The sequence below is a fragment of the Lates calcarifer genome, linkage group LG7_1 (assembly GCF_001640805.2).
Source record: "Lates calcarifer isolate ASB-BC8 linkage group LG7_1, TLL_Latcal_v3, whole genome shotgun sequence".
NCBI classification, from domain to species: Eukaryota; Metazoa; Chordata; class Actinopteri; family Centropomidae; genus Lates; species Lates calcarifer.
This window is the reverse complement of record NC_066839.1, coordinates 21,256,891-21,401,069: the sequence shown is the minus strand read 5'-3', so window position 1 is coordinate 21,401,069 and position 144,179 is coordinate 21,256,891. Positions and strand designations below refer to the sequence as shown.

At 40.1% G+C, this 144,179-nt stretch overlaps 1 protein-coding gene across 7 annotated transcripts; it reads left to right on the top strand.

Annotated features, from left to right (window-relative positions):
- The first annotated feature begins 31,306 nt into the window (after window positions 1-31,306).
- On the top strand, window positions 31,307-116,955 carry epha7 (eph receptor A7). Of its 7 annotated transcripts, none has more exons than XM_018699664.2 (17): window positions 31,307-32,330; window positions 33,918-33,982; window positions 34,614-35,283; window positions 50,732-50,887; window positions 60,083-60,418; window positions 92,281-92,405; window positions 94,010-94,178; window positions 97,466-97,610; window positions 99,710-99,765; window positions 101,823-101,936; window positions 102,389-102,574; window positions 102,936-102,997; window positions 103,224-103,433; window positions 104,543-104,758; window positions 109,399-109,592; window positions 110,213-110,368; window positions 111,074-116,955. In XM_018699664.2, the coding sequence occupies exons 1-17, from the start codon at window positions 32,237-32,239 to the stop codon at window positions 111,186-111,188; spliced, it is 3,069 nt and encodes a 1,022-aa protein (XP_018555180.1). In that variant the 5' UTR covers window positions 31,307-32,236; the 3' UTR covers window positions 111,189-116,955. The 7 variants fall into 7 exon arrangements, with proteins under 7 accessions (XP_018555180.1, XP_018555178.1, XP_018555182.1 ...); XM_018699662.2 differs by having other exon boundaries at window positions 101,811-101,936; XM_018699666.2 differs by having other exon boundaries at window positions 31,308-32,330; window positions 97,466-97,574.
- The last annotated feature ends 27,224 nt before the right edge of the window (window positions 116,956-144,179 follow it).

Here is a 144,179-nt window from a genome sequence, read left to right as displayed (position 1 = left end):
TCATAATAAATTTTAATGTTGGACCACTGATGAAATGTTCTGTTGACAATTTCCTTCAAATAAGGAGAGAATTCACGGCCTGAACCTTGATGAATCTGAACTGCAGCACTGCTGTCTGTTAAGGGACGTTAGCATGATGTTTGAAACCATACAGTCACACCACAGAGATGCCTCTGACACTGAGTAGAGTGCTGTGCAACCCAACACCTGCATTTAAATTTTAATGTATAGTCATGTTTGTAGAAAAATTGATAATAAATACCAGATATGACAAATGACTGTAATCATAATATATTTCTCCTTCTCTATGTAGACAACGGCATGGATATGATGTTCTTTGTGTGTTTTGAATTTAGAAGTCCAATACAACAAATATGATGAAGATAACAACGAAACAAAAACACAAACATTTTATAATTTCTGTGTTAATATAATCCCAATATGAGGAGTCAGTCCTCAGTCCTACTTTATTTATCCCAGGGTGGGGAGTCAATTGGTTCTTGGTCCTTTGCCTGTCAGTGCCCTTTTAAAAATGAAAAGCAGATCTACTATTACTTTAATGCAATTGTAACTGGATAACTTAGAGCACCATGACAGGACAGTGAATGTAATATGTGCAATGAAAACCATTCATATACAGTTAGAATGAAAACACTGTGTGGCTCAAGTACAGTTTGTACCTTTTTTTACTGAAAGACTCGTGTTAAACCTTGTCCACTCCTCTGCTGGCTCTGTGTCCTCAAAAGCTTTTCAGTGGATGGCTCACTCGAAGGCACACTTGAAAGAGGTCTGAGGAATCTTAGGTCAGCAGGCCTTGATTGATTCACCCCTACATCCCATGACAGTCTCCTCTGCAGAATAGACACATCTGAATACCAAGACAAAAAATAAATAAATACCATGACCAATATATAGATTTTGCTAGTAATTGAAAACTTTACTTAAAACATTATATCTGTGTGATATTTAAAATACTTTTATTTCTTATTATTACACCCAAATGCCAAATATCCAATCAGACCAGTTTATTTCACTTTTTGGACAAAGACTGAGACGATGCTGGACACAGGTGGTGGAGATGGTCAAATAAAGTGTGGAAATGGTTGTCTCTGTTCCACAGCTAAAGCAAAACAGACTTAATATGAAAACGTCATCAAAGGAACAACAGGCACACAAACATAATGGCTGCAACATCACAGAGAGGTAGTTAGCAAGAGACAGATGTTAAGATAGATTTAGCGTAACTACAGTGACTGAGGACAGGCCTGTAGATTTGTGGCTTAGCTAACAAGGAAGGTATCTTCACCTGGCAGAGCATTTCAAATTATACATCAATCCAACTGTGCTCACAAACTGTTGTTTTCAGGTCCTAATGTCTATAAAGCCTTTGCAAATGCTGTAAGCACAAATAGTGAGTGAACAACAATGGAGCATCTAGGTTGTGTGTCAGCAAACTGCTGTTACATTAGCTGCAGTGAGGCTAACATGCAGAGCGGACGAGACAGTTTCTCAGAGCTAGCACGTGGCTCAAGACAGTGATACTCAAAACTCTCCTCCTACTATTACTACACCAAGAGCAAATGGAACAAAACAATAGTGACCTACAGGCTCTGTGAAACACAGCAAAACTAATGTTAGCCACCCGCAACCTCTGCATCGGTTTTCAGGCCTTTCAACTCCCAGAGGTCACTCCATGTTCTCAATCCACACCAGTGTTGATGCAGGTCTACCCCCTCGCTGGATCACAGAGGGTCTTTTTTGAACTTTGTTTATCTGACCTTCTTTTCTTTTTTTTTTTTTTTCTGTTTGCCACTCATCTCTTCTTCTCTACTCTGTGGGATGTTAACATGCACCAAAATCACTGTCTCTCTTGCCCCCACAGGCCCTGTTCACACAATTCCACCTACTGTGCATGAGCATCAATGCCACTTGTTGCTCACTGGCTGGAGTGACTCAGTCTAAATTATAAATAAAAATCATCACTATTGTTGCAGTGATCACAGGTGTACTATTCTTGTTGCACTGAGGTGATACTTGGGGCCCATATTTTCAATGTGGTCTGTGTAATGCATTTATTTTTATTGAAACATATGCTCAAAGACCTTACAAATAACTGATAGTACAATTTATGTAAGGTGACACAATTTTGAATTGAACATTTTAGTGATATTGCAAAGCAGTGTATATTTTGCATATATATTATATTTTTATAGCCACATTAGTAGCATGGCTCAAGAGATGACTCAGTGTTGCTTGGTTGGTCACAACTTAAGCTCAGACTCAAGTATCTCAACAGCTATTGGATGCAATAACATGAAATTGGTACAGACATTCATGTTCCCAGGAAGAGGAATCCCAATGAGTTTTAAAACACCATCTTTAATCTTAACCAAAGTGACTCAAAGGACTCTGGATGCACATCCTGGTCTCTGGTGTAACAGTCGTGTCGCCATCCACCCCAGCCACCTCCTGCATCCCCTCTACCGTTAATAATAATTCTTAGGTCTGAATGTCAATATGCGATAACTTATAAGTGGACTGTCATGTAGTGTGTCATAATCATTATAAGAAATGGGAAAAATGTGTTTTACTTTCAGACATAAGAGACCGTCGTGCTGCTGCCACTGTTGTTTCTCTCTGTTTGGGTTTATTCAGATCGGCCATGTTACTCTGTTTGATTCAGGTCTGATTGTCTCTGGGCTCCTTCTGTACTGGATCTCTTCTTCTGAAAACTCATGTGCATTTTAATTGTCAGGTTAACTGTTTCCTTTTCATTACATATTTCAAATCTATGTGTGGTTAATTGTTTGTTTGACTAGTTTACAGTATATTCACTGTATGTTGATATTCTTATTTTACCATGTAGAATGGCTGGTAAAATTAAAAACCATGGCAGGTTGGAATGTATACGGTGGTGGAGTTAGTTTGGCAGTGATCAAAACTATTTGCTAACTTAATTTTCCAAATAGTGACAAAATATTGCTTTTGTATTTAACCAGGGAGTGCACCAGAATTTAAACCAACAACCTTTGTTTAATGGTAAAGTTTGTTTATATAGCTTCATAAAAATCAATACTTATAACCCATAAAGTAAAAATTGATGTATAATATATTTAACACTGCAGTAGGGAATGTGCATGACAAGATCAATGACATCTTCAGGCAGAATGTGTGTGTCTGCTTGTAGCAGTGACGAATATAAAGAGAGAGGATATTCAAAGCTGCATTTGCAGGTGATGGAGTGTGAATAACTGAACGAAAACATTCATGTGATTTCTATTCTGCCAACAGTGTTCCTGCCTTGTTCAGAAAAGGCTTGCTGTGCAGCAGCTCAGACTTCATATGTTTTATGGATTGCCATAACTCTGATACTGATACCGACTATTTTGACAGTGTATTTTGTTTCTCTGCTCTGCAGCAGGAACACAGCCACTGTTATTTCAGCCTTGCATGCCTCCACAGCAGGTTGCGGTGTGGGAGGGCACATGCAGGCTACAAATGATATTGCTGATACAGGGTTCCAGATGTCCCCAACCTTGATATGCCTGGGCACCTCCCTGTGAGCCAGCACAGGCCCCCTGTAGTCTCCCTTGCCCATAAATTTTGAGCGAGGGATAATGGGTTCATTTGGCCAGCCCTTTAGTCCCACAAAGTGGCAGTTGGCCCTTGACTAGAGGGGACTCCAAAACATGAGTCTTGCTGCACAGGGTCTGCGTGCTGAAACCGATTCAGGAAGCAGCCCCCTTCTCCGTGACAGTCCCTGCCCTGGTGCTTGACATGGTGTCAAGCCCATGTGCCATGGTGGCTCAGCTCCTCTCAGAGCTCCAGACAGGCAAGATCCAGGCTCTGACAGGCTTGGTCTGTGGGGAGAGGCTGAGTCCAGACGCTGCTCTGACCCTGCTGCCCTCTGTATGTTGTTTACCTTCAGGTGTTGGCACCTGCTCAAAAAAAAAAAAAAAAAAAAAACAGGGATGTCTGTTTCTACCTTTCCCAGACAGCAATCAGAAATTGACAATGCTGGAGCTCATAACACCTCAGCCAGACCTTGTGGGCCCTGTGGGGCTGCCAAGAACTGACTGGAGCTTGACCATGGCTTAACCAGGTTCTCCAGGCCAAATAGACCTGGATTCATCTTTTACCTAGACATGAAACACAGAAAGTTTAACCACAAGTTTGCAGCTCTAAAGGGAAAAAAATGCTCATTCTACTTATGTTTGAATTATTGCAGTTTTTAAGTATTTAATGAATGGTTTTCAAGCCATACAGCATAAAGTGAATAAAAAGAAGAGAGCAGAAGCATAGCAGCCATGTTGGCGATCCCTTCGTGAGCTCATGCTGAATAAACGCCTATGTGGGCAGCACCAAACTGCCACCTTGTTTCACTTCAGTTTCAGTGTGAATGGGTTCTTTTTCATTAGTTGATTTGATATCATTTCCAGCATTTCGTTCAACAATGTGACGTCTAAATGAGAATTTGAAAATACAATGCAGATTTAAATACATTTGGCCTTTCAAATCGGAGGTTAAAAAGACTGGGCGGCAGCAAATATACTGCTACTGACAGTTTACTGCACACTGCTCTATTCTTGGTGAGCGTTAATGCATGAGTAATTATGGAGAATTATTCAACAGGAGCATAATTATGCAAAGTCTTTTAAATGATAGACAAATCTGTTGCATTATGTGCATTGTTTTGCAAATGCAGTTGATGATTGTGTTATCTGTCTCATGCTCTGCAACACCTGTTTTGTATAATTAAAACCAACTTTGACATGGGATTTTGACTTTGGCAATCCACAGAATCATAAACTCTATTCAACTTCGGAGAATGGCCGGCATGGCTGTTCACAGGTGATTTCTATTTTTCTGTCTTATAGCTGTATGAGCAGCACACTCCAAACTAGATCAAAAATGTGCATTTGAATTAATGCATCTTAGTTGGAGACTTGTAGTCTTGTACAATTTTAAGAGATGGCTTTACTCATCTTTTGCATATAGATTTACATGCCTTCATTTTATGTTACACTTAAGGACACCCACTATCCTGCCAATCCATTCTCACTTACTGATTTCTATACTTCAGCAGCCCACTTTTGACTCCATTTTTCTTCTAACTTCTTTTCTCACTACATTCATGCATTTTCATTCACCATAGCTGAACAACGAGGATGTTGAGGCCATGTCCTCAGTATTGTTACTAGGTATTTGTGGATTTTAACTAAGTGAGGACAAGGTTGCATTTTACATTAAAATACACATGGTTACATTCAGAAAAGATTAGCAGACAATTAGCATTTGTAAGTGGTATATAAGAAAGGTCATTTAAGGACAGTGATGTTCTGCCTCTTCAAATGAAACATCCAAAGCTTGGTGTATAAACAGCTGATGAATTATACTTGCATACACTACCAGTCAAAAGTTCTTCAGGCTGTTCAATAATTTATCAATTCAGTCTCTCTGTTTTTAAATAGAAGAATCATGGAATCTTTTTGTTGAATAAAGTTTTGTCTAACTTTTTGACTCATTGTGACATTCTTTCTACAATGAAAATCAACTAATGCCTGTCAAGTTCCCACTGATGGGTTGAACTTGTTTCCCCTTCTGTCCAGTTCATCACAAAGCAGCTGCATGGGGTTTAAGTCTGGAGACTATGTTGCAGCCAGTGGTTTGGGTCAGTATCTTGCAGTAGGATGAACCTCTGACCGACCAGTCTGTCTTCTTCTATAACTGCCTTTTTATCACCATTGTGACAGCAATATACAGGACTACTTCCTGCAATACAGTGTTGTACTAATAATGCAGTAGTAACTTTAGGAGAATATTGATTTGCACAATAATGATCATGAGTTTTTACCCAAAAAACACACAAATGAATGAGGTACCTGATTAGTGTGTGCAGGTAATATTAATAGATGGTAGAATTCTGTCATTCTATATAATACACCCACACTGTCAATGTGTTGACAGGTCCCTATTTTTTTACCAATTGATTGAGATAGACAAGGAATTTTGTAGCATGTAACTTTTTTTTTTTTTTTTTTTGGGTTACTGGCCAAAAACAATAATATAACATAATTAATTATTACATAAAGAAAGAGGATTTAATTTTCTTCCATCTTGGAGGCACCATCCTGGAAAAACAGGAAAAGACAGGTGGATAGATATGCATGCTAAGTAATCAATTACAAAAATCAAATTCATTGCTAAGCCTCTTTGGTATAATGTTTAATAATAATAATATAATGGTAACACATTTGTGCTTTTTTCATGGTATATGAGCCATTGTTTAGTTAGCTTCCTTGCTACCAAAGTCAAGTTATGATCTGATATCTTAGTCAGTAAATTGAATGATGTGGTTATGTTTCAGGTTTATTACTGAATATTAAGCAGGTTTTAACACAAGATGCAATTTCATGTCAAAATTAGCATCTCTCCTCCCATATTGGTGCAAACATGTTTATTTGATGCCAAGAAATTACCAAACCAATTCTCTCTCCAAGAAATTGTGTTTCTACAAAACTAAACTGCAGCAAATACATTGTGTAGGAAACGTAATCACTGGCTGGATTATGTTCAGAGGTGACATATATTTACGCTACAGCACTACGTTTATTTACAGCAGCAGAGTTACCAGGAGGAGGCTGGGGTGGATGGCCAGCATATAAAGCACTAGACTGTCAGACCAGAGCACAGGGCTCACATCCAAAGTCCTGTCTGTGGTTCGATTAAGGCAACAAAAGCACTTTGGTTAAGGTCAGTGAAAGATGGTGGTTTTGATTAAATGTAAATAAACCACGCTGTGTCTGAAGTCACTGGGAACTTTTTCTGTATTAAACCAGACCAGGACTTTTCCCTAACTGCAACATCAGATATGTTGGTGAAAATAGACACATTATCTGTGCATTTTACTGATAGTCTTATTATCAGCGTTTAAAGAAACAACAAAACCTCATTACGTTAATAGAAAACATAATCAGGTTGAAAATACATGTCCTCCAAAGTGTATTTGCTGTTGTAGTTTATCTGTATAGAAACAGAGTTTCTCATAAACAGGGGTGACCAAAAGACACAGAAACCAAAAAAATACACTTGCACTCACCCTAATCTGTCTTTTTCTGTCTTTCCACTGCCTAACCATGCTGCCAGTGAACATACAGCAGACACTCTTGGTATGTACATTTTCTGACTTTGTAGATACGTGATTATTATTATTATTATTATAGATTTTTTTTTTTTTTTAAATAATTGTTTTCAGGCTTTTAGTCTTTATTAGATAGGACAGTAGCGAGACTGGGAGAGCGAGTAGGGGAATGACACACAGCGAAGGTCCGACTGGATCGGGAGTCGAAAGTGTCATCCTATGTCTGCAAATATATTCCCCCTGGGGTCAAAGTCAATAACCCATTACATGGATTAAAAGAGCCTCTTCTGTCCTTCACCATTCACTTCTGGACAGCAAATAGCTTCTGATTTTTATTCATTGGTTTCTATCACAAAGAAATAGTTGGTAAAGAATGTGTCAAAGCAATTTACTCCCTAACATATACTCCCACACAGAACAAGACTCATGCTGTTCGTTTAAGCATTGGACTTCCTGACTCACAAAGAGACAAAAAAAAAGAGAGAAAGAGAGAAAAATCACATTTAGAAGGAAATCTTAAGCAGATGCATAGAAGCACGAAAATCCTCCTGGATAAGCTGTTATGGTGTGAAAACCTCTCTCTGGTTATGAGCTGACAACACACTACCTTTATTAAACATGGGTTTCATCTGTGACAGATCTAGAAAGGTATTTTAGAGATACACCGCGGGTTGTGTTGCATCTAACCCAAGTGGCAGATCCGCCTGTACAGGCTATTCACAACATTTAAAGTAAAGTTTCGTTCCTCCAGGCTTGCCCTTGGAATCCCAGGTTCATGCTTGACAACGTATTTACCACTTGATGTGTGTTCAGCAAACACCTGGGTTCCAATAAACTTACATTTCTCAACAGTGTTATATCCACAGGATCCAAGAATAATTTCAGTCTGTTCTATGCTAAGCTATAATCACATCAATCAAGCGTAATCTTTTACCCTTTATCTCTAATCCTTTGCATGTGCACCATGAACAGTGTGAATGTTGCACATGAATGTTGGACCCCAGTTAAAGGACAATTCTGTCATTTTGGCCATAATTCTACTAGGTAATAATAATTTTGTACATTCTTTAAATCATTATACAAACTGTCAACATTTAGACATTTAGACCAACTCCCTGGTTGGACTTGCCACAGTTGTCAATGCATGCAGTTTTCTTGTGCCATGAGGGATTGTTGTCCAAATAAAGTGGGTTAGATCATCTGGATGAACTGCTGGCTTGTTTACAACCTTTCTGATAGAGCGACTACTTGTGTTTCCTGCTGCATTGATTTCCAGAGCTTGGCAAGTGTAATGTTATCATGAGAAGTACTGTAGTAAAAACACATAAAAAATAAAGGCTGTCTGGTGAATGTGATTTTGCAGGTTCATGCATGTCACAAAAGAGGAGTTGATATATAAAATAAAATATAAATGACAGTCAGTCTTTAATAACATTTTTTTAAAGGTACTTTTAATGTTGTGTGGCCAGCATATTGTGCATCCTTGCAATGTTATATTCCAGTGGGTTGGTCATAGCAGCGGTCATACTGTAAAAAGTTCTGGATTGCCGACCATAATTTTCATCATGTTTCCCAACTTTTCTCTGTTGAGAATTCTACTTATAGGAGCCTTTAGAGTCAAGTTGTAATCACCCAGAAGTATTCTCTAAAACCCTATCACAACTCTATACGTTTATCAGCCACATAGTGAGCTGCACCTTACCTCCACCATTGTCCAAACACAGCCTCACCTTGGCCTGATTTAGTTTCTACAATATCTAAAATATCCAAGCTTTGCAAACCCAGCTGTTTCTCCAATATGTCCAGAATGACAGTGAATTCAATATCCTTATTTGCCTATTTAGTTCAAGACATGCACACCACACCAAAGTTGTTGAGGCAAAGCAGTGATTTATTTAGCCAATTAAACCTAGGTATAATTAGGTGGAGGTGGGGGAGGGAGCCAGGCTGGGAATTTGTCCAGTATGCAGAGGTTAATGATAATCCTCTTGGAGATAAGTGCCATGTGACCAGTGGGAGTTCAAAATGGTGTGACCTGATCCAGCAGACATTGCTTGGGCCTCTGAAGTGCGAGCATTGGGCAAGCCCCCTGGCTGACTCACTATAACTCCCAAGTGTCGTGCTCATTATTGTAATGTCTTCTCCACACTACAGTACATCCTTCCACGAATTTGATCATGTTAATTTCAACCTGATTAGCACCAAGCCTTTTTCTTTTTGCACAAAATTATGAATAACAGAACATGAAAATGCAATTATTTTCTCAGTGCACATGGTGAGTGTGGATTAATTGAGTGAAGAGAGACAAACATAACTGGTCCTCATTTGCAGATTTCAACATTACTGACAGGAGTGTATATAATGAAATAATCGTTGCCTAATCAGACAGATGAAGTGCTATTCTTCCTGCACTTGTTCAAACTTCAATGGAAATTTTGTGCTGTAACATTTAATTACAAATGATTGAAATTATAGCAATAAAAATATGCCAAAATCAGTGTAGATATAATCATATTCTGAGTTTAGGTCAAAGTTCAAAGTACTCTCTCATAATTAAATTTAAAAGCCAGTTATAGCATTTTAAATAACAGTGGCCAATTTCATTAATTAGCTGACAACTGGGCAGCATTCTTCTCAGCTGTATGTTATCATCGCTGCCGTCAGATAAAAGGCAGATATCTTTTATTTGAATTTGAATTCATACACACCTCTCTGTTTTAGTTGTATGATGATTTGTTTTGGTGGTCTGCTGGTCGAGGCAGATGGCCGCCCACCCTGAGTGTGGTTCTGCCTTCTAAAAGGAAGTTTTTCCTCTCTTGGCTGACAGGAGTGGAACCTGACATGGTCTGACTCTGTCATAGTCCATCCGCCTCAAGGTTGGAGGTGTTGTTCATTCTGATGTTTTCCTGTTCACCACAGCTGTACAGAGTGGTTATCTGAGTTCCTGTAGCCTTTCTGTCAGCTCCAACCAGTCTGACCATGACCTCTGACCTCTCTCATCAACAAGGTGTTTCCATCCACAGAACTGCTGCTCACTGATGTTTTTTTTTTTGTTGTTTGTTTTAGTCTTTCATAAAAACTCTAGAGACTGTTGTGTGTGAAAATCCCAGGAGATCAGCAGTTTCAGAAATGCTCAAACCAGCCTGTCTGACACCAACAATCATGCCACAGTCACTGAGATCACATTTCTCCTCATGCTGATGTTTGATGTGAACAGTAACTGAAGCTCCTGAACAGTATCTGCAGGATTTTGTGAATGTCACTGCTGCCACATGACTGGCTGGTTCATGAATAAGCAGATGTACCAGTGTTCCTAATAAAGAATTTATACACGTATGGTATGTGCAGGTATGAAATAAAATGTAAAGGTATGTATGTAAAAGGTAGTGCTCATAATCCTGTATTCCTGTATTATTCCATTCCATGAGTGCTGCAGTACTAAAGAGATTACTCCAAAGGCTTCAATGAATTAATTAACCATTAAGTTTGTTTTTATAAATGTTTATAGTTGAATAATAAATTGACTTTGGTGGAGAGTCTCTGCTGCACTGCAGAAACACCAATCAATAGGAATTTTCACAACCTCATTGTTCTTACTGAGTTAAGTTATAAGATTTACTAGCCATTAAACACCATTAGTTACTAATTATAAACACTGAATTTGGTTTGTGTGTGTGTGTGTGTGTGTGTGTGTGTGTGTGTGGTTTTGTTTGATTGCTGAGAGCTTTAATGATTTTTTTTTCTTTGCATTAATTGTGAAAAAATTATAATACAAATGAAATTAAATAAAGCTTAAAAACTGAAGATACAAGGTTTTCATCTGACACTGATGTTAATTAAAGCAGCCACCTAGTGGCAGTGAAAAAATGTGCAAATATCTTAGCAAACATGTCACAACTTGTTTGTGCAGATCTGTTGTTGTCTATCCATAAAGCGTGCTTCTTCACAGCTGTTCAGGATCTACTGTAATAGCACCACAGCAACACAGCCAGTGAGTCACAGCCTCAGCCAAATGGAGAAATGACATGCCTCGCTTTGCCTGTTACATACTGAACAAACTTGTAAACACAGTGCTTACCAGCAGCAGATACATTTGAGTCAGAAGCAGACAAATGAGTAAGGAGGGGATCATACTATTGAGGTGCGTCATAAATACAGTAGCCACTGTGAAGTTTAACTACAGGTCTGAACAGGAGCAAAGTGAAAAGTCAGACTCTCTGTGGTGGATTCACTGCTGTGGGAAAAAGCTGATGTCATGTATTTAGTGTTACTCAGATGTAGGACATAAACAGGGTGCAGCAGTCTGCTCATGATGACAGATTATTATTCACTTCTGAGTACACGTCTTTAAAACACTCACTCTTAAGTTCATATAAAAACCAACTACACAGGGAGTGCTAATAAAGGGAGGTTTGAGAGAGCAGCACGCTGGGTAGTTGACCATTTCTACCTTAAAAAAACAAAACAAAAAAATGCATTTATGACTAATGTATGTTCTCATATCTCCTTAATAATAATAATGTGGTGGTGTCTGTGATAGTGGCACTAGACACAGGGTCATAGGTTATAATGACCTGTAGGCTCCTACTGACCCCACAACTTCTGTTTGTCAGTGTAGTGAGTATGTAGTAGTTAGAAATTAATCATCAGTTTGCAATGCAATATCATATGTAGTTACCATGTGCAAGAATGCAGTTGTCAACTATCATTTCAGTTTAATGTGCTACAGCACCAACAAACCAGAGTTAAATTAATGATTACAAATACTTTGCCATACAGTGACTCTGGAGGCTCTCTCTGCTGTTTGGTGCTGGACAGGTGATGTAAAGTGGGCTGTCAGATCTTTGTCACTGAACAACTCTCTGCACCTCTACTGGAAACGGTTCTGATGGGAGCTGTGAGAAAACACTTCAGTCGCCGGCCATGAATCCAAATCAAAGAGCTACAAGACAATAAAACAGACACTAGACACTAAAGAGAACTGATAATTGATAATTGACAGGGACAGTGATAATTATTTTTGGGTTCTTTACTACAAGGGACCCCTCTTCCATTAAACATAGTCATTTGATCCATTAATAATTGATTTTTTGGTCAGAGTGTTCACTTTAAAGGATGACTCTGGTATTTTTCAACCAGGGCCTTATTTTCTCATGTTCTTGGGTGTAAATGACAAAAATCTTTACAATCTGGGGAGTTGCTGCTACAGCCTAACTTGGTCTGGCCTGACCAGTAGCTGATGTTTTGCTAATGTATGCTAACTTCAGTTTGATATTGCTGTGTGAATGACATAAACGTATCAGCACATTGCTTTGTGGCTGTTTTTCTCTTCTTTACCAAGTTTTAGCATTTCCCATTGTCTGGCTACCACAGTGACCTCTGTTTAACAGAAGTTATTTAAGACACCTTTAACAAAGTCTTTTTTTTAACCCATAAACACAATCTTTCCCCAAACTCAACCAGTTCAGTTGCCTAAACTGAACCTTAGGCATGAATGAGTGACTTGTATGGAGTATTTTTGTAGCAGTTTAGTTGATCATTTTGAAGATTTTGTAAATGTTTAGGTATGAGAATATTTTAATACATATTGACTTTATGCCAGGTTGCATGTTGACAGAATGGACATTTTTCTTATCTTGAGCTCTAATATCATTAGACAAAAGATATAGATATAAAGATATAAAGTCCCCCGCCTGACGTTAGGAAAGGCCCCAAAGTCACTGAAGTGTTACGATGTTTTACCCCATTGGGATTACTACTTTGTGTTTTATCCTCTGGGGAGCATGAATGTGTGGTTATTACAGTTTACTTATTATGGTTTGAAATTCTAGCCTGATAGGTCGAGGGAATCTTCAACATCAACAATAACATCAATTGTCCTCAGGGATCATTAAAACCTCGATCATATTTCACAGCAATCTGGACTGTGTTGTTAAGATTTCTTGTTGTTTTGATAGATGGGCAAGTGTTGGACTGACAAACCTGCTAAACAATGAGAAGACACCATCATCCTTTATCTGGCTAAAAATCTTATTACTTTCCTCTGAGAGAGGCATCATATCTTCATGACCTGCAAGCCCCTTTGGAGTATTGCCCTTTTGAAGATCATTTTCATGACATTTCTGCTTTATTACACAGTTCACAGTCCGTAGAGATATAAAGGAGAAGAGGAAATAGAACATCAGAGGTCTAAAGCTGAATTTGTACCTTAGACATTACAATTACACCTCAGCCAACTCAGCCACCAGGACACCCCACAGAGCTCTTTATGAAGACTTTAGCCCCTGTCCCTCCAGAGTCCATAGCTTGTCAGTAAGTGCCCCATTTGAAGTTTGAAAAGATTTTTGGTGTTTGCCAAGAAAACATGACCTGGAATGAAATCCAAAGGCAAAGTTGGGAAACTGCAGTGTCTATATCTGTGCATGTGCTCCACTTCTTGTGATGACAAACTGCAGGTAAAAATAAAGTTGACAGGAATCTGATGGGATGTCTGAACTGTTTAGTATTGTGAGACATCAAAAAGATGAACGATTGATTGTGACAGATGTCAGTGTGGGATATGTGGAATTCTAAACAAATGATTATGAGCTGCAATGAAAGACAAGTGGGGACATGGAGAGGAGGAAAACTCATCTATGTGTGTAAATTCTGTGGGTGGGAGACACAAAAGAGTTGATGCACCCACTCTCACAGCTCACACTTTCATGGTTGAGTGTTGGTGACAGGTCATGAAAGGAGAGAATGCTCAGAGAGATATTTATCAGGAGCTGAAAGATGAGAAACGATAACAACAATCAGTACGGAAAGAAAAGAACAAGGTAACAAGAAGTTTAGTTTAAAGGGAAATTCCTCTGAAGAATGCACTCATGAAACCAGGATCAATGAAAAAAGAAAAAAGAAGATAAAATACTTCTTTTGTAATGCAGACCCCTAAGCACAATAGCGATGGGAAATCTTACAAATAAAGTTATAATTACTTGACTTACTGCAGCTACATGAACTTTGTCAGATTCACAGTCATATTCAATTACATTCTTCTTTATACAAATAATATAATTTATTATTATTATTAGTAGTAGTAGAACAGCAACAACAGCAACAACAACAATAATAAATAGATGATTATTGTGGTAAAGATTATTTTGTGGGTTTTTTCATGAAACATTGTGCAACCTTCCAAAAAACATAAACAAAACAACTAACACAGAAAAGAGAATGAACATGTATAACAATGGTTCTCTGAAGTGAGCACAGGTCAGTTGTGTACATGTGAAGTGTGTAGGGTGGAGAGAGGGTCCTTAGAGTGTGTGCAGACCTGTAGAGACATGGAAATGAAGACTACCCTCCTCTCAAATTCTGTACATTCATGCAGCACCCACTAGCAGTTTCTCTCAGTTTCTTTGGAAAATTCTGGGATCCCTCTTTCTCTTCTTTGTACTCTCTAACATGGAGTAATCATCAGCACACCTGGGTGCTCGGAAGGATTTAAAACAAATGAACCCTCCGTGTTGAAGCTAGCGGTGGAAACATAAATACACAAACCACAGGAGAGAGGACACGTGGCACTATCTGATACCTGCTGCATTAAATGATCATCTTTCAAATAAAAGACTACAAAGTAAGTAGATAGCTCAGCCCTTAAGAAGTTTTTTAAAGCTTAACATTTAAGTTTTGATGCAAACTCTAAAGCTTATATGATCCTCCAGGCAATGACATTAGTTGTTAATCCACAACCACTGTAGATTACACCATGTGAGTTTAGGTACTGCTTCATGCACTGTTGATTTTTAAAAACAAATTCTCTTTATGTTACCAGAAAGTGAAAAAGGAGGAATGAGGAGGGAGGAGACAGAAATGAGGGAGAATCGCAGGATTCAATAGGTAACAGAAACAAACAGAACAAAATAAAGAGGGGACAACTGATTCAAGATTTAAAGAGAAGATAAAGGAGGGACAGAGGGAGAAATTGGTTCAGGACCACTCCAGGAGTCAGGGGACTGAGAGACATGAGCAAATTCTGAAAAGGCAGAACAATTTTCAAAGTCTAACTGATTCATGGTTGTATACATACTTGTGGCTGTTTTTCTTTTAAGGATAACTGATTACAGTTCCTCCCTTTGCTCTCACAACAGCCTCAGTTCTTCATAGCATGGATCCCACCATGTTTGAATTATTATGTTGAGATTCTGCTGCATGTTGCATCACATCATTTCTGCTGAATGTGTCAGCTGCACATTCAGGCTGTCAACCTCCTGTTCTACCACATCCCAAAGGTGTTCTCCTGGATTCAGATCTGGTGACTGTAGAGGTCACTGAAGTTCACTGAACTCACTGTCAAGTTCATGAACCAGTTTGAGACTTTAGCTTTGTGACATGGAGCATTATCCTGCTGGAAGTCACCATTAGAAGATGGTAAACTGTGGCCATAAAGGGATGAGCATGGTCAGCAACAACACTCAGATAGACTGTGGTGTTCAAACCATGACTGATTGGTATTAAGGGACCAAAATGAGTCAAGAAAACATTCCCCACACCAATTACAGCACCACCACCAGCCTGGACTGTTGACACAAGCCAGGTTGGCTTCATGGATTCATGCTGTTGAAGCCAAATTCTGAGCCTACCATCTGCTGCCTCAGCAGAAATCCAGATCCATCAGACCAGGCTACGTGTATCCAGTCTGCAGCTGACCAGTTCAGGTGAGCCTCAGATTTCTGTTCTGTTTGATCTCACCTTTCCATTTGACAGGAGTGGAACCTGACATGATCCCCTGCTGTTGAAGTTCATCCTCCTCAAGGCTGGAGGTGTACACTACACTGGTGATGTTTTTCTGCTCACCACTAATGGGTGGGATTTTGTTTGTTCATTTGTTTTTCACACCATTCTAAGTAAACTCAAGAGACACATGGCCAACCTCACAGAGATCACGTTTTCCCATTCTTTGTGAACAGTAACTGAAGCTCCTGACCTCTATCTGCAGGATTTAATGCACTGACCTACTGCTGCATGATTAAATAACTGCATGAAAAAGCACATGTACACGTATTCCTAATAAGTGCATGGTGAACGTAAATGTCAATAGTGTTTGAGGACTCTGATTAAACACACAAAATACAACATTAATAGCATGAAGCAAACATAATAAATAAATTAAAAACATTAAAAAAATGCAAAAAGTGAACTATGAACTTAATTCCATAGCAGCCTTTTAATGATTTAAAATTTGTATTATATTATTTAAATAAGTGAATGAAGGAAATACTACAATGGTAGCGGTGAAGTGAGATTCCATTGGTGTTCTTTTTATTGCTCAGCAAGCTTTTATACCAGTCAGGTGTTTTCAGTGTTACTTTTTCTGGCATTAGATTACAAAAATATTTAAATTAATTTATCACAGAATGCTGCAAAAACCCATTTACATTTTGCATTACAAAATTATGATATCCCCCCCCCCCAGGACTGGTCAGTGCTGCAGTAATAATGAACCACAGCGGTCCTTCATATACTGCCTCAATTGACTGCATATTTGTGGAGGCAACACATATATCTGCCATAAACTGTAAAGCAGCGAAACCGTCTCTATCCTGTATCACCCTTCATAGATTTTCACTACAGGGTGAGGAAGGTCAGTACTGTAATCAGCGTGCCTGTACATGACTTGGATTAAAACTTGCTCAACTATTTCCTTCAAGTCTTCAGATATGGAAAAAAAAGTTGTAAATCTAGAAAGATCATCAAGCTCTGACAAGAAACTGAAAAGGCACTCAACACATTTAAAAACACTGCATCCACTCTGTCACATCCTGTGAAAAAGTTTTGGACGCTGCAGCAGAGAGACTAATGGGATTATCGTGAATATCATGTGGTGATGTGGCAGCTACACTGATGACTAGCCCAAGGGTGTGGAAAAACAATTATTGTGCAAAATCACCAAGGGGAAAAGAGGAAGCATTTTCAGAAGTGATGCATTTTCTTCCCCGCTCATCTTCATAAATGTATGTGGAAAGAGATGCTTAGGAGCCAATGTGTTATAGTAGCTGTCACGGGATGTCACTCATGTTTCAGCGCTTTTGACAAGTCGAACATTATCCTTCAAGCCACAAGAATGTTGAGCAGCTCACATGCCAGCAGCTACTGTAAAGTTGATGAGCTGTTAAAGTGACTTATTATGATTTCAGATGCCTTATCTATTATGTCAAGGGAACAGGATTTCAATTTAACGGGAAATATAACTTTACAGCGGCTCCAACCCATAAAGTGCATTTTTCACACTTACCTTGTTATATGGTGGCTATTATTAAACAAAGCTCTTGAAACGTAGAGTAAGTGCTGCTCTTGTTCTTTATAATCTTCTGATCTTGTGAAATAAAGCATTTTCTGGAAATAAAGCATCTGTGTCTTCTTTCTAGCTTTTGTGTGTCAGTCTGTGGCAGTTTCGATTTCATGTTGAATCTAACATGTAAGAAGATGTGAGGCACAATTGTTTTGAGATTTAATTATCTGATAACATTGTAAGAAGTATGCATTTTCCAGTTATTGTAAATTGATGTGTGCAGCCCTGTCTTGTCAGTCCTGACTCTGGTTAACCTTCCTCAGCCTTCTCTGAGCATCTTTTGGATCGTAAAATTATCAGTATCTCTGTCTCATCCTGTGTCTGCTGTCTTTGTCCTCATATTTATCCTCTTAGTCACAAATCATTCTGTCACTTTCTTATTGCCTCTATCTTTTGATTCCACATTGTCTGCTCCCCTCAGGTCTCTCTTTGAAATAAGAGGAAACTGCATGTGTCTGATCTCAGTTGCGTAGACTGAGGCTTTGTCATGTATTATAGACAGAAGAAAACTCTAACCTTACAGATACACAAACAACTAAGCACTCTGAAAGCTACAGCACAGCTGTTTGGTATTTTAGCGTCTCTTGGAAGCTTTTCTAAGGGGTTTGTTTTCTGTCAATCCATTTAGGGGCACACAGCTACAGCCCTCCCCCCACCACTACTGACACTGTTAATCAAGAGCCCCTCTTACACAGAAATTGCACCACAATAGCGTTTTACAAACACTGTCAAATATGTTACTTTTGCTTGCTTACACTGAACCACACAAAGCCAGTGAAAGGTCACCCCAGTATGTGATTTTATACAGCATACCGGCATCATGGAATCAGAGGCATGTAACACAGCAGCCTCTAGGTCGGTCAGCATCTGTTCTGTTAGCCCCTTTTAAACGTTGGTTCAGCTCTGTGACAACCTCCACTGCTGGCTTGAAGGTGGGGTGATAAGGTCCCCCATTCTACCTCCGTACCGTTTATACAGGACAGTGAAGTGGAATAACAGTGCAATATTCCCACCTTGAAAAGGCTGTGTAAAGGCAGCTGCATCTACAATAGGCAGCTAAAAAAGGGTAACAAGTTGTGAATTGTCTCGCTTTGTAAGTCAAATTAGGGTCTTTCTGACAGATGCATTGTATCATCAACCTTTAGGGGACAGCCCAACAAAATAGACAGATATATTTTCCTCAGGAGTTGGTAGAGACCAAATACTGAGCTAAAAGACAGTGAATATTAGACTTACATTCATCAGGTGGACATTTAGTGACAACTCCAAATGAATTTCTGTTTTCCTTCATAAGCAAACACTTGCAAACAATTTTGCCATATCAATTTAAATAGTGAATATGTCAATGTTGTGTTCACAAGTCCACCCCCCACGCCACCCAAAAAATCTGTCATTGCAGGTTAACCTGGATTATACCAGAAAGACCAGGGTCCAAGACCAATAGTGTCTTGCAAACAAGTAATGCAGCTTTGGTGATGGTATGTTTTTATGACAAGAATATTTTAATGTTTAATGCTTGTGTTGTTAGTCAGTCAACTCAAGCTCACTAAATAATAGATGTGTTTATGCTCCATACCCTTGCAGAGGTTGCTGAGGTAGTTGAGAAGCTCCTCCTCGAGTGTGGGTAAGATTTGCTCTAACATGCTGAAAGCTCTGGACATTGTTGAGCTGTCTTGGCCGACATGCCTCTTCACTGTTGCATGAAAGTTGGGAGTGGAAGACCAGGGTGGTGGTTCGTGCTTTCAAAAAGGGAATACCACAGGGTGTGGTCCAAATATTGGCATATTGCACTGCTTAGCCTCTAAGGTGCTGGAAAGGAGGCTCAGGTGCATTGTGGAACTTCAGATTTAGTAGGAGTAATGCTGATTCTATCCTAGCCATGGAACAGTGGGCCAGCTCTTTATCCCTTGTGGGTTAAAAGAGTTTGACCGTCCAGTTACATGTGTTGAGCTTGTGAACTTAGAGAGGACTCATGACCATCCCCCATGGGATCCTGTGTTAGGCACTGTGGGAGTGCAGGGTACTCTGGTTCGTTGCTACAAGCAATCTGGTCAGAGCTCTGTCCCTATTCTTTTGGCCTCCACTAAGTTTGCCCTTTGTCTCTGGTCCTGTTTGAGATATTAATGGGCAGAATCTCAAGGCACAGCTGGGATGAGTCTGTTTTGGGAATCTCAGAATGGCATTTCTGCTCTTTGCAGATGATGTGGTTCTGTCACCTTCATCAGACTGTGACCCTCTGCACACACAGGGGTGGTTTGCAGCTGAGTCTGAAGCAGCCGGAATGACTCATAATCTCGAAGTCAATGGGATCTTGAGATCTTTCCCATGGATGATCATAAAATGGAGCACAAGATGAGCAGTCAGATTGGTGTGACATCAGCAGTGATGCAGATTTTTTATTGGGGCACTGTGGTGAAGAGGCAGCTGAGCAAGGCAAAACTCTACATTTGCCAGTTGAGCTCTTGATTTACCAGTTTGGATGCCTCCTGGGAGCTTTCCACTGGAGGTTTTCTGAGCATACCCTGAGGTAGACTTAGAACTCACTGGAGGAATCACATATCCCATCTGGCCTGCATGCCTTGGGATCACCCAGGAGGAGCTTGAAAAGAGGGTAACTGGGGAGAGGGATATCTGGCAATACCCTACTTAGCCTGCCACCAGTGCTATCCTAGCAGAAGGAAATTGATGGAATGGATGGAGATCAAAGTAATTTTATGTTTTAAATTGTTCAGCTTTACTTCCATATTATTTTAATGACTGTATTTAAAAAATCTCCTTTGTCTTTCTGTATTGTTTTTCCTTATTACCTGTATGTCAGTTTAGTCTCTCTTTAGTCCACTATTTGTTCTTGATTTCTTATTAAACTTTTCTCTTTTTTGATTAATGTCTTAATTCTTTCTTCTTTTGAGAAATGTGTTTGTCAAAGGACCACTGAGGTTTCTGTCTCACTTACACTGTGTTAATTTCTTTACACTGTGCTGATCAGTTGTACGCAACTAAAGTAAACATGCAAAGCTGTTAATTCCTATGTGTCTCAAAGTATGATGATGTGTGACTAAATAATTATCAAATGGCTTGGAAGAAAGAAGTGAAAAATGCTGAGACAGTGTAAAAGTTGTTTACCATTAAAGAAAAAATAAAAAGTCATGACCTGCAGTTCTTTGTACAATATCTAGAAGTATCTTATTGGTTATTATATCAACCAATGACATGATTAAGGTGATATTTTGTCATCTTTAGAAAGGGTTTAGTATTTTACAACACATTATACATTTTTAACCATACAGACAAACTGCAGACAACCTCCACAACCCCACCCCCACTTCCTCTCCCCTCTTTATCTACATTACAAAACAACAAACAAAGTCTTTTGTCTGTGACTGACTGCAGCATGAAACCCAAAGTCACACAAGTTAACAAGTGGCATATTTCCACATGCAAATTCAGTCGCTCTGGGAAGTGGGCACGCAACAGTGACCTCTCCCTGAGTCAAAGTATGCCATCGGCATATTAATGGTGATGTAAACATAGTGGAGGGCTAAATTACAATGCTGCAACTTTATCCTCTGCATTTTAATCAAAATGATACACTGTTAGCACTTTATATTTGTTTTCAGTGGAGCATTCTCTAAATCTCAAAGGTCAGTGTGGTCAGTCCAAGCTATAATTGTGAGAGAGGGTACATCTTACATATCTGTCAAAAAAGAGTTTATTGCAGCAGAAAATATCAGAAAGTGACCAACACTCTAGTGACCATGGTAAAATTTTTAAGTAAATAATAGATTTTCAAATTTAGACTCACAAAACGTGTATTTAATCAGGTAAATGCTACTGAGACTGAGATCTCATTTTCAAATATTAGTAGGCTTACAATAAAAAATAATACAACACTGGCATGATACAGATACTGAAGAAGGACATATATTAAAATACAGTTAAAAAAAAAAAAAAAAAAAGTGAGGTAGAAAAGAACCCCAAATAAAAATAACTGTAAATTAAATATCATAACCCTTCAGGGTATTGATACAAGTGTGAGCAGCAATTAAAAGTTCAAAATGCAACTATTTTACACACTGTTAATTTAAGCAACAATAGGCTATGTGTATGGTTTATATGTAAAATCTTGATCTGCAAAGTAAACAGTAATGCAGAATGTAGGAAAACAAAAACATGAGAAAATTACCAAGTACCAGGTGGTATGTTATGAACTATATGCAATGAAAAAAATGGACAGTGCAGTGGATCTTTGGTACAATGTGAAAATATTACCATGAATAAAAAATAAGTGGTGGGTTGGTCTAGGTTAAAATAGTTTGTGGAAAAGTCATGGATTAAAGAAACAACAATGAACAGTGTGTGTTATCTTGTGTTTCATCCATCCACCCTGATTTCATCCTAACATGGACTTTGATTGCTCTTTATACTGTGCCATCTACTCTGTTCTTGCTATAATTACTAGAGCTGGTAGATGTGACTTAACAATAAAATGTACCTTTTCTTAGTTATTATGAAGGCCACTATGTGCTCAAATAATTTCTCAGCTAACAACACTGTGCCGCAATGATTATCCTCAGCTTCTTGCAGTTTTGTCGTCACAGTGAGGTTATACAATTTTAGTTGGAGGTTTGGTACCAAAACCAAAAGCTGTCCTTACTGACAATATCCAGCATCCTGCGCTATAGCTGGAGACACTGCACAGAAATCCTGGTTGGATGGATACACCATGTAACTCTCCCTCAAACCACTGCTTGTGTATCAATCAAACAGACAACATCTTAATTAGCAAGCTGTAGAGGTGTTGCTTGGTGTCTTTGGACAGACTAGGTGTTTTTCCCCGTTTCTGGTTTCTGCTTTATGCCAAGCTAGGCTAACCATTTCCTGACCTAAATAAAATGATATAAGCAGCAAAATTGACAGACATTAATTTAGAAGAGGTAGCAAATTTAGTAAGCACTATGCTCTCCAGAGCTGTGTCTGAGTGCTGTCCATCTCCTGATTCACTCAGCATTACTTCCTGCTCCTTCCTCCGACCAATAATTATCCTAATCAGAGGATAAAAAGGAGCAGAGAGGCCAGGGCTAGATGTGGGCTGATCCCTATAAATCTTACATAACCCCTTTTGTTTCCCTAAAGGGCAAAAAGAACTGAATCTGGAGTCAAAAGTGCATGTGGGATGGTTTAATGACAGAGATGAGCTGAAAAGTTTGGAGCTAGCCAGTGGCGTCTCATTAATATATACACACAGGCTGGAGTCGGTGTTAAAGGATGACTACCTGCTCCAATACTCTATCTCAGTCACTGCTGATGTTCTGCAGTTGAAACGAGTGGTGATGAGGAAGGAGTTTAAGAGAGGCAAATGGCGATTGATGTTATAATGATAGCAGGTTTCTCCTAGGGCTGCTGCCTCGCTGCTGGAAGGCTGTGAGTCTGATTGAAGCCTGCTTGTTGGAGGATAGAGACTTTTTTTTTGAGGGCTAAATTCTTACATAGTACTAACATGTATTAAAAAAGATTGAAGGTATTACTGGTCCCATGGTTGGTAACACAGCAACAATGACATCTTAAAAACATCTTTAGTTCAGCAGTAAGTCACGGAGTGCTCGCTTTGTCTGCCAGATTGCATCTTTATATCAGCTTCAAAACATGTACATTTTGAGACATTTACCTGAGTGTGAGTTTAGTGCATAAATGTCTATGAGTCCAGTGATTTTACATTATTTCACAGAAAACATTCACAGATTCCCAGTGAACGTCTTCACTTTTCTACTTCAAGCAACATTACAGTACACATTATCACCTATATATGAGTGATTTGGGGCTACAGTAATCACACAGTGCAATTCACAGCAATATTGTGCTATACATAAAGCAAGCTTAAAGTAGCTGTCAGAAATTATACTAGGACTACAACACATTTATAGGATTCAAGTAGCACTCACAGGGAAGCTCAAAACATCTTCAGTATGAAATAACTTGGCTAAATATTAATATGTTATTATTATTATTATTATTATTATTATTATTATTCATTTATTGCTTGCACCTCTAGCAGGTAAAAAATATGACTGTTTCCGCTCTGTAATCATATTTATAATTCATAGCAATTAATATAACTGTTTCCATGATGGTACAAAGAATGCAGGAGCTTGTGTTTTAGTGACTAATTGATAATTCTCAGACAGACTGGGTTGGGTAGCAAACTCTCGTAATAATGTCACCAGAATTCCACAATTTTCCACACAGGTCACTTGATGACACCTAACCATCCCTCTGATGAATAAAGACCATGGGATCCTGATGAAAGCTCTGAACATTATCAGTACACTATCTAGATGCAATAGAAGGAGACCATCAGAATTTGCTGCAAGTACATTATGTATCAAACTTCAGTTTATTGTCTGTGACTGATTTCCTGTTCCTATCACATGTTTAAACATGACAGACTGTGCTAAATGAATCTACAGGAAAGCTGACTCTCAAGTAACTGAATAAAAACACTGAATATTGAATCTTGATCCGTGGTTTGATGAGAGGACTTAAATTTACAGTAGTTAGTCTTGGGTCTAAATTTAGTCTAATTCTCAATCTTGATTTAGTTTATATTCACCAGCAAGGCTTAAATCTCCACAACACTGCAAGTACTCCCTTTGGACACTGAAATAAAAGAAAGAAAGAAACAATCAAACATGCAAAGACATGATACTTGCATGCAGTAAAGTCCTGCTCAGTGGAAAATCCAGATGACATGCAGAGCAGATTTTTGAGTTCAAGGTCATATTCTGACTTCATTGTGCCTCACAGCAATAATTTTGATTTTCAGCACAATGAAGTCATTTCAAAATGTTCTTTGCCTGTTGGATGTTGTTCCAAAACAGAGAAAAACACTAAAATTAACTTTTTCTCCAGTGGCAAAATGCAGCTAAAATCAAACAATAGACAGCAGAGTTGAACACAGAATTAAATTTCCCCATACCTACAACAGCTTCAGCTGCATGTTAAAACAGTCAGCCCATTGTGCAGGCAGCTGATTAAAGAGCAATTGTAAAAAAAAAAAAAAAAAAGAGGACATCTATTTCTCAGGGGTCGTGAGAGCCAGACAGGCAGCGTGGCTGAAGGCTGTGTCTGGGTGGACGACAGCCGTTGGACAGACTGCCCAGGGGAGACGCAGGCCAAACATCACATAAACTGGATGCTGTCAGCATTGCAGCACAGGCAGCTGGAGAAACAGTGGAATAAAAACGTTTCTGCTGCGCATCCTTTACATTCAAGGGGGCAGTCTCCTTCTCTTTCATGCCATGGACACCGTAACTGACTCCGTCACCCTGCACCCTGAATGCTGAGCTCGCTGTGAGGAAGTTCATTTAGGGGACACATAAGTGGCACAGTGCTGTTGGTATGGATTTGGGTGATATACAGTATACCTAACAGATGTGTTCAGTACCTGAGTAGAGCAATTGGAGCCCTGTTAATCCTGTTTCACTTCATAAAAAGAGATTTACTGCTGAACGAGCAGCTGAACAATCCTGTCACTAAACTATGTTCCAGTCTTGTGTGTCATCTCCAGTGTTACACACCTCCCAAAAGGCAAAATGTTACTAAATAAAACAGTAACAAATGGCAAAAATACATAAATTATCCAGTATATTCTGAAATAAGTAAAATCTAATATGTGTAATCAGAATGCATTTTTAATTAGCTATTCATTCATTTTTATTTCACAATGGCATTTTTCCAACTGATGATAAACACAGTTTTACAGGTGGCACAATTGCATATACAGTTACTTAGGCTAATACGACAAAAGTGAATTTACACCGAGCAGCTAAGTTGAAAGTTTTCCAGGCTTTTAATGGCTTAATTTCATGAATATAGAGACAAGCAAAACAGGAGAGGGGTCTGGAAGAAAATAAATATTCTTATCTCACGGTACGTTCTGAGATCACAATCGTACAAGTAGACACACACATGCAGTCTGTGGATATTATGCTAGCTAGCTTACAACATTTTCATCATGTCACCACCTCACTTTACTAGCTAGCCTCTGTTGGCTTTTGCTATCAAAGAGACAATGTCTGTCTTTTTGCTCTTCAGTGAGCTGACTGAATGAGTGTAAAGTAAAGATGTTAGAAAGAGTAAAGTTAAAAAGGTATATCTGAATTAACCAGCCAGCCACAGCTGGTTCTTCACTATCATGCAGAGTAAAGGTCATGTTACACAGTGGAGCATTTTTTAATTTTTTTTTTCTGTTATTTTTGTCATGAGGACTTTCACACAGAGCGTGAAAATTGTAGGTCATTAAGGTCTTAATGTCTTACAGGTATGCTTGAAGTGTAGTTAATTGATTGGTTTCATCATGACATATATAATTGAATATCATCTGCATAAAGGGAAAGTTTATGGTGTGTTTGCTGATAACATTGCCTAAATGAAACATACAGAAGGTAAATAGAATTGGTCCAAGTTGATCCACCTTTTGCGTATATGGAGGATTCATCATTAACAATCACAAACTGATATTGATCTGATAAATAGGACTTAAACCAGTTTAGTGTGGTTCCTTTACTGCCAATTAAATTGCTTCAGTTTCTGTAAGATGTTTTACAGCTGGTTCTAAAAGTGATTTTTGTATCAAGCCACTGTATTAAAGTGAATGAGCAGCCATGATCCTGGAATAATTTGAAACTGGACAATAAAAGCAGTGTCTTTTGTGAGCAGGGCTGATTAATTAGTGTTTTAATTAATTTTCATTTGCATGGAAGTATCAAAATAGAATTAAAAGGGTTGTCTTCGCATGTGGTTGTCTTTAATGTGAATACATCAATTATTGCAGTTGTGTTTTATGAATAGTGAGAATGTTGAGTCATTTGAGGCTCCATTAGTCCTGTTTGTGTCTCATTTTACATCCTGGCTGCTGTTCTTCCTGTAATTACAGCAAAAAAAAAAAAAAAAAAAAAAAACAGAAAAGAAAAAAAGTATTTTCCTTCTGTATTGCGGCAAAAATGAGTTACTTATAATATCTTGTTTTCACTCTGAAGTTGCAATATCACACATCCTGTGACCCATTAACTAAGATGCAAGACACCAAACTTCTGCTGTACCTACATAACTAAAAACTAGAGCAACATGCCAGACAGAAATGTGCTTAATAAATACAACTGCATACTTCTCTCTTTGAATCTCCTAATTGGATCACAAAGAAATGTGGATTTCTGGTACTTCCTTGTCTCCTGATGAACCAATTTTCATAATTGCGACCCAAGGCACATGAGTTTAAACACAGGGGAAATTTTGTGTGGAATGATTACTCTTTCTCTGGTGCTTTACATTTTAAAACTTCACCGAGACGCAGTCAGGCTCCAGCAGGAATGTGATTATATCAACAAAACGGTGTCAGGTGCAAATGGCTTTGAGCTGCCCCACAACAATACCAGTTGAATTTTCAACACTTGAGATTTCCTATGGGACAGTCATTCCATATTACTGATCTATAAAAAGAAACAAATTGCCTGCGTGCACAACCAAGCCACCATTTGACAGGGCCTCCGGGCTGCTTCTCATGGTCGCTATTAAAGCTCTGGGTGGTGTTTTCCTCCAAGGCCTGACAGGCAGACTTCAGACTGCCCCCACCCTGCCTGCTGGATGCCAAGATCAGCCTGCACACATGCAGCCCCACCAGCTGTGGATGACTTGTTTGCTATTTACTGACACAGCCTGAGAGGTGCATGGGAACAAGATACAACAGTGTGCATAAGTATTTCCAACTTCTTTACACATCTCAGCAGTCTGTGGGACTCTGTCTAAGACATGTAATTTGAGCCTGGAGGGAGGAAACACTTGGGAGAGGAGTTAAGTGCTGCCTGCTGACGAATACACTGTATGAATGTTTAACAGATTTCTCTGGAAAGGAATATAAACTGTAATTGTCCAGTGTATGTGCTAGTTTACTTCATGCATGTTTCCACACCCAGTGAAATTCTTTTGAAAATGATAAGGCCTTTAAACACTGAGACCATCTCTATCTAACACTTCCTATTGACACCAGGCATGATAAGAGTTTTTTAAAACAATTCAGATGGAGGATGATCACTGGTGCAGTGAAGAAGATCAGTAACTTTCTGAGGATTTCAAATTCATCTCACAATCTCCAACAGTGAGTTTGTTCAGTCATTTACAAACATTCACTGACAAAGGTCTTAAGATTCATCTCCCCTAGAAAGGGGTAGTAAATTGACCTTAACAATAAAGGAAATGCTGAAAATCCAACTATTACATTTTTGTGTCTTTTGAAGCCTTGACTTCAATATTTGCTTTTAGTTTTGTTATTTTCCAAAACATATACTCCTACTATAAGTGTTTGAATGTCTTTTTCTTGCTTTCTATGCAGCTTTCAGTCTTTATTCATTCAATATTTGGATATGTGTGATATATCTGCTCAAAACTAAACTAATCTCTAATGAAATAACATAATAATAACATAATAATAATAATAATAATAATAATAATAAGATTAGCATACTTGACTGACAGACAGTGCAGTGATAACCTACTGTTAAAAATGCATTTTTCTATTGTTGTCCTGTGATTGTTTAAATATTTGTATCAATCAGTAAAAAATATCCATAAATATCCTTTTATTATTTGCAATAACTTTATTTGTTTATTGTATTACTAATTATGTACTTTTCTGTAAATACTACCTGTCTTCTTTTTCTCTGTTGTCAACAAGACTACCTTTCATTTTATGCAAGTATGCAAGTTGAATTAAATGAATATACTGTATATAATACTGATACTGAGAGGATTATACTGAGCAAAATTAAATAATTGATTGATTAAGAGAGTTTTCTGCTGAACAGTTGTTTGCTGGTCAAACACAGATGACACATAATAAAGAACAAAAGCTGTGGTTAAAAGTATCAACAGCAGGTTGCATTAAACATGCTGTTCAGCAGGCAGACAACTGTAATACTGCTGTTAGTCTGTTGATGATAATAAATTTATGTCCCAAGACTAGGAGTGTCAAATTCTACTGTGTGCAGACCAACAAAAGAAGATGATTTATTCTGACCAAGAATGGTCTCTTCCATTAAAGTCAATACAAACCACGTTAAAATCAAAGATGGTGCAGGATGTCTTCCTCACTCGTGGACTGGAGTGTTCCTCGGCAGCACTTCCGCTGCACCCCTAAAACCTCTGTCTGTGCAGGGTTTCCTGTGTCAGCGGCTGCCACACAATCCCAATGCTGAGCAGCTGGCAAAGGTGGAATGCTGTTCCTACAGCATCTGGTGATTTTGGCCAAAGAGTTGAGTTTTAACTTCCTCTGTCCACAGCACTTGTTTCCACAATGACTCTGGCTTTTCCAGATGTTGCTCTGCAGACTTTTGCGATGAGATTGTATGCAAGTTTTCCCTCTGATGACTCTTCCATGTAGACCCTGTAGACCCTGAAATGTTGCTCCATCACTCCTGTGCCAGCAAAACCCATCAGCAGTCCTCCCCAGGTTTATCTGAAAGTTTTCTTGGTCTTGCAGATCTTGACTTCCACAGTTTGCTTTAACTACTCTTTGTACAGTAGAAACTGGAAACACTGTTTTGTGGTCCATCAGTTAACTTCATATTCAAGTCCACAGTCAGTTACTTAGAGGAGCTAATGGTTGTTGAATGACCAGGTTTTAAGTCAGAGAATTTATTCAACTCTGAATTGTCATCAGGTGACAGCTCCTTACAGGTCCCAATGAGCCAGTTAAGGACAAAAAGTTCATGAAGTATTTTATAAGTAGAAGAGTGCCCAGACTTCTTCAAACTGCACGGTGCTATCTGCACGTCACAACTGTTAATGGTTGTTGGGACTGAACATTGAAGAAGTTTGCATCGGTTTTTGCAAATTTGTCCAGTGTCAGCTTTCTGTCTGGTCGCAGGGTGGGCACAACTTCAGACGAAGTGTTTGGCTTAACATCAAAATAACTCTGAATTCATTTGATTGATTCATCTGACCAGTCAGGTTTTCTGTAAATTTAATCTCCTTACATGATGCTCTAAATTCTGCTTTTCCTCCCAGCCTGGAAAATAACAGACTCTAAAGCACATCAGAATAAGCATTTTCACTCACGCACTTACTTTGTGTAATTTGTGTGTGTCACTGTGTAAAGTGTAAACTTCTCCTCAGGGACACCAAATTCTCAAAAAGACAATACTGAAGTAAAACTTGGCTCTGTTATAATGTTATTATAACTGACATCAAAGATGGCCAAGCCTATGAAAGTAAGACCCAAATTGTAACAAACCAGAATGATCCTCTCAGGATGTACAGGCACTAAGATGTTTACTGTGCTTCTGCTTGTCTGTAACTTTTAAAAAGCAAAGAGCAAACATTGCATATGAAGCCTGTATCTGTCTCCAGGAAGCAAAGAAAGCTGAGAGGGAAGAACAAACACGTCTGGATATTAAAACACTGTTGATTGAGAACCTAAACAGCAGTGCAGAGTGTTTGAATGCACAGTTAAACCAAACACTCTGTCATCCCGTCTCTCACACAGTCTACACTGAGGACTGGTGTAGTGATGGTGTCATGCCGACAGTTTGTGATAAAGGTAACATTAATCCCGATTAATTCAGCAATCATTAGTTATACACTTCCATGCAGGACTTGGCTGTGTATCAAGGGCAAAAAGGATTAGTTGCAATTTGCATAATAAACAGGCCAAACAAACAAACAAAAAACAGGAAAATCAGAGGTAAATAAACCTTGAAGTGAGTCCTTGTCTGCTTCTGTCCATTTTTATGTACACAGTTTATTAATCAATATTTGTTGGCCATAATTACAGCTGTGTTGCTTGTTTCTGAGGTAATGGAGATTAATTAGTGACCTGCAACAAATGCTGTATGTATAAAGGGATAATGAGCTCTGCTTTATGCTTTAATTTTTAAGTGATATGCCAAATCATCTGAGAAAGTGGGGAATTAACTTTAGACTCTTTAATTGTATTTTTTGTTTATCTTTGTTCAGTATTTACGACCCCCGGTGGTTGCATCTTTATGGTCAAAGTCCCTCAAGCAGAGGAGCAATAATGAATCAGGTCCCATTGTGTGGATGTCTTGTCTCAGTGGGACTTTCTTTATTTAAGGTGACCTTCCACAGATAAAAACACCATGTACTGTCTCTCCATCAAATTCTATATTTAGGCTCAAATGTTCAGACACTGTCACATATTAGAATCCAACAGGAGTTTGCACGTTCTCCCTGTGCCTGCTCGGAGTACTCCAGCTTCCTCCCACAGTCCAAACACATGCAGGTTAACTGGTCACTCTAAATTGCCTGTAGGTGTGACTGTGAGTGTGAATGGTTGTTTGTCTGTGTATGTTGGCCCTGCGATGGACTGGAGATCCGATCCCGCCCCTCGCCCATAATTGAGGTTCACGACAAGTGAGAGGGAAATATTGTAGTTTTCACTCTGCCAAAGTCTTCTTACAGCTGGTGTAACAGTTTACATTTCAGATTAGGTTTAACATTTATAACAAACAGACAGACAAAAAACAAACACATCATCTTATAAAATACAAGACAGTATTTCCATCCTGTGGTCCTTTACTAAAAACAGAGAGGACTCATGTCTCAGATGTCTATGAATTGTTTGCAGTTCCACCACACAGACATTTCCCCTTTAATCATCTCAGTTGATTTCACTTGAATAACTGTAAACGAGATTTAATGATCCAATATTCCACAACAGAACAAAGATTAGAAGAAAGTCCAGAAAATGAAAACAAGCAGAACTTTGTTTTTTTTTTTTTTTTTTTGTCCTCTTCCATTAATCATCTCCTCTCCCTTCAGATTTACCTTGTGACCATTTGGAGGGGCCTAGGCCCTAGTTTGGGAACCACTGGACTAAACTAGCTGAATGCACAGTATTCATGGTGGTTAAAATTTGTTCCACCCAGAACAGCTACAACAGTAAAATGCTGCTGATGCACTGTTAATGATGCCCTGTAGATTATCAGTCATAGATACATTTTACTGTAGAACAAGTCATTTTACATACATTTACATACACATATAGATGGTACTTTGACTTAAGTAAAGGACTTGAAATAAAAGCTGTGTGTATGTTTGTGTGTGAAAATCCTGAAAGTGACACATTAGTTAAACTCCCAGGAAGAAAGTGAGAACACTGATTCTTGAAACGCAGACTTTATCAGTAAAAATATGAGAATAATTCATAGAGGTGACTGAAATCTCTGCTGGAGGTGGAAAATGTGTTTTGAGTGTTTCTGATCCACTCTCATCATCAAGTTTCAAAGGTGACATGGCTGGAAAAAGAAACAACCCAGACAACTTTGAAGAGTGTGGCGCTCGTTGTTTGTGGAGCTATGCTCTCTCTCTCTCTCTCTCTCTCTGTGGTGTGTGTGACCACAGCATCTCTTGTCCTTTTTCCTGAAGAAACCCAGAAATATCTGATCCAAGTTGTAACAACGTTTCCTCCGCCGTGCATTCCCCCTACTAAAAACACCCAGCCACCTCCGCGCGCTCAGTGGCCCTCAATTTTCATGACGTTTCCTCCTCCGGGTTGCTATTGGACAATCCCTCCGCCTGTGTTCGTGACTGACATCACCGGAGCCACAGTCTCCTCCCAGCGGCAGCAGACGCTATTTGAGTGGGGGACTAGCGGATTGTTGTACATAGAGCCGGTTTAGCGTCGTCAATGGGAAGAGTGCGAGTCGGTGGCAAAGCGAGTTACGGTCTAGATTGAAATCCGCGGCCCCACCATGCTCTCCAGGTCTAACCCGTGTCTGTGGATTACATTTTGCCTTCATTTATGCTGTTATGTAGACAGCGGGGAAGCACAGAATGCGAAGGAAGGTAAGTTCTTAAAGTTTGGACTCTTCCATCCCATCGCGTTTGGAGACATCCTTGAGAACTGACAGAGACGTGTACAAATCCAGCAGACAACCTCCTTGTTTTTCTCCCCACTTTAAATTCTCACGCAGTTTTAATAACTCAGAATGTGGATGTTAGATTTGCTCAGTTGCGGTCAGATGAGGCCGGGCGGGGAGGGGTGGGGGTGCAGGGATGACAGCGCTGTCTGTGCCCGGACTGTTTTTTACGCACCGCAGTTAAAAAGCCGTGGAACGCGGGTCAGACGCAGAGGGGGGGCTTCTGTTTTTATTCCACTCCAGGCCTCAGTGAGCTATCGGCATAACCAGCCCGCTATTTATAGATTAACAATCTAACGCGACAAACTAGGTAGTGTCAGCGGATCGATCGCTCCAGCGGCGGCTCGCTCGGAGTCAGCGAGCCGTCTCCGCGGACGCAGTTTCGGAGGGTTACTTCCTCCAAAGTGGCCTCAGCTCTAAGATCCTGGCTAGTCTTGTTTCTCGGAAGAAAAATACAGCAGACTGATGCGGAGTCGTTATCTGCCTCAGACACTCAAGTTGACCTGAACTAAGACAATAAAACAGCAAAATAAGAGACGATTTAAACGCCTGAAAACTGTCAGTTTTAACTGGTCAGGTTGTTGGTTAAATTAATAAAATAACGTTAAAATAACAGAAAGTCACTCTCCAGGTATTGATTTTCTTTCACCATCGAAACTACAGCGCGGTCTGGATATATTGGCGGATATGAATTGAAAATCTTCGGTGGAGGGATTTTCATTTTTTTTTTTTTTAACAGGGGATTCCGCAGACCTCCATATCAGACAGTCACCTGTAAGATATAACCGAGCATTATTGTTTTTTTTACGCCTGTGCGTCCTGGCTGCTGGCCCCTCTGATAATAGAGCTGTGTGCTGATTTTACATACAATTCAAACTACTTGATGTTTTTATACAAGCCGCCGCGGTGCCGCTTTAAGCTCCCTCACGTCTCCAGAACATAAAAGCTGTTTTGTCGAATCTTTTCTGATTCAAACCGAACAAGCCGCCTGTTCATCTGTTACACGGTTTCACTGGACTTTTTCTTCTTCTGCCGTTCTGAGCTTAAAATACACGAGCGCGTGTTGTGTGTGTGTGTGTGTGTGTGTGTGTGTGTGAGAGAGAGAGAGATTCGGGATGGAGACAGAAGCAGCACACACACATAACTTCCACTTCAAAAATGAGTTTTAATAAACTGTTGCGTTAAATTAAACCAATAATAAGTCATTTCTTTAATACGCGTAAATCGTGTGCGTAATTATTCCCACCACAGTCCAACGTGTGTCTGCGTCCAGGACTCTTTATTTCTTCTTTGTGCTCAGTGTCAGTCTCTTAATCTGTCTCTCAGAAAGTTCCCCCTGCAGACGCTGCTGCAGCGTTTATGTTCTTATTGCATGTTTTTATTTTAGCCGCTGCTGGTAGAAATTAGGTCATGAGCATATGCGCTATAGATATAGATATGTGGCCTGTCACTAACACCCAGCCCCGTGCCCCGGTGAGATTTAACCACCTGCCTCTTGGTTTCCTGTCACCAGTGATTCTGCTGGACTCCAAGGCACAGCAGACAGAACTTGAGTGGATCTCCTATCCTCCCAATGGGGTAAGTCTGCAAAATATCTGCATCACAGGCACGCGGATGTTAGGCTACTCCATATCTATAATTCTTCCAGCTTCCCCCTGATGTCCCACATATGTCATAGGAATAATAATTTTGTAAGTAGGTTTGAAATATACATATGGATCCATGCACCATATTTCTTTGCTCACACACGTCTTTTTTCCCCAGAACATAAGATAAAGAATACAGGAGGATGTCTCTGCCGCTAAACTCTCCTGGTTTTTGGCATTCAGAGCACAAAGGCCTGAAGCCGACCACTTCCAACTTGCGAGTCTGATTAAAAGCAGGCTGTGAGAAAGCTTTTAAATAAATAATGTGAACAGAAGCAGATAAATGGAGCAAAATCATTCTGTAAAGATGTGTTTGTGAGATAAAAAAATGTAGCTGCTAATCTCCATTCATTCCTGCAGTTTATTACATAGAGCTCTGTCTGAAATGATATTTTTTTATATACCTATTTCTTATCCATTACAATGTAATCATCTCCTGTTTGGTTTGGTTGCCACTCATTCGACATCCATCTAATGAGAGAGAGACATTTTTTCATGTAAATTCAACATGGTGATGTTCCCTAATGGATGGATTCATTATAAGAAGTGTTCTCTTCTTGCAGTGGGAAGAAATCAGCGGCTTAGATGAGAACTACACACCCATCCGCACTTACCAGGTTTGCCAAGTCATGGAGCCCAATCAGAATAACTGGCTTCGGACTAACTGGATAGAGAAGGGCGATGCTCAGAGAATTTTTGTGGAACTGAAGTTCACCTTGAGGGATTGTAACAGTCTACCCGGTGTGGTGGGCACTTGTAAGGAGACGTTCAACTTGTATTACCAGGAAACAGATTCGGAGGTGGGCAGGAGCTTACGGGAGAACCAGTACGTGAAAATTGACACGATCGCTGCGGACGAAAGCTTCACTCAGGGTGACCTGGGCGAGAGGAAGATGAAGCTGAATACAGAAGTGCGCATAATTGGCCCCCTGTCCAGGCGGGGCTTCTACCTGGCCTTCCAGGATGTTGGGGCGTGCATCGCCCTGGTATCTGTCAAAGTTTATTACAAGAAGTGTTGGTCTATCATTGAGAACCTGGCCACGTTCCCAGACACCGTGACGGGATCAGAGTTTTCCTCGCTGGTGGAGGTTGAGGGCATGTGTGTGAGCGACGCCGAGGAGGAGGCCGACAACTCTCCCAAGATGCACTGCAGTGCCGAGGGGGAATGGCTGGTGCCCATTGGGAAATGTATATGCAAGGCTGGATTTCATCAGAAAGGAGATGCGTGTGAACGTGAGTGTCTGTGCTTTTTGTTGTCACTGTCAGAAAGAAACATATTTTTTACTAATAACTGAATTTACTCATAAGCATTCCCAGAGTTGTTTCTGGATGTTTTACCTTTTAGCAGTCAGTCAGGGACATCCTGGATTTCACACAACAAAGGTGTGCCAAGAAAAACGGAAAAAAAAAAAAACCCAAAAAAACAGGCAATAAACTGGGGAGTATTTGTGATTTAATTATACAAAGCAGGGAGATGACAATTTAGGCATAGTTGACTGAATAGTTGTGTTGGCAAATGGGAATTAAGCAGCTGATTTGACAGCAGTAAAGATGGATGAAGTATTGAGGCCAAACATCCTCAGTGTAATAACTGGAATCTGTGTTAATTGATTACGAGGCGCTTAATTTATAGGCATGATTCTGTTGACTCTGGGATTAAATAATAACTTGAGTTTAGCTCCTCGGATCAAACGCTCCTCTCTGTCTTACTGGCGGGGAGCCAAGACAATCACTAGCAGAATACACAGGTCTAGAGGAAGTCCAGCCAGTCTTTCAGTATCTGCCCCGGCCAAATGACCCTGACAGAAAGAGAAACAAATAGCCGCTGTACTGTGGCATTTAGGCCTCAGGATATTTATGAAGGAGCCTAACAGGAAGGTCAAATGCAGCCTAGCTGTGGCTCAGTTATATGTTGTTGTGGTGCTGGATTGTGCAACTACAAGCAACAATAACACGCTTTCTGTCACTCTAAAGACTCCAGTGGCCACCTGATTTTAAAGATAAAAATCACTATGGATTAAAAGGGGGTGACTTAGGTCACAGAACTTAAGTGGCCTGCCTTGTCAGCAAAGCAGTCTTTTTTTTGCAAAGAGGGCAGCTTCAATCTAAGCAGCTTATGAGGAGCAGCAGCCAGTAATAATTGAACGGAATGCGTCTAAGAACAAATTAGTGTCCCTGGCAGACAAGCTTTTATGCCACGCTGTCAACCATTAGGGACCCCTCTGAGGGAGGTGTGTTAATGAAATATATTAGGCCATGTAATTTAGAGCAACACAGCCCGCCTCAAGTTGTGCTATGTCTCTAATGTTAGCAGTCTACCGCTGATTCAACCCCACAGAGCTCTTTTTTATTGTTCTTGTTGTTTTAATATGCATAGATGTAAGATCCAGTTGTGCCCTTAGGTGGAAAGAAAGCCCATGATTTATTTCCACAGGGAGAGCGATGCAGCATAACAGCCAATACCTCTGGATTGTCAAAGTAATTTTAGCTACCTTTTCTTATTATTTCTTGATGCAAACCTCTCAGAACAGAAGACTGTTGCACGTCTCTATTAATTAATCTGTTCATGTGTCAATTAAAATAAATATCTGTAGATATAAGCGGTGCAGTGAACCTATCTTTAGGTTGTTTAAAGCCTGAGGAACAAGGTTCCTTAATGTGTATGTGGATCAGTTCCAGTCTTGATACTGCACCTTTATGAGCTTTATCTCCACTGAGGCATGAGAAGCCTTTGTATTAAGGGGTAGTTAATCTAAATAAAATGAGAATCATGGTGCACCATCAGCACTTCTTCCAGCAGCTCCACTGACATTAAATTGTCCATTCAGTAGTTTCCGCAGAACAATCTAAAAGCTATTCAGACTATTTCTATCAACTGAACAGCAAAGCAATAAGTCCAAGTGGCTGTGACCATTAAAAATTTGAGACCCTGGCTTTTAGACACTGGACTAACTTGTCTTAGTGCTGTAAAAGGACATCATCTTTCAGCTGAGGGGATTTGGTCTCATAGCACATGTCATCGGTGATGCTATTTACTGTAGTTCTCTACTGTTGAGGGTTCAGAAACAAAAAGGTTTGGATGAATTGTCGTCCAAACAGGTATCTAAAGGCAAAAACATTTACACCTATTCTGTCAGGCACTTTGCTTGAAGCATAGTGAGGCTTTTAGGGATTAGTGCCACATCAGTTTAACTTTTCAAACACATTTTCTGTTGGTTTGTTCTCACTTCACGCCCTCATGGAAAAACTTCTTTCAGTTGTCCATCATAGTGTTCCAAGTTCTGTCATCCAAAAGGGGATTTCAGAAGCAGTTCAACAATCTGATGAGCACTTTATTGTAAGCAAACTGACTCCTTAACAGGCCTATTTTTGCATCTGTAGAGTGCTACAAATTATAAAATGGTTACCAAGTAAAATATTCTAAGGGTAGGTGCAGGTGGCGTAAGCAAGTCGAGCTGTCAGTCATGTCATCTGAGGAGCTCCCTCTGAGGATGCAAAGGCCTCCTCTGAAATGTGTTGTGATCCACTCATTCATCACCGTCAGCAATGAGGGACCCCTTGTCTTTCACCCCTATGCCCCTCACTCCCTCTGTCTCTCTTTAACTCTTTGTGTGGCAATCTGTGGCAGTAAATGTCACTCTTCTTCTCCGCCTGCTGTGTTCAGTGGCCTCAGTGCAATGGGTGTTGAAAAAGGCCAGTTGAAGTGTCCCCGCAGCCTGCGCAGGCTTCATTTTGCGAAGAAGTGCGTGTTGTGAAAATAGCGCCCATTCATTCGTTGGTCCTGTTTAGCGCTGGCTACTGGTTGCAATGGAGCCATAGAGTCGTTTAGACAGAGAGAGGGCCCTTGTGGGAGGACACTGATCTCTTTGTTTTGCTCAATCCCGGGAATGTATGTTGTCTGATTTTGACACATCAGATCATTGTGGTACTAAATAACTAGTGCTTACGACATGATTAACTGTTGACCCGCACCCAAAAAAAAGGATAGGTCCCTATTTGGTGGAAAAGAGATAAAACAGGGCGTATCTTACTGCTATCAATGCATGCTAACAAGAGAATTAATGAGGGGCTACAGCATCCTGTAGAAGCTGGCACCATCCATCTTGACTGTCAGGGAGTTGGACAGAAGTTAGTTGGAGACTGATTGATGATTGAGCCCCCCGAGGGAAGGGCCTGAGCAGTTAGGGTCAGACCACAACAACTAACTAACGTGCATGGAAGCCACCAGGCGGCCCAGGCAAACACACTCAGCACCATGGCTGGAGGAAAAAAAACTGCATTTAGCATTTCAAATGAAGCCAGGAAACAGAGTCAGGAGGTCTTCATACATCTTGACGCTCCCCCTGATTGATAAGGTGTGAATTTTATACAGCAAATGGCTGTCTTTTATAACTGCTCCAGAGCTTAATTATGCAAATGACAGGTGTGTGCAGAATCCACAGGAGACCCGAATGGACCTAAATCACTCAAGATTGAAATAAATTGTTGATGGATGGGAGCTCATCCTGTCACTGCCCGTGTCTGCTTCTTGTGAATAGTAGCATTCTTCCACAGCACAAGGCTTTTCCTCCTTGTTGTCTTGGCCTGGCAGGTAGCAGTCAGACACAAAGATGTGGTTTTCTCTGCTTAGGATGTTGCTACCAATGCAGTTGACAGTGTCCTAAAATTGATCACTTAGGGTGAGGTTTTGAGATTTGAAGAAGCTAAAATGATTAATGGATTGATCAGCTTATCTAAGTAAAATACCTCCTGTATCTCAGTTGTCAATGATTTTGTATTTTAAATTGTTAACCAGACAAATCAAGATATTTGAAGATATCACCTTAGGCAGAGGTGGTCATAATGACCACTACAACTTAAAACAGCTGTCAGTTGAAGCTGTATCCCAATTATTTTTTAAGCTTTCAGAGTCCAAGATTACATTGTCAGGATGTCTTGTTTTGCCCATTCACTAGTCCAAACATTGCAGATATTAAAACTATTATCATCAACAAAGAAAAACAGAACATTTTCACATTGGTAACCTTGGTTTTTTGACATTCTTGTAAAAAACATGTAAGAAATGCTTAATCTATCACCAAAATTGTTGCAGAAAATTCTACAAATGAGTTTGCTTACCTGCATGTAAGCTTATACGTGAATCTGTAACCGTATGTCTCACAATTACAGGGTTTCAATCGGGCATGTAACAATTCTCCCAATGGTTCGATTCAGACGTAGATTTGTTTTGCAGTAATGTCTTTCAGTATTATGATACAAGATTTTGGGCATTTTTATCATGATTGCAGCCTTGTTGTCAGAATTGTTACACCACTAGATTCATCTCAAAGTCATTTTTACATATCTCTGATTGTGATGTTCAGTACGTTCCAGGAGTAGCTGTATTTCACTATCAGGTATAATTCTTCACTTTCTTGCTGCACTTACTGTACTGAGTACTTACTTATATATCGCATCATACCCCAAAACTGTGCTCTCTGAGCTGTATGAATGTGGGTAAAACTATAGAAATGATGATTGTTTAGTGATTTTCTCCAGAACATTGGTTGTTGAAATTACAGAAAAGGCCAGTCAAAGGGTGTTATACTTAAGTGGAGTTATACTACTGAGAACAGATGCAGAGTTGTCTTCATGGCTGTAAAATATTACTGTATTCCTGTACAGTTCTTTGGCTCTATCTAGTTCCCTCTCATTAGTAGAGACTAAACCACAGCTGCTTCCTTGGAGGATGAAGAGAAGGCGGAATGTTTGAAATTGTGATTTGGCAAGCTGTAATAATGAACATTTATTTTACTCCTACATCCAATGACCCTTTTAAACATGCTCTTCCAAATGAGAAGTTAAAGCAAGAAGTTGTTTCCCGGGACACACTTGCTTGAACTGGTGCCTTTAGTGCTTTCTGTGGAATCCAGCTGCCCTGTCAACACGTCAAATTAAATACAAATGCCTCATTTTACTTAGCTGCAACTTATACTGGGAGGCTCATTCACAAAGTCGTTTGGCTTAGTGAATATTTTTCTTAACGTTATACTTACATGAACTGTACTTATTCATATGCTGAAGCAAAGGCACGGAAACAAAAGGCCTGTCATTACTAATGATCTGCTCCAGCTGGTTTCTTTGTTTGGAGATATATCACTGAGGTAAGGATGGATCTAAAACACACAGCCTGAGCACAGAGAGCTGAACTTAAAGAAGGACGGGAGGCTGCCAGTGTCTGGTCACTGGTAATGGGTTTGTCTCTCCCCTCTTCTGATAAGCTTTAGCTACTGAATCATGCATACATGAATATCAAGCAGCTGATGGAAAAGCTCAATGCACTCAACTGTTGTAGGCACACAAACCTTCAGAAAACACTATGGGGACAATCTAAAACAGATCTTATGGAGGTATTCTGACCAGCTATTTAACTCTGTATCAAGACAGCAAGGAAAAAAAAAAAAACGGGAGTGATGGCTTATCAATGTCTAGGTCTTGGAATCTGACCTGCCCATCCAAATTTGAGACCCTGCATTGCATAATATGAAAAGACAGAATCCAAGTAAACAACCATCATTCTCATGCAAACAAAGCCATATGGTCAGTTGTACTGGTAGGGGATTTTGTTAACCCCCTAAAAGGGAGACCTTTGTGACTTTCTGTCAGATAGTGTTATTTCCAAGGTGACGTCAGGGTCCACATTAGGCCATGCATGAGGTCAGAGAATATTAACTTCATTTACACATGGCTGCAGACGAGTGCAGCGCCACAATGGAGGCCTGCCTGTTGTGTTTAGTAATGTGAGCGCCCTGGCTGACAGGACACTGTCAAGACGGAAGATGGATGATAGCAGCAGTTGACCCTTGATCGCCAGCAGAGTCACCTCTCCGGCCCCCTCTCCCTGCATGACAAAAGAGCCCTCCCCACGGTGCAGCGGACCTCATCTCCACTTGCACTAACAGGTTCAGACATCTCCATCGATCCCTGCCTCCATATCTCTTGCAATTCTAAGCTTTTGCCCTTTTTAGCTATCCAAACGGCGGCACAGATGTCTTTTTTGTAATTGCTTGCTGACTGCTTGAAAGGGATGTGATCAGACAGGTGAACTCCATGTCAGAAGAGAATGTCCGTGGTATTCGGTCTTGTGTCCCTGTGGCATGAGGGTGAAAGTGATATGTGACTCGGGTCAGGGTCCCTCCACCTTAAGAGGCAGCAGGGAGGGCCCTGTTGTCAGTGGAGCTGCTCTTCTGGGAGGCTTCAGACCATGGCTCTGTACTTTAATCTTCCTTTAAGAGGAAAATCAATAACTTATTACATAACTTCACACTTTTTCCCACTTACATCTAGAGCAGAGGAAGCAGAACTTGAAATGTGCTTAGGATGGCTCTGTTGCCGGAGTTTCTGATGTTTCTTCCAGACAGTTGTGGTAAAATGAATCATTCTCTGCAGAACAGGAGTGGAAGTGAGTGAGAAGAAAAAATTTAGGGTTACGCAGCAACTAATGATTACTCTCCTTACTGAAGTTTCTAGATTATCTGAGTAATTGTTTGCTGTGTGAAATGTCAGGAAATAGTGAGAAATTCCCAGACCACATTTGACTCGGTAGGACTAGGAGTGAATGAGAAAATATGTTTTATTTTGTAATTTGGATGAACCGACTCTTTAACAGCACCCACGGTCATCTTAGGCCAAGTGTCTTTTGTCAGGGAAGGCCACGGAGGCCTGGCCGCAGCCGCTGGTTTGACATTGTTTCATTCCTTTCTGTCACAGCTCTGGGACTGGAGGAGAGTTTGTGGTGGATTTGAATGGGCGGGGGCTGGGTCAGGAGGGGAGGGTTGGTAGGCACTGGCACAATTCAGAGATAATGCTCAGTTGCTGACTGGGGACATTTTCAGTGCCGATGTCGTTTGGGCTGCAGGGGGCTGTGGATTGGTCCGACCTTTGGACCCTGTGCTTTCATCCCCAGAATGCAGAGTCCTCGATTCATCTGCAGTGTCTTTTAGCACGGCTCCCTTTCAGAGCTGTCCACCTCATCCATTAAAGGTAGCTGCCTGGCTGGCCTTAAGGGCCGTCTCTCCTGTTTCCATGTGAGTTAAATGAACTAAACAAAAGACGATTAGGCAGGGACATTTTCCATGTCACTGAGAATCTATTTCAAAATGCTCACTCTGCATGATAACTTGAAGAAGCAGAGACCTTTTAGGAGGACTGAGAACAGACTTGAGATACGGCTCAGGCAGAGTGAGAGGCCATAAATTCAATGATGTAATGAGTTTAATCTTAAAATGCCCTTCGTTTTCCATCTGTAAATCTGTGCAGTAAATCACCAGGAGACCTGAAAGAGAAAACAGGTGTTCAAGTTTGTTGTTTGCAATTTGTATTGCTGTCAACAGCGACTCTAATGCAGCTGAAACAGTCTTGTGTGAGATCATATAACCTCCTCCTTTATATTTCACTCATAGCCTAAGTAGATGCATTCGTTTGACGGTGCCAGATTCACAGTCTCACATTTATCCTGGAAATTAAGGTTTACAGGAAAAGATTGATGTTAGACTTCACTCTGTCTTTCAGTACTTTCATACTTCACTATTATTTCTGCCACACTCACCCCCTAGCCCATTAATTCCTATGAGGATACTAATTTTATTTGGAAACGCATCACTGTTTCTATGTTTATGCCTGGAGTCCATTCTACTCCAGAGTTTTCAAGCCCATAACAGTCATGCCAACACCAGTGTTTGCTTCTCGATTGGATGTTATCAATCATGATGTACCCCTCTTTGATTTGTCATGCTTCTGTCATGCACGTGACCCGATTCAGCCTCAGCTGAAGTGGTCAATGTACAGGTCACTGACTCGGTGTCTTTGCTTGCAGCTGTTGTGAAGAATTTATCTGCACAACAGTGAAATGTCATTCATAGTATTTTCTGCAGCTAAGCGACCAACTGCAGAGTAGATGGTTAGCTTCCTGTTTACAGCGCCACGTGCATCCCCAGTGAACGTGAATATTCATGTGTTTACAGGTGTGTTAGTATGGACGGAGATTATTTCTGATATGGTGCTAATGGATGGATGGAAATGGTTTTCGTTGGCAGATGCCAAAATGAAAACATATTAGCGTTAAAGTTACTGGTTTCTCAATGATAATCTTATCAGTGGAGATTACTGGACCTGATAATTTCTTCATTGGTTTCCTGTTCCATATTGTCTCAGTTTTAGGGTACACTCTCTGGACTCACTTTTAGCACCACAGCAGCAGCATTTGCTTAGATTTTAGTATAACTTAATCAGTGTCTGGCTTTGATCTGTGCTGTGCACAGCCAAGCAGGCATTTCCTTCGGGTTTTCTTTGCTTAGAGGGCAAAGCTGCATGCCCTCCAACATAGTGTAAGGGAATGCTAATCTTCTCTTTGTTTCTCATGGAAAGCTACTTATCTCCTGCTAAGCACAGGTACCTCGGCTGAATGGACTGATTGTCTGTATGTGTGGAGTGCAGCAGCAGCCAGAGAGAGTCATTCCAAATATGTGTGGGGTGGAGGGAGGATGTAGCACATTATGACATCAGATTCTTTAACATGTTTTAGTGGCTCTTTTTTCTCTTCTTTAGCTTCATTGTAACTATGTCCTAGCTTCCTCTGTTGTAACCAAGCCCACTGGACGTGGTTGGTGAGCTTGTCTGGAAGGGGTCTGACATTGAGAAACTCTCTCTCCACCCTGTGAAGAGATTTTCAGCACCACCTCAGTTCTTTTCCTTTTCTTTGTGTGTTCTGCCACTGTTTCCCGGCGCTGGGTCGGCACCTTGCTTCTCATAAGCAGGAGATTAACATGTCTGCAGGCAAAAACTCTCTCTCTCTTTATTGGTAGAAAAAAAGAAGATTTAGAGTGGTGCAGTGCACTTGGAGGAAGAAGAAAAAAAAAACAAACACCTGCTGCTGCCTTTGTTACTCCTGTGATCAGACTGAAAAACAAGACATGTACATATATGTGAAAAATTAAAACAGTAAAGCAAAAGAATTATTTAGCATAATATTAGAATACTCCTAAATACAGTTTAGCTGATGCAAAGAGCTGCAGTAAGGTGAAGAAATAATTCATGTCTTCCTTCATTCCATGTGCGCTGGATTTCTCCAAAACCTTTGGCAGCTACACAAGTCCACACATCACCTGCATGGTGAGATCAGTTGAGCTGTCCTTTGGCTTTTCAAGTAGAAGAAATGTACTCAGCTAGAATTTTTTCCCAGGTCTGCCTGCCCGTGTTGCTCTGAAATTACTCACAAGATGTACTGCCTCATACATTGCAGGGGAAAACACCACAGGCTTTAGTCCGTAAAAGTGATGCAGCCATAGTTCAGCATGCATAAAATGCCAGTAAACACACTCTGATGAATGTCCACACCAGGGCCTATTTATTGAGGCAAAGAACATAAGTCACATCTAATAAAAGCTACACACATGGGCCCGAGGCTACATTAATGCATAAGAAATAAGCTCTGTGTGAGCTATTGACATCCTTCTGTATAATCGCAACGTACGGTCATGGTCCTAATCGTATGCCCTGAAAGTAAAACTGAAAAACATAACGCAGGAGTTGGGTTTTTAAATAGCATTTCATGGTTGTCTGAACATCCAACTAGACACAGGGCATTTTGAAATAGCTGACAGAGAACGTTCATGGCAGTATTAACACTGGATTGCAGTGTAATGACAAGTTTGAGGGGGGAAATGCCTTTGTTTTTTACAGTGTATGTAGCATATATATTTTATGTATCAAATATATGCTTTCAGCAACAACCAAAATGTGTCCATAGCACTATTGTCTCAGACACTGTATGGAGAGATAAACATGCCAAGAAGCCAAAAACAATGAGCAATGTATGTGGTGTGCTATATATATATATATATATATATATACCCTCTGATTAGTGGACAACCTGCTGTACTGTACTGCAAAAAAGTTCCATTTTTGATTTGATACCAAATCTCTGTAAACTGTATAGAAGTAGGAACATTTCAAACAATATCAAACCCTCAGAGGGTAGCTGTGCATTGGGTGAGAATCAGACAGAGACAGAGGAAAAGATGCAAGGGGGAAATATACTTATAAAAACCACAGACGACAGGCTCCTCATCGTACCAGGCCTGTGTTTAGAGTTGATATTTAGAAAGACATTTCCCTATCAGACTAGCAGTAGCTTTACGGAAAGCAATGGTATTTTTTGGAAATAAGAAAATGAACTGTTTCCTTTATCACGCTTGACCCGTTCCACCTGGCATTCATCAGCGACGGGGCCTGCATGTTGGTCCTGTCGGCCGCTCTCCTCCCTCTGCCTCTTTATCACTCTAATGGGGTGCTATCTGCAGGCTGTTCTCTCCGGGTCTCCGCAGCCCCACTCGGCTCCCTTCAGCGCGCATTACTTTCTACATCCATCCCGACACATGGGCGGATTTAACACATAATCAGGCTGGACGGGAGGGCAGGCCGAGAAGGGGGAAGGCCTGGCCCTGACAGGACTCATCATCCTAGCACCGTAGAGACAGAAAAGCCCCGGCCAGTCAGTCTCACTCTGGCTCTGGCAGTCTGCAAAAAACAGAGGGAATCTCCTGCATTCCCACACTGCAGCTCACTTCGACCCCCCGTCTGCAGCAATATTGAGACAGATGGGGCGAAACTCAATATCCCAGCTGCCCCACTTGGACAAGCCAGTCCCCTCCGAGCCAAGTAGTAATAAGGATTGTAACCTTGGTTGGATTTGTGGGTTGTAAGCAAGCAAGGACACTTCAGTCTTCAGTTTTTCTAAGACAGGGAATCGTCAGAAGTTTTGTGATACTGACACTGTACAATACCAGAACAACACTTTGATTGATTCTTTACTTTCTTTACTTTTTGTAACCAGTCCCAGCACAGACATAGAAAAGCAGCAAACTACACAGCAAACGGAAAACAGAAAAAAGAAACAGAAAAGGGCAGAATTTGAATCTGATCTGTCAGCAAAGGCACAAAATTAACTGAGGGAATAAAATGGTGCCACGGCGTCACCCTCAGACAGGGAAAATAATTATTTTCTGTTTTGGCCAGGAAGGGATATGCCAGGCTGTCGCATAAAGAGACATCGCGGCACTGCCCCCCCCTCTCCTCCCCACCCATCCTCCCTCTCTGTCCCTCACCCAGAGTGTCATGACACTGCCAAAGCATGAGAGAAATTGGATGTAATTCAAGAATGTTAAGAAGCTCAGCTGAGAATAAAAAGAAATAAACGGAGATCTTACAAAAATACAGAAATCCGTTCTCCCTTTTTTTGTGTATGTATGTCTGCATAAGATAAGGCGACTTTGTTTTACTCACTGGGCCAGTGTGTGCTGTGATTGAGACACTACAGTCACAGGAGCATTTGATTATCTCTATCCCACTACTCTGTGGACCTCTCCTTTCTCAGGCTCCTCTTCCACTCTCTGTATAAAATTGCTGACTGCAGCTTGTCCCCCCACGCATCGCTGAATGAAAGTGCTTGACCACTGGAAGGGAAATTACAGATGCTGGTTCTGTAGCCTGCCGAGGAGCTGGCTGGAATGTAAGACTTTTTTTTTTTTTTTTTTTTTTTTTTTTTTTGGTCTGTGAAACCTCAACCCACTTCTCTAAAGGACTGACTAATTTCTCAGTGTCGTAAATAAGCTGGCTGTTGTGTCTGCCGCTGAGTGTCAACAAGCACAAGCCATTAGCTGCTCCTTATCTGTGTCTGAAGAAGACCAGACTTACATAAATTGGCCCGTTTTCAGGGAGTTATACACTTCATCCTTTCAAAAACAATTACACATTGGACTGTAAGTCCTCTTGTCGAAGTCAGTGCAGGTTGTAAAGAGTCCAGGGTTTTGTACAGTGTTTTAACATGTTTGTGCGTCAGTGTTTGCCAGTAAGGTGTCAGTCATTTTGTCAATAGAGAGGCTACTGGATAAACAGACTTGGTGTAATTGCTTTGTAGATATTTCCACTCAGAAGGAAAAGTGGTGCTGCAGGGACAGTTGACAAAGAACCTCTCACTCACTATCATCCCATCTCAGTGTCTCAGACTGAGAGCGAACTCTTTTCAGCATCTGGTGCCAGGAACGGGAACTCGCCAGCAGCAAGTCAGTGTGCAGTCGCTGGGAGAGGAATGCCGGGCCGGGAAGGCTGTGTTTGTACTTGTCACTCAATGCACTGCCGGTGGTGGGGAGAGCTGCAGAAACACTTAGGTGCCTGTGTCATACAGACATTTGATTTTTGAGGCCTTATTTGCCGCCTTGTTGCTTCTGTAAACATTTCCGGGTGCCAAAGCCAGTCGGATGCACCGATAAACACATGGACTGTCACTGAAGAAAACACGGAAAATGAACTGCATTTCTGAGCATGAGTTAAAGGACAAGTGCAGTTTAATCAGAATGGAGGCCTTATTTTTATAGTTCTGGCCATCATTTCTAAAAATGATAAAACCAGTGAATTTACTGCAGTACTTTCTCAGAATGGGGAACACGGCAACATGGTGAGAGTGAAGTTCAGTCGAGGCAAGAAAGACAGTCAGACAATCATACAGGTTAAAAACAAGCCGGCAGTTCCATTAGCAGTGGTGCCAGCAAGAGCGGAAATGATCAGTCGACATAATCAACGATGTCGATTATAAAAAAATTGTTTGTATGTTTAAACTTTAAATACATTTCAAGGAGACCGGACCAGAAAATGAGGACTGATGTTACGTCTCACTTAAATGAAATTGTAGCACCTCAGGTTAACCTTAACGATCTATGCGCACGCTAGGAAGCACCAATCGTAGCATGTAGCATATCCAAAATGTCAGGGAGAAACTCAGCTAAAAGCCTCTACCAAGCCTTGCCATGCAAACGAAAACACAATTCAAAGCCCAAGCAATTATATGGGCACGTAACAAAAACAGGAAAACAGCGCATGTCCACTTTAGTGCTTCTGCTAATTTCACCACTTCAAGCTAACCACAAACAAGCTGCGACGAAAACTTGATGAGCTAGCAGCCAAAGAGTAGCAAAAAAAAAAAAAAAACTTCACACAACCATAAAGTATGTCTTACCTTTGCTGTTGTTGCATGAAGACGAAGGTTTTAGAGTGAAGTATGCACTCTTCCTGCCATATACTACCTTTGGCTTTACTTCCCTCTGGAAAGGTGAATTTACTCTGATAAAGTAACACGTATCTTAATAATCTCACATGTCTTAGCTTTCTTTTGAGACCAAGATTATACATACTGCCCTTGTAGTTGTGAAGATATACTCCATTTATTTTGGGCGTAGTCATTTTGGACAGGAGGCAGAAAAAATAGGCCTCGTGATGAAGAGGTTAAAAACACTGGTGGAGGGAAACACCTCTTAGCAGTTTAGTTTTGATTTGATTTTGATTTGTGAGGGCCACCCACAGGTGCAGTTGTTGCTGTGGCAACACAGAAGCATGAGCAAAACATTATTCAGATTTTTGCAGGTCAAAAAACATATTGAGGATTTTTGTTAGGCCTGTGAAAATCTAAATAATGCCCCTCTCCTTCACAGTACTTTGTACTTGCTCTAATCTGTACTGTGGATCCCCTCGTTTGCTGGAGTGGTGGGTGCGTTGAAGATAGGCCAGGTCCCTACCAGGCTTTCCCCCTCCGCATGTCGGCCACCCAGCAGATGAGCTCTCAAAAACCCAAAGGCAAACAGACTTGCTGGCTTATCAGAATGTTTAAACAGCACGGTGTGGTGGGGGGAACGCAGTGTCTTAAACGGGATCCAGCCAGTCTTTAAGCTGCTGGAAAAAAGCCCTTCAGTGTCATTATCAAAATGCATGTTGGAGTGTTTACACACGTATCAGATACTGTCGTTAGTCATGGTTTACTTTACTGTTTGTCCACTCATCAGAACTGTACATACAGTAAAAAGCTGCTAAATATGATGATTAAACACTTGTGGACTGTGAATGTTTCACCTGGTCAGCATTTTAAACCACTGCTCGCAGCCTCCGCACTGCTCTGTTTTCAATTACTAGTCCAAAAAGGAAAAGGAGATTAGAGATAAAGTCATGTTTTTCATCTTTTTTTTTCCTCTTGGAAAAAACAAAGTTCTTGTTTCATGTGGCTGCGACAGTGAGATAAATGGAGAATGACACGGCTTTCTTGCAGTTTGAAATGGGGATACTCTGATCCTCGGCTTCCTCTTCATGCCGCTCTGGAAGTGTTAAAGTGAGAGAACCTGGACTCCTCTTTGCATCTCATTCCTGACCTGTCACAAGAGGTGGTGCTTAAATTACATTAAAAACACAGAGCTGAGCTGAGATCTGTAATGGAGGAAACCCAATATGAAATCATTGCTCGTTTCCTCTAGTGGCTCATGAAAAATGCATTTTTCTATAATCTGATAGTTTTCATGAAGAGCTATTTAGTGTTTTAGAAATCACGTGGCCTAGATTGCAGCTTTGCGCCAGGCTGCATAGCTCTGCTTTGCACCCACAGTCGGTCACTGTGGATTAGCTGACTTCGAGGCTAAAATAGCCAGACCCAGAATAGACATTTTACTCCTTGCTAGTATTTAAACATTAACTCTGCAAATGCATATGATTCACAGTGAGGCTGCTCTGAATCACTGTATTTGTCTTCAGTTAGCTTTCAGTCTTTGTCATTACTTCCTGAGAATAAATTGTAACTAAAAAATGGTGAGTGAGTGAATTAGTTGGGTTTAAGACACAGACAGCAATGATTCTTTTCTTGATTAGTCATATCAGTCTTAGCTTTGTGTACATTGTTGGACAAAGGTAAAATGTTGAAATGATCCATGCGCTCATGCTCGATATGTTTGCTTGTCTCTGTGCTCTGCAGAAGAATGTTTCCCCTCAGACACAGGACTTGTTATAAACAAGCCAGACCCCTTTACTGACCTGAGGATTCATCAGAATAAAAATAGCCTTGTTATTTTCCCCTCAAAGTGAGAGGTTGTAGTTTATCCCTGGGCGAATGCTTCGACATGATGCTGTTTCATGGCTCAGCCTGCTTGATGAAGCCCGGGGGGGGGGGGGACTGGTTCATTCAAATATGAGGCTGCTTCAAGATGTGAACACAATGGTTTGTTCTGTCATGCCCTCCTCATGATGGGAATTCAGGTGTGAAGCGAAGACTTTTTTCCAGACCGTGTTTGTGCTAGACTAAAATCACCCCGAGACATTCAGTGATTTGTTGTAACTGCTGAGATCATCAGTGAATATAATCCTGTGTGAACCTGGCTCAGCTGGGGTTTACCAAATAAAAATCGCTGATGAGAATTCCAGGTACCTGTTGAATTTAGGAGTGGTTCTCTATTAAAATTGTTCTTCCTCAGCTTTGCTGTATAACACATTAGGGAGGTCATGGGTAACTCCCTAATGTGTGAATACATCCAATGCCCCCCACCCATTTTGACCAGAACTGCTGGGATACTGTCTGGCCACAAGTTTGCCGTGTATCAAATTAATTTGTACTAAAATGATTAAACACAAATGTGCACTTGTGCAATATGAACTGTGGCTTTTCTGGAGAAAAAATTGTGTCATTTTCCAGCTGAAATTTCGTCATGCAGAGATTTGGGGGGTGAGATCCTCATATTATACTGTTTATACAAGCAGGGTTTAGAACTTGTTTTTGTCTTTTTCCTCCTCTCTTTCCTGTGGCCTTATTCTTTTTTTCTTCTTCTTCCCTCCACAGCATGCGGTCGTGGTTTCTACAAGTCTTCCTCCCAGGACCTTCAGTGCTCTCGGTGTCCAGCGCACAGCTTCAATGACCGCGAGGGCTCCTGGCGCTGCGACTGCGAGGACGGTTACTACCGAGCACTCTCTGACCCTCCGTCTGTGGCCTGTACAAGTAAGTCTGCCCTGCTTGTTGCTAGGTAAACACGGCACAGACCACTTGCCGGGATCTGAATTTAAACAGTCACACATGCGAGGGAGAAAAAACACAAAACACGCTCTGGTCCCCAGGCCAGACCTGTTTGGTCAGTCTGCCGTGGTCTCATGAAAGCCCCAGATGTGTTCCATAGCAGTTCGTCTGCCTTCCAGTATGTCATTATAATTATGTTTGCAGGCTTGCATGTCTGTTTTCTGTCTTAGCTGGTTGCTAATGATGAGAGGAGCAATTTGCCATTTCCCGTCTGAAAGATTGCAATTACAGTGAGCAGCGGCAGCCCAGGCAGCAGCCTGTGTCTTCATCTGTCCTGGCCAGTGTAACAGTTCTGTGACAACCATCAATGGCTTATTTACACAGGCCGAGGGATTCGGTCTGAAGGGTGGGGCGCAGTTACTTCTGAATTCATTTTCAAACATATTTTATTTCAAGGTGCTTCTGCGTTTTTTTTTTTTTCCCTCCATTGCCATCAGCTGGTGCGCGCAGGGAGCGGCACACCCCAGTGAGGCAATGTTAGAATGTATGCTCTCTGCTTTATCAGGAAATAAACAGCACCCCTAAACATAATCTCTGCACCTTATCTGTGTGCTTTCATTCTACTGATAATGTATCACAAGACTCCTGGATAGGCCCACCGGCTCCTGGCTGAGAGATATACACTTCTGTCATTCTTTTTTTTTTTTTTTTTTTTTTTTGATAGATCTTTATTATTATTCTTATTTTGTTCCATTTTCTGTTGATTAAAAATAACAAAAACAGATGTGCATATGCAGGAAAATCAGCATGCCTAGTTCACATACTGAGTGGTGCCGCTTTTTCCCTGAACACCTAAAGTAGGCCAAGTCAGAATCTCTAGTGTGTGTGGTGTGAGAGAGAGAGAGAGAGAGAGAGAGAGGGAGGGAGGGAGGGAGGGAGAGAGAGAGACTGCTGGTGAGACATTATGCAAGTGGTATTTTATAGGGCTGCATTGGGTTGTCTATGCATTAAATGAGAGAATCATAGAGAGGATTATACAGATTGGAGTTTGGGTGTAGTGTTGTGAATTTCATATGAATAATGAATGTATGTCATTCTGAAGCAGTGTGTTGAGAAACACCTCTGTCTCTGCCTGCCCCAAAGCTCTTTACATTTATTTCAACATATCCTCAGTGCACAGGTGTGTTTATGCTGCCAGATGTGTGTGTGTGTGTGTGTGTGTGTGTGTGTGTGTGTTTGATTCATTCATGAATTATTTGGTAGTTTTTCAAAGATTTTTTAATTCCACTTTTGTTGAAGAATAATATTTCTGGTGGTTTATGATTTAAGTGATTATATATTAACAGGAAAAATATTTCAATTACCACACATTGTGAGATAGAGAGATGAAAAAAATGTTGATTTGTAAAGTTGGCTATCTCTCATTATTAATGAGCTGTGATTTCCCACAACCATTATCTATCTTCAAAACATCAGCCTTCTATTTTACATTTTGGTGGCTGTTTTCCTCTCCGTGCTCGACCACTCTGGAAGTAATATTCCTAGTATTTGGGAAAAGAAGCATAATTTAATTTGAGTTTCAACATGGTTAGTACTTAGTCTAATTATGTTCTGAACATGGAGCGTTTCCACTCTGGAAAATTGACAGAACAAGTATACTTAAAATGCTGGTATGCAGACTGAAATCACATTTTAGTCACGTTGATTGACACAGTTGTCCCACAATAGAATAGAATAGAATAGAATAGAATTCCCTTTATTGTCATTATACTGAAAGTACAACAAGATTGGAGAGCTTCTCCTTTACAGTGCAAACATACAAAATATACAGAAACAAAAAATATATATAGAAAAGATATAAAAAACAGTGCAACTCTATATACAATGAGGTATAGGTGTGAATGTGAATGTACACACAATGCATTGCAATGAAAGCTACACACTACTTAAAAACAGGAAAATAAATAAATAAATGAATCGATTAAAAAACTGGCCCATAGTGTGAGCTCTCTACCATAAAATCATCATCAACTCAGCTCTCTGGTATAAACGTACTGTATCTGTTTGCCACTTGTAGTAAGATTCCTTTCACTCTTAAGGTCAGTTCATGGTTCCCGCATCTGCATGCCCACAAGGGTCTGCTTGGATCAGTGTGATGTAAATGTTGTTATCTTTCTAAGTCCATGTGGAGCCTGTGCAGACGTCAGTCAACATGCAGCCTAAAATTTGACTTTGCACTGACTGTGTGCACACTGACTGTGAAGCCAAGTACTTGCTGTCATGAGGTTGCATCATGTTCTCTGTGCGCATGTGCGGAATGTGTCCGTACGCGTAGCCCCGACTGTACTAAGAACAGAAGCACGACCGCAGTCTGCATCCGTCAACGGGCAAGCTGAGACCATGAACTGGTTTAGTCAGGATACCAAATGATAAAGTAACTGACTCCAGGAGAGTGAAATCCCATTATCCCATAATTGTCTCTTGTGACAACAGTGGGCATTGTTGAGTAAAAGTTACATAGTCTTGCTTTAGGTAAGGAGGCGCACAGTGTAGCTGCTTCTGTCCCCGCGAAGGAAATCAGTCCGCTAAATTTGAACACATTCAAGTTCCCTATGAAACTCAGATTTATCTGTTTAATTCCATCTCCACCACCATCTGACACAAACAAGGACATAAGTCAGGCTAAACATATCTGAGGCTGGCCAGTGACCACAAACCACCAGTCTCTCAGTGTAGCACATAGGCAGCCATCTAGATCTAGTTCTGAAAGACAGGTCCATTACTCACTTCTTCAACCATCCTAATCAGATGTTAAGGCTACACTCGAACATCTGCCACTGATCAAGGGCAGGACACACATGCAGTGGTTAGAACAGGAGAAAGTTCCCACTTCTTTGCAGTGTCCTCTGGCTGTTCCCTTCTGGGTAATCACCTTGGCCAAGTAGCACAGTAATTACTGAAGTTGGCTAATGCACACTTTCCATTATTCATTTTCATTAACTTCGGGTCTACACTTGATGACCCCATACCATTATATGTAAATATGTATTTTTAACTTGTATGAATAGCTTCACCCAGTGCAATTTTTGCACAGCTTCCTACGTGCATTTCCTCATTCATCGCTGGATTAAGTCAGTGTGACCAATAGTCACTGTGATTCCCTTTTTTCAGGCCTTATCCAGGAAAGAATAGTAATTGAAATGAATTTGCACGGCCTGAACAGACGTGGCTTGATTGACAGATTTTTTTTAATAGGGGTTTGTAAAGCTACCATATTGTAGGCCTTAGCAAAACAGTGAGATGGATCTCTGGCACGCAGAGATTAAGAATGTGTCTATGAGGATTTGAGAGGAAATGAGATGAAGATGTAATGTGGGGACATGAAAAGCCAAATCCATGCTGAATAAAGATGAGAGAAGAAGTTCCAAAAACATAGTTACAAATACATTGTTTCCCAAGTGGTATGTGCTGAGAGGGGGTGGAAAGAAGAAATGCTTTTGTCTGATGAATGTTTGTCCATGCCATTCAAATGCAAAGCAGTGAGAAAATGAGATATATAGGGATGGGTATGGGGAGGCATTTTTGCCAGAGGCTAGGCACAGGCTGAAGTTGTTGACAGGCTGGGGAGTGGACATCAATCATGCAACAGCTGGGATCAGTGCTGGTGCTAGCGAGGGGCTGAAAAGAGTAGTTGAGAGTGGTCGTCTCCTCCCCCCAGACCCTACCACCCAACTTAAAAATGTGCCACCTCAACAAGATATCCGCTGTAGGGTCCATCTTGCCTGAAGGGGCTAATGAAAAGGCAACAGACTGCGGGGGCTACTGCTGCCACCAAATATCAGAACTTTGCTAAGCTCATCATCGAAAATCTTACTGATCCTACTGAAGCTTCAACCCAGATTCACTAAAATGGTAACGCAGGTGTAATCCACCTGTGTCTTATTTTTGTCTTTTTGGTCTTCACACTAGGGCTGGGTGATATATAGCAAAAAATATGATCATGATTTTTTTCCCCATTATTGATCAATATCAGTAGTTCCTCATAATGACTGAAGCCTAAAGAAACCAGTGGGCTCATTGGTTAAACTTTGAGAATATAATTTATTAATAAAAACACAATAACAATTTACTATGCAAACATGTTTTATCCTTATGCCTTAACTATAAACATTAAATATTAAGTTGTGGAGTAAGTTATCAAAAAATGTAAACAAAACAAAAACATGTGACGACTGCGACCACAGATTTCTTTGATAGGACCTTCTCTGTAGAGGTGAAAATTAGATGACCAGCAGTTTGTGAAAAGTATTTCCTGTCTGGAAGTTCGTACCTACAGTCCAGCTCTTTAACCACTTTCCTGAACCCATCTTTCCCTACTGTGCTCAGGGGCATCATGTCTTTAGCTAAGAAGTAGGAAACTCTGTTTGTTACATCCACACTTCACTTTTCATATGAGGCAACGGTTGCAAAAGTTGGCACAATAGATGTCTTGGTACAGCCCTTCTAGGACTTGGTGTGGACGGACAAACAGCATTTCCATCCTCTCTGGGGGGTCCCTGGGATCAAACCTTTTCAGGTGAACAGATATGTTGCCTTTCCATCTTTGTTGGTATCAACTGGCGACATGTTTGGCCTGTCAACTATTTTTCCTGTTTGGAAGATCATGTGGGTTCTTCTACTGTTTTGCAACAGAAGCCTGTACTTTGACACGTTAGGCAAAAGCTGCTGCCTGACTGGCTGTTGTTGCATTAATGCTGCCGTGTGATAGGTTGTTAGAATAAAAATGCCCTGAGCCTATCGTCTTAATTGCCACAAATTTTATTGCGACTATCTCCACAGTTAGTTTTGTGCTTTAGTCATTTAAAGACAAGATGTGGTTGTAAAGTTTTGTTGCTCTGTTGCTCCTGCAGTGCTCTGTGTGTGAACTGTGAGGCAGCTAAAAAAAAATGTAACAACTCATACACTGACATTCTGTGAGTTGATGACCAGAGACGATGACCACCGTGCAGTTCCACAGTGCTCTTAGCAAATGCTTCTTGGCAGCAAAACTTCATTTTTGCATATGCTATCTCAGTGAAATCTCTGAGCTCTCAGCTTATGCAGCTGAAGTGCCCAAAAATGTGTGTATTGTTCTAACACAGTCTTAGTGATTCCCTTTAATTTTTTATTCCTGTCCACGTGCCATCATTCACTCCAGGACTGAGGGTGAAATGGAATTTCAGCTCACAGCCCACATTTTGTGCGAGTAGCAAATCCAATATTGAATTCAGCATGGTATTGAAGTAGTATTGAAATTTTGGTTATTACAACAACAGCAGTGAAGCCCTTCAGCTTTAAAAAAAAAAAAAAAATCTTCTTCAAGCTCTTCTCCTCTTCAGCATGGCTTCCCTCATACAGGTTCTGCTGCAGCCACATCATTAGAGGCTAGGTCACAGGGTCACAACACACATTTGTAGAGTGAGGATTACCTCATGGGCGATTTGAATACCACTCACCCCTGCCGCCCCTCTCCCCACAGTTCCCCAATTAGAGCACAGCAAGCTAATAGGCTGTGGAGGGTTAAGGCAGCCCTGAGCACATCTCAAGGCCGATAAGCGCCGGATTCTTCTCTCCTAAGCTTGGATTTAGTCAGGTCTCACAACTCTGCACAAAGTGGAGATGGGCTTTGAAAAATGACCTAAAAACGATCTGCTCCTATGCTATGTTTTCTGCATGGTGGATTATTAGATGTAGTTGGTACCTCTGTGCAGCTGAAAGCTGTTTTTCACCACTCTTACACATGGGAGATCTTTGTTTATTTCACAAGATTGCAGATGTTGCTTTAAATCTGCGCCACGTTAGCATGCAAATGATACAGTAGGAAACTTAAACTGTGCATGTACATATTCCATATTTATGCACATCAACAAAAATATCCTCACACACACGCTCACTCATGCTTGGTCACAGTGGCAGCGTTGGAGGGAAGCTAGCAAGTGATTGAGACATTTCAGGCTGTGGGGGCTGGCAGGCTAATCCGTGAAATGAAACTTGACTGGGAGGAGGGGTGAGAGGAGCGAACATGAAAGATAAGACAGAGTGGGGGAGTGAGAGAGAAAAAAAAAGAGCAAAAAGAAGAGGGAGAACGACAAGCCCTTGAGCTACGAGGATGAGCAGACAGACAGACAGTGGAGGGCTCAGGATGCAGTGCAAATCTATGCTGCAGGTGAATTGGGGGAGGAAGAGTTTCATATTGCTGAGTTCAGACAGAGCCTATTTGGAGAAACAAAGAGACGCCAAGGCAGAAGAAGAAGAAAGAGAACTGCAGGGGTTCGGTAGGCTTCAAACAAACTGGGTCATGTGATGTGTCATCTTATCATGTCTGAAGTGACACATGTGTATACCTTCTATGAGGGGCCACACTTGTGGAAAGAACCTGCCTCCATGGCTTTCTAACATTGCCTTTATCTCTCTCCAAGAACTCTTCAAGAACTTTGTGTCTTTTGCATTTCATTTTCTTTTCTTTTCGAACCTAGCCCTGACTGTCATCAAAAAGGGAGTTAGCTCACTGACAGACAAACTGACAAGCACTTCATTTTCAAATTGCTGATATTTAGGAAGGAAGAAAGGCAAAACTTGCAGTGTACTGTGCATCTGCAAAACAAGACAAAAGACAAGGTCCCACAGATCCATGGACAGCTTCATTTAATTTCCTTTTGTCTCACGTTGCTGTGAAATCACCACTTTGCTTTGTGGTACCTGAGAGTGGCACAAACAAAATGAGATGCTATCATCAGTATCTGTGGCCACAGAAATGGAAGAATAAAAGATCCCTGAGGTTTGGACTTGATGTGGGAGGTGTGTGTCTAAATTGCGTATGTAGCTGAGGCACACCTTCCCTTTGTCCGCGAGGAAGATTGAGAGCACGGGTCGAGTGTCAGTGCCATGGCTGAAGTCGAGTGGCGCTATCAGCAGTCACTCCTCTCCACTTCACCTGCCACAGGTGGCTCTTTCATCTTCCCAGTCCACAGTCTGTCTCTTATCCTTACCCGATAATCATGAATATGGATGCCTCTGTTGAGCCCTCGGTTCTACTGGGTGGAACAGGGGAAAAACAACTAAGTGCTGTATTAATGAATATTGTGATAGCAGTTTTGGATCTATGCATATGCATGACCTATTTTGTTAGTTAATGTGACAAATTTAATGAGAGGTCCCTCCCAAGATTCCCTCTAAGAATATTTCCTGAGAAAACACATTTTAAATCTCCCAGAGAACGAAGTGAAGATTTTCTTCACAGCATTCATAAACAAAGAATACAAGTCATATAATCTTTACTGTGTTAGTGGGAGTTTATTTATATCAACATATTGGTCATAAAAGCCAACAGCCTGGAATTTGAAAGATGAAAGCAGCAATTTGTTATTCACTGTTTTACGAGATGAACTAATCTCCTCACCATTATGTGAACGTTTACAGGAAAATGATCGGCGGTCGTGTTCACTTTTGATGCCACGGAGCCAGTTGTTATTGTATATCAAGTGAAATCGTATATGACAGTTACAGGACAGAGGTAATTCAGGTTTAAATCTTGCTCATAAATTCTGTGGGTCAGCCAGGCTTTGAGTTTTTTTTTTTTTTTTTTTAGAAGACATTAACTTTAAGTGTCCTGCTGTCTACATGATATACCTTTCTGAGGAAAACCAGTAAAGCCACTGCCTCCATGATGGGAGATAGTTGGGTATTTTTGGAGAACAGGAAGGCTTAGAGAGTCACTGTCTGTGGCTTCTGATTCCCTGCTAAGCATTTGTCAGATTTTAGTCTGTTAACAGTCAGTATGTAAGCAAAGCCCTCTGTTCATGTAGATGAATCACAAGTTATGTTTGCTTGCACAAGTACAAGGTTATTTCAAAATTAAAATATTAGGAACCATGCTGCCTTAAGGCTACACTAATCATTTTTATATGAACAAATCCTCAAATTACCATGTGTAACATGACGGGAGTCGCTTGTGGTGACTAAATTATAATTTTCTAATTGTTTTGGTTTTATCATCAAGCTCATTTCAGTTTGCTCTGATAAACCCTCTTTACCCCAAACAGCAGACAGAGATGTGTTTGGTGGAGACAAAAACAAAATGTGAAGGTGAGAGAAAGCTGAACTTAAATTCATCAACCCAACTTTACAAATTCATTAAACTAAAAATCTAATTTCACTCAAAACTCTGCATGTAATTAAATACCATCGCATCGACTTACTTTGTCAATTTGAGCAAATTGAGGTTATAAAAGTTGCCTGTAAACCAACTCTCCAGTTATATTGTTTTGCTAGTTAGATGTTTAAAGTCTGATTTCTCATGTGTCACGATGGTGTTACTGTGCTGCTGGCAGCAGAATGACATCAGAATGGGTTGAAGTGCTTTAATATGTCTAAGAAGAATATAATGAAAGAGACTTTCACCCAAACACAGTGTATGCTAATGTGCAACAACTGTTTGTAACAGCTTCAGTCGGTGAGTTAGGTAAACAATCAGTTAAACATTTAGTCCACTCATCGTTTTAAGTTTTAAGACTCAAGAATATGGATGTCAGAGAGAAGATAAAACTTTATTGATCCCTGAGGGGAAATTACTGCAGCACTGAGACAGGTAAGGTGAGAAATGTTGAAAAAAGAAAATAGAGAGTTGACATTAAAAATCTATACACAGTATGTGTGCAATACCTTGGACTATATTATCAATATTATTTGTAGAAATATTTGAGTCTAGTAGTGCAACTCTGGTAGCCATGATATGGAACTATAGGTAACGTAAGGAATGAATAATAATACTCAATTAAATGGTGAAAGTATGTAGTGGTATATAACTGTATAGCATATGGAACAACATACACACACAGTACAGTAATAATACTCTGGGCAGCTCCACTGCTTGATTCCACAGCTTCGTTACACTGACCTTGGTGCCTGCCAAAGCTGACTTCCTTTCTGTGTACCTGCACCATTTTTTCTCTGGATCTGAGTCTTATTATAATTGAGTGTCAGTGTTTGGCTCTAGGGCTGGAGCTGGCAGGTCCCATAGCATTTTTTTTTTTTTAACTCAGAACAGAGAATCACAGATCCAGTCAATGCACAGTCTTGGCTGTCACTTTCCTTGGCACTCAGTTATTTAATTCTGGTTTCCTCCTTGTCCACCTCTGACAGGACCTCCCTCTGCGCCACAGAACCTGGTCTACAACATCAACCAGACCACTGTTAGCCTGGAGTGGAGCCCACCGGCTGACACAGGCGGCCGCAATGACGTCAGCTACAGGGTTATATGTCGGCGCTGCAGCTGGGAACCTGAGGAGTGTGTTCCGTGTGGGCCGAATGTGGGATACTCTCCTGCGCAGTCCGGATTAGTGGACACTTATGTGACCATCATGGACCTGCTTGCCCATGCCAACTACACTTTTGAGGTGGAGGCTGTCAATGGGGTGTCGGACCTGAGCCGCACACAGAGGCTGTTTGCGGCAGTTAGCATCGCTACTGGTCAAGCAGGTAAGGACTGTTCCATCAGAGTGTGTATTGACAATGTTGATGATGAAAACTTCTCTCCACTGTTCTTACACATACAAACAGCATCAACTTGGCATGTGGTTTGTTATTATTTGTGTTAGAAAGATACTGTACTTTTCCGAGAGTTAAATGAGAAGATTGGTACCAATCTCATGTCTGCAATTTAAGTACAGAGCCGGAGTGAAGAATCACTTAGCCTATGATTGACATCAAGACTGGAAATAGGAATAAACTATCCTGTTCTTTTCACTGTTCTCGCCAACACATCCTCATCTCACTAATTAGCACACTTTATCTTGTGTGTTCAACAGGTATAGCCAAAAATACTAAACTGTAGTTGATCAAGACATCCTTCATGTTAATTAGTGAGCTCCAAAGGTGCTAGCTACCATGTCCTGACTTCAGTTTTGTCCTTGCATTAAGTTGATCTGAGGTAGACAAAATGAAACAGTTTCCTTAAAGCTGAAGTTGGAAAAAAGGGATAATATATGATAGCATGGAGCACAACCTTTGCTCCAGCTGAGAGAGCATTAGACATTAGTAACATGGCGATTGACTGTTTAATTTTGAAAACCTCTCATATGCAAACTATGGTAATGATTCCCCATTAGCTTTAATGACCATAGTCTGATATGATCCATAATATTTCCAGTATGCATATTACCCAGATTAATTTAATGTGTATCAGCACTACAGTGGCAAACATTATTAGCTCAGCAATGATGCAGATTCCCAGTGGAACCTAAAGAGACAGTACTGTATTTTGAGCTCAGTCTCAAGGGAATTAACTATAATTAAAATGCTGTATCTAAAGCTTTTTTTATTAATTATTTCTATGGATCCACCCAACAAGATTCCTTTCATGCTAAAGTATCCATGTAACTCAATTGTTCCAAAAACTATGTTCTGACTGTGGGGATTAAAAGAAGCTGCAAAGAGAGCACTGAAGCATTAGCTGATTATCCTCTTTCTGGCTAACGACACCTGTCCTCTGTCATGTGATGAAAATCATGTTCTGCTGCTCCTACACTCTTATCATGATTTAGTCGCTGACACTCAACGTCGTCATTTTAGCGTTAAAGCAAGTCAGTTTACGAAACAATAAATATGTCAGTGTACTAGATGTAGGTGTGTGTGTGGGATACAGCATTAGGGATGATGTATTTTGTGGAGCTCGGTTCATGACAGTGACACAAGCTGGAATGTGCCAAGGGGTTGCCTGGCCAAGGACGCAGAGACGTCAGCAGGAGGACAACCTCCAGGAAAAAAGCCAGAGAAAAAACCCAAACAATTAACACATGCTCTTTCAGAATCACTCATGATTATACCTGGCATGATGACAACAGACAATTACTCAGTTAACCCAGTGGAATATTTAGCCATTAGCTATTGTGGCGTGCTTGGCCAAGATGGTGGCATGTTTATCATTTTGAGCAAGTGGCACCATTTAAATTGCTATAACACTGTAATCAGTGTAATTGGCCAGGATGGATCAGGTCATTGATAATATTGTTGATCGAGTCCATTAAGTTTTAATATCAAAAAGGTTATGCAAATCATCAATATCTGATTGATGGTAGTGTCCTGGGACAGAATAATACCTTTAAATGAAGACAGAAAGTAACGGTGCTAGCATTTAAAAGAATGAATTCAACTGGAGGATTTTTTCAAACTAGTATGCCAGATTCCTGCCAAAAAAGGGTTTTTTTATTGATCAAGGAATATGAACTAGAGTTAGTAATTTCCTGGAAAAACATCAATTTTAATCAGGATCTTACCACTTCCTCTAAATTAAACAACAAAAAAACTTCTCATGGTCTTTGAAAACCACTCATGACTATTTTCCAGCCAATTCTTGACAAAAACTACTTGGTTAGGCCTTCACTCAAGGACCACTTACTTGCCTTTCCAGAGCTTTCTAAACCAAATCACACTTGAACATAAACACAAACAATATCAGTCTTAAACATGGCTGAGTTTTGATAATGTGACCCAAGTATTTAACTTGGATAACATCATCGTCCTGCTCACTGGACCATCACTGTGTCCAGTGCTCTCTGGGCTGTTATAGAATTCTTGATCGCTTTGTAATTGGAAGGTCGGCACTTCCTAAAACAAACGTTCCCTCTTGAGTAAGCATGCAGGACCACTCATTAGAGAGTGACTGCATTATTAAAGCTTTTATGGCTCATCATTCAGAATTGATTAACCTTTGCATAGCGAGGCACTGGAGCCCCATAGCACTGAAAGAACCTTAAAAAAGAGAAGCCCTCTCTTCCATCCCTCCCATCTCTACCTCCTGCATGATAATCAGCATGAACATGGGCTCGTTGGATGGGGACTCAGGGAAAGAACGCGCACTGCGTGAATGCAGATGGTGATCCATCTGATGAGGAATTCACACCTCCCATAATTACACTAAAGGAAATGTCTGGAGCGAGGCTGGAGCTACACAAGGTGCTGAGTGCTTATTGTTCGCAGAAACCTAATTACGTCTCAGCTCTGTCTTTAAGTAGAGGCTGCGAGTTCGTGAGCTTGATTTCTCCATCCTCGCTGCAGTTGAATAGAAATTTGTCGTGTTGAGGATTTTCGCTACTTTCACTGCCGGTATCACGCTGCAAGTTAAAGAGTGTGTTTCAATCAGCACTCCATTGTGAGTCAACAGTGCCACAGAGCCACCTTCCGAGGGCCCTCTGTGCTTTAGCTTTCCTCAAGCACACTTGTAAACAAGGCCTTTTGTTCTTCCAGCACACTTGTGAGTGGGCAGTGCTCATAGAATAACTATTAATATTTATTCAAGCAGGTGTTCACATCTCCGAGCCAGAAAAATCACTGTGGAGTAGGGCGCAGAAATAGGATTTGAAATCGGTTATGGGGAAGGCTACAGGAACTGTGTGTGTGTGTGTACACATTCAACTTAAGACCAGTGAAATGTGGTTTAGGTGCAATCAGCAGTAGGTATAAACAATACAATGAGTGAAAGGATGAGGCTGTGGAAATTGATTTTAATGTTGGCTGCTTGTGTTAGCCAACAGCACAAAGCCTGTTACACTCAGATAGCAACTTTTACAATAGCTGAGCAGTGCTTCCAAGTATTGACAGGCTCCATGGGTGAGTCAGAGCTGAAAACAGGGGTTGTAGCCAGATGTAGCCAGATGCATTATTTAGACTGTGGTGAGTTTGACTAGAAATATCTCAGAATGCCAAGAATGCTATCACATGGCAGTGATTTGTGTGATATAGAGACTTCAGATCTGACTACATCTATGTTAAAATAGATAAAGTTGTCCATTTTGTAAATGGTCATCCATTAAAGGACATTTATAGAAAGAGCCACAACGCTGGCACAATAAATCACAACCTGTACACATAGAATAGTGTTTCATGATAATGTATCTGATGTTGAAACCTTACACAGCTACTTAACACTCTATTGTAGCTTGAACACGGCCCTTTTGTGAATTCAAAAAATGCATTCAAACCCTTGCGTACACCACCACCGCACTGAACCACGCCCACCCCCGGTGGTACCCCACAACCGCTGACACTCCAACCCCTCCTAAAGCTCTGTCAGATTGTTGTGTTCCTCTGCCTCTCACCCTGACTGAACTGAAATCTGCGTTTCAGAATTCAGAATTGATTGAACCATAGTTATGTATGTATGGAACATTTATATCAGCCAGTAATGGTTCATGTTTCTCTCCTTTGCCTGATGCATCTTTTTAACTGGTCAAAACTGAAAGCAGCAATAACGACTTCAGACGTTGGGACCAACATGTAACATTACAATCACATTTACATAACAGGATGACTGTCTGGAAGGAGCTTTAGGCTCTGGTGAGTTTCACTGGATTGTCTCCAAATGCCAAGAATGCCATGATCATCATTCCAAAAACATCTGATAAGACAAAGTCATGATGTTGAATTCTAAATCAACCCTTGTGTAAGATGCAATTTTGACACATTTTACATTAGAGGGATTTTGAAATCAACAAAGTGAATTATCTTCTGTGTTTATTTTTAGCCACTATACACTTCATTTGTTGTGCAACAGTGGAAACACAGGATGATGTTATAGTCGCCCTCAAGAACAAACCTACTTACACATTCAAAAAGAACAACAGGCTATTCCCTGTGGTACGATCGCTCAGTGCAAAAGAAGAAAAAAAGCACATTGAGGCACATAAGAAATGCCAAGCATTTTACTTTGATGTGAACAGCCCCTGTGTCCTTCCTTTGCGTGAGAAACAAATATTCCTGTTTAGTTTGACTGCTTCAGTCAAAGTCTGCATCACTGTCCTACAGCAGTTTAGTGTCTGGAATTCAGAGAGTTAGTAGCATGGTTTGATAATGATTTACCTTTAGAAGAGGACAACGATCCTGAAGATAATAATTGATGGGTGCAAATTGATAACCTTGCGGTTATCTGTACGGCCACATTATTGACACGTTATCATCACTAAATGGATATTATTCGGTTCATTTGTGAAAGTAACACTACAGCAACAATACGGCCATTGATTGATCTCTTCTTGTGTTCTGATCTGTCATGGTGGCCTTAAACACAAGGACTGATTGATTCTGAGGAGTCCCCACTGACCAGTGCCAGCCAGTGTAATTTTCTAGTTAAGCGGATCCTCCTTTGTAGCATTTGTCCCTGGTTTTACGTTACCTGGGAGCCCCGACCCACCCCATCCCGCCCCATCCCACCCCTACCCCCTCCTCTGCTCCACATGCCTGCAGTAATTTGATGAGAGCTGGGCAAAGCAGTAAGATTCAACAGCTGCAATAAAACTGTGGTGGTCTCAGAGCAGCAGCTCGTAGCACTTAACCTGTAGCTTTTCTGTAAATGCCTCCTGATTTGTCTGTCACCCAATCCGTCAGCAATGAATAATTTTCATGGAAGGTGCACTTTAATTACTTTCCCATTTAAATGGCATTATCGTGGCCTATCTAGGTAATTAATCTCACCAAGTATCCTGTTTCAGCCTTTTATTGCTGGCAGACGAGCTCCCTAAATCCCCCTGAATCTGCCGTGCTTGAATGAGTCCTCCCTCATAGAAGCTGGCGTCGCCTCTTTCCCCTTCACTTGGTTCCTATCGCAGCCATTGGACAGACCTTTCTCTTGGCGCAGGCAGCCTGTCAGAGCAGCGGGCTGTTTCACTGCCTTGGAAAGGACGCAGGCAGACACTTCCATGCAGGCTTGTAGTCAAGAATAGGCCTCAACTAATACGGGTTTAGAGGGCTGATAGCTGCAGATAGGCTGGTGATGATGTTTTTCTTACTCAACAAATCAACAAGAAATATCTCCCACAAACAAGTACTGTGTGTTTATCTAAGTCCTGGTATATCTTATTTCTCTGTGCCATAGAGCTCCATTGTCCATAAACTATGAAAAACTGGGTGACATGGTCTTTTGTTATGAAGTCTATACTTCTGTACAAATACTCACTGAGGTACTAAATGTGTATTAGTATGTGGCTTAAAATAGTGCAGGATTTTGTCCTGATTGAGTAACATTTGCTGAAAACTTTTTTTTTTGGAAATTACTGGGCATGTTTCAAAGGTGAAACTATATATTTGGCTTGGATAGGGAAATCTGAAATTCTTGAGCGACAGACTAACACTTGGTTTGAGTCTCATGGGATTTGTTGACGGCATAGAAAATATAGAATAACACCAGCCTCATACTTGATATGAACCTTTTTTTTTATGTCTTGAGCCTTCCAGGAATTCAGTGTTTCCATGTTTGATTTTATTCTATTCTTTATGGAAACTCTTGGTAAAGCTTTATCTTTCTAAGGAGCATGAATGTGATTAGTGAATTTTAGAGGACTCTGTAGTTTGATTATAATAGTTTTTTATTGTATATTCGAGATTTTTGCTCTTATAAAAATGTCGCTGCTGCCATCTCTTTCACATATGAGGTGGACAACATAAACTTTAACTTGAAAAAAGCCCAGTATTTAATAAGTCATGCTCACCAGAACTGTAGTCAGGTCCCAAGACCAGATCTGGTTATTTTCAAATCAAGACATGACTAATGCCAGAAGAAACTGAGTCCAATTATTAAACTATTTCAGTAAATGATAGAAAATAGCAAATGCATATGTGCCAATACTGGAGCCTGCAACAAGAAAATAAATATTAAAGACAATCAGCATCTAGTTGTGGACCAAAGTAAAACCAAGACACCAGTAAAATTGTCGATTATATCGTGATTTCTATATTAATTTGTTCCAGCAGCTAAATAACAGGTGGTTTTGCTGGCTGGCCAAAATATATATTATCTCAAATATCATATGAAATGGGGAGAGGGAGGAATAGAGAGAGAGTTAATGCCGAGGCTGAAATCCTGTAAAATAATGACAAATTATCTTTTATTAATGCTATTATAGAGCATTTATATATCATTATCTCTTTATTTTTTTGTGGACAATTTTTTATATTTCTCCAGAAACTCTGTCTCCAGCCCTGTTTGTTTGTGTTTGGATGCAGTGTTATTAATTTGGAACATGTGTAGAGAGAGATAATATTTCATTCTGAAGACTGCCGGAAAAGTTGCAACATTCTGATGTTTCTGGCTCAGCTGGGAATATGAGGAAGTTGAAAAGGGAGCGCCGATTCGCATTCAGCTTCATCCTATAGGCTGTGTTCCCACAGAACAGACATAGACGCGGCTTTAATTATTCAGACCTCGGCAAGGCAGCAGAAAGAGACTGAGGCAACATTTTCTTTGGCAGTCATTCTGCTGTTTACCTTCCACATAGCAGCTCAGCGTTTTCAGTCAGAACCTCACCTTTCTGGAATTATTTCTTTTTCTCTCACAGACGTCAGACACACTCATTTTTCAGCTGAGACATTGACAGCTCATTTTTTTGCTGAAGTTGACCACTAAACAAGTTTCCCTGAGCATTGTTGTACTTATCAACATTTTTGGGATACTAAATTGGTGTGTGATATCGTAAACCCCTCAGTAAACAAATAAGGATTTCTCTGTCGGAATAAAGCAGGAAGCTCAGACACTGAGGAATGTTGATTTAACACCGCTGCTTGTTTCCATGTTGGTGACAGGTCTGACCGAGTCTACAGAGTTAAACGTTGCAGGTTGCAAGGAGCTGATAATCCGCTCTGTGCTGCAGGTTACTGAATAAAGTGATGTGCCAAATGCGTTAAATGTGCATAGTTATCAAAGTGTCTCCGATTATTATGATCCCTCTATTAGTAAGTTGTTCTTTCCGAGGAAGCTAAATAAACTTCTCTGTGGGAGAATATTACAGCTGAGCATGTTAAATGATCAATTCACCCCAATTACAAAACAACATATTTTTTCACATCTACTGGTATCTATCCATATCTATCCATACACATAGCTTTGGTTTTATTTGTCTCTGAGATTTCCATCTTTCCGATGCAAAGCAGGTCTATGGATTCTCTGTAGTAATTATGACATGAGCAAAGGAGGAAGTTGAAGAGAAAAGAGGCCTTAGGGAGAGGTTGACTTGACACGGGGGACTGCCATTTGTTTCCTATTTGAACCCAGTAGTCACTGTGACAACAAAGTCCTCTAACCTTAAAAGAGCATTTATTTTAACCCAAACATCCATCTTTTCCAAAACCTGACCAGTCCTTGTGTCTAAAGCTAACCAAGCCATGAATGTACCACAAGGTTAACTACGTTAACATTTTGTGTCATGATGACGAAGGTCTGGTACGCCTGCGTGGGTTGTATCAGAGCTAGGACAATCATAGGTTGTCAGGACTTGCATGGCAGCCCTGGTTTACAGGGTTTCATCTGCTGAGGAGAGATGTTGACAGCAGATCTGCTGACACTTTTCTGGAGAATTTTTTAAAAAACGTAATTTTTCAAAGCTTTGGATACTTCCAAACCAAATTCCATTCACTTTCATTCTCTGGGCTAGGAGCTTCAAATGCAGACACTGTATTAGAGATATTAAAAATTGGACAAATAAACCCTAAAACATTTTGTGTGTGTGTGTGTGTGTGTGTGTGTGTGAGTATATATATATATATATATATATAAATAAAAATAAAAATAAAATAATATAATATATATATATATATATATATATATATATATATATAATTTTATTTTATTTTTTTTGGGGGGTGAACTAAATCTGTAATGTATTAAAATGAGGTTACTGTGTGAAGACGTATCAGCTAACTTTGCCTCTGCCTGTATTTTGCACGTACATGATAACAGTACATGAGCAGATGAGTGCCTGAGCCCTCTCCATGCGACCACCACAGGCTGACAGATCACGAGCAGAGAGAGAGTATTCGCTCAGTGAAATTACAGACCTGAGGGGTAGTTGATGAGAAATGTCACTGTCGACAAAAATGGAACTCTAATATATTCCATCTCAGGTTTGTTGGACACTTATTAATGTCTCTCAGTGAGTGCCACTAATTGAGGTAGTCAGTCTGGTGCAGCAGATGAAGCGTGGGACAAATAACAGCACGACCTGAGAACAAAAGAGCTGTGATGAGAATGTACATATTTAGTAGTGCTGTGAAGCACTCAGAGCGCTCAGTGTTCTCAAGTTGAGCAACAAAGAACACACTGTAGCATAGTCATGCTCCCAATTATTCATCATCCTGTCTTCAAATGTTGATGGCTTTTTTTCACTGCCTGTGAGGGAGTTTCATTTCTATCAATGAAATTTGATGATAATAATGAAAGCTAGTTGATGATGTGTTATTCGTTGCCAGGCTATAATTAATTTAATTGATGTTAAAGCAACACTATGTAACTTTTGGACCAAAAAAACCCAACACATTCTTCTCATAACAAAGGAAAAGTTGAAGCAGTAAAACAAACCACAGCTCAATTCAGCATACACAGCAGCTTTACTGGGTGTGGGCAGTAACTTGTGGTGTTATGTTAGCTAGTGTTAGGAAGCTTTAGATAGATACACACAAGCACAGTTCCATGACTTTATAACTGACTCAAGAGAAGCTTGAGAAATGAATTGAACTAAAATGTGCCAAAACCCTGTAAATGCCACTTGTGGCCACAGTAGCTGTAAGCAGCAGCAAAGGTTTAGGAGACTTACCTTGTGTTGCTATGATCTTGTCATGTTATTCTTATGTAAATGGCTGTCATCCAAATGAATTCATTACAGTTCAGAAGCAGTGATCGGACTCTTGTTTTAAGTTGTAAATTTTACCCTACATTTTGTCTGATTAATGGAAAACAGTGGACTGCAGTTCATTGCTAGTTACATCAGTTTGATTATTTCATATGCATATTTACATAAATACATACATACATTGCCATATTGTGATATATACTGATAGATATTCTGTATATACACTGACTGTCAGAATATTGTAATTGATTTGATATTTAAAGCTCACTTGTCTTTGGAAAAAAAACAAAACAAAAAAGAACACACTCTACTTCCACTCACTGGGCTTTTCTCAGCACTTTCAGCCACATCTAATGTAAAACAACAGGCTTTCCATGTCTGTATGTAATAAGCTGTAAAGTGCTCTTGTGTAGGATTGAGATCAAACTAAAAATGAAACAGTATAAAGTCAAAGTGAGTGTTGATGATCATCAAAAAAAAAAAAAAGATTTTGATAATATATTAATCATTTCAATAGTTAAGTAAATTGCTAAACATCCACTGGATTTCAGTTAAACAGTTGTGTTGATTTTCTGCTTTCCCCTGTTGTACAGTATGTTATTATGGTTATTGTTAGACTGCCAGACAAACAAAACAAGTCATTGGACATAGAACTACATTTTTTACTATTTGCAAATGTTTTATAGAATAATGATTAATCAAGTAATCAACAGTTACTCGGTAATGAGAGTCATTGTTCGTTGCAGTGCTATAGCCAACAATGAATCACAGGAAAATCAACAGTCACTTTCTGTCTTTCCCTCCCTGACAAGTCCTAACTGAAAAGTGAACTTCAGCTTCCATATTTAAAGCTGCTGTGTGTGTTTTCAAGCATTGACCGGTCAGTAAAGGCAGCTGGCTTTAGCTCTGGAATGCAGCAGCTCTCTGTTTACAGCCCACGGGTGACTGTAAGGCCTCAGTAAACACTGAAATACTTTCTTTCCTTCTCCTTCTTTGTCTACTCACTCACTTGCACTCCGTCCGTTCGCTCATGTACATTCATGCAGACGCGTGCACACACATACCACACTCACCCTGCCAGCATGCACCTGTGACTCCCAGAGCCTCTCTTTATATGGAACACATGCTCGGGAATCTCACGGCCCTGGCTGCAAATGGCTCCAGCACTTTGCAATAGAGCCATTCGAGTGTTTCATTTCCTGCCGAAGGAGTTAAAAGGACTTCTAAGGGTAATAAAAAGCCAAGCAGGATTGCATTCTGTGGGTGCCCGAGAGCAATGAATTCCCCCTGCTGGACACGCACACACACACAAACATGCACACAGCAGCAATCCCGAATCAATATCTAAACTTTGATCACTGTTTCCTGTAGGCAGTGCTATTTTGTCTGGTGGTACAAAGGGATTGTTTGTAGCCTAACAAGAGTTAGCATGTTAGCCAGAGAGGGCATATTTCTCACACACAGGAACACAGCAACATTGTCTGTGTGTTGGCCATAGTGATGAACTCCTGGTTATCTCTACCTGTGCTGTTCCCCTCAGCTCTAATCAGTTTAGTCTCTTTTAGCTTTTTGTTTTGTTTTCTGGGTGCACAAATCGACTCTTATCAACCTTGTGTTGTGTGTAGCAGGCAGCTGTTTTCAGTGAAAAAGCTCTGATAAACCCCACTGTACACCACCCGCCGAGCACTTAACAGCAGACAGACAGAGCTAGCTGGTGAAGAAAGTTGAAGAATTAGCGAGCTAAAATGAGTTTTTTTTCTTATGTTCATCAGGAGGACACAAACATGACTCCAAATGTCATCAGTTCTAATGTTGCTCTGTCTGTCCACTGGGTGTGTGTGTAACACATTGGCCTTACAAAGTAACCATACCTTAACTTAATTAGGTGAAACTATAAGATGTGTTTTCAGCTTATTCCGCTGTCCCATAGCCTGAATAATCAATTAATGTATCTTCAATAGTGTTTCCGAGTTGTCTTACCACAGTCTAATTAACACAGTGAACTTGCATCTTGCACACTACACACTGTCCTTCCTTCTGAAACCTTTCTTTCCCCTCCCAACCCATCATGTACAGACACTTGGTCAGGACCCGATAGCGTCACTTTGTAACGCACTGGGTACCCATTCAGTGTATTTGGCTGAATATAGATAAACATGTTGTATCTGTACTGCTAGATTATTGATGGAAAACAAACACATTGTTTGAGAACATTTTACTGAGATGTTCCGTGTCAATGTAATTGCGACTCGCCAAGTATGTAAATTAACCATATATTCTCATTTTAATTAAAAAAAAAAAAAAAAAGAGTTCAAAACATGTCTCAGGAGTGATATATCTGGTTGCTTTTGTACAAGATAGCATTGGTCATGATGACCAATATATTTTCTGAAGCCAAATGTGCATTATAATTCTGAATAGGACAGTACTGCTGGAGATATTAAAGATTTCACATGGATGAAATGAAACGTGAGAAAAAGTTTTTTAAAAGAATGAGCAGTTCGACAGATGTTGGTTAAATCTGTGGCTGCTCCTGTGGTGAAAAAACACATGTAATCATGTGATCATTTAAAAACTGTTCTGTAGGTCTCTCCTACACTTAGCCATGAGTAGGAGTAAGTCACTTGAGAGGTTTTTCTTGTACTCCCAAAACGGTTTGAAAGCATTCTTTAGATTTAGGCCTCTGAATAATGGACCATCATGTTAGATATATTTAAGATTTGAAGTGTTAATCATTTTTATTTATTTCTAGCACTGAACATGATCTGTATTACGTTTGCTAGAGAGCATCCTCTTTCAAAGCGTTTGTTTTTTATTCAGGAGGAGATGGGTTATGGTTATAGAATTGGCAGAGGTTTCTGCTGGATAACACAGTCATGCATTGCAGTTGCAGGATGTACGAGGGGGTTTTTTGTTTTGTTTTTTGGGGGTGGAGGTGGGTGGGGGTGAGCATTACTCACTGGAGCTTTGTGAGATGAAAGAATCAGGGGAGATTGACAGCTCGGCTTTTTTCCGTCTTTCTTTGTCTCATCAACATACTGTCTCCTGCAGTGAGGAAAACTAATTATGTCTTCGACCCCCTGCTTCACCCCCCTCCCCTTTTATTCAGATCGTCATCACACTTGGAAATCATAATGAGTTTGCGGCTGGCCACTTTGGCTTTGGAGAAAGGGAAGGGAAAAAAATCTGAAAGTCCATTTGCCTCAATTCAAACAGGCCACTGGCAATTACGGACAACCTTTTGACCCTTGAAAGCTGTCGCCTCAAATTCTTTCACGGCCTGACCCAGACTTGATTTAGTCCTGCACACCTGCTAGCTTCCTCATCTGTACTTCTGCTGCTTTAAACCAACACTGTACCAAAACCTTTTTGTTATCAAAGCAGAGAGAGTGTATGACAGCCATCTGGTGGGCTGCTTTTAATTATTTGGTTTAAAACAACAGTAAAAACATTATGGCAGCCAAGGATCTGAAAGGATGTTAGTATTAGCTTTGGAGCAGATGGGCTTCACATCTGGGCTGGAGGAATTTAGTGAGGGCGAGAGGGATGCTGTGACAAGGTAGCATGGCCGAGAGCCTTTGCAAAGTCTCCCAGTCCCTTTGTACTGGGTGATCTCCTTCACCCGTCCGTCCTCTCTGCTCATTCTGCTGCATCCCTGGAAGTGTTTGGATCTGACTGAAGCACTGCTGGGAGAAAATAATTGCCCGTTTAACCTTGTTATTTCAGAGATTGTTGACAAAATGCAAGAGTACAACATATTTTAGCTGGAGGTAGATCAGTTTCCTTCAGAGAAACAGCTGACAGGCAGGTGGGTGTGGAGAAAAAGCAGGTTTTTAAGAAACAAAATATTTGCTTATATTACTTCCAGAGTTACATATCTGCAGTTTGTGGTATGAGTTATTTTGTGGGTACATTTGGTATCATTTCCTTCCTTTCTTTGTTTCACCAAGATCTGATATTGGTTTATATTTTAGATTACTGAACGGTTTTCTTGTACTATTATGTTAGTTGTTATCTATTGTGCTAGCCAGGTTTTACCAGGTATTTTTAAGATAACTAATAAGATAATAATCTTTTTCATGATCATTTGTTCTTAGGTCTGGGTTCTTATGATGATATAACCCTACTTTTGTCAGCAATTAATAAAGAGAGGAGGTTGTGGCAGAACATCTCACTGCTGTGTTGAAGGTGCACAATAATTGTAATAAGTTTCAGTCTGGGTTTTGGAAAGGTCACTCTACTAGAACTGCTCTGCTCAGGCTGTCAAATGATATTGTAATGTCCTCTGATGACAGATTATTGTGCTAGTACTAGTGCTAGTACTGTGTTAATACTGCCTTAGTTCTGCTTTTGACACAGTACACTATCATATCCTGATTAAGAGGTAATGTGACTTGGTGGGCCTATCAGTCGTATCGTCAGACTGATTTACATCTTATCTCACTGAAGTTTCAATGTCTCTATTGGAGACTTTGTGTCTGATTCCTCTCCACGGTTTTGTGGTGTCCCACAGGGCTCGCTTCTGGGGCCCCTGTTATTCTCTTTATATTTGCTGCTCTTGAGACAGATCAGAAACAGATTTAACACTGCATATCATTCATTTGCAGATCATATCCGACTGTATTTTCCATTCAAACCTGGTGAGGCTCTAGGCTCCTACACTGCTCCAGACTATTAAGGAATGGATGGAGGAAAATTTCTCACAGCTCAATGCTGATAAGACTGAGGTTTTGGTGTTTTTTGCTATTCTTACATTTTATAGAGGAAATTAGAAGATAATTAGCAGATTAAATGATAAAGAAAACAATTGTTACTTGCAGCCATAGAGCTTACTGGTAATTCTAAAGCTTTGGCAGTGGCACACTCACTGTATGTTGTTAATCTGTCATTTGAAAGCATTATGCTTTGCCAGTAAATTACTGTAACACTAGAGATTCTGGAAACTGTCAAACATACTTTTTGCCCTGAAATTACGTTCCTTCACCTCTGCATCATTATCCAGTGCCCGGCAGATGCTCTGTCCACCAATGGATAGAGTAAAAAAAGAACAACAAAAATGCTATTACACCTTTTATTCATTCACATTTTGGCTGTGTTTTCATGGTGGGTGTGTGTTATGTTCATCATTTTACCTGCCAGTACACTCCATAGAAATAAGCAGATAGTACGTACTGCATGTGGTGAAGTATTGAGACTGAGGAGAGCTATTCTTCTGTGAAAACTGCATGCTGAAATGTATTCTCCAAAGCAAGATTACATCTAAATGAAAGTTGGAAGAGCTTGTATCCTTAGAGACTGAGTTAATTAAATTTGTAAATTCCTCCCAAATCATTTCCCTATCACACTGGTGACTCGCCATAGAATGCTGCCAAAAAGTATGTCACAATGTGTTAAGACCAGTATACTTTGGCAGTAGATGTCTAGATGAGAGATGAAATTAAAGGCCTGCAGAGACCCCTGTGTTTTCAGCAGGTCTGGCTTTTGTAAAAACATTCCTCCAGTGAAGAGCGATAATCACTTATTAATGTCACGACGTTATTTGATTTTGTCTGTCATGCAAAATTAAATTACATCTAGCCTGCAAGATTCAGTGACTTAATGCACTGACTGGGTGCATTTCAGCTGTATGGGCTTGTTAATCTGACATATTACAGATAACATCCTGTACGTTCTGGCTTTAAATCACAGTTGTTAACACAAGATGAATTCAGTGTGGAGGTCCAAAGTGTGACAGCAGCTGGAGACAAGTGCATACTGTAATGTCATTGCTCCCCAACGTACTGAAAACATAGCATGGTGTGCTGCAGGAGGGAAGACTTCTCCCTGAGACTGTCAACACAGTTTTTGTTATTTTGTCACCTCTAGCTAACTGAAGGTAGCTTGTTTTAAATTGTGTGAACATGGCTGGCATTTGCATTAGAATAACTCACCGCTCTCCAATTAACTGGTGACAAAGTGGATTGGAGATACACTAAGTCAACATACCGGACGTCTGACACAAAGAGGCAAAAGCTGCTGTCTGTCATTGTTCCAGGGGTAATTGGGAAGGGGTTTGGAGAAGCTCAGCATCCTGAAAAGCAAACTCTTGCTCAGGCCCTCCCACTAAGTCTTAAGCCCTGTCTCCCTCGCTGCCTATCAGACAGAAATCACCAATTACAGTAATGGCAAATCCTGCCGCCAATACACAAAGGCTGACAATGATGTGACACCTTGCTGGCTTTAATCAGGATGTCAGGCTTCATCTCTCAATTTGGAAGCTCTCCGTCACTCGCTTTGGTACACAACTATAAGCTGCTTTGGCCCAGTCTCACATGATGCTGTTATGTTATTTGGACTTTGTTAGGAGAGGAGAGTTTGTCTGTGTATAATCTTGCCTAGTATCTCAGGTTTGTATGTGTGAAAATCTTGACTCGTGTGTGTGTGTGTGTTCATTTGGGAAAAGTTCTTGTGCTTAATGAATTAATCAATCCAGAATTTAAATCAGAGAACTGTGGAAGAAAAGAACAGATTAGAGTATGAATCGGACTAGACATTTATTTTGTGTTGTGTTTTTGGATATATGACAGCAACACTCTGTGTACTACAGACATATTTCAGTCTGTGCAAAAAAGTATTAAGTTTTGATTCAGCCCTAATTAACACCAATATAAATTCATTTCTTTCATTGGCTTGTTAATGCAGGCTGCGGCAGATTGACATCTCTGCAGTCTGCTGGGTAAAATCCTGAACCTCGTTCCATCACATCAGCAGGGGGACAACACTAACTTCTACAAGGCCAGCCTCTGCCTGATAGACTGACAAACCAACGTACTGTATGAGTGTGTATGTGTGTGTTTGTGATCCACACTGCTGGTGGTCCTCTTGTAGAAGGGAATCTGCATCACAAACACCCCCCCCCCCCCCCCCCCCATCCCCCCCACCCCACCCACACCCACACCCAGCCCCCAACCCCCTGCTGCTTCTTTCTGAGCCTGAATCCACACAGCTCTGCTAGTCCGCGGCGCAGAGCGGCCGTCTATACAGATATGAATGGTCCCACCAACTATTCTTGAGTTTAATAGTGAAGGATTAAGGCAGTTCAGACAGATTTACAAAGGACAGGCTGGCACGGCTTTTTTAATTGTCCCTGTGTGACTAATGGCAGTTGTGTGCATTTTAGCAGACAACACAATGTGTTCAAGGCATTGGCTGCTGATTATTTCCATGTGGAGGCTGAGAATTTATTTGACCAGAGCGTGGTATTTGCAGCAGGGATAGGTTAAGGAACAGCTTTTTATTCCTTTTTTAAATTTCTTCTCTGTAAAGAACTGCTTTAACAGCTTCTCTGTACCTGCTCCTTTCTCCATCTCAAAGAAAATAGAAATATGATTCTGAGCAAAGAAAAAACAGTTAAGTACAAGTTGAGTTTTTTTTTTTTTTCTTTCTTTTTGTCTGGCTAGCGTCCAAACTTTAATCAGTTTGCTACTTCAAGGAGGTACAATACTTTCCAAATTCTTCTTTTTTACCCAGTAGGGAAAGTGATTCATCTGCACAGCCTGCAGGTTTATGTAACCATTCCCTGCTTCTCTCGTTTTAAGCAGCTCTCTCCATAAGCTTGCCACAAAGCCATGAAACAGCCAAAATGAGAAAACATTATACAGCTAATAGAGCTGTTAGAAAAAATACCTTTCTAGATTGCTTAATGCCACGAGGTGCCACCTTGAGCATGCTGGGTGTATTATGTTTCTCAGCTCATAGTAGTGTTTTGAAGTCCTTCTCAATATCACCGTTATTTTCTCCCCAGCTTCAATGATGATCTCTGACATCTCATTAGAGTGTCTGTTATTCGTATTACCCACACTAAGGCAAAGTGATCACACTGGATATTGTGAAGTAAATTTCTGTAACCAGCCAAAGAAGAAAAGAGTCATTATCAAGTCCAATATATAGTTGGCAGCAAAACAGAGACACTTTGCTCGAAGGAGAAAGTACAAGCTATGAGATTGTTTCCCAAGATACATTTTCAAGGCTAATTATCTCTCAATAATGACATCATTACAATGATAGTGAGCCAGCGCTCAGACTGTTGAAGAATGAAGCTTTGTTCACGCAACACTCACAGACATACTGCCATGTACAAACAGTCTTTCCACCTAAAACAAATAATATCATAGACAGCATCTGAAATCTCCAAAGAAACTGCAGGTGTGTTTATTTCAATAAACATTTCTGTTAAGATTTATGAATTTCAACATGGACTTGAAAGAAAACCACACTCAGATACTCTGTCTGCACTGTTGTATTTTCAGGCTCTGACGTCCACTGCAACAGTTTATTTATTCTGTGAATTTATTTGATGAAATATTCTAATTTATTTTGGGATAATAACTGTTGTCCCTCAGCCTTCTTTAAATAAGCGTTTTCCTACATTTCCCAGACTTTTGACAGCTCACTGAGAGGTGTTGTGAACTTGTGCTGTCAGCTGTGGGTTTTTTTGCACAGGTGGAGAGAGAAAAAGTCGAGTTGAGGGAAAGCGAAAGTCACGGCCCTGACTGAAATAGTCTTGCGGCTGTGAGGGATTCTAGTCTGCTTCTGTGGCAGAGAAACTGGCACCTCTGTCTCTCCTGTGATTGGATTCCTCCATAATTCATTCACTGAATGTTGGTGTCAAATGAGACTTTGACATTTTTTAGAACACACTCCCTTCTTCACAAAAAAAACCCACAAAAATGGGGAAATATAGGTGATGAAGCATGGCTGGACAATAATGTTAGGAGGAACCTGAGAGGGTCCACATTAAGCCATACCACTGCTTTTACACCAAATTAATCCAGTGTGTCAGTTTTGTTTCAAGTTTTAAAATTAAAAATTGGATGTATGATGGTATTTGCTTTGAGATGGTGTGAATCTGTCTAACATTTCTGGGTTGCTAATCAGTGAGCAGGACAGATTTTTAACATAATTTTCCAGCAATGTGATTTAAGCATCTTGATTTTTCAGGTTTTTAATACACAGGAAGAGCCACACACAGACACAATACATTTACCATAATAGAGGATTTTATTTATTTATTACTTTACCTAGTTAATAATCAAATACAATGTAAAACCGGGGTATTTTGAAAAGCTCTGAAAGCACCATCACTGGTGGATTATAACTTAAACTTGGAACAAGCACAGTGGCAAATGGCAGCATCTCCCACCTCGGCAAGCCCTCCTGCAATTCTCTGTCCTCGGTCAAAGGTCATATTTGGTCATTCGTAAACCCTGGCGTCGTTATTATCCTCCTCCCTCAGAAAAGAATGGGGAAGAGGATTTAGGCCCTGCTCTCTCTGGGATGCCTCTTGTTTATCTAGCAGGTGTTCCAGCATTACCATGCCGTGAATCTGACTCTGTGCCCGGTGATTATGGCCAGTCACTTACCCTGGAAGCCAGCAGCGACTGAGGGGGGGACATAGGTAGGACAAAGGACAGTGGATATGCCTTTGTAGGGCAGAGGGAGCTGGGAGCCGATCTGTGTCTGAGTTCAGCCAGGCAACCCGAGACCTGGCTTTGTTTCTGCAAGCAGCTGATCACTCAGCGAGGTTTTTGGTTGAAAACTGTTCGGGGGGGGGGGGGGGGGCACAATGAGTCTGCGCCACAATGAGTCTGGGAATACTCTCGTTAGACTCGACAGCTTTTTAGCGCTTGCAAACAGCTTTTACATGACACTCGATAATAAATCATAGTTACAAAGTTGATCTAAACAGATTGTTACAGGCAGTGAGTTGTGGCGAACCATCTCTGAAATTGTTTCAAAAGCATGACATATTTTTTAAATCACACAATATCCATAAATGCCATAGAGATGGAGTCACTGCTCGTCTCTCTGTGTTTAGTAGTCATTTATCATAATCAGTTAGCTGCTTCCATAAGTTAACAGAATGTAAAAATGAAAAGATGTGGCTCAGGAGGCCAATCATTTAAAGGATCAACGCTTTCTATGCAGTGATACACATGAGCTAATAGAACTACAAAATATTCCTCCAGGACAAATGTGCCTAGTGTGTGTTTTTGTTAAGTGTGAAGTGACACACCCAGTTGTGAGCGTTTGTGCGCTGCCGTTTGGTTCCCGTCACGTCCTGTCATTCGCTTTTTGTCTGTGCATAAAGAAGACATCAAGTGAGCTCATAGCAGACAGATGAGCGATAGAAGAGTTCACTGCTGATGACAGACATGAAAAAAGCCAATCCCCAAAACTACAGTCAGCCACTAAGTAGGCTTTTGTGCAATCTTTTTTTTTTTTTTTTTTCCTTCCACATGCCGTCTGGCTGGAGGCCTGTCTGGAGTGTCTGGCCTGGTGGTTGCTCATCACAAGCGCGCCTGCCAGCATCAGGCCGTTCCCCTTGATTACAGGGCTGCTGCTGAGTTGGCTGGGCGTTCCAGTCTTATCCCTTATCACCAGGTGCATTTACTCCGGCTATGCACTGCTCTATGTCCAGCAGATGCATGCGATTGTCTCAAACCGAATGCCCTTTAAAATGAGTTTCTGTGCTTTCTGTGTAAGGTTGTTATCACCATCCAGGTTTTTTTTTTTGGTTGTTTTGTTTTTTCAGCAGAATTAGGTGTTGCTAGGTGGAGCTTTAAAGCAGGCATTTATTAGATCAGTGGGATTAAAAAAACTGTCAGAGCGTATACCTTATACCACATAACTGCCAACATGAATGTGACCTAAGCATGAATATCTTTCAGCATTAGGTTTCACTGCTTCATTGGAGATGTTCCTTTCTCCTAATTTCCCATCAGTTATTTCACTCTAAATATCTTTGAGGCTGTTAAAATAATCTCACTCCATTAGGACTGACACTGTCATATATATTCTGTTTTAGATGGGAGGCCTGGGTGCTTGGCTTTATGTCTGTGCCCAGGGCCAGATTTACCTGGTCCTGTCAACTCCCTTTCTCCTAAACACAGTCCATGCAGTGCAATACATACAGTCATGTACCAATATTTCCATTACTGATAATGTGGTGATTAATTTCTTCACTAATTAATTCATTGTTTGGATTATAAAATGACAAAAAAATAAACATCCCAGAACTAATAACACATATTCAGATTGCTTGTTTAATCAACTAATAATCTAAAACTAAAGAGCCCAGAGCCACAGGGATCACCCAGTACACTTCTCCTGAATTCTGCTTGGCTGTTATGTCACTTGTTTGAAAATGTATTTGGCATCATGGACAATTTCACCTAAATATAAATGTCTTTAAAAAGATTTTTACACATCTGCTGTATATTTTGGCCCCACTAAGAGAGTGGGAGTCTGGATAACATATGGCGCGTAACAGTTACCTTACATCTCTCTGTGGAATATGCATTGTGCTGTCTCTCTCTCTCTCTCTCTCTCTCAATCCAAGTGGTCGAGGCAAATGGCTGCCCAGCCTGAGTCTGTCACCAAGTCTAAATATTACAACGAGTACAGTCTAGACCTGCTCTATATGAAAAGTGACCAGAGACAGTTTGTTATGATTTGGAGCTATATAAACAAAATTTACTTGACTTGACTTATCACATCAGTAGATACTGTGCTTTAGTAGCCTTAGTTGGATAACCAACCAAAATATTATATGTGCCTTACATAAGATCTGAAATGAGTAGAGTTTGAACTGAGGGGTCAGTGGAGCTGTTTTTTGTTTGTTTGCTTTTAGTTTTTGTTGGTTGTCATTTCCAGATAGCTTATTCTCACTTCTGAGATGAGGTTGATCCCCCATAGAGTGAGGTGTGTTTGTACTCTTGCAGATTCATCCCACTTGATGCGCAGATTGTTTTCTGTCTTCTTGCTAAATGAAATATCAAAACACCAGGCCAGTGCTGAAATATCTAAACTTGGAATGGTGTCACTTCATCTGGCAGAGTACTGAACACAGATTTGAGGTACTCAGCACTGCGTCTGCATCAACGAAGGAGCACATTCAGCACCTCACGCTACTGTCCACAGCAGTCTGAATGGGGTCATTTTCAGTGCTTGTTGGACTCATCTTAGGCTGTGATCTGATTTAACTGTATGGTGTCTTGGAGAGCTGCAGGCCAGGCCTAGATCTGTTGGCAATCAGCACTGTGTTGGACTAGACTGCTCTGTGCAAAATTACAGAGGCGGCTGGAGGGGCCCTGGATATGATTTCCCTGGGATGGATCCTGTCCAAGACTGTGATTAAAGAGCATATGAACACTGATTAATATGATCATCTTCCTGATGACAGAGGTATTTCTATAATAAATGGATGTTTATGATGCCAGCCCTCCGTCATCATATGTCCTTATGTTCTGCAAAATGGCAGTGGTGAGTTTAATTTGAAATTCTATTTCTCACGTCAAATGCCAAAGCTCAGATTTATTCGCTGATGATAAGGGAATGGGAGCAGTGTTAGGAGCAGCTGCCTCGGTGTGACGCCACAGATAAGTGTGACTGTTGGGGTTGAAACCTCAAAATAATAGCAGTGCCTCAGGATTCTGACCCGGTGTGTGCCATCAGTCCACAGCACAGTGCATTTTGTGAATTATCTCACTTATCAATCCCTGTGGAGCTCAGATGTCCAATCATGGTTTCAGATTGGAGCTCAGAGCCCTTAGGCTGTGCTTTGACATTTAAAGGAAGCAAAGAGGTGGAAGGCCGTTTGGCTGCTTAGTAGCCCCTGTAAATATCCAGAGCAACCGTGCTGGGTTCTTGCCGCAATCAGCTCTGTGCCTTTTTACTCCACAGTCTTTGTTTTATTAAGATAAACGATAAAGCCATAGTGTATGCACACGCATATCTCTGCTTAGCCTGGTCATGCATTTGAAAAGACATGCCTCGCAGCTGCTTGTAGCAAAAAGGTCAGCGAGGCAGCGGATAAGCAAAGCCAAGCGTGTACATTATAACAAGTACCAGTGCTTTCATTCCTCATCTGGCCTGTGCCTGTTTGTTTCACAGCCTATTCTCTCTGACAGTCCATGTGCTGAGCCGGAGTTAGATAGCATCATTACAACACAGCTCACCAGCAAAAGAGATTTGGACAAGCCTGGCGTTTTTTTTTTCCTTCTTTTTTTTTTATGACTTCATCTGGCTGCCTAGGCAATGAATTCTGCAGATTTCAGGAAATTCTGCAATTAAGAATGAGGATATCAGGCTGTACATCATGCAGCTAGGCGGATCTCGGGGATTTACTCTGATTAAGTGGGTTCAGATGAAAATGGTCTGTGAACAAAACCAAGATTTATTTACAAACTCACAGAGATTTTCTCCTGGTTTTTGGGCCCTGTCATTTATTTCCAGCGACCTCCCTGAAACAAGTCTGTGTCACAAAGCGTTAAGCTCCATCCCACCACGCCACCTCACATCACATTACATCCCTCACACACATGCTGGCCTGCTGTGTATTGTCACAGTAATTATGATTGCCACAGTAAGTCAACAAATGTTCTTATTTGGCAGCCTGGGATGTTTATTACAAACAACTGGGCCCTGTGTTTCTTGTGAACAGTTAAGGATTTTAAATCAAGAGGCTGAGTCTGCGGTTGAATACATGGTTTTGGCAGAGTCAAGCAGCAGTACATATTTACTTTATGTTCCATGTCACTGTTTGAATCATACTGCTGTTTCCCATCTCCCCAGCTAATCATTCTGACCTTCAACAACACGACCTAGTTTCTGAGAGACAGAGGAGGAAATTAAAGTTCATACCTTGTATTAAAATACAACTGATAGCTTGTGATCGTACTTGCTTCGCTGCTCATATTTTATGTTATCTATGGAAAAACAGGTGAAAAGAGGAAGCAGACATTTGATTTGGGAGTGAAGCCAGAGAAGAGGATTGCTGTGGCTTTTCATATGTGGTCAGATGAGTCCCTGAACACCTCAGAATTTGACTTGAGCCTTTGGATCTGAATGAGTCCGGTGAGACGATCCCTACGAGGTAAAATGAGGGGAGTCTGACTTGGTCTGTTGGATGTGCATTTTTCACATTTTCTCTGTCAGAGAATGATGTACTGTTTAAACCTAGGGAGACTTTCAGTGTCTCTGGTTCTGTGAGGCTTTTGCAGGTGAATTATCCAGGTCTGCTTTATGGCATCATTGATTATACAGATTTTTTTGATCACTGTGATGAAAAACTCACCTAGATTGGTTAATAACTGCCAAAAATTATCAATAACAACTGCAAAACTTCCCACTCAGTGCATATGTTGGTCACAGATTTGTTTTATCATAAATATTTGTTCATTAATGAAGTAGATGAATATAGCTGACATTCTGCTGTCAAGTCTGCCAGTAATCAATATCAGTAACACCATCAAATATTCAGTATTGGATGGACTCTGACTGTGAAATAAAATTACATGTACAGCAACAGAGGAATTCATCCATGTTGCTTTCCTTCCTGCATTGAGAGATTGAGTAAGCCTTCTGTGTTTTGGGTGCATTCAGTGACGTGCTCAGTAAAAGGGTCAGGGTTAGGATCACCCCAAGATGCAGTTTAGTGCGCAGTTTGAACAGGGCCATTATTTCACTATTACTGATGTATGATTATGTAAATTGAGTCCATGGTACAATAGAGTGAAAATGACTCTATTCTTGCCCTCCATGAGGGAAAATAAATATGGCTATTGCAGACCCAATTCTAGCTGACTTGAAGAAATCAGGGAGTGTGCTAAGAGCCACTGATGATAGGCTGCCAGCCCTGCTCCCTAATTTGGTGACTGACACAGGAAAGCTGAGTGCTTCTTCAATAAGCGGGGTCCCTGCTGGCTTAACAATTATGTAACAAAGCTGACCAGTGATTTCTGCATCTGTTACACCACTGAATGGCATTTTGATGTTATATGTGAGTGTGCAGCGTGGAACACCACTGCAGGTTAAAACGAACTGTCAGGAGACATCGGCGGGGCAATCATGCACAGTGTGTGTCGTGCGTGCATGTCAGTGTAGCATGAATGCAATTTCCATCGCTGACCTTCTGCTGTGATTCTGATTCCTCAGCTTCACAGAGGGCTATACTTAACCTGTTAAATGTGGATGAGGCACTCTGCAAATCACACACCAAAAAACAGCACTCAGAGAATTCAAGAAGGGACTCTATTAACTGAAGAAATTCTTATTGACATCTAATGTGCTTCCTTTATGGCCGAGCACATCCCACCATCATTTGATGAGCACATTTCTATCAGACCCCACTATTGACTGTTACACTCAAGAGAAAAAAAAAAAAGCTTTGAGGCAAAGGGAATTGGATTTGATACCTCTCTGTTGATCTGGAGAACTGATGTGAATATATGATATTGGGGTCCTTGAACTGGAAAATAATGAGGGGAAGTTTGATGGCTGTGTTGAGCTGTCAGCAGTGAAAGCATTATGTATTAATAATCATCCCATCACCTCTCGAGCTGTCAGCCCTATAGAACATGAAAGATCCAGACTAGGTCTCCTTGAAATCAGGCCTGGCTAATTGCTTTCAAACAGAGCCGCCTTTGACCTCCCTGCATGGTCACTAAAGGTGTCCCTGCCTCGACCAGCATTGTTATGCAGCAAGCACTCTGTCCTCTGCCAGGCTCTTTAAAACTGTATTTTCAAACACAGTTGGTTCAAGGGTATTTCATCCGCCTCCACCTGAAGTGTTTGCAGTGAATTGGAATCATCGCTGCAGCTTTTGCGATGTTCTCCCTGGAGAGCTTGTACAGAATTACATCGATCAGATTGGATGAGTTAGGTTCCTGCAAAGGTGTACGTTTGTTTCAAAAAAGACAGAATTAAGTTTGGTTTTGTCAGACCAGTTTGTGGCCAGAAAACAACACAATGAGCTAAAACAGCTCAAATCTCATTTAAAAAATGATATAATCTGTCACTATAAGCAAATCTCTTGTACTGTCCATTGTCATTTGATGACAAAAGTATGGTTATGGTCATTCCAATCTATGCTTGGATGTTGTCCACATACAGGTGCCAGTGACTGCATCGGTCCTCCCTTTTTCTCTCTGTTTGGGTCTAAGCAGAGTTGACATGGCACTGTGTCTCAGTCCCACCGGCAAGGCACTGGATCTGTAGGCCAAGAGCAAAAAACTTGTCAGACCAGTTTTGACAGTTCCCTTAACATTCATCAGACCCTGGGTCTATTGTAGTCTTTCATACCAGCTTCACACACACAGGTTAACTCCCACACACACACACAAATACACAGGCAGTCCACCTGTAAAAACCAGCTGAGGTCGCATGAAATTTGGTGAAATGATTATATTGTTTTTAAATGTAAAATCGTCCATGCAGGGAGAGACAAATGTTTCCCTCCAAGAGAGGATTACATGGAGAGCAGACGACAGGTAGCAGGTGGCGTCTTGACGCTGGAACAGAGTGATGGAAAGTGAGGGTGTGGAGGTCAGAGAGGGGCGGGGCCGCTCAGATACATTTGCTTTTATAGTCAGTGACCCACGTACAACTCTCAACTCATGCAAGAAATTCTGAGTCTGAGTGAAGTCTTTACTTTCACCTAAAGTGGTTTTCATTTATCCATGAGCAAAACTTTACCAAACTGCCAAGCCTTGACCTTAAAGGGGAATTACACCAATTCTACACGTCAGTTTACTGGTATTCCGTGGCTCCGGAGGAGCTTTGTCAAGTCTTTTCAGGTCTGAGAAAATAACTCCTGATGATGTCATCAGGATTATCTTGGCTCAGGCTTGGAGAGGTTTTTTTTTTTTTTTTTTCATTTTTAAAAAAGCCCTGGGTTATAAACAGGATATTTTCCAGGTAGGGCAAACTAACAAAGAGACACTCTTGGTTGCATCACACTTTGACTTCACGTTTAATAATCTTCTCATATAGAAGTATCTTTAGGGTGTCATGTAGAGACCTTTTCTTAAACCTCCATTTCTCCCAAGCTGCTAACATTTAACATCAGTCACTTTCTGCTCTGTTGTGAGAGTCACAACATCAAGTAGAAGTAATCTTGATTATGTCGTACCTCGTTAGTGTCAAGCCCAGCCCAGGAAACAGACTGTTGCCAGTCTTTTTTTTTTTCCCACAGGCTGCGAGAGATGATGTGTTAGACTTCAGTGTAATATCCAGACTTCTTTGAACTGTAAATATTCAGCTCTGCAGCAATGGAAACAGAAACTGAAAAGACTTTATAATATGTGAAGTACATCAGAAGGCTGTCAATGTGAAAAACACTTGATATAGTGGAGAGCAGCTGGCAAAGCAAGATTTTAATTATATTAACATAGTTTCTTGAAAAAAAAAAAACTGTACAGCCTTAAGATGATGCAAGGACTTTTATTAATGTGTCACATTTGCTTTTATTGAGAACATAGGGTCAGTTGTTGCACAGAAAGCTCAATTTCTAAATGAACAAATGTTACTTCTATGGTTTGATATTGTTAGTCCAATGTGCTTTATATTTGTTTCTCCCACAGGATTTTTATTTTTTATTTTTTGGAATTATTTTCTCAAGGAGACATTGAAATTTCCTGTTAAAAATAAAAAAAAATTAAAAACCTGTTAAAAACCTTAAAACACTGCTAAACATCAACAATCTTGTGCACTTCGACACAGATGGTGCCGGAGGCGTTAAGATACACAAGCACATCTTGAAAACAGCAGTAATTAATATATGAGTTTATAGCATTGGTACAGTCCATGAGGCGAGCACGGAGGCAGAGAAAGACGTTTATGTAATGAACTACCTCCGCTCTGCTTCTCGCCTCGGAGTCAAATCAGCCAGCTGAGTGAAAGAAGAGGATATTAAAAACACACTGTCTAATGTATTCATAAGATATTCAAATGCAGAGCACGGTGGTGACTGGCTTCTGGATCAGTTAGCTTTAAAGGAGGAGCTTTCTGGGGTCACTAACACATTTTCTAATATTGCAAAATGGATGCACAAATGACTTTCCAAACAGTCTCTTTAAGACCAGCATAACAATTTAACAGTTTTACGCTGAGTTAAGCCCCACAGGTATGCTAAAACTCTGAGAGTGGCTGTCCGCCTGGTCCCCATGATGTCAAGTCAGTCATTAGTGGCTGTCACACAGAGCCTCCTGAGTGATCTGGGGGGGGGGGGGGGGGTGGGCAGAGAGAGCTAGAAGAGCAGGTTTTTCTGGAATGAACTGTGGTCTTCATTCACAGCCCTGAGAAATGGAGAATAACTGCTTTTCCATTCTGAAAATCACCTTCCTGGGATGAGCATCTTTTAGACCGTGGCAGCGCAGCATCTTCTGATACCATTCACCGAACTCATGATCTCCGTGGAAACACAGGGCCCTGGCTCTCTGTCACCCGTGGCAGGGGGTAAGGGAGTGGAAGGAGGGGCGCCAGGGCTGAGTCATTGCTACTTCAGCTGCAGGCCAAAGGGGGGTAAATGGGGCAGATCTGGTGCTTGAGTCTGCGTCACTCTCTGGAAAGAGAAGAAGCTGTGTGGGAAAGTAGCTCATCATGCTGTGTGCTGCTCGGTGTCTCAGGCGATATCACTCCTGCCACTTAAGTCATGAGTGAGGAGTGCTGCCGTTCTCAGCAAGAGCCTTTTTTTTAATGAGTACAGTGGGGTGGGGAGTGGAATTAAAGTCATATGGATATATATGTTATTTCAAACTTTTACTGAAATGTTTAAAAGTATATAAAGAAATGTGAAAGGCAAAAATAGGAATACATCAACAATGTGTGTGTAAGAGGAATGATGTTTCGAGTAAGGCAGAAAGCAATTTAAACATTTTTGGAGTTTGTCTCTGTTGTTAGTTTAAGACCCTGGTTTATCGGACAGTTGCATTATGGGAAAGAGAGGCTCCAGCACGTTTGGGGCCAGGGGCTGAAAATGAGGATTTCAGATATCTCAGGATATTCAAAAGACCTCACCTAGTCCCTGGGTCAGTGGTTTGAGACACTCAGTCTCCCTCATCTAACCTGAAACACACTGTTGGTTACATCATGTGAAGTGTAGAGTCCAGTGTCTTTGAAGCCTGTCCCAAGAGGCTAAAGGTCAGTCTTTTTTTTTTTTTTTTTTTATCCACAACAGGTAATCCTCCTCTTTGGATGAACACATATGACATTTTGAATATTTCAGAAAAGGCCAAAAATAAGCGTACTACTTAGTAACAGGAGCAAGTTCATAGCATTTTTGTCTATGGTAGGAAGCAATGTAAAAAAGCAAAGAGCAGGATTTGGATGTATTTTTTTACTTCTTTCTTAAAAACAGCATGAGGGTCCTTTTCTTTGTTATTGATTGATCTGAAAAAAGAAAGGTAAAAGAGGTTCCAAAGCACCTCACGCAGACAACAGAGGACACACTTTATCATCCTGCAGGAGCTTTATCTTTGAAGCAGCATGTTGTATGACATTTAGCCACCATTCATGTGTCAGGATTTTAAAAACAGTCATCGACAGGTGATTACACAACAGTACTTTAAACTTCAAATTAAGACCATGTTGCAAGGAATTTAGTCACTATTAGTTATGTATTATAAGAGATAAGAACATTCCCTCGGGTTGGGTCTTTAGCATAGAAACAGCCAGTGTGACCATTGGGCCAAAATGAAACTATATAGAGTTCAAGAGTTCCAAACAGTGTAAATATATGTTGTGAATGAGTGTCTCTCTGGGGTAGAAACATGCATCTGCAGGGCATGAAAGCAAATGTCAGATTAAAGCAGTAAACACAGACAAGATGCATCATTTAGTGGCCATAAACCCGAACCAGAATTAGAAGCGGGAAGAGAAAGGTCCATATTTCAAGGACACCGTCTGGATGGGGGAAGAGAAAGCAGCCAAATTGGATGGAGTTAAGCTGCACTAACTGCTTGTTTTGACTCGGGAGAGAAAACTCAATCGTCCCTTTGACTGGCCGACTCCGCTGAGAAAGGATGCATTGTTCTTGTGTTTTGGGTGGATTATGAGAGGACATGTCACAACAGCAGGTTTTTGACAAGGTCCTGGGTGTCCGCTGTTGTGTGCTTTACTGTCAGGAATGCTGATGAGGCCTAATGAGGTTTTAATCCAGTCTGAGTTATTAGTGGCAGGTCATTTTAAAACAACCTGGGGTCAGGCTGCGTTAAAGCTACAGAGGTCCACTCCTGTTGGATCACTGAGCACGACACAGACGCTTCAGCACGACAGCAGCTTTTGTCCATCGGGGGAAAGACGTTTTGCTTCTTGTTGCTTGTTATTCAGGATCAAAAAAAAATATATGTAAGATACTTCTGTCACTTTACTAACACTGTACATTTTGCAGATTTTCAAACATTCTACAATGTTTGTCATCTGTCAAAGGATAAATGTAAAGTTGTTGTTCTGTGAGATGATGAGAGATGAGATGAGATGATCAACTGAAGTCATGTGATGTGCCTTTTTGAAGAATTCACATCTTCTGTGGTGTTGATTCTTCATTCATAAGCTTTCCTTTCATTTGAAAGCACTTTGCTGATTAGTGAAAGACCCAGGAAACAAATTAAAGCGTGACTTCTGACAAGTGGCTTTTACCTTGGAGTTCAAGTCGTCCCCAGAACAGCTTTTCAAACTTGCTAAGATGTGTTAATTAATATGTTTTGCCCCGAGAGCAGCATGAGTCATCAAGATTTCACACTATGTTTACAGAAGGGATTTTTGGGCTGTTTAGTGTGCAGATTTGCAGTAAGCATTTTTTTTGAAAGCATCATCTCCTTGAGGTGAGGTTTACTAATCTAAAAAGCTTCCCCTCTTTTTCCTCAGCGGGGTTCTTAAGAATAGTGCTGTAAAAATGATGGTGATTATAATTAAGATAATGACGATAATAACGTAAAGGTAATGGGAGTTGGACAAAGCAGAGCTAGTACTAGCAACACGCCCCAGCTTTATTTTCTTTCAGTGTAAGTGAATTAAGGGTATTTCAGCCTGTTTATAATAAAAATAATCTTCAGGAACTTTCTGGAAATAAGTGTTTATATCTTTAAAAAAGAGTGAATGAAGCTGTTTGCTACACAAGGATCAAGAAAAACAAACCTGGATTTTACAGGAACAGTTTACCTGAAACAGTTTGGTTTTCATTGGAATCAGGTTAAAATATTGCTCTAGCAGACTTTTTCACTGGTATTGAGAAATGTAAAGCTGCTATCAACGGATCAAAAAGAAGAGTAGTCCTCAACTCTGCAGCTGCTCTCTGTCATAAGTAGCTTTTTAACATCTCTGTCTCATTGTCCTGGTTTCACAGCCCACAGTTTTATTGTTTTGGTCTATTATTCAAATTCATCTCCAGCAGTAGCAAGTAGCCACTAGCCTGTGAACATAATGCTGCATTTATCAGCTAAAAAACAAGACATTTCCCTGAGGAGTTGGCTTATGTTGCTCTATGTCTGTTAGATTTGTACGTAGACAACTGAGTGCTAATACATTCACCATGTCAACTTTATGAGGCGATAATATGTCAATGTTGCGTTTAGGGCTTATTCTGTCGCCTACATGTGGCTAAAAAAAGTATTTAATGTGGCTTTAACTTTGGTCGCAAGAATCTTTAACCTAAACTTACATATAATATACTGGTCTGCCTGTCGGTGGAGGCTGACTACCTGGCCTGCATTAATCCATCTTGCAGCAAGTCTGCATTTCATAATCCAGAAGTTCTAAGAAACTAGCTGCAGAGTCCTGTTTATACCAGCATGTGCATACCCAGTGTGTGATTGTGGCATGGAAATAGCCTCCAAGCCCTGGTAGGTGTGTGCTGTAAATTGTCCAGGTGCTGCACCGCCATCCACCTTTCCCCTCACATCAAGTAATATGTAGAAAAGAAGCGTTCTCGAGAACCACTCATCCAAAGAACTTCACAATCGACACTGCACTTCCATTGGTCCTCGGCAATTACACCTGTGAAGTTTGAAGTCAATCGGATCAGCGGTTATTGAGAAAATCAGAATATAGACAGACAGAAATCCATTAATAACTTGATGGTTCTGTATAGCTGTCTTAGTTGATTTGCATGTAATTGTAGCTTGAGGAGGAGTTGTAGCAGCATTAGCAGTAGTTGTAGTAGCATAAGTAGCAGTGTCAGTCAGTCAGTGCCTCAGCAGTGATAGCAGTATTAATGGTAGTGCTACAGTAGTTACAGCAGATGTTTTTGCAGTAGTAGCAGGAGTTGCTACTAGTTGTTGCAGCAGTAGCAGTAGGGGTAGTTGCAGTAAATGAAGAGGCTGTAGGTCTATGCTGAGACAATACATGGCAGCAAAACAAGCATAAGTTCCATCCACACAAGGTTATCACATTCAGTACCATTATTTACCTTTAGCTAAAAAAAAATATGACTGTGTATGTGCACTGTTTAGCAAATCAAAATGTGATAGCACTTAATCGGGCAGCCACACTTAAAATGAGTCATTCAAAGAGCCAGAGATAATTGGTGTGTATAAGACTGGTGTCAAAGGGTTATAGGTACACCCCTCTCCCTCTAAGAGGCTTTTTGAATAGCTCTGTCATCAGGGAGAGTAAGTGCCTGCTCGTTCCGCTGGAAATGTTTGAATTAATTGAACTGAATTGTCATTCATAATCTACATGATGCAGCTTTCCACTGGCTAGGGTAACGCTATCTTCCGCTGTTTGCACTGTAATTGAAATTTCAATCGTGAGGTGTAAACATTTAGAAGCACACCGTGAATATTCATGAGCTTTGCGAGTGTCTCTGAGTGTCAGCGGAGGAGTCAGCGCGGCTGATTTGTGGATGGCTGTATGCATGTGCGTGCAGAGAGGGTTTGCCCTTCGCCTATTGACATGTTCTTGTCTAAACAGCTCCATCCCAGGTCAGCGAGGTCATCAAGGAGAAAGTGCAACAGCGCAGCATCCAGCTCTCCTGGCAGGAGCCCCACCAACCCAACGGCGTCATCACGGAATATGAAATCAAATACTATGAAAAAGTGAGTTTGAAGGAGATTTGTTTGTGTCCTTGTTTCTCTCTGAAACCTTTTCCTTTCCATGCAGCTTAGCTCTCACTTTTGCCGACTCTTCATTTTGTATTCTATCTGCATGCTGCTGTGAGTGGAATTCACAAGATTCTGCAAGTACCTTCTTTGTCTCATAATTGCAATAATGAATGAGATGCTCATAAGATTTTAATCAGGCTATAGTCCTTCACAGCCACCCCCACGCACATGTTAGCACACACAATCCATGGCTGCTGCACTGCCAGAATTAGCAATCTGTTACTGTTATCTCCTCTCCCCTCCCACATAGATTATACTGCTGCTTCCCTGTGTTTCAAGTCTGAACACATCAGCTTTTTACAGCAAGGTTTAATGGAGCGAATTTAACCCAGCAAATCAGAAGCAGGGTCAGCAGAGCTCCGATGCCAGTCGTGCTGGCCACAGCCTCTTGCGCACACTGACAAATCAGTCTCCTATGTCACGTACTGTGGCTGTGGTCTGCCCAGCTGTAAAAGTGGAAAATTGGAAACAACGACTAGACTCCTAACAGACCCTGGCATTCCATTTGGGCTTTTGCCGAGCAAAACATTTACAGTTCAACAACAAAGTACACAAAGTGTGCAGCCTGCGCATCCAAATGGATTCCTTGATGGAGAAGATATTTTTCATGTGTTTGTGTTCTCTAAGTGCAGGATATTTAATGGTGAGAGAGTCATTTTAGCTTAAATTTGAGGGTTTTTTTGTAATCTACAGTCATCATAAAGCATAATGAGAAAAATGTTTAACATTTATTTTTATTCTCTAATAATGTAACCTTCAGATATCTGAAAGAAAAGCTGGTATACAAGTTAAGGATGGGTTCAAAGAAATTGAAAGAGGTGGAAATTGTTATAGTTCAATAACTTAGATGGTACTGACTGAGGTGACATCACGCCCTTTAAAAACCACCGGAAGGTTTTTAATATTAAACATCTGTGCAGGAAGAAACTCAGAGTGGTAGAGTAGTGAGTATGCTGTGACTCATACTCATTGTACAGATGGAATTAGTGCTGTAGAAATATACATTATACCTAATTTATCAAAACAAAGAGTAAACACAGGGGAAGTGTTGTAGCTGTATCAACAGCAAAAGAAACCAGCAGCAGATCAGAAAACACAGATGCATCTAACATCTAAGTTTGAAAAATTAGTATAAAAACAGGCCTGTTTCTGTGAAAGCCTGTTTTAGATGAAGGCCTGGTGATCTCAGTAACTCTGATAAATGAAGTTTTAATAAGGTTTACACTATTTTAGAATTTCTGATATATGGACTGAATATTGCGGTGGTTAAATTTGAATGTTTTTTATCTTAAATCACCACTCTGTGTATCTAGCTGGATGAAACATTGTTAAGTCACACTCATTTCATTTACAAAGTGCAGGTAATTACATCCTCTGAAGTATATCTACTATGTTTTTGAAGCAAAGACGTCAAGATAATAACACTTCAATAGGACTCAATTATTAGCTGGACTTTGATTCAGCAGTTAGATGTTCTTTTTTTGCCTAACTGGTAAAAAATTCATTTTGGAATTAAAGATGATTTACTGTCTGCACAGGATCAGAAGGACCGGATCTACTCCACGGTGAGGTCCAAGTCCACATCAGCCACTGTGAACAACCTGAAGCCCAGTACGGCCTATGTGTTCCAGATCAGAGCGTTCACAGAGGCAGGATACGGGACTTATGGTCCCAGACTGGAGATAACCACCAAAGAAGAGGCCACAGGTAGGGGGTTACACACAGGCTAAATATGCAAGACACACCCTTTTTCCTTTGCTGCTGCTGCAGTTTTTCAGTATATACTTTATGTACAGCAGAGTTCTGAGCAGATATAGACAGCACCCAAATCTATGCAGTGATATTCAGTCCAGTATTCAAATATTTAACATGGTTTGTCCTCAGTAACTGTCCGTCAGTTTTCACCAGAGTTGTTGTGCAGTGCAAAAACAAAACTGACTTGTTTCACAACAGTTCTTTTCACTCCATGATCCAGTATGATCCACTGTAAAGAACTGACAGTAGATGGGACCATGAGGAGGTTAAGTTAGGGATTGTCTTGAAAGTACATAAATAATGGCTAGGAGATTTCTTTCTCTGTAGCTCTGACACTTGAAACTTTTTTTTTAATATCTTGAACCTTTTCACACAAAATTGTTATGGCCCTTCTTTCATTTATCAGTAGCTTTCTCATTTTCACTTAAGACATCTTCACATCACATCCATCATAAACAGGTTCATGAGGAAAAACATGCCTGAAGTATTTCTGTTCTGAAGGTGCTTTTCAAATACAAATCATGCTTTGTTATTTGATGAATTTAGGTACGTGGTTTAGGCAGTGTGTTTTGTTGATAGCTACGTTGCTAAGTACTCACAGCTGAAAAATAGATCATTTCAGTGGTTCTGATTTACTTGGAAAATGGCTCTCCTTTCCCATACTCACTCATCAGGATCTTTTTTTTGTGTCCAGTGTAGTTTATTTTGCAAAATAAACTAGTATTTTTTATACTTTCAAAACAGAAGATCTCTGTGAGTGAAATCCACACTAACTGGCCACAGCAAAAATGTTAATGAACTGCTTGTATAAGTAAACAAAGATAGTAAGAATGGAGAGTCACTGTGATGCTGGCTCACTTATGCCTTTCATTTCATAGTGTTTCACCTCTTCAGTGTGCATTCCCACTTTCCCTGAAAGCCAAAGTCTCCAAATGCACAGATGCCAAACCAAACAGAGGCAGAGTCTGACCACAGCAGTATATCAGTACATCACTCTGGAGCACCGGCTCTCAGCTCCAGATTTATGTACAACCTGTTAATGTTTCCAGCCACTAATAGCCCTGGGAAATTATTTGCTTTCAAGCAAAGCAAACACAAATTGCTTTGACTTTATGCTGACAAGACATCATGGGAAAAAATCTCTAAGCATAAGGACAAGCTACTGTAGCGTCATGAGAATAAACTCATTTAAAGCTAATCAGTTACATTAGCTCTACCCTGAGTGTCACAGTGTGTTACTGTGAGTTGTGGCGAGGGATGCTGCTATGAGCTGTTCGTGCTATGGACCATAATGTCTAGCATTGTATACAGGTATTATACAGTATATAGATATTGTGACATTAGGCTAGGCCACAGTTTCTGTCCATGACTTCAGTAAAACTGCCGTTCCTTCCTTTATTTAATGATTTGGCCATATTAAAGGAATATTAAGATTTTGGGGAAATGAGCTTGATTGCTTTCTTTCCCAGACTAAGACAATAAGACTCATGTATGTGTATTAAAATGACAGCATGGTTAGCTTAGCTTACCATAAAGAAAGGAAGTAAGGGCAAACAGCTAGCCTAGCTCTGTCTAAACTGAAAAAAAAATGATCCTACCAACACAGCTGAAGTAGATCAACAAACACGTTGTATGTAGTTTGAGTAATCTGTACACAGAGTGAAATGTAAGAAGAACAAATAGTGGTATTATAGGATGAAACCAACACAACTATCTGGTAACAAACCACATTTCATACATGTTGAAATTTAATAATCACCTCACTTGTCAGTGCTGATGCAAAATTATTAGGATTCATAAATGTTCAAAATCAAAATTTATTGCTTAATAGTGCAGGGTAAACCATTCAGTTTCAGTTCAGTAAAAGTAGGAAGTGAGTGAAGAAGGGAATGACTTTGGACACAGCCTGAGACCCTGGATCTGTGCACAGCTGCTGATCGCCAAGAAGTAGTTCCAGCACACAACTCCCACCAAAACCGCAACATGTTGTTTTAACATTTCTGTTTGCGCACTGGTCAGGCTAATTCCACACAGTGTGTTAATGACTTCATTTTTGTTTTTTACTTAGCACAGTGCCAGGCTAGCTGTTTCTACTCTGTAGAAAGAGAACAAGCTACTTAACGACTTTGTAAATAGCCATCAGCCAAGAGTTAGTAAGTTATGTGCAGTTATAAATGCTAATAATTCATTAATAAATGGTTTGAATCTATGTTGAGTGGATAATGAATGTTTAAACTGTAGATCCAGTTAAGAGGGTCAAACAGTCCATTAAAGGGGTCGCACTGTAAACACCAGTCAAAGGGCTCTTTAAGAGCCTTTCAATTCTAAAAGTTGTACTCTGATGGATGGTTATAACTGCCATTTTTTTATTTAGGTTTTGAAGTCTTTTAAGTTAAAACCCCTCTGAATGGTGACTTTTTCATTCATTTCTATGTCGGTTATAGTCTCACCATCCAACCTGCCCACCAACATACACCCCCACCCAACATTTCTGCACAAGAAGGACACATTAATTACTCATACCACACACAGAGTGTGTCCTGTAACAAGGTTACAAGTTTGCAGTCTTGTCAAAGTGTCCTTGACCAGCTCAGTGAACCACTAGTCTCCTCTGCGACAGCCTCAAGAGGGAAACCTGCTAGTGTGTAATATGACAGCTAAGTCCTCTTAATTCCTCCCAAAATACAAAATTGGTATCCAAGACTGATCTAATGCCACGATTTAAAAAAAAAAAAAAAATAATAAAAACTTGTTTTTTCTAAATCATCCTCTTCTGTCTCTAAATATTTTACATCTCAGATCTTGATGTAAAACGCATGAATTTTCTCTAGCATGCATTGACTTTAAATGGCAAGCCACTCTTTGGAGCAATCAGCAGTGTGTCGATGCAAACAGTGTGAGCACTGTGAGAGCTCTGAATGGGAAACAATCCAACCTGAATGTGTCTTTGTTTGAGATGAAGGGCATCGCCGTTGCCGTCTGGGACTATTAAGCCCACTTTCTGAAACAGTAGAGCCGTGTGTATAAGGACGGCTCAAAAATAGAAGCGTCCCTCCTCCACTCTCTGAGGGAAGGGGGGGGGGGGGGGGGGGGGGGGAGGTGTTATCAATCTCCATGTCGCTCACTGGGCTCAATTATGTCCTGCAGATTGTAGTCTTTGATGTGCTGAAGTTCACACTGTGCATTTCTGTCTTTCTGCATGTCTATCTGTGTGTGTTTATGTGTGTCCGTCTCATCAGCTGCGATTGTCTCCAGCGAGCAGAACCCCGTCATCATCATAGCGGTGGTGGCCGTGGCGGGGACCATCATCCTGGTGTTCATGGTGTTCGGCTTCATCATCGGGAGAAGGTACGCTCTCGCGGGCCCCATTGACTCTCCGCTCCTGTGAGTCTGCGCTTGTCAATTAGCCTTTCTGTCACTCACAGGCCTCCACGTCTGTGGAGTCGTCACATGCACACACACGTGCACCCATCATCTCGTGGCATGCTGTGCTAATGGGTTGTGATGCATCTTTTTTTTTTTTTTTTCCCTCAGCCCCAACAAAATTTTTAAGCTATTTCTGCAGAGCCATTATGAGACAAGTACTCCAGAGTGAGAAAGCTTTGGCTCTGCATTCCTGTGTGTGACTATTTGAGATCCCGAGGGCAGGATGAAGTATGACACTGCTTTTTTTCACCAGCACAAAGCACCCATCATTATCACCATTCACATACTTCATCTGTGTTTTCATCTGCACGAATAGTATTTCATCACAGCTTGCTTTTAATGGTGGGTTCATTAGAATTAGCCTCCCCTTGGTGTGGTTTGTGTCAAAAATTGCCTGCCATCTTTGAGTCATGGTTTAGTCAAACTAGAATGTACAGATGTATGGATAAACATCCCACAGCAATCAGTCTGACTCCTCTCTAGTAATGGCAGTATCTAATATGGCAGTTCAAGATTCATAAATCAGTGTAGAAACCAGGTAAAAACATTTATGGGCATCAAGACCATTTCTCCCAATGATAGCAATCAATGACCACTATATTTTGATTTCTGAAGCCTATAAACCATGACTTTCCATGGTGCAGTCCCATTAGAATATATCTCCTGTATATAATGTATAATCATCAAACAAAACAAAAGGGAGGTTGAACCCTGTGGGGGGTTTAACCCTAACCCACAGCTAACTCATCAACTCCATGATGACATCACACTTCCTGTTTGCATCACACAAGTGACCCAAGTGATGCAAACAGAACTCAAAACACTCACTTCCCAAAATTCCCATTTCAAGATTTTCTTTCAGCGATGGTCTTGGGGTTTCTCAACACTAGAAACCCAGAACTCTCCTGGTAAATTTAATGCCACTCTAACTTTGTTTTAGAACCATCAGTATTTAACTTCTTTTTTTTTTCTTATTTTTTGTTAAATCATGGTTAAACAGTCAATACGTTCCACACACTGCATGTAATGGAGTTTTAGACTCCGTGATTGGATGCTCGTTGGATGTCATAGTTGACCTTTCTCCTTTAGTTTGAATGTACACAGACATCTTTGACTTTTATCAAGAACCATACTCTTTCATACAGTTGTCATCTTTGTACTGATGATTAAACCAAGAGATTTTTAAGTCCATCTACACCTTGAAAAGCTTCAAGTTTAAGTCCTCTACCCAGTCATATACAGATATTTACCTTGTGATGAAAACCTGTGGGTATGCAGACAGAATCTAACAATTTTGAAATAATTGAATAAAATATTTTGCTATTCATTACAAATCTACATAAAACTGCCAAACTTCCAAATGCAAATTTGTATATATATATCTATATATATATATCTATATATCTGTCTATCTATATATAGATCTATATATACATGGGACCGCAACATTACAAAATGTGATCATGTGAAAAAAAGTGAAGGGGTCTTAATACTTTATGAATGCACTGTATATAATCAATAACATATCAGTTGATGGCATTTAACTAAAGTCCACTGCCTGGCTGTTTCCAGAGCTCTAGCTCTACAGTTCAAAATAGTGACAGTGTGGTGACAGTGTCAAAGGCCTATAAATAAAGGCAGTAAAAAACAAGCAAATGGGGTTATGAGAGTAAAAAAGTGCAGCATGAACAGTGGAGACATGTTAAACATGTATATTTTCATCTGCAGAAAGTGCACATCCATCACCTGTGGCTTACCACCTGCTTCAAGGAACCTTCAACTCATATATGATACATGATATTACAAATTAATATTACAAGACATGTTGAGCAGTCCTTAACAGTGTGTGTATCTTTAGATATATTGCATGATTATACTCGAGCTCCTTTTTTTAGGCTAGGCTGTTAGGTTCACAGCTCCTGCTGCTCAGCTTGGATTCCTAAGAGACTTGTCACGTGTGGCATTAGTTGCCGCATTAAAATTCTTGTAATTGAGGCTTTTTATTTCTCCCATACAATCAGTTGATTCTGCCACTCTCTCCCTCTCCCCCCATGCAGGCACTGTGGGTACAGCAAAGCAGATCAGGAGGGAGATGAGGAACTCTACTTTCAGTGTGAGTGCCTGCGTTCATCAACACACACACACACACACATACACACACACACACATATATATATACGTATAAGTATCAAAATCTGGGAACAATCAAGCTGTGGAGATGAAGAAGTCAGGAAACTACAAACACAAGAATGTGACAGCTGTCAGGGAGGGAGTAAAGGGCTGACCCATGAGGAAGAAGTGTTCTTTAAAAAATTTAAAAGCCATAACTTAGATGGTTTTACTGAGCGACAGAGTTTCTGGTGTACACACAGTGTGCTCTGTCGTAGGTGCTGCTTCTGGGTGCCGTCTATCAGTAAGAGGGTTTTTTAACACTGATACACCACCCCTAATGATGCCCCTGGAGATACAGCTGCAGACAGCTTCCCCAAGTGGAGCTGTAATGATCCACGCTGTAGGCAAACTGCTGATTTGGAAACAAAGGGTCAGGGGTGTCACAAAGCGTACAGCTTGAGCAGAGGCAGCGCTGGTGAGCCCAGGTTGGTTACTGCTAAGTATCTGACAGATGCACCTCAGCGGTTCACAGGTCACACCTGCTGAAGAAAGAAAAGGAAAAAAAAAAGAAACAGAGAAAACACAAGCAAGGATAGCGATGAGCTTAATGGAGGGATCTGCCATGCAGTTTCAAATGACGAGAGGCTGCCAGGGTGACAGAAGCTAGATAATGCACAAATTCAACATATAGACCCAATTAGTCTGCCATGTAGCAGAGAGGAAGTCATGAAGACACCTCCTATCAGATCCGCTGACATCTGGAATGGACGAAGTAATTATGGGAGCAAGTGGAGGGAAATTTTTGCTGCCAGTGTCTCCTCATCAGAGCACAATACATGTGTTGTATTTACGTTGTTGGATTGGCCGCCGTGCCTTCCCTCCATACAGAGAATCCGTTTCTTTCCAGCTGGTGAGCTCGCTCTTCACTTGTGTTGTTTATCCAGTGTATTAGGGCTGTACCGTCTCATTAAATTTTAAAGTTGACAGGTTATATTGTTATCAGTGGAATTTATAAGACACAGTGGAATAAGCCCTGTGAGTGGTCTGTTCACTTAATAGTGCATAATACTGTAATTTGCTGTTCATTTTGAGCACTGTGCAAAATGGTAATCCCCCACCCCTGGCCTTTCTGTAACCTTGCTGTTTTTTTTTTCTTTCTTTCTTATTTTCTACAAACTGCTTTTGCTCTCACCACATGGATATTTATGAACCATAACATATCAGTGATATTTGAAATTGCATGGATGTAATATTTAAGAAAATTCCCCTCCCTCCCAAAGATCGTAACTGTTTTATAAATGATTAATGATTGAAGGTGTAAAAAATCTTTACATGTGAAAGACTCAGTCCAGGACTTTGCCAGTGTTTTGGGAACTCTGGTGAAACATTCATGTTATGTTATGTTATTGTTATGTTGGGTTCACAGTTTAATTGATGGCAAAGAAAATTCAAACCACATAAGTTCTGATTGTTTTAAGAGTAAAATATTTCAAGTTTGTAAATTGGAATCGACATGACATATTCAGTAATTGACGTCTCACTATAAGATACTCAGTTGCTCACTAATTCAAATTATTACAGTTATTAGAAAACTCTGTAATCAGTGATGCTTATACAGCTTATTGCTGTGAGCACACAGTGATATTTTTCATCAACTTGAGACACTTAGGAGAGTGAATCAAATGTAAAGTTTCAAGGTGAAAATTTAGGGGACCGGACCTGCATCCATACAGTGATATCATGACAGGTATATGAGCTAATGTGACTGGTGAGGCAAATTCCTCTTCTTCTGTGAGGCAGTCTCAGCAGCAGGAAGGTGAAAGGTAACTGGCAGTCCTATAAAAGCAGCACGTACGGGTTACTCAAATCTTTGCTTCCCTTTTGTGATGAATTTTCCTCTGTGTGAAAACCCTTCTGACACTGGCTGCTTACTGTTCAGCAATTCCCTCTGAATCACTGGTCTTAGTAATCGTTTGCCTGTCAAGCGCCCGCCGGTGCACAGTGTGCATATTTAATCGTAACAGTAATCCTCTTACCTTTCTACAGTTAAATTTCCAGGCACCAAAACCTACATTGACCCTGAGACGTATGAGGACCCAAACAGGGCTGTCCATCAATTTGCCAAGGAGCTGGATGCCTCCTGCATTAAAATCGAGCGGGTTATTGGAGCAGGTGAGCCCATCCTGTGTCTCTCAGCTTTTGCTGTTTAGTCACTCTGTGCTCTCATATATCACACTGACAGCCAAATATTTACACCTTGAGTAGGGACACAGCTCTATGCATTGTATATTGATAGTGCAATTGCAAAGAGGGGAAAAAGTTCATTGCAATTAATGTGTGTCTGGTAGAGGCAGTCGCAGAGATTCCCGCAGCTGAAAAATTGCTGCCACATGGGTTTTACAGAGGCGGTCAATGACAGTATCTATGCATCTCTAGCATGTCTCATTATAGGTCCTGGTTACACTCCCCCGGGTATAACAAGATGTCGCACTGCAATTTGTATTCCACCATAGCACAGCTGCTTTGTCTCAAAATACACTAATAAATTTGTCATTGTGAAGTGCTTGATTTTTTTTTTCCTACCACACCAATCCCTCACTCACAACTGGTTTCATCCCACAAAGGAGAGTTCGGGGAGGTGTGCAGCGGCCGGCTGAAGCTGCCTGGAAAACGGGACGTGTCGGTTGCGATCAAGACGTTGAAAGTGGGCTACACAGAGAAGCAGAGGCGGGAGTTCCTGTGCGAGGCCAGCATTATGGGACAGTTCGACCATCCGAATGTTGTTCATTTGGAAGGTGTTGTGACAAGAGGTAAACACACTTGAAGGTGAAATGGAAATGTAAACTCTGAAGTCTGTATGGACGCATGAGACAATTCAAACCTGATCATCTTGATTATTTTCAGGAGGTAAAAGCTCTGTAGTTCAGAGTGGCATTATATCTGATTAAATTAGCCATACTCCCTGTTTAACATTCTCTCATTTAGACACTGTAATAAAAGGAGCAGATGGTAACTTTTAATTAAAAGCCAATGAACACACAGCTAAAAATAACTTGGAAGCAGTTTCGGCAGAGTCGTTTATTGTGAAGCATTTTGTAAGCAAACAAAATGTAGGTATCAATTAATCATCTCTGTTTTTTTTGTTTTTTTTTTTTCTTTTTGTTTCTCCAGGAAAACCAGTCATGATTGTCATTGAGTACATGGAGAATGGTTCATTAGATGCTTTCCTCAGGGTGAGTATCACCTTCGATGCACAGGAGGCTCAGAGCAGCATCTTTTTTAACTTTTCTTTGCATTTTCTAGAAAGTGTCCCACAGAGCAGGAAACCTGCAGTAGTAGATCTGTGAATTGTATAAATATCATAAATCTTGTGCTGGAGCTGCTGCAGTGCTGTGACCTACATTTCCCTCATGGTCAGTGAAGATGACTGACCTGTCTGTGTTTCTCTGTGCCGCGCAGAAGCACGATGGTCAGTTCACAGTCATCCAGTTGGTGGGGATGCTGCGGGGCATAGCAGCAGGAATGAGATATCTCTCTGATATGGGATACGTCCATCGAGATCTGGCTGCGCGAAACATCCTTGTCAACAGCAATCTCGTATGTAAAGTGTCTGACTTCGGCCTGTCAAGGGTGATAGACGATGATCCGGAGGCTGTCTACACAACAACTGTGAGTCAATTAAAGTGCTCGCTCCTGTCAAAATTCTCTCATCAAGTCACAACCACTGCATGAAAATAGAGCTGAAGCAGGGGGGGCGTGCCTGAGTAGTCTGCACCACCGACTTCAGCACAACTTTCTAAGAAAGCACCCTTTACACAGGATTTATAGAATAGTTATTAATCATTACTGATGCTTTATAGATAAGTCACAAGCCATTCACAAGAACAAGCTTTGGGTTGCCAAGTTGTGAAAAAAATCCCTTTGACTGTTACGTCTGCATATATTATATTGAATATATTATGTCATTTGCCAAATATAAAGTCATCAGTAGGAAAAAGTTGAATTCCCACACTCTGACAGCACCCAGTTTATTATAGAGGCAAAATTTCAGTCATGGACCTTTGTGTTGGATTCATTTCCTTACACCTAACACCTGATGCAATTACAGTATGAATGACAAACTATGTTAAGTGCACTAAGAAAACACATGAAAACGTAAAATAAGAAGGAGAGATAGAAAAAAAAAAAAAAAACTGCATGCAAAAGAAGCCATTTTTAATCAAAAGAGCAGTTGAAATGTGGTATGAGGTGAATTGCTGGACAATATCTAAATCTTATATCACAACTGGAAATATCCTCAGAGCCATAAAAAAAAAAAATAAATCATTCAAAATAACATGATTTAATAGTCTAATGTTTGGTGCATATAATTTCTGTGTTTTTCCCAATTCTTTTATGATTAATAGAGAAAATTATTAATTGATCAATCCAGAAAACAATTCACAGATTAAAACAGTAGCTAGTTGCTGTTATATAAAATATTATTATTTTGTATATATTATATCTATAAATATTATTATTTTGTATAACAGCAATATAATTATTTCAAATAAAAACTCTTTAATGAAAAGTATTAAAATATCATTCCCACATGTCAGAGCACCTCTAATGCGGACAAATGTAAAAAGAGTGGAAACTGTCTTTAAGTCATTAACAGTAGGTTATGTGTTTCTAATAAGTCATCGAAACTGCAGTTGTAAATGTTTTTACGTTGTTGATAATAATGTGTGTTTTGACCCTGTGTGTAATTGTGAAACTCTCTCTAATTGATGTTTTAGGGGAAGATGCAGGATATAATGAATTTGATCTTTACTCCATCCACTGACCTGCATTTTACTGAACAGGGAGGAAAAATACCCGTCAGATGGACCGCACCAGAAGCCATCCAGTATCGTAAATTCACCTCTGCGAGTGACGTGTGGAGTTATGGGATTGTTATGTGGGAGGTCATGTCGTATGGGGAGCGGCCCTACTGGGACATGTCCAATCAAGATGTGAGTTACTTCCTGATAAAAGTCATACAGTTACTAACACTATAACATTGTCACTCTGCTGATGGACTACTTAGGAATCTTATTGCACTGAAGATATATTATTACATGAGGATTTATTATTGTTCTCAAAAACTTTCTACTGATACATGTTGAGTTAGGACTGAAGTTAGGTTAAGTGTGAAGAATCAACAACAATCACATTTATCATGACATATTTTCACTTTATTCCATATTTTCTGTAGAGAAGTCTCGAGAGTGATTTCACCCACTGTCTTCGCATTAATTAACAAACTTGCAGGAGAACTGCTAGTGCTGACATTTGTCCATCTTTGATTTTAGAGAGACTTACAACACTTTTATGAGCGTTTATTGTGCTCTAGGTAACGAGTTGTCAACGTGTGTGTCTGTGCTTCACTGTGTGTGCACATGGAGAGAAACATGATTGTAAACAACAACAAAACACAGCAGAGACTCTCACACTGACCTGAAATGAAACAAATGCACATAAATAACATAAAATATTCAGGTTTTTTTTTTTAATGTATTTTTTTTTCTTTAGTTTCTTGGGGGTGGGGTGGGGGTCACATCGGCAGGTCGCCCTAGAGACAATGGTAGGGGAAGCACTGAATATGTAAAATATTTCCTTGTTCCAGCTTCTCACCTGTAATGTCTACAAAACAAGTAAAGTGAAAATGTTAATTTGGGCCTGGAATTTGTAAGAGGTATTTTGTAGAAATAGTAAATATAATGAACAGATTTATCAACAGTTAAAATAGTCATTAGTTGCAGTCCTATGCAGTGTAAGAGAACTGTGCAGTCTTGTGTTTCTGAGTTCTGAGCGTCTCAAATTTCAAAAGCATTTATTATTTATCGCTTATAAATAACAAAACAGAATTAAGATTGTTAGTATGGTGGAGGTTTGCATTGTTTCCAATCTGGATCTCAACTGAGCATTACTATCTTAACTAAGTAATGACCTAAAGGCATGAATTGTAAGAATACAAGATTTTCCCACATGCATCTCCAATTATCCCTAATGAAGCCATCCCACTGAAACATGGAACATCACTGACAAAAATCCCACTTTGTGGTTTTTCTTTAAGGTTTTTCTTTGAGCTCAGCAGGGATGGTAACCTTGGGCTTAATTAGTTCAAGTCTTGCTATATTCATGCAGTTTGAATCCATTTTGACGGAGAAGCGGTCCTGAAATGGGACAGGCATAAAAATGAAGTCATGAAAACGTGGATCTGTGAAAATGTTCTATTAATATGAATAACAGGATCGGAAAACACTTGTCATGCAGAATGCTTTTGATTCAATTTTCTTATGTTCATAATGACTTATGGTAATGGGAACCAGTGTGAGTAGCAGTGTTGAACCAATAACACAGCAAACAGCTCATGCATGTTTTGCATTTTACACGGATTTGCTTAAAGTGTAGAATTCAAAAAGGATAAATTCATAGAATAGCTCTGATATTAAAGTGGCACTCCACTAATATTATACAGCATGATTACTCACCCTGTCAAAACAGTTTTAGGTCATTGTGATGTCATTATGGTTAACTCAGCTTCAGCATGGAGACACAGAAAATGACAGGCTTTAAAAGAGGGACTCTGCATTATTTCAAATGTCTCAGTGCTTTCAGAGTTGAACACGTACTAGCAACAATATCATTCTCTGCCACATTAATTCTGACCTTTAATTAATTTTTGAGTCCCCAAATTTATGGAGGTGCCATATTAAAGGACAAAGTCCTCCTTTAAGTACACCCTTTACAGTTGACACCTTTAAATAAAATACTTCACACTCATTCCCCACTATGGAATTAGTTTACATCTTTCTTGTAAATAAAATATTGCAATAATTGTACAAGACTTATGTTGGATAAGTACAGAATTTAAACATGAGTCAGTAACATCAGATTGTTCTTGTGTTCCAAAGTAATAAAATAATAACTCTTATTTAAAAAGACTTTAACTGCTGGTTAAATTGTCAAACCTCAGTCAACCACAAAACTCTCAAAACAAGACTCTCCAGCTCTTGTAGCAATGCAGCTGGAAAAATGAAAAAAAACAAAAAAAAAAAAAAAAACACGTAGTATAAACAATCACACTGTGCCAGAGTTTTCTCGCACCTCACTGCTGATGTTTTGAAACTCAATGCACCAGAGCTGGAAGGGAAATTTGGAAATTTCAGGGCCCTGGTAGTTTCTGTAATTAAATAATGTGTATTAAAGGTGCAGAACGATAAAACTAATTTGATTTGTGAATCTGAGATGGGTAATCATGATTCATAATCAACATGATAATTTTTATACCAATCCTGTCTTAACATCAAGTGCTGATTTCTGACATTGTCCACACTTTTCTTCCTCAAAGAACTCATTTGTTTTTTGCCCACATACATCTTTTTTCAAATGTCACAAATTGCTATAATGATTGACTCACCCGCAGTTCTCTAAGTGCAGTTGCCTGCTTTCTTGCCACCTCCCACTGAGGGAGTCCAATTGCACCAACTGTTGGACACTGGACACATTTTGATTGATGGTGGAAGGCAAGTGAGTTCTGCTCTTAAGAGTCTTATATGGCGCCTGGTGTTCAGTACCCACAGCATCAGGGCTAAACATGATTAAGATTCTTCAGTGCTCCAAAGCAGGGGCCTGCTGATTGAACAGTCAGATGTTAGAAATGCTAAACAAGATGTCCGAGCATTAAAGTGGTGTATGTGGTGTTTTGCCACTCCACTACTTGACAGACATCAATGTCAGAAATTTTTCTGCTTTGTCAAGACGTCAGCAAACATCCTCCGGGGATGCTGGAAGAACATTATTTGCATTTTCCCCCAACAGTTTCAGCGTTTTGACACTTTTTCCCTCCATGACTCATTCTTGTCTGCGAGGTCCTGACAGGAATAGCTGATGAATATATGCAGAAACATACACAGCTCCAGATCCACTCAAAAAGGAAGGGGAGCTAGGGGCTCAAAACAAAGTGCCCGCTGCACCTACTGTTGTCATGGTATTGACTTTTAATGAACTCTGCGCTAAACTGCATGCATGATGTGGAGTGAGAAGGTGATTAGGTCTATAGGCTCCTCAGAAATATTTTTTCTATTATTATTAGTCAGAGCTGTATAAATATAGCTTTTTTGTGAGAATGTGGGAAATTAATCTCAGGGAAATAACTCTGTACTGTGGCATATGTCTTAGCAAATATCTACAATGTCTACAACGTAACGAGAAGCATGACCCTGTAGTTCCTTGAAGGTTATCAGTAAAATATTTTCTAAAACTCACAACCATTTAAGAGAGACGAGGATTGGCAGAATATGATTCCATTTCCTAAAGTGTTAGTTAAAAGCCTAGCTGTAACTTTCAGCACTGACTGAAGGCAGGGGATTGTTTTGTGACTGTGCCCAGCGAGAGTTGCACTAATCAAGGTGAGCCAGAATCAGAGCATGCATAACCTTTTCAGGATCAGCAAAAGATAGAGGTTTGGCTTTGGTCATGTGTCTGAGTTGAATAAATTATACAACCTTTTTAGCATGACCATCACAAGTAAAACTCATTCATTTATTGTAGGTTGCATCTCATTTCCTTTGTTTTGGCCATTATCACCTATGAATCATGATAACTGCTTCACTGATAAGATGTAGGGACATGGTGACTAGCTAGACAGGTAATAAACAGTTTACTTGTGCAATTGGCTCCATTTACCTTCAGATTCTCTTCCAAATAAGTTGTCCAGATAATTAGAATGAATGGGGGATTTGTTTAAAACTTGTCCGAATGTGTGACTTTCCCTTTTGGACTCCAAAATAAAACTGAAAACAAACCAGATCTCAGCAATCAAACTGGTGAATTAAATGTCACCACCAGTGATAGAAATGATCATGACAAAATAAAATGACTAAAACAAGTTTCTTAATGGATTGTTCTGGCAATTTATTATTACACACACACACACACACACAAAGCTGGGGGAAACTTGTGAAAAACATATTACATGTTGTAGAGGCAGCAATATCCTGATAAACCGTATCTTTCAGGCAGTATTTTTGCAGTTAGGCCTCTCCAATAGAAATGGAGATCACCAATAGTTCTTGTAGGGGCAGATACAGTAGAAGAATCTCAGTAGCCTTGTTTGGAAAGAGGAAGCTATTGGACATGAAATACTTGGAGTGGCATATTGGTGTAATGGAATGGAGTATAATCAGAAACTGGCTGCTGCACAATTACAGCTCAAAACTCATCAGTGTAGCTACTTTCACACACTGTCTGACACACAAACATCCAGTCTGGTTTGGCCCTTTATTCCTCAGTGTGCGACATCTGCTGTTGATGATTAAGCTCCCAACACTGTGATTAAACAATGAAATGTGCATGAAGAACAGTAGATTACACACTTTGCCAGAAAGGCTTTAAGTTAAGATGATACTAAAGGCTAACGCTAAAAGGTTAGGGTTAGGTTTAGACCAAAGGGTCAAATAAAGGGTCAGGGGTTTAGGTGATATGAAAGGTTGATATCAAAGTGTTCGAGGTTAGGGTTATGATGCTATAAAGGTTGATACTAAATGGTTTAGGGTTAGGGTTATACTAACTGCTATTACTAATGATCCATCTGTTTTTCATTCTCTAGGTCATAAAGGCAATAGAGGAGGGCTACCGTCTTCCAGCCCCCATGGACTGTCCACCAGGCCTGCATCAGCTAATGCTGGACTGCTGGCAGAAAGACAGAGCCGAACGTCCCAAATTTGATCAGATAGTCGGCATCCTTGATAAGATGATCCGTAACCCTAACACCTTGAAAACCCCAGTGGGAACGTGTACAAGGTGAGGAAATAAAACCCAGAATGATTGATTTACAATGAAGAATTTTTACTTTTATTTTAATTCATTAGTGGATGATCCAAAGTATCCAGTGGATGATTTAGCCTCTGTAGTTCACAGATGAAAGATAAATCCTAGGGGATCAATACCCCAAAGCAGCTTCCATGACTTTATGGTCAATAGCAGGGCTTTTAAATCAATCTCTATAATGAGTTCCTGGTACTTTAAAGTGCAGTGGGGACTCTAGACCTCACTCTGACGTCTGTCAAATGAATTCTATTTGCAGTCAGAACATACTTTCCAGAGGTGAGATGAGACTGAGAGGTTACAACTGGTTAAAAGGCACTTTACTATATGGAGACTGTATGGGGTAAATGTATTCAGATTGAAAAGATATTGACCAAAAGTATTTTTCAGAAGCAGAAAGCTGACATGCTGCATCTGTTTGTGAATTTTCTATTGATTGAAACCTCCATTCAACTAGTTTTTCCCCCTCTTGCAATTTACTGCACCGCTGGATGCCTTTGGTCGTCGCTTTGTCTCGTCTCCTGCTTGATTGTGTTTTCAGCGGAACGTTTCCTTTTCACATAAGGCATAAACATCTTTGTGTCCTCATCCCACAGACCAATTAGTCCACTGTTAGATCAGAGCACACCAGATTTCACCGCTTTCCGCTCAGTGGGAGAGTGGCTGGAAGCTATCAAGATGGAGCGATACAGAGACAACTTCACAGCAGCTGGCTACAGTTCCCTGGAATCTGTGGCCAGGATGTCAATCGAGTGAGTAGATACGAAGCCCTCAAGGGGTTAAGCATCAGTACGGAACATTAGTATCAGGCACGTTTAGACTGTGATCTCACTTCCACCTGAATAAACAAATCTATGTTCTTTGACTTTACATTCAAGTAGAGTTTTGGTTGACTCGTTATGCCATGAGGTTTATGAGTTTCTGTAACTTACCGTAAATTTTCAAGTAGTGTCCAAGGCCCTCATTTACCATAGTGCAGAGAGAACATACCTTTATTTCTAATTGTTCCAGTTTTATTACTATACTTAATTGTATTCCATCAGTTCACTAATTCCATCAGTTCAAAAATAGTGTCTTTGTATCAGAACAACTATTTTTATTCACCAATTACTTCTAATCACTTCTTTTTCATATCGTGTGTCAAACAGCCATCAATGAACGTCACTGAAACAGTTTTTGCACAGTTTCACATGAAAAGTCTCTCTGGGGCTATAAAATATCTAATATATATATATGTATAAATATATAATAAAGTACAGTTAGTTTAGGGCCATTGTACGCTTGTGCATGTCTGTTCACAAACACAGACAATAAAAGAAATTTTAGATCACTTCAGATCAGACTTTTTTGCTACATCGTGAAACTAATGAAATGAAAATCCTGATGCTGTAAATCTTACTTGTTTTGTCTCACACAAAGGTCCAGTGCATTGATTGATGTGTTGTCCTGTCTTCCAGGGATGTGATGAGCTTGGGGATCACGCTGGTTGGCCATCAGAAAAAGATCATGAGCAGCATACAGACAATGAGAGCCCAGATGCTTCATCTCCACGGTACAGGTGTCCAAGTGTGACTGGGACGGGCCACCTCGGGCAGAGTGAAAACAAAAACAGAACTTATCTGGAGAAGCGCCTGGGACGTAACAGATAATCGTCAAAGTACACAGACATCTGTTATGTCTGACTCTTCCGGCTGTGTTCGGAGTGAAATCATTCCTTTGTTCCTCAGTGAAGGATTGTGGTCCGCATTTTCAAAGGGCACTAAAGAGAGGAAAAGGGCAAAAAACAGCAACAGAAAAAGAAACTACCTGGACGACTTTCTTTTTTTTCTCTTTTTTTTAAGAGGCGCTTACAAACTCAATAACATATCAAATGGCACATTGGAAAGGAGTTTGACGCTCATACTTCTTTAACTTAAATAATGATTTAAGTGCACACCATGGCTATGGATTTCCTTTAAAAAGAAGAGAGAATCATCTTGTCTACTTGCAATGGTTTTTACATCTTTGTTTTCTAATTTGTTAATTTCCTTTGTATCTGCCACCGTGACATGTTGTTGCGCATGCAGCATTTCTTTTTGCTCTTCTATTTGGACTTGACAACAGGGTAAACTCTCTTTTATCCAAAACAGAGGAAACTTTTTAGGTGCAGATTTCAAGACGCTTTTTTGTGCAGAGACATGCTGGACTGAACTGTTTGCAGTGACTTGTGTTTTCATGGTATCCTCACATGCTTGTTTGCAGCCTACAGGAGTGACTTTTTGATGTGGTTTCAACCTTTCAAATTTTTTTTATTTAGGATTTTTGTGAAGAGTGCAACACTGAGGAGACGCAAGACATGAACTGTTCTTGAATCACCAGACTTTTATATCAGAGTAGCAATATCCTTTGTCTTAGTGTTCACTACAGGAAAGGCAGAAACCGTTACTGGGTTATTAAGTAGAATGTTTTAGCACTGTTGAGATTGTATTGAAATTGAAGCCACCGCACGTTGTTTTGCCATAATTTTGCCTAAAAAGTTGCACACGGGTTGGTGTACTGTTCAGCTGCAAATAGAATTTTTAAGGGTGGATCCAAGAAAAGTGTAGACGTAATACTGCCTTAAATATGTTAGAATAAGTATTGCCACTATTTTAGGCACTTCAATGGCAATGCTTTCTGCGGTTCATTTTGAGGGTGGACAAGTTCCCTATTTTTTGTTTTCTTTTGATGTGGAACTTGAACTGATTAAATCAAGTTCACAAACATGGTTTAATGCCACGAGTGACACAGTCAGCAGAGGAGAAATGAACTAAACAGAGCAATAATTACCAGGTAAAAATGGTCTGAGACTTTTAAGGTGCTAGGTATAAACGCTTGTGTGTGCTGTGCTGAGAAAAACCCTTTGGAAAGATTCAGTCACTGCTGGAAAGGAAAGGAATGTACCTCTTTGACCTAAAAACGGTTTGGAACGTTCGTGGAAAAACTGCTGTGCCAAGTCATCCATTGAAATAACCATGTCATATTTTGCCACTATGATATGCTAAACCTTTGATGAAAATCTACCATGGCATGGAAATGTTGAACTGAGTGGCTGCAGAGATGAAAGAGGCAACAGTCGAAACACTAGAGAAGTGCCAATTAGCCTTGCTGACATCATCCTCTGACACCAGTACGCCGCCCGGAAATCAAAGAGCCGCTTCAGGGTTTGGGTATGAAAATGCCCGAAACGATGGAGTCAGACGCAGAGCGTGCTGTTAAATTCCATTGTCCCGTCTCCGGTAGGCAGCCGTGCAGCTTCCTTGTTTATTCCACTCATCCTTCACAGGCATAAATGGAACATGCATTAAAGTGTCTCTTAAGATTTCTCCTATTTTCCTCCATATGGCTTTGTACGGAGAACAGAGACGAGGGGGTTTTGCAGAGGACGCCCTAAAAGCCAATCACCCTATTTGGTGCCACCTGTCTCCACTTCAAATGCACCAAAAGGAGAGGGTTTCCATGATGAGTGTGTTTAAGTGCAGTATTCTTTGATAAGAAAACACAGTTGCAGTTATTCGGCTGTCATGAAAAGAAGAGTGGTGTTCACAAAAGAAAACCATTAGAACTTCTTTTATTGCTGCTGTAACCTGAGGTATAAATCTATATTTTCAAAGATACAGTCATTTTCTTTAAAGTTTTGCATAAAATGCATAGACAAAATGTCAGGAATCAACCTTGAGCTCAGAGTGAACAGATCTGAAGTTTTCATCATTCTCTCCATTGTCTCATGGACTATGTCCTCATTAAATCAGCTACATTTTAAATCTAATCTTTTTCTCTTCGTTTGGTCTCCGTCCGCACAAAGTCATAACCACTCTCCAGAGAGGGTGAGGCTGAAAACACAACAGTTAACTAAGTCTGTCTGTCATGGCTGAGGGCTGTTTAAAAAAAAAAAAAAAAAAAAAACATTTCAATGTCGCCTCTAGCCCTCTCCATGATCGCTGTGATCGCTTATTTCAAATGTCAGGTACGCAGAACAGGTGTTGCCCTTTACCTGTTTTATATTTATTTTGTGAGATGACAAGGTAATCATAAAATAAACATCTGATTAGGGCTGCAAGCACAGTCATTTTTATTTTCATTGTCAATCTCCCAATTATTTACCCTACAACATGAGATAAAACTGGAAAAGATGTATTCTATTGTCTATTGTATTAACCAATCATCCAAAACCCAAAGCTAGGTAATAACAAGATAATAGTAAGATACAACGAATAGCAAATACACACATCATATAACTCAAATGAACAATTACCTTAATAGCTAATTAATAATAATCAATAAATTGTATATTCATCAACTAATGAAGTTAGAGAGGTATTGTTTCAGCTCTAGATTTGGGCAGCAGGGATATGCTAATAACAATGAGCCACAATCAGATCACTATTTTATTCTTGTTCAGTTGTCTGAAAGATAGAAAGAAAAACTCATGAATCTGTTTTATACCACAGTAGAGTTTTACCAGCTGAATCATAGCAGACCACTGGGTATCTATCTTTGACAGCATGACACACAATTGATAATTGTTGACCTACAAAGTTACTACCTAAAGTTAGTTTCTTACAATTTAGTTGAAACTTTATTTTCCCTCTTCCAGTGATTATTCTGTCATAGAGTCAGGACCCTCTTGGAATTGTAAAGATTATCATTCTTAGCTGTGGTTGATTTTTACAACTTTTTTTGAGTAGGGACCCATCCTCAGCCATTTTGCATGTGTCCAAAACCTGTAAAACCTGTTAAAAAAAAAAAAAGTACAGGCTTCACCAATTTAATCTTCATATGAAAAGTCTGGACTGAGCCACATGAAAGTCATCACTTTTTATTTTGATACTGTTTTGAAGTTATACAATTTTAAAATGATGATGTTATGTTGTCAGTGTCACCTAATCACTCACAAATCAAATTTGGTTTAAGCTCTTACAACCAAATTTGGTGCACATGCTTGGATGCCACCAAAAAGTTAATATGTCATTATTGACCATTTGTGAGGGTGAAATGTGGTTTTTGCCTGATCAAAATAGACAGGGTTTATAAGCGACTGATCACAAATTTAGCAATATAGCACTCATTTCAAAAACTCACCAGTTGGTTCTAGAGACTTCATTCTTTTTGAAACACATCTTAAAATCAAAGTTTGGTTCACTGCAACAAGTGGTCAATTACTAAGTCCCTCACTCTACGTTTTAGTGTTACCTCTTAACTTTTAAAAAGTATTTGTAAAGTATTTGTGCTACTAAAATTCAGTCACAGATTGTTTAGAATCTGAAAAAAAATGTAAAAAAAAATTTGAAATCTGTTACATAGTGACAATAAATGTTATAGCATCTGTTACTGTACAACATGTCCTAACTTGCTAAATGAGTAATCAAATGTCATGAAAATTTCAGAGAACATTTCTTAATCGTGTGGTTGTTCTTTGAACTTTTTATCTGTAAAATCTTGATTTTGGTGAATATTTAAACTTCAACAGCATTAATTCTCATAGACCTCTGTTGTATTTAACTATGGGTATTTTACTTTCATTAAAATTCTATATTTGGGGTAAATGTGCTGCCTGTGAACCACAAGGATTCACAACCAGAGGGACATCTGTGCTGAATGTCACTCCTTTGACTTCCACTGTTGTTGACTGGGTGTTAAAAGGTATAAGAGGCTGGTCACCACCAAAATAATTCACCATTGTTACAAGTCATTATCTTATTTACTCTCTTTGACTTCAGTTCTATGTAGAACTGTTTAGTGTATATTGCTGTCAGTGTAAACTTTTGCCCTGATGGGTCTCGTCATTCAAACACATTAACTTGTGACAGTAAGGTCACTGGTTTGAGTCTAACTCAGCGGGTGTGCATCTTCCTGTTTCTGTCTGTTGTGAACTGATTTCATACACATGTTGACCCTTTTAATGTGTATATGTCAAACATTGTGCTTTCCTAAGTGAAAATTTGAGTTTTGATTTGTCAGTCCCATCTAGCAGCACTGACCAGGAACCATAATTCAAAATGGAACCATCTATCAGACCCCACCTGTAGTTTCAATACACAGTTTTGTTGTTAGTAAAAAAAAAAAAAAAAAAAAAAAAAAAAAAGCCAGGTGTTTTAGAGTGACATTATGAAAATTACCTGAACACACAAGGATGTACACCTGTAAACTTTAAACACAGTTTTCAGAGTCTCCATGCTTATTTATGTGGACATACACTTTGATTCATTTTCACTGTGGGACTCACCCTGACCAGCTCTGAGCCCCCGTGTCACACACACCCTCCCTTTATCCATACAGCAAAGCTCAGCAATTGGGTGTTGGCCAGACCTTTGAATTGAATACCGACATAAAGTCATTCAGTCAGCACAAAACTCCCCAGTTCGCAGGCAGCACTCTGTCTCATCCCCCACCCCACCCTCCACTCTGATTTTAAAACCAGACCCCTGGAGCCCCCCCTCACACCCTAAGATAGAATGCTCATGCCCCCCCTTTTTTTCCCTGTGTTGGGGAAACAGCAGTTTGGGCCATGTTGAGATTAAGTCCAGGATAAAATCGATTCAACGTCCAAATCACCTGTAACCTTCACCAACAAAGTCACTTTACTGTCTGCTTCAGCTTGTTTCATCCACACTCTGAACTTGAGGTTGCTCAGCTCTAAAAAAACACAAAAGGTTTCGCTTTGGGTCTATTTCAGCAAAAAAGCCAAACATCAGAAACCACCAGGATGTAGAGGGCTGGTTGGAATCAGGACTAGCAGATAGAGTAAGAAGTTATTTTTCAAATCTTGTGGTACAGCAGTTGGAAATTAGTTTCACCGCATTGGTGAGGTGGTGGATAATTCCAAAGAGTGCAGCACTGTTGATTGTGTCAGAAAGAGTCGAGATTTGAGGGAATCTTTGTATATGTTCTAATTGTAAAACTTGTACATTTTATTTATATGGGTTTTTTTTACACATATTACTCAGTAGAGAGCTCTGAATACATTGAAAATGCACTATATTTTTATATCTCGCAGATGAATTATTATCACCCACAAGATTTGAGTTGTACATAATTTCCATTTAGGACCAAAGACAGTTGATAGGATCTCCATCTTTACTTTGACTTTGTCTTTATTTTGCCTTTTAGTTTGTTGTACAGTAATACAAATTGTCAATTTATTATTTATTTTTCTGTGATGAAAGTATTGAGAATATTCACTGGTCAAAAGTATTTTCCCCAACAGAAGAAGATCATTTAATTAGACAATTTCTTGTTACATAGACAATTCTTTTTGCTTTGTAACCTTTGTAATAGACTGTACATATATTTTTGGAAATATAATACAATCTCTATAGAAGTTTTGGGTGTCCTTTGAAGTGTTTTTATCATTTCTCCTGGGTGGTGTTGATTTTCTAATCTATTTTTAGATTCATGATCTTGACTTCAGAAGACCATGTGAGTTTTGGTCATATTTGGTCACATAGGTTTTTCATATTAGTGACATTTTAGTCATGTCCTACTCAAAGAATCTGATTAAGATTATAGTCTGGTTTTAGTTGAGGCAAACACTTATGAGTCTTTCTTTAGTCATTAATATATTTTTACAAGACTTGACCCTGACTTGACCTTTGTAGAAAACAGGTTGACAGGTTGTATGATTTAATAATGCTTTTTTTTTATGCGGATATTTCAGTGTGTTTAGGCACTGCTTTTAATCCGTTTTCATGTGGTAATAATACAGTTGTAATGTTGATCATCCATTAAAAATGCCTAAGATTTTGGTACAAATCCTTTGCAGCCCTTTTCTGAAAGGTAAGTGTGTTCATATGTTCCAGTTAAACAAAGGGATTTTTCTCAACCTAGCAACCTAATGTTTAGTTTCTGAACATTTTATCAGTAATCAAAACTATATTTTTATCTTTTGTGTTTATATAATTGGGAAAAATTGTGTTAAGCCTTACTAAATCAGACTAAGCACAGGGTACCACATATCAAGTTTGAATCTTCACTTCAGCATCCTGGATTCAAATCTGGCCCAGGCCCTTTGCTGAATGTCTTCCTCTCTCCTGTGCCTTTCCTGTCCCTCTCTCTCTCTCTTATCCCTATAAAAATAAAACAGAACTGGTAAAAGACAATCTTAAAAAAAAGCACACACCTTGAATAAACCTTCCCAATCCTGTTTCAGAATTACAGACCCAAATAATATCAAAATCCAGCAGCGGTCTCTCGACACTGCTACACACAACCCATTTTTTTTTCTGCCAAGCTCTGCTTTTACTATGATTTATTTCTCTGTCACCTTCTCAATTGGCCACACAGCTCTTAAAGGATGTAGGAGCTAGTTTCCAAACTCCAGCGCTGTTGGTTGCTGCACTGCAGGTGTCCAACTGCAACACTGTTGTCAGACAAGAACACAGACACTGGACACAAAAAAACCAGATAACATCCAATTCCAACATTCTTTTTTAAATTTTGCTTTGTACAGCATCAGTGCGTGCCAACTACAATGTAGTTAAAGTTAGAAAAAGACATTGATTTTTGCAAATAAACTATGGTTAAGCTGTGCTTAGTGTGAGGCAACAATAACACATCATTTAATGTATATAAATATATAAAGATGTAGTCACAGTCTTTGTCTGTATCCTAAACAAAATGAACACTAATCTGGATGAAGTTGTATTTTCTATTATTTGTTTTCTCCTGGATTACTCTTAGAAAGACCACTGAGGTTTGTGTGTGTGAATGCTCCTGAGAAACTGTGTGGACATGCTTGCAAACTTGTTTGTACATGCCTACATGATAAGACAGCCAGAACTGTCCAAACAATCTTCCCCGTTTTGTAATTTAATCCTCAAGAAATTACAGTTCTTTGAGAGGAGCTTGAATGGATTTCTTATGATCACATCTTTCAGCAGTTCTGATATTTATTTTGGTAAGTCCATGGCTCACCATGCTGTCTCCGAGCCTGCTCGGCTGTCTCTATGAGGCACTGGTTTGATTTTCACATGAATTTGGCTTTGGTTCTTTGTGGCTACTCCTCACTTCCCATTAACTACAAGCCACAAGTCTGATCCTACTTAAATGGTTAGATCATCTTCCAAGGTATGGCAATAAAAGCCTGTAAGGAGGGAAAATGTACTCTGGTGCTTTGTCTTAGAGCGTGGCTTTAAAATCTAAAGATAGTTTAAAAGTCAGTAGTTGAAGGAGGCACTCTACACTGGGATCAGATGTGACTCACTTTAGAACCAATGTGCCTTCTTAACACTTATAACTATGAAAAAAATCTCAGGATGAGAGAAGCTAGACGGCTTGGTCAAGCTGGAGCTTGGGCACCAAAGGTCAGCCAAATTACTAATGGCACTTAAAATAATCAGCAACATCTTCACTCATACAACTAAGCATCTCACGCAGACAGATGGAAAAACAATGATAATTGTTCAATACTATGACAACCGAAAAAACTATTTGCTGATGATGTCATGGAACAGCAACTAAATGCACCTTTCGGTGCGGTGGTTTAGTCAGCTCTGTGCCTATAGTCAAATTTCCATTCAAATGTTGTGCAATGTTAAATGTTAAATGGATTTCCAGAAAACTGGAAAAAATACATTAATTACTGTTCTGCAAACATTAGGAGTTAGCTCAGGGTGCTGTTAAACCATTGCAGAGGAGGACACATTGAGATCAGACTTAATCACAGGAGCTCAAACATTGGAACACCATGTAGGAAATGTGGTGAAAATACACGACATTTATGTTTGTTCCATGTATACATTGTAGGAACATTACAGTTTCATGGCTCTACACAGATCTGGTGTTTTCGTCTGCCGTCAGTGACGTTTAAGTCATGTACTCTTATGTACATCATGAATTATTTGCTACATCTGTTTCCTTTGCACAATACACAAATTAAGCCAAGCACAAAAACAATGTTTTTACTTATTTGCAGCATGCCCAGCAGACTGAACATGCACATAAAAACAGGTGGATAAAAAGACATTATGTTCCCCTGGGGGTGAAGTTATTTTTGTGATTCCCAAATGTGCTGAAGTTACTTGTTCCCTCTACAGAGTGATGAGGTCAAACATCAGTGCTGTACACATAACATAGCATACTACATATGTTGGCTGACTGAACTGTGTTAAAGGCATTATTAAGTAGTGATTAATTTACATGAAATTATGTTAATCATAAATATTTTAGAATTATACAGAATGTCAGGGTGTCAGCTCTGAGCCAGGGCTTTTTATTTTGTAGTTCAGTTGTGTTTGTATTATTTCCTGTTTTATTTTGAAATCACTGACCTCCCTCTTGTTTCAGGTGTCTTGTCTTCCCCTTCCTTCTGTGCTCCCTCCTCCTGGTGATTACCTACCCTGCCCTAATGTGGTTCACCTGTGTCTCATTGTCTGCCCTGCTCCTGTGTATTTAGTGTCAGTGTCTCCCTGCACTCCCTGCCAGTTCGTCTTGTGCCTCTACCAGACCTACCAGCCTTTGTGAAGAAACCTGTTCTCTCAGCAGCCATAGTGTTTAGACCCTTGCCTGTATTTTTGACCTTGCCTCAGCCTTGTCCACTTGTACCGTTGCCTTCTCTCTCTGCCTTCCTGTGTACCGACCCCGCTTGATTAAAGGACCTTGTTTTTGTACTCTGCTTGCTCTGCTCTGTCTGTGTCCACACTGCTACCCTTGACACAGAAAGGGTTTTATATGGTGTTTATTTCTACAGATGTTCTCCTATCACAGTATCAGAATTTGGTTCTAGCAGAAATGTATCCCCCTAAACTGTGCTATTTTAACATGGTGTGTTTTGACGTACACCTATTTCTGCCTCAACTTGAACATTCAATTTACTTCAGTGTCATGCCAATTAATTCAGTGTCAGTGTCACTGCATCTGGAATTGTATCCAACATTGCTTGAACTGAGGTAAAAGGTACCAACACTATAAACCACCAGCCTGCATAGTATGAGCCATGTGGAGAGTGATTTATTTGAGGGTAAAAAATGTATAATAAAAAAAAATACTGGTTTATGCAAAGAAACAGTGCCAGCAACAGCTTCCCATTGATTTACTAATCCACTCATCATTTGAACCAGTCAACACTAAATTTATTTTGTTTTTATCTTCAATATAGACATGTTGAAATAGGGGTCCCCAGGCTTACACCCCTAAAGCTGCACAGGCCAGTTGAGTTCAGTTCAGTCATTTTATTATCCCAGATGGGAAACTTGGCTTGTGCTGAACAAGTCCTGAACAATGTGCAGCTCCTTGGAAAATTACTGATAACTAAAGCCATTTTGGCTCGGACATAGCCTGAATTAACAAGGTCCACATCAAATGCTGGGGGACAAGGACATACTGATGACAAGCAGGCTACTGGAACAAGACGCACATGGACAAGAACTGAATACTGAATTGATTTAATGAATGCTACTATAACAGCAGGCTCAAGGAGAAGGGTTACATGCAAAATATGTTGGAACTATGGATGAACAGCAGACCAATGTCCACACTGACCATGAAGTAGCTGGTAGCCCAGTGCTCAAATGCCGAAAGAAGGAAGCAACTATCGAAGCTGGAGACTGAGAGGTCCCGACACAATGGGAACACTACTGAGCAGTATGGAGATACTGAGACGACCCCATTAGAGGAGAGCAGTGTTAAAGAACTAGATGATGCACCACCACCAGTCATGATGCTGCATCTACTGAGCTGAGGATGAAATCGTGGCAAACCAAACACAGTCCATCGAAGAGATACTTAGAGATGTTAACAGCCTACTTGCTACCCTACTACACCATCACAGAAACCAAGGGACTCGTATATGCCACTGCAACAGAAAAATAATAATTGGGTATAAGATCTAGAATGCAACAGGCAGAGAGTTCTTCCCCATGGAAAAGAAGTTCAGAAGCTAAGATTGAGAAAGCCCATCCAGTGTACTCCACTCCATCAGCAGATAGAGGAAGTGGCTGACATCAAGCCACTTCCTTCCAGTGGTTAGCAGAGGCCAGCCTGAAGGATAGAGACAGAGGCTCTGATCATGGCAGTACAAGATGCAAGGCAGGACAGTGTACACTGAAAGGCATAACCAAGTGGCTGGGATAGTGCACAGGAACATCTTTGCTGAGTATGGATTTGAGGTCCCTAAGTCACAGTGGAACACACAATCAAAAGTAGTTGAGTGGGACTTCAGGTTCCAGACTGACAAACAGCTGCTGACTAATCAACCAGACAGAGTGGTGGTTGACAAGGAGCAGAAGGGGGAAGTAGTAATAGATGTGGCAATCCCAGCTGACAAGAACATCAGAAAGAAGGAGCATGAAAAGATCGAACCTTCTATCAGGGGCTGAGAGAACAACTGGAACAAATGTGGAAGGTGAAGTCCAAAGTTGTCCCTGTGGTGATAGGAGCATTAGGGGCTGTGACTGCCAAACTGGGAGAGTGACTTCAGCAGATTCCAGGTACAACATCTGCAGTATCTGTCCAGACTGGAACAGCTTGATAAAAACTTAGCATCCCCACTGGAAATATTCTGTTTGTTTGTGTGTGTGAGAGAGAGAGAGAAAGAAAGAGAGAGAGAGAGAGAGAGAGAGAGAGACATTGAGACTTAAGATTGATAACAAAGTGACTGTCCTGTGACTGAAAGCAATCAACTTTGATTTTTCATTTAAATTAGAGTTTCTTAAGCTAATCACCACCCTGAAATGCATTACATATTGGATCGTTGTATCGGAGTACAAAATGTCTTCATCTTCATGTCTCCAACACACTGATGTACTGCCACAGAAAAACAGAGGAACCCAGCAGACTGCCAGAGGAAATCATTTGTATTTTGCGATTCTGCAATAATCCCGAGCCCTGTTTCACCATTATTACAGTATCTGACATTTTGCATCTAATATAGAAGTCAGATGGGCATATGGAGATGAATGGTTTTAAACTGTAAATTGATTAGGAGGAGCGAGCAGGTCTGACTAATGGTTTACCTGTTGGACTCCACAAGGAAAACAGATCATGACCCATTTAGAAAACAAAGGCTCTGCTTTTCACAGTTCAGACGTATTCTTTGGGGAAATATAATGTGGTATTTACAGATGCAACAAAGTCGACTTTTCATGCCTAATCTGTTGCTCTTGTCTTGATGAAAAATGCAGATGATTTCTAGGGAAAGAGGGCCTGTATCCCCACAAAAAGGAGTTGGTGCTTCATCAAAAGTTTAGCCATTGACCTGCCTGTAGGAAGAGAACATAAATCCATTCTCATTATGTTGTGGATATTGTAGAAAGTTTCTAATTTCAGCATTTTTGCTAATCAGACCAAGTTGTAAATACTATGCTTTTGCATGTCCGTGGATCTAGTTCCTGCAACCTCCAGGTTGGTGATCCCACACATAGAAACCAGAGCTATCAAAAAGTGAGTGTAAGGCCCTCTGCAGACCTGATGTGAGGGGCTCCTATTAGTGACATGCAAAAGCACTGGATTAGCCACAACATTTAAACAAATTACCAGTTTTAATTTAATATAAATATACATACACACACACACAATTCAAACTTTGTTAGCTTATGTAAAGTGCCCTGATGGCCATACTTCTTAAACAGTTCAGTTGACATGGATATGATAAAAACCTTTAAATCAAAGGTAAGAGTCAGGGCTTTAACCTCATAAATTGGTTGTGACTGGAATACAGACCTAAAACAACAATAGATGCATTATGTCATAACAACTGAATTTATTTCAGTAAGGGCCTCCCACTGTGACAGCCCAGCCACTTACCAGAACTGTTCAAATTCACTGTATTCAGAACTGAAGCTGATGAAGCTTTTGTATACAGAAAACAATAGAACTTTGGATTAATTTTCCTTTTAATATTGAGTGAAATCCTGGATAAAATAATTGCTCAGGCTTCATGTGTCAGATGTCAACAAAATCCAACAACACCTATTGGCTTCATCTGCTTTCTGGTTTCATTGACATGAGGGTAAACATCTTATTTTCAGCACAAAGTGCTTGTTTTCCTCTGAGACCACTCTTACTCTTAATCAACAAATCAGAATAAATGATTATAGCAGATGTAATTAAGAAGCCTGAGTCACAGTTAGAGGCATTTCTGTGCATTTGTATGTTGTTGTGGTACCAGACACTGTGTCGCCAAAACAGTTGGCACAAAGTGGACTGTGACCTACACAATATATGTATTTGAAATGAATGCTAATGTTTGTCTATGTCTTCCAAATGTGTATATAATCGTTTGGCCAAAAATTTTGCCATATCAGCTTTAGAGGATGTGCAGCATCAGACCAGAAACCAGAAAAAACTACTGATCATTTTTCAGGGATGTACTTTAGATTATCACACTGAGAGCAGAGTAAAATTGTCACATATAAAAAATAAAAACCTTCCACCAAGAAAGCAGCCCTGTTTGATGGTACATTAAGAACTCTCCACCCCACTGCCAGAGAAGGATATCAAACTAGATGATTCTTCAGAACCTTTGATCAAATTCAGTTACTTTTATTTGCATCCAGTAAAAAACATTTTAAGAATGCTTGCTCTCTACAGTTTCTGCACATGGACAACTACAGAATGGTTATGGTTTGGAAAAATTAATAAGCATTACAGTTAATAAAAAGGAAAATGTTAATTGCAGGTCCTTGAGGGGATGCAGACTCTTGTCTCATGCATGAATGTTAGAAATGCTACATGCCCATCCACCACACAAATCGCCACTCACCACCTGCTACATGAAGGACACCCTGCTCCCTGCACCAGCACTGAACCTTGGCATATGACATAAATCATGAGGGGAAGAATTGTTCCAATATGGACATAATCCACTGGGATACTGAGATGAAATTCTTGCTGCAGCGTTGGTTGATTACTATTTTGACTATGCTGCCACAAGCTTCAGACCAAATCAAAATAAGCATTATTTCATCAAAGTTTTACAGTACCTAAAGTACCTACCCATCAGTGGTGGGCTGTCAGGGCCAGCAAGGCCTTCTGCTGGACCAAACATTATCACTATCACTGTCAATGTTTTTTTCCATTAATACTATGTATGTATATATGTATTAAATTGTTCAATATAGTCTATTCTCTTGATCTCATTGCTTTCCTGTGCTGCTTCCAATTCTAGTCTGTTTATGACAGAGCTTTTATCCAATCTGCTTTCAGCCCTGTGTTACCAAGTTGACAGAAATCTGCCTTGAGGCCTTCAGAATCAACAGTGCAGGCCACTGTAATTCACAATAAACTGTTGCCTCATGGATCCTTTAACCAATCAGATTTCGAGTTGGCAAGATCAGGGCCATCTAGCAGGCCTTAGCTAATGTTGGCATTTCCATGTGATTTGATTGGATGGTCAAAGAGCGTGCTGGTCAGAGCTAGAAAATCACATGTATAGCTACTTGCGCAAGCTAAAACATAGTGGTGGAGGAGGACAAGTTAAGTAACGCTGAAAGTCGAGTCGAAACCTCTCGTTTAAGTTTACTTTAGGGCTGAGAACGTCCACCTGACAGAGGCATTTAAAAAAAAAAATTATCTACAAATAATCAGCAGTTTCAGTGAGTAAAATGTTTTTACCTATATTTTATTGTTTACGTCTTTTTGTCATTTTATGAGTTAATATTGCTGCTTCTGCTGGAGATGATGTGTGTGGAGCAGCTGTGGTGTAATGGTATTTATTCTGGCTACATGACATGTCTGTCTGTGATGCAAAGTTTTGTTATACTGTGTTTCTGTATGTTGTTGATGGTTTCTATAGCCGGTATTAAGGTAGCCTATTAAGAGGTGGGGTAGAGGTAGGACACCAGTGAAGGCCTAGGTGTGAAATACACGGCCTGCTACTGCTACCCATACACCTCTGGACCCAACACATTTAAAAAACTTTCTGCAAGTGAAGAGGTACATGCATCTATTTCAGTCAGATCCCACTCAAAAGTGGTTAAAAAAAACAAACAAACAAAAAAAAAAACCCAAAAAAAAAACAGCAGGTTCATATAGTTTTTAAACTCTTGGTAAATAAATTATTGTCAAATATTAAATCTGCCTATTATAAAGATATGTGGATAACAGCTCCAGTCTATGTGCTTTAACTTACAATTATGTGAAGATACTTGTTTCCTGGTGGGAGGCTTGCCTCAAAGTATTATTGCCCATACAGGATGGTATAAGTGTACCACAAATTGATGACAATCATTCGTTCCTGGCAGATTAAAAGATAATGTGGTTCTAATGCAAATCTGACCACCTTACCTTGAGGAATATTGCAATCCCATCCTCCTTTTCCTCCTGAAACTAAATTTCATCTTGATTAAGTGTTGCAACCACAGTCAGATTCATCAAATGTCTGTAGTCAGGATGCTTTGGGCTGATTGAGAGCAGCCTGACCACCTTGGTTTCATGGGGTCCTTTTTATGACTGGGCCCATGGCACCGTCCTGCATCAAATATTTAAGGAGGCAGTAAAATATGGCTCCCGCTGCTATGGTCCTCAATCCCCAAGGTAGATGATCAGTTTCACAGGCTGGCAAATGCCTCTGCGGGAAAGGTTGATGGATTTGGCAGATACAATGGTTTCTTCAAAGACACAGTAGAGCAGAATGAGTGATGGTGCTGCTGCCATTAGCTCACTGCTTGCTGAGAGAATCCTAGCTCTGTTCCCAGCTCAGGAGAGGCTCGTAGAAAAAAACAAAAATCTACTGCACTATAAGGAAATCATATTAGTCACAATAATTATGAGAATCAGGACCACTGGGCAAATATGTTCTTAGCTCGTCATGTTTCAATTTCCTGCGTAGCATCTTGTTTAGGGTTTATGCTATTTTTAGCATTTTTTGACCTGAAGTTAAACTGAAATCTCCCTGTAATAAACCACTCAACATGCCAAGAAAAAGTGATACTGTGATTCTCCAGAAGAAATATTTGGACAGCTTTGATGATGCAGGACTCATCCTAAATACAGCCACTTTGTTTCACTGTAGAAATTGTGACTCTATGTGTAACGGCTTACCTCTTAGACGTGCAGAAAAGGTTAATAAGACAACCAGAAGATCACAATGTCACATCAGTGATTTATAGTAAATAATGAATGAGGTTACTGCTCCTGTACATTCTCAACCCTGTTTCTATCCAGCTAAACTGCAACAGCAAATTGGCTGGCTGGATTATGTTCAGAGGTAATGTATTTTAAATGAATGAAACACCACATTTACTAACAACTGCAGACTCATAGGAAGGTGGCTGGAGTGGATGGCAGGAGTACAAAGCACACAACTGTCAAACCAGATGGGGCTTCACATCTGTGGTCAGGGGCAGGCAACATAAGCTCTTTGGTTTAAGTCAGGGAAAGATGGTGGTTTTGGTTCAATGTAAATAAACAAGTGTGTTGTGTCTGAAGTCACTGTGAGCTTTTTTCTGTATTCCTCTAACTTTATCTAAGTGCTGTTAGAGTCTAAACAGAACCATAAAACAGTTTAATAAAGATGCAGACACTGTAAGTGGATATTGTACTGCAAGGTCAAATATTGTGGTGGAAAACAAATAAGTTGTCTGTGAACATTTTACTGATACATTAAGTATGAATGTAAATTAACAGCATATCCTCAATACATTTGTAGGAAATAATTCAGTTGTAGCTACATTTATTATAAAACATATTGGCTATTCAAATGCAAATTTGTTGTGTAATGTAATTTCTAGTAGACAGGTTTGACATTCTATGTTTGTTTGGTCAGTATGAGACAGTCTGAAAATGGATGTTCTATTCCAGAATTGTGAGAGTTGACAACACTGTGATATTGAAGGAGACTGAGCTCTATGTATATTTTGCCAAGCTGGATGAGCGGTAGAGAGTATAAAGGTTTTTCCAATTACTCCACTCCCTGTAAAATTTGCCCTTAAATCTCAAACAACAAAGGTCTAAGATTGATAATTTAAACTTTATTGTTCCACCGCAGGGGAGTGTCTCAATGAAATAAAGTACAAAGATGAAGTGCAGTAAAGTATATATCATACTATAGGTAAGTACCCAGTAAAATAAACATATAATATATACATTATTATATATACAATTATGTTTACTATGAAGCATGGGAAATGAAAATAAAAATAAAATATGGAGAGGTAGTGGTACACAGAATAATTTATCTTGCAGCCAAGGCTGAATTACAAAGCAGACAAAGCCTGATTTTCATTTTATTTAAAATTTGTTTTGGAATATACAACACTAATCACACAATAGAAATGAACACGATGAGGGCCTTAAGCTGAGTTCTATTTCATTACCTGATCTTGAAGCCATTATCTCAAGATTAGCCCACTGTGTAAAAATCTCATTTTAAGACCTTCACTAGATCAGCTTTATGCTTACAGTATACATTGAACTTTTAATCAAATTACCACACAGCAAAACTGGGGCCAGGGACTATACCATCACAGAAAACTGCACACACTGTACAAAGATGAAAAGGAGTGCTGGGTTAGTAGGGGCTCAGCAGCTCATGTTCAGTCTAGACCCCCACACAGTTTCATCCGACAAACCAGATAGCAGCATTAGCTGAATGAAAAAGAATTATTTCACTTGTAGCAGCAAAACAAAAGTGTTTGAAAATCAGTAGTGCTAGTGTGATGGAGTGATTTGTGTGATTCCTGTTAGAAATTGCGATAGCTGTGTTACCAGAAGGTACAATTATTACTGCTACCTTTTACTTGCTTCCAACAGCTTTCCAAGCAGCAGTCACTGATGACTGGACTAAGGAACAGTAATATCTTTTTGAAAAAGCATTTTAGCTGTTTAGAGCCTTGAGAGTAAATGAATTAAATGTGTCTCATCCCTGCTGACAGATGTGGGTGCATTGGTTTTAGTCAGGAAACAAACACTGGCATATCTAATCATATTGCCATCAACTATTAGATATCCAATTAGCAAGTGTTAGGATGCTAATGTGTTTAACTAAGATGGTGACCAAGGCTATCATTACCTGCTAAACATTAATAGAATAGAATAAAATAGATCTTTATTGTCACTGTTCCAAAACAATGAAACACAAATACTGTTGTTAGTAATTAGTTCAAGCACAGTTTCATAGAGATACTATCATGGCTGGTCAGCAACCATGTTTTCCTTTTGTTATGGTGCACAGTTTCACAATGTTTGTGTGAAAAAATAATCACAACTCAAGTTCCACTTACTGGTCTTTGTCAAGGCTTTGAACCACATCTCAATCACAGCAACATCCTCCAGACCTGCTGCACCTCCTAGTCGCCATCGTCCTCTTCACTGACACTACCGCTTGCAATCAAGAATGACCTTCCATGCTCAAGACTCAAGGCCATGACATAGTACTTTCACCTGAAAATAACAATGGCCAGGAGGTTATTTGAAAATGTATGATTAGTGGCCAAATGCAAAGTCCAGGATGATTCCTGCTTTAATGACCAGATATTTCTCTGTTTAATGTGATCTTATGTGATTATTTTTTTTCTCCATGTCTTGATTGTTAAAGCTCTGTATTACAACAGTTTTCACTGCATAACAATTTAGGTAACCTGTTCATCAAGAGCAGCGATCATTGACACTGTATGCACTGAACAGCCAGTGAATCTCCCTTAAGGATACACTCTATTCAGCATCTTGTCAGCAGAGCTGCAGGAAAATGAACAAACCAGTCCAATCAGGACTGACCAGTAGCGTCCCAGCAGTCAGAGGTCAACAAGAGTGATTTGTGTGGGTGTATGCCTGAGTAAGGTCAGTACGTGCTTCTCTGCAAATCACCCTCTCACTGGCCAGCAATGTGAGGCATGAAGTGGCAGAATGGCCTATTGTAAATTGTGCTGAGCAGGAGATGTGGGGCCAGCACTGTGACACCATTATCTTTCCATCTGACATGAGATGTGCCACATTATTCATGGTGAATGAATAGATGGAGGATCCCAGAGGCTTGGGTGAGTGGAGACGGGCAAACAAAACAATAGATGAGTATTTATGCAGTCACTGTGTTGGAAGAGCTGCCTGGAGATTACTTACAAACTGATATATAACGTGTGTGACATGCCATCTCTTTAGGAATGATTAGACCATGCAGATTTGCTGATTTTCATAAAATGAACAGCAATTGTTAACATCTGTTCTGTCCGTGCTTTATTTTTCACCAATACATTTGCAGAAAACATCCAGTTCTTACACTGAATGTATAATAGTCTGATTCTACTGGCAAAACCTGCACAGCTGATGAATGTGCCTCGCACAAGCTCCAGTAATCATTGTCATAATAGTGCTCAGCTAGAATGCATGAGAGGTTATTAAGGTGTGAAATGCACCTTTAGGAGCTGCAGCTTGGTGGAGAGGAACGGGCGAGTGCAAGAGCAGCGGCCGAGGCCTGTAGGGTCTCTTCACTAACCAGGGTGGGTGGGTTGATGCTCAGAAGCCAGACACAATAGGGGTCCCTAATGGGGCCTGTATTGATCCTAGCATGGTGTTCACCACATGGGTCTAATGGAAACAACTGCTGGAAAAAAAAAAAAGAAACAGGAACAGTGCTCTCCAGTCTCTGAATTTCACACATTGGGGCAGAAGTGTTCACTTTGTGATGCCCTTCAGAGAGACAGAACTGTTCTAGAAGACGTGTATTCGAGCAGTTGAGAGCAGAGTTGTTTCTGAGAGGTGAACATATAGTAAGTCAGGCTGTAAAACCAGGCTGCCTTTGAATGCTTTGTTCCCTTCTTTCAAAGAAGTGCTCACAGCCACCAGCTACTGTATGATGTATAGCCTACATGTCCCCTAATGACCTTGATGTGGTATATTGAATGTAAACTAGCTTTCAGAGGATGGCAGTAGAGTACATGGCAGTAGAGGTACATGATGCTACAGGGTCATCGTCAGTCTTAAGGCCAGATAAACAGACAGCCTTGTTTTCATATTGATTAGACTTAGGTGGCAAATATGAAGGGAAGTGAGGCATTTCTACTGGTGTGTGGCACATATCAGCTCAGTGGCCCAAGAATTACCTTCATAATAGACAACCCTGCAGTGCACAGTCAGAGCCAACATTCAGTGCGATTGCAGGAAGTAATGTGTGCTGTGAGAAGGAAAAGAGAAACTAAAGCTATTGTAGAAAGAATTTTAAAAAATGTGTTGTAATGTGTTCTGTTCAGATCTTTTGTTTCCTCTTTTTTTCACATATCTACCAATTAGAAGAGAAGTTGTTGAAGATTGTGTGTAGCAGAGTTGTTGTTTGGCTTCTAATGCTGGGATGTGCTGTTAAGACAAAGTTGGTGAGCATAGAACGTTTTGCGACCTTGCTCATGGCCTTACAGAGAGCATTTATGCAAAAGAAACCCTGTGAATACTATGTTTCTCTAAAATACTATAGTAAGTAATGATGGTGTCTTGCAGCAAATTGCTAAAAGCCAGTCCTGGCAGCTGTTGTCCTTGATCACTATACAACACAATGCAGAGTTAGACAGATGAAAAGTGCACTTGCTGGCTGACCCAAGTGAAGATGGAATTCTAACTTTCCTTGAGGATTGATTAAGTTTACAGAGATTATATACAGTCACTTTTATCAGGAACACCTGCACACCTGCTTATTGATGCTATTATCCAGTCAGCCAATAATGTGGCAGCTCTGCAATGCATCCAATCCTGTAGATAGAGGGCAAGAGTTTCAGCTAATGTTCACATCAAACATATGAGGTAACAGGGGAACAAATGTGATCTCTCATCTCTCACCCAGTGTCAGCTGGGATAGGGTCCGGCCCCCCACTACCCTTATGAATAGGCAGTATAGATAATGGATGGATGGATGATAACGCTCCATGTCACAAAGCTAAAGTCTCAAACTGGTTTTATGAACATGACAGTGAGTTCAGTGAACTTCAGTGACCTCCACAGTCACCAGATCTGAGATGTGATGTCAGTGGGAGAGGAAATGTGGACATAGATGGACATGTAATTGACACAGAGCACAGATGCAGAATCCACTTAACAGCAGCTTGAGACAGAGCTTTTGCCAAGTGGGATTAGATGAAGAGTTTTTTGGGAAACACCTCATCACCATTGCCACAGATGGGATTTTACTTCTCACCAGCAAAACCACTGGAATCACTGCAAGACTTAAATGTCATTCTCCAAACATTCAGTCGATACATTGCCTGGCCCACCACCTTGACTTGGCATGACTCTCTCAAATAGGTTTCTGAAGCACTTGATTTTCATCTCCAAGATGTTCTCTGTGTATTATCAGTCTGCAAAGCACACAATTTGCTTGACGAAGCAGCTGCAGATCTAAATATGCACATTTTGAGAATTGGACATACTCATCATCATCAGCAGCAAGATTAGCTGTCACTCAGTTTTATCAATCTGTGACTAACAGTCTCACAAAGCAAAGGCCGCATCAGACCTTGTCCAAATGCAGTGGATAAGCAAATTTGGCCACAGGGACACAATGCACTAGTGCCACATACAAAACATGGGCACTCACTAAAACATTTGGTGAACCAGCCAGAGAGGTGACTGAGGAGTTCTGTGCACCAGCCAAAACACTGGAAAAGCAGAAAGATGCACAGCAGGTGGGAGTGACTGCTTTTCATATTCTTATCATTCATATTCTTATTGATAGGAATAATGATACATAAAAGCTAAATCAAGTGCTTTATAAATGTTGTATCTGCTGTTTCTGACCATAAAAAAGTGAAAAAAGTGAGCTCCCACATAAGCCATGGTAAAATTTGCACACTAAATCCACTATTTTCTGTAGCGCATCTCAGTTTCAAAGAATTCACATTTTTATCCAGATAGGTTTCAGCTGGGAAACATCCTTTTATTTTGATTCAATGATAAATGTCTCCCGTTGTCGTCATTTATTGCAGCTATCATTACTGCAGATTCACTGATTACCAAATTAACCTTCAGATTACTATTCAACTGTAATTGTTAAGAAGAAATGTTTTCCTGCAATTGTTTCCTTGTTCAATTTAAGCCACTGATGCAGCTGTCAGCTGCTGTGCACATCTGCAGGGAGATTCAGTGTATGGGAGAAAGACCACGCGGCAGCCAGCACAGTGACACTTTCTAACACAAAAAAGATACATTGCATATCACAAACTTTTCTCCATCCTGGAGACTTTGATCAGATCATTCAGCTGTGATTTATGGGAAAGGTCAACTAAATGCATGTTAAAATGATTGCGTGAAGACTGAGGTTCTGTTCTGGAGATGTTTAATGAGTCAACTCATGAAGCTAAAGTTTTGTTCTCTTCTTTCCTCAGACTCAGTCAACATTATTGCAAGACAGGCAAAAATTCATTTAAATTTCATGACATTGAATATCCATATGGAGTGATTTTAAAGCAAGAAATAACTGAATTAGTGGCTGTCTGCCAGCAGGTTTCACTCCAGTGTGACTGTCACAAAACTGGTGATTTCTTTTCACTGGTTGTCTCTTACAAAATGACATCTGTGTTGAAATGTTAAGTCTCTCTAAAATTCTGTAATGTGTTCTTTCAAAATAAAGTTTTGATATCTATGAAAGCCTCTCACACTCCATCATGTTTTTTTTTAATTACTTACTTACTTTATTTACTTTATTACCTTTAAAAAAAAAAACAGGATTGTCCCATTGAGAATGAGAATATCTTTTTCAAGGTTTTTATAAGTTTGAAAAGAGAAATTTATTCCACAGTAATTGGTGTTATTGGTTTGTCAATTTTGTTTCCAAAGCCAATCAGCAGAATCATTTTAATCTGCAGCAGCATTTTTCATTCAGTGTAAGTGCTCACTGCGAGTGGGAAGAGTGTGTAATATTAATATTGTGCAATGTAAAGTAAGGGCGTAGAGGGTCAGGGTGTTAAAGTGTTCCAGGGCCCTTTTAAAACTACTAAAAATTAATTTTTTTTCAAATAGAAGTAAAAATGCTAGACTGATTTTGGAGTGAACATTTTCATAACTAGGGGCTGGTTCAGGTCTGAGCCAGTAATTTAAAATGAATGGCAATGAAACTGTCGCCTCGTGGATCTTTTAACCAATCAGATTTCGAGTTGGCGAGGCCAGGGGCCATCTAGAAGGCCTTTGCTAATGTCAACATTTTCATGTCATCTCATTGGATGGTCAGAGAGCGTACTGGTCAGAGCTAGCAAACCGCATCTATAGCTACTAGCACAAGCTAAAACATGTTAGTTGTAGATTTGACAGCTGTTTTTTCAACCCACAGCAGCTGAAGGAGGAAGAGTTCAATGACGCTTTCTGAGAGCTTATCTGTGTGTCTCAGTTCCAACAATAAGTCTGATTCTTTCCTATCGCCATGGAGGCTAATGCTGAAAGTCGAGTCTGCCCAGTCGTACTTCTCGGATAAGTTTTAATTCACTTCAGAGCTGAGAACGTCCGCTCGACAGCAGTTTTTTTCTTCGTCTACAAATAATCAGCAGTTTCAGTGAGTAAAATGTATTTTACCTATATTTTATTGTTTATGTTTTTGTCATTTTATGAGTTAATACTGATGCTTCTGCTGGATGTGATGTGTGTGGAGCAGCTGTAGCTGCAGTGTTTGGAGACCTATTGAATTGTGTTCATTGGGTTTTTATAGCATTGCTTCAGTAATGACATTTATTCTGGCTACATGACATGTCTGTCTGTGATGTAAAGTTCTGTTACACTGTGTTTCTGTATGTTGTTGATGGTTTCTATAGCCGGCATTAAGGTAGCCTATTAAGAGGTGGGGTAGAGGTAGGACACCAGTGAAGGTGAAATGCACGGCCTGCCACTGAGATAGATATTATTATTAACATACTTATTATTAGATTAATCTCAGTTGAATTGAATTGAATTGAACGATGATCCCATGTGTAAAGCCAGGATTTTTTTAAGCTCATAGCGAACATGCAAACTGTGAGACAAGAAAGCCTGATGAAAACATTGTTTTGATCTCCATCTGTACATGAGATAATTGTGACATCTCTCACCGCACATGTCTGGGCTCCAATTAATTTTATTTTGTATATTTGCATAAGTGATTACATTATTCTGCAACACCCGTATGTTCCACCTGTGTTAATTGCTTAATTGCCCAGTAGCACAGGGAGAGTTGGGACAAAAGAAAGAGCTTCCTTCTTAGTTTGAAGCGCCTGCAGTGATAGCAGTGTTGTCTCCAATCAAACATGGCATTTCCTTTTTTAATGTCTGGGGCTGAGTGCAGAAACGCCTCTTCCTGGAAGAGGCTGTTGACCCTTTGTCAGACTTTACATACAAGGTCACTCCAAAGGCAGAGCCAAGATCAATTCTATTCATGTCATTTCTGCTGACACTGCTGTCTTATAGTGGGTCAGTCCACTCACTTGAGCTGTCACCACACACAAACTCTGCTGTATGGAGGATCCTCTTGATCTCTCACACATTCACCCAGGTTAATACTCCTGGTTGCTTCTGATTTGTTTAACATTGTGAGGAAGCATCTCACTAACAATTTCCTGAACCTTTTGTTACAAGTGTTGAATATTCACAGTTTTCTTTATCAATTTATGTTACAACTATGAACCAAATGGATCAGACGAAGACAGAAAATTGTATTGTCAGTGTTAAGTTTATTTCTTGAGATGTATTAACATTAAAGGAAAGCACATGTGGTAAAGAAGTAACCTGTTGTCTGGAGTCCTTTGTAGAGGTCATCTTGTTCTGGTGAGATGAAAGATGAATAAGTGGGCCCTCACTGTGATTGGATAATAGCTGATAATAGGATTATCATCTAATTAAGGTAAATGCTGAGTGTTGAGCAAGCAATTTATCTATTTTGATTACACTGTATATATGTTGAAATATTGAAGAATAAGTTATGGTCTTGTTGGATTGAATAGGTGCCAGAAAATGCTGTATATTCTTGTTGCTTTGTTTTGAGCCTGATCTGATCAGCTGGCTTGAATTAAAAACGGTGGACCCTCATGCTATATATATACCTGAGTGGGATGGGGGAAAACGTGGGGTTTTTTTATTACATTTTTTTTGTTCCTTTTGTGAAAATTTGTCTCGTGTATTATCATCAGAGACCAAAGAAAAGTCTGTCTGTTTTTCCCAGCACACCTACCTGTGTGATGTTTACTCCCTGTACCTCACCTTATGACAAACATAACAACTGACATTTACATAAAAAAAAAACCAAAACAAAAAAACAAAAAACATGATATATGTCACTCCCTCAACCAAACCTATATGAAACCCTGTAAAGCATTTAGCTTTCCTTATACAAGGAGTGATAGTTATACAGTGCTGACTTGCAATTTTCAATAACCTGATACAGAAATATCATAAAAGTAATTAACTTCAACCCAGCAGGTTGTTTACAAACTTTGCTCTTGGTCATTGGCACAAATTTGCCTACTCAAGTTTATCAAAGTAAAACTTGATGAAAAAGATTGTCATGAATGGATGAACTGAGATGCAGTTTGACCGGACCTGTAGACTGGTGCAGTGTTTACTGATAAAAACAGCTAACACTGAGTTAAAGCTGACTGAAGTTGGCTCCTGGAAGCTGTTAAGGTGAAACTTAAGATAGCTGTGCTTAACTAATGTGAATATCAAAGCTGTACCAGCAGGCCAATAAAACTACTCTTAAACCAGAGAAGAGGACGATTATCGAAGACAGTCTGTCTGCTGGCCTGTGTAAAACCAATCCATTTTTTATGAGAATACAATAGTGTCAGCTCAATCAGCATGCAGCACGCCATGCAGGAATGTAAGCTGCTGATGTCGTCACTATTTCTGCCTTTGGCTGTGTCTAAAGCTGACTTTCTAAAGCACAGTATCTTCTGTTGTGCTGTGTGGGTCAGCAGAGTGTTTCCGGCATATAAAATCTAGGTGACAGTTCCTGAGGTTGTTGGCCGGAGAAGTTGCTCCACCCATGTCAGATCATGATACATTTTTGAATCACTGAATTTTCATTATCCAAGACATTTTCACCACAACAACTTAACTGTTTACGCACTGAAGGTACTTTAATCTGAAGAACTTCTTTCCTCCACTGTAATAGACTTTAATGGACTCCCATTAAAGGCAGACCTGTTTCAGCTACAGTGCTAAAATACTGCAAGGCCAGAGTGCCAAAGAGACTGCTGGAGATGTAGTGAAAAGAAATCTGTGTCATTTTTTTTTTCTCTGAAGGTCCTTCATTGGATGCACACAGTTTGTTCTGGATACAGATGCTAATTGCATTTTAATGTATCATTAAAAATAAACCCATAAATCAACTGGTAGCACAGTAATTGGGGTTTAGAGACTTAGCGGCCCCTTAGGAGACATAATTCCTCTTTCAAATGGAGAGGAGGGGTTCTGCACAGGATTTCAGGGCAAACACAGATAAATGGCTAGCTTTTCTGTTTGACCACAGTATGAGGTGCTATTTAGGACTGAGACTCCAGCTCATGAAAACAGGACATGATGGAAACAGCATGGAGAGGATCCAGGATCCTCTGTGACTGAATACAGACAATGAAAATGCGTCCACCAGGGGAGATGAACCAGGATGCTAGGAGCTTTGAATCAAAATATGGATGCAATCAGTTAAACCAACAGGGCACATGCAGATTAAGCTGGGCTGATTTCATTTGACTCAGGCAGGTGTGAGTGTGTGTGTAGGAGAGATACACAGAATTTGAGGTGAACTGTCTGATCAGTTAAATGATTCTGAATAGGAACTGCAAATCGCTTTGACACTAATGAACAGTTACTCGGTGCAGTATATGAAAGGGAGGGTAGGAATCAGAAAATATAGGCTTTACATCTATTTACCTCCTGTATGAAATGTATTACATGCCAGCCCTGACCTCTGACCTTTAGTGTAATAGTCTACAACATCTTCATGCAAACAAATGGCTGTTATCCTGTTATCATAGTGTTTCTAATTGATATAACACTGCTGTTCATGACGGCTTTTGCATTTCCTGTTCCAGCCTCTTATCGGATTAGTTCATTGCAATTGTGAAGCATTAACATTTTGAAAGTTTCATTATTTATATATTTCTTTATGAAGCACTTTGTGTTTTGCTAAGTGCTATATAAGTACAATTATTATCTTTAAAAAAATAAGTAACACTTTAAATAACCCTGTTCAGCATTCCTAAGCAATATACAAACCAATAAATGGTATATACAAATACACTGGACTATAGTTACAGTTGCATTGTAGCAAAGGTACAAGGAGGTGAATATCTGACTTACTTCATTAGTTGGGCAGAAACACAACTCCAAGTGATTGCTAATGTTGCTCTGTGTATGTAAATAGGCAACTGTTTAAAATGTGAAGTGATATATCAGTATTGTGTTGTCAGCTTATTCTGCTGCCTGAATCCTCACACACAGACATACATAACGAAACAATACAGAACAGAGAGCAATACATTTCATCTATCATAGGAAAGTTGGAAGATAAGCTGTTGAAATCTTCCCGTCAGACGTGACTGCCCTGATCTGTTGTTTTAACAGAATTAGAGGGATCTGAGGTGGATTATTGTTGGGGCTGAACCAACACTGTGTGGGACTGCTGGTTTGTGCTTAGATGTTCCATGCATTTTACACTGTTGTCAGAGTGATGTGACAGGGAATGAAAGGCTTTTCTGTGCACACAGGCTGAGACGTTGGAAGGAGGAATGTACCATGCTATTGAACTCTGCTGGAGACACGATGATTAAGGAAAAGACATATTACTATTCACCCTATGAATCGGGGATTAAATAAATTCCAAACTGATTACATTTTGGCAACAGAAACTTTTTTTTTTTCCTGAAAACTTATGTTGCTTTGGGGCCACGTCAAACTAACCCCACCATGCAACTGCTGAGTGATACAGTGCTAATTTGGCAGGGCTGAAATCAAAACTAATCTGACAACTAACTTCTACTCTATACCTGCACCTGCACACTGCTGGAGTTAAAGGAAACGTCCAACCAAAACCAATGTTCTGCTAATGTTTTGTTTTCTTTTTCCAGGCATTGTTCTCTCCTCTTTGGTAGAACTTACTATACCTTTTATCTGCAGTACATCAAAGAGAATCCCTGTGGGTGCTGTCAGAAGTCATTCTGGGAAATGCAGGACTTCACTACCTGAGGTCAAAGTACACAATGCAGGAAGAAGGAAAGTGGACACACCCAAAAGGTAACAATAACACTAAAGTCATTTTTTATTTTGGCCAGTATAACATATAGCTAATATATGGCTAACTGACAGCTCTCTCTGGAAGAGTATTAAGGAAAACAGAAAGCTAGAGAAAAGCACAAAGCATGAATTATTATTCATAACACATTACAAGAGATGCTGTAATGCTTCATAACTACTGTGATATTTTACAGAGGTGGTGAGGAGTAAGATAGGCCTACTGAATTTGCTTCCAGACTGATTCCCAAGTTGAGTATTTCCCATGCCTCGTTATGGTCAATCATGCACATTGCTCACTGCAACCGAAGCTGGCCAGGAGCACCAAACTGCATGCCATCCCAGCATGCCATCCTAGCATGCATCCATAACTTTCAAGCAGGAGAGCTGATCCTGTGCCGAGGCAGATGAGGGAAATAAGGTCCTGATGTTCCCAGAGTACACCAGCAAGGTGATGTCTCATGCAGTGTCTTCTTGAGAGGTTATTTTGTCTATGCAACAGTCAAACACACCCTGCCGTACCCAGCCAGAATCTATATTCTTAATTCCAGTATATTTCAGCCTAGCATATTTTACATAAATGTTGTGATTGTGGCTCTATGGGTCACAGAAGAGTGGTGACTATACTATAAAACTACAAACTACACAATGATCATATGACTTCAGTGTCAGCATCACTAGGCTTCCAACTTTTAATTTGATTTAGTGCTCTTACCTCCTCAACAATAGCCTTTCTTCTTAGAAAGTTAGTAATAGTTTACAGGAGTGCAAGTATACACACAACATAACTGTAGAGGTGAACAGGTGAGATTGGTTGTTATGTGACGTTATGACATCAACAAACTGTAGTCTCATTTAGCCACTTGTTAGCAACCATCTTGTTTAAGAAATGTAAAAGCTAAAAAATAAATCACAAGTGGGTTATTTTCCGACGTAGTTTACGTCTTGAGCTTGGGTTAAAACCACAGACCCTAATTTCAGGCATCTAACCAAAAACCCATAGACTTTGGGTCAAGGGAACTCTAACTACTAAAATGCTAACTTACTTCTGTGTTTTCGGACTCAAGCCTGCACCACTCTATTGGCAGAAGCCTCCTACAGCTTTCCAAGTAAACATGATTTTTACATGAATCATCTTGTCCACTAGCAATTAGAGAATTCTTGTATGAAAAGCTGTCTTTAAGATACTTGTGCAGTGATGGGTATATATTAATTTATTATTGTAACTGAAACATGATAACAACATTGAATGTTAGCATGGTGTTGTTTCTTGGGTGGGGGATATTTGCCTGTTATGTGGGTAGATAGCAGCCTTTCTGCCTTTCAGCCGTGAGATTACACTAGAGTTTTAGTTCTCCAGTCCATTCCATTACTAAGTACCATTTGAATCAGGTGTTCGGTGTTGTGTAGCAGATGACACTGTGAAAGTAACCCTCCTAACCCTCACTATGACTGTGTGGAATAGAATGAATCCATATGGGTAATGCAGGTCTTTTAATTTGTAGTATTACTTGGTTGTTAGTGCTGTTAGAATTATTCTAACAATGGGATATAATCCTAATGAAGAGCATTCTAGGGTAATGTAATGATCAATAATTGGAGAATTTATGGAGGGTGGATGAGTGAAAAGTAGTCATGCATGAAAAAAACCCACCAAATTATGTCTGTTAGAGGAACTATGGATGGAATAATTCACACAGACAGAAAGTTAATGTCTCTTTCTCTATGCAATCTCCTGTCCTCCACTTATTGTAAAATGTAAAATTCAAGGAAGAGAAGGAATGGCAAAAAGAAACTGGCACAGAGTGAGGAGGTTAGTGGGAAGTGTGTTTTAAAATTCTAGTCATTTTTGTTGTCATCCCATAGCAATGTCTCACTGTCAAATGCTTTATCTGTCAGCTGCACTCTTGCCCATAGACAGCCCTGGGCCCTGTGGGAGACTTCACGGTGGCTTTTTTTCCCTTTTCCTCACGTCTGCCTGTGGCAGGTGTGGAGTCATCACAACTCTATTAGCTTCACCATGGCAATATAAACACATTAACCTGCTACTCTGAAGAACACACTCATTACCCTGCTGTGGCTCTGGGGAGCTCTGTATATTGGGAGAGGGCTTCAACTAATGGTAACCAGACAATATATTCACAGGGTTAAACTTGACCCCAACCACTCAAAAAAGTCAATTTATAACTGTCTCTGGTTTGTGTGAATTCAAACCTTTTCATTCAACCTGAAATGACCTCTAAACAAATCAGGGTCCAGTCTAAGTGGCCAGTAAACAAATTATCCTCTGCAAATATCAATTTTTAAATGAGAAAATTACTGATCTTAACACTTATACAGCCCTGGGCCCTGTGGGAGACTTCACAGTAGCTTTTTTTCCCCCTTTTCCTCAAACTTAGTGTGAGTACAGTTTTACTGCATTCATGCTAAGTGAACGCAGTGTGAATAGAGTATTGTTTGTTCAGCCCGGGGATGGAATACTGAATGGGCTTGACAGGTACAGATCCAGGAGCCCAGTAGGTCAGGGGAACCCTGAGCAAGAGCCTCTATTTGAAGTAACTGCTATGAGCTCTCAGCTCATTGACGAGTCACAGAATGAGGAAGTTGCAGTTACATTCTTTCTTTGATTTTTACATTGACAACTTGTAATAACATGAAGCCTGGCATCTGTGATTAGAGTTCATACTGAGGGAGAGGTAAACGGACAAAGCGACAGCACTAGGTCACTAAAAGATGAAGAAGTACTTCTCCTCCCAAAACCAGGCTATCCATTACCACAATGAGGAGAATAAAACCAAGCCAGAGCCAAATGGGCAGTTCAGAAGATCAGCTCTAATGGACACAAAGCTTCGTAGGTTGACTGTAGGGAGAAATATTCAAAACCTCCAGAATGAAAACAAGTTCATTCAATCCAACAAAAACTTGTCTACATTGGCCATTGGACAGTTACTTCTATCAAGGAAAATAAAATGAAAAGAACTATGCAGATTCGACTCTTAGAAACCATCAGACCATGGTTAGTTCTCTCCCCTGTTTATCTTTCTCTGCAAAGCATGAACCAGATCCCTTGCCATAAATGACACCACAGTCCAGTCTTCATTGTGAGCCAGCATCTCCCTTATTTTCTCCTGGAATCATATGACTTGTCCAACCATTCTCTAACTTAGATAACTTAAGATATCTTTAAACTGAGATATACAATAATAACATTAGGAATCAGTTCAAACATCATCTTGTGGAAACATACTGTCATCTAGTGAATGGAAGGCAAATATGCTAATTTTGTGTGCGGGAATTCCAAATTAAGTAATATAGAGAGTATGAAGGACATTATTTTAATTCTATCCAAGACAATGACAGGGAGAAGGGTGAATAATAGTTGCCCCACCTTGAAATGCAACACCATTCCCCTGGAATAAAAGATCTGATGTGCCAAAAACTCTTTGAAACTCTTTGATTGTTCGCTGTGAGCATCCCATCATTTACCATTGTACCTTACCTGTACATTATACAGTTAATAGTCCTAAACCTATTTTCTTCTGCCATATCATTCTGCTAATTTTACCTGCTGTTAGTTAATCATGTTAGTTTGATCATCTTTGCATTTTCATTTTTTTTGTTTTATCAAAAGTTGAAACTGGTGCTGTTGGTTAGTACGTCACAGTACAAACTGAAGGTGTTCTGTCTGTTTTGGAGAATATCACGACCTATGCTCATGTAGGATATCATGCACTCTAAAGCACAAAATAATAAAAGGCCTTTGTTAAACGTGTTCCAACTTCAAAAACAAGTCTCCATCAACATGTTGGGTGAGAGAGCCTTAAAGAAACATGGTAATTCAAGTTAGGGATATGGAACCATGAACCTTTGTTCAAGGTTCCATAGCCTTTCCCTGTGGGTCTGTTCAGTCTCAGGTCCAGTGTTGCTGTTGGGTCTATTCAGACCCAAACCTGGATGGGCTCGTTGTAGATAAGTCACAGACTGGACCTCTGAAGGCCTCCAGTATCAAACATTCAGCCATGCTCTGCTTTGAAACTCACAAAGCTGTATTAGAAAAAGATGACATCCCCCTTGGCTCTCCCCACCAGTGCAATCTTTCAACAAAAGACCAGTATAATAGGTAGCCACATACCACACTCACCCCTCTCTGCAGACATTTCCATCTGCATCAAGATAGAGAGGCCCATTGGTGCTCTTGTCGGGTGTGGTGGAGGTCTGACTGGCTCACTGCAGGGGTTTGTCTACCTCCTAACTAATCCCAGTTTTGACAACCAGTGAGAGGACCAATCAGAAGATGTCTGGCAGGTCCTCCAAATCCTCCCAGGTCAGGGATAATTAGCCTGTATTATTTGTGTGTATTTCTCTCTCTCTCCTTATCCACTGTCTGAACACGTCTGAGAACAGGCTGGAAGCCCAGCAAATGTGTCTTTCACATCTCAGTGGAATAATGGAGGTAGAGAATGGTGAGGGTCAGCTCCTTATGTTCCAGCATTCAGGCCTCTCCAGGAGATCAAATGAGTCCCACTCTCTTCTTCTTTTCTTTCCCTGAGAATCTTGTATGTCTAGCTGGTGATTTGGCAATGATTAAAGCTCTGCAGCTCTGTAGCAACCACCATCCATGCTCGGTTATGTTCTGTTAATGTGTTGTTTCATCATTAATTGCTTTGAAAAACCTAAATTCAGAATTGTTTTGCCTGTAAGGGAGCCAACAAGTACAATTTCTTGTAGTTTGGGGTGAACTAAGGCAGTCAAGAATCAAAAACAGTCATCACTAACAAGTTTTTCTCATGTTCTTCTCAACAGCCCTGCAGAACAAGACACAAACAAGACAGACTGCAATATAAAATGCAGTTTATGTAAAGCTCGTTTAACAAAACAGTCCAAGCTGAATCCACTTCTTAGCTTTTTCCAACTTTTTCAACTGAATAGGGTCAGCACACCTACAGGGAATGGATCTGTTCATCACGAAGGTTCAATCAATTGAAATTTAAACTTGTTTTACCACTTAAATATCCACCACTTGTCTTCATCACTGTACTGTTCAAATGACAACCAACTACTTGCAGAGGTTCCACATACACTGATATTTGAGCAGTGTTCACCTCTCACTCTTTTACTGACAGTTCAGCTGCTTCTATTTCTCTTCAGAGCCTCAGATGACATTTTAACTGTGCTTTATTAAGACTTTATTTAGAACTTTATTTCAACAAAATCAACTTCTTTCACTACTTGAACTTCAACTAATACTTCAGTTTCACTCAGTGATTACAATTAAATTAATTTTTCAACTTAATCGCTTACAGTTAATCAGAAACCACAGTTTCTCTCAGCACTTCCTTTTTAACAGCTATTTCAACTGCAGATTTTCAGCAGTTAGTACGTATTAATTTTATTTAGAACTGACTGTTATTCTAAGACTACAGCACAATGCTCACTTGGAATTTA

What these genes read in the sequence shown, in the direction of transcription:
- epha7 (XM_018699662.2), top strand. Translation starts at nt 32,237, where the DNA reads ATGCTCTCCAGGTCTAACCCGTGTCTGTGGATTACATTTTGCCTTCAT. An exon ending in TGAGGAACTCTACTTTCAGT is followed by an intron (nt 99,766 to 101,810) that starts GTGAGTGCCTGC and finishes ACCTTTCTACAG; the next exon opens with TTAAATTTCCAGGCACCAAA. An exon ending in GGGACATGTCCAATCAAGAT is followed by an intron (nt 104,759 to 109,398) that starts GTGAGTTACTTC and finishes TTCATTCTCTAG; the next exon opens with GTCATAAAGGCAATAGAGGA.